The 118565-nt window shown below is 43.7% G+C and overlaps 2 protein-coding genes across 5 annotated transcripts; one reads left to right on the forward strand and one right to left on the reverse strand.

The window, feature by feature from the left end:
• The first annotated feature begins 20065 nt into the window (after window positions 1–20065).
• On the forward strand, window positions 20066–65450 carry LOC132831315 (CD276 antigen-like). Of its 3 annotated transcripts, XM_060849383.1 has the most exons (8): window positions 20066–20850; window positions 22451–22628; window positions 50360–50418; window positions 51568–51909; window positions 54137–54430; window positions 56056–56202; window positions 59427–59489; window positions 63115–65450. In XM_060849383.1, exons 2-8 carry the CDS (start codon window positions 22621–22623, stop codon window positions 63207–63209), a joined length of 1008 nt encoding a protein of 335 aa, XP_060705366.1. In that variant the 5' UTR covers window positions 20066–20850; window positions 22451–22620; the 3' UTR covers window positions 63210–65450. The 3 variants fall into 3 exon arrangements, with proteins under 3 accessions (XP_060705366.1, XP_060705365.1, XP_060705367.1); XM_060849382.1 differs by lacking the exon at window positions 22451–22628; XM_060849384.1 differs by lacking the exons at window positions 22451–22628; window positions 59427–59489.
• Window positions 65451–78144: 12694 nt separating this feature from the next.
• Window positions 78145–91431, reverse strand: LOC132831287 (large proline-rich protein BAG6-like). 2 transcript variants are annotated; one of them, XM_060849331.1, is made up of 5 exons: window positions 91020–91431; window positions 87905–88133; window positions 86896–87803; window positions 80074–80135; window positions 78145–78232 (listed from the first exon to the last, which is right to left on the reverse strand). In XM_060849331.1, exons 1-4 carry the CDS (start codon window positions 91257–91259, stop codon window positions 80118–80120), a joined length of 1395 nt encoding a protein of 464 aa, XP_060705314.1. In that variant the 5' UTR covers window positions 91260–91431; the 3' UTR covers window positions 78145–78232; window positions 80074–80117. The 2 variants fall into 2 exon arrangements, with proteins under 2 accessions (XP_060705314.1, XP_060705315.1); XM_060849332.1 differs by having other exon boundaries at window positions 87905–88167; window positions 91020–91074.
• Window positions 91432–118565: the final 27134 nt, after the last annotated feature.

Genomic DNA, 118565 nt, shown 5'->3' on the forward strand with positions numbered 1-118565 from the left:
CGCACCTATTAAAAGTTGGGCAAGGATATTCGCCATCATGCCAAATTTCCTCAGCTGCCTGAGGAAGAAAAGATCATTTTGGGCCTTTGTAACCAGCGCATCCACATGAAGAGTCTGAGAAAGCTTGTTGTGGATGAGCGCTCTCAGGAGCTTGACATTCTCCATTCGTTCCACCTCTGTGCTGTTAATGTGTAAGGGGGCATGAGTAACATTCCACCAAAAGTCAATAATAAGTTCCTTGGTTTTGCCGGCATTGAGAGCTAGGTTGTTCTCAGTGCACCATTTTTCCAGGTCGTGCACCTCCCATTTGTAAACTGTTTCGTTGCCATCTGGGATTTGACCAACTATGGTGGTGTCATCAGCTAACTTGTAAGTGGCATTAGTCTGGTATTTGGTGATGCAGTCATGAGTTTACAGTGAGTAAAGTAGGGGGCTGAGTTTGCACTCCTGGGGGTTGGGGCGTCCACTGTTGAGTGTTAGTGAGGATAAAGTATTGTCCTCAATCTTCACTGATCTGTGGTCTGTGGGTCAGGAAACTGAGAATCCAGTTGCAGAGAGTGGGGCTTAGTTTGATCACCCTACTCCATCTCCTGCTCCCTGTTTCCAGACTGCTGTATTCAAGTCACTCGTTGCCACATCCTTCCATTCTGTCTTCACCACTGGCCTCAGAACCAAGCTCACGGCCTACATGGTGCAATGTTACCTGCCCTTCTGTACGTGTTGGAGTTGTGGACAAGCAGACACCTCAAGTCACTAGAAAAATATCACCAGTGTCTGGCTGATTCCTAAAACTCCACTGGCAGGATCAGCACTCCTGTTTCAGTGTACTCTCTCAGACTAACATCCCCAGTATTAAGGCACTGGTTACTGTCAATCAGCCGCATGGAGTAGGTCAAATCATCAACAAGGACTTCAGTGAGTCCCTCTCTCATTTCCCCTCCCCCCACCTTGTCTCAGTCGAATCCCTCGAACTCAGCACCGCCTTCCTAACCTGCAATCTTCTTCCTGACCTCTCCACCCCCACCCCACTCCGGCCTATCACCCTCACCTTGACATCCTTCCACCTATCACATCTCTATCGCCCCCTCCCCCAAGTCCCTCCTCCCTATCTTTTATCTTAGCCTGCTGGACACACTTTCCTCATTCCTGATGAAGGGCTTGTGCCTGAAACGTCGAATTTCCTGTTCCTTGGATGCTGCCTGACCTGCTGCGCTTTTCCAGCAACACATTTTCAGCTCATATCGTCAACATGTCTGACACAAAGCTTCTAAAACAAGCTCCCCATTGCAAGCTTTATCACAACATGGTGGTACCAGAAGGACAGAGAAAATGTTTCAAGGAAGTTCTCAAAGCCTCTCTGAAAAACTCACTGACTCACTGTGATCTCTTGTCCAAGACTGCCCTAACTGGAGAAGTGTCCATGAAGGTGCAAACCAACTTATGCATCTGCAACAGGCCCAGATGAAGATCAACTACAACCAGAGAAAGCCACTTGTAAAAACACAAGCATCCCTTTCATCTTCCTAATGAAACAACATCAGCCCTTTATCTGGTAGGGTCTGCGGGTCCAGCATCAAACTATTGAGTCATATCAGATCCCACAGTACTGGGAGTGGGGGGGAAGACATCCTTGGTCCCCAAGGAAGTGTCTAAAAGAAAGGACCTTCCTGAATCTATTTCCTCTCTTCCTCCATAGCAGGTGATCATAGAAGGATGTGGTAATGTACTGTTAATGTCACTGGATTGGTAATCCAGAATCCCAGGCTAATGTTCTGCAGGCAAGAGTTCAAATAAAATAATTCCAGATGGTGAAATTTAAATTCAATAAATCTGGAATTAAAAGTTAGACTAATGGAGGCATAGTTTAATAGTGATCATCGTGAAAACCCAACTTGTTCACTAAAGTCATTTAGGGAAGGAAATTTACCGTCTTTACCTGGTTTAGCTACAGCAACGTGACTCTGAAGGACGCTCTGAGATGCTTTGACAGCAGATCCGATTAAGGGCAACTAGCACTGGGACAATAAATGTCACCCTTCCTAATAACTCCCATGCAAAAACAAACACCAGTTCAGTATCTTTCTGATTACTTTTTTCCAATGCTCCAATCATCTTGGCACAACAATAGTGGATTGTGAAAGATGAGGGAGGGGTGGTGGTTGGAGTAATGTAGAAACAGTATGTTTGATTTATAGAAACAGAGGGTCATACAGTATCGTGGTTGACTATTAACTGTCTTCTGAAATGGTCTAACAAGTCACAGTTTAAAGCCAATAGGACTGGGCAACAAATTATGGCCTTGTCATCAATGTCCATATTCCATGAAAGTGTCTTGATTTTAAAAAATCACCTACAATTTCCCCTCCAGATCTGGCTTGGAATTATAATTGCTGCTGGTTCACTACTGCAGGGTCAAATTCCTGGAACTCCCTCTCCATCAGGATTACTTATGCAACTCATCGTATCTTTTCGAGGGCATTTAGGAATGGGCAACAAATATACCAACTCCAATGAAAGAATTTTTAAAAAAATTCTACACAAGAATAAGCCCTCATGGTGTTGGGGATAATATGGCCACATGGACTGATGATTAACTAACTAACAGAATGCAGGCATTTGAGAAGAATGGGGAATTTGGAAAACTGTAACTTGTGGAGTGTTACAGAGATCAGTGCTGGAGCCTTAACTATTTACAATCTATATAAATGAATTGGATGAAGGGACCAGGTATTCTGTAGTCCAATTTGGGGATGAGGCAAAGATAGATTGTGAACACATTGACGATCTCACTGAATGGTAGGACAGGCTTGAGGATTTGAATGGCCTCCTAGCTTCCTAGGACACAAAGCATCTGCAAAGGGATATAGATAGTTTTAGTGAGAGATTATTACACAGGAAAATGTGATGGTTTCGTATTGGTGGGAAGAGTAAAATAAAGGAGAAAGAATGCAAAATGCTGTGAAATAAAGGAACAGCAGTTTCCTTGTACATGAATCACAATAAGTAAGCCAACAGGTACAACAAGTGATTAGCAAGGCAAATGGAATGTTGGCATTTATTGCAATCGGGTGAAGTATAGTAGTAGGAATGTCTTGCCAGAATTGTACATCGTATTGGTGAGACCAAGTCTGAAATAAAGCTTATAGTTTTAGTCTTCATACTTGACGAGTGATGTACTTACCTAGAACATCCAAGGTCGTTTGTCGGTTGAAGGGATTGTCTTCTGAGGAAAGTTTGGGCCTATGTGATTAGAATTTTGAAATTGAGCTGAGATGCCCTTGAAACATGTAAGAATCTGGATGCATCTTGTACGTGTAGATGCTGAGAGAATATTTCCCCACATAGAATGATATAGAGCTGTGGGGCACAGTTTAAAAATAAGATGGAGATGAGGAGGAATTTCTCTCAGAGTTGTTAATTTTTTCATGTCACTACTCTGTGTACACTGAGTCATTTTACAGAAAAGAGGAGTTGAAACCACAAATAGAATAGAATCCCTACAGTATGAAAGCAGGCCAATCAGCCCATTGAGTCCTCACCAACTCTCTGCAAGTCATCTCACCCCGAACCACCCCATCCCTGTAACCCTGCATTTCCCACGGCTAACTCACATAGCCTATACATCCCTGGACACTATGGGCAATTTAGCATGGCCAATCCACACACCTTTGGACTGTGGGAGGAAACCGGAGAACCCAGAGGAAACCTGAGGGGAGAATGTACAAACTCTACACAATCACCCAAGGAAGGAAGCAAATCTAGGTCCCCGGTGCTGTGAGGCAGCAGTGCTAACCACTGAGCCACCGTGCCGCCCATTAGCTCCTAACTCAAATGCTTTTAATGTCCTCCAGATGAGCATTAAATGTGGGCAGAAAAAGATCCCATGGAAATGTTTTGGAAAAAAACATGGAAGTTTACTCAATGTCATAGCCAATACTTACCAGTCAACCAACAACATTGTGACTTGTCATGAATATGCTGCTGTTTGTGGGAATTTGCTGTGTGGAAACTGTCAACTGGGTCTTCCCACAACAGTAACTAACTATAATTTTTAAAATAAAGGACTGCTAGAGATCTGAAACAAACAAAAAAAAATCAAAAGTAGAAATTGCTGAAGGAACTCAGCAGATCTGGCAGCATCTGTGGAGAGACAAAAGTTAATATTTTGAGTCCATTCTACAGAACTATGACTTCAGACTAGAACTAGATGTTAGAATAATACCCAACTAACCCCTTGAAAGTCCTTCACAAGCTGTGTGGGGTTTGCGAAATCATGAGGTTGTGAAAGATGCTGTACAAATGGACAATATGCTCAGATCATGGGCAGGAGGGAGTTTAAGATTGAGGTTAATGCATAAAAGGAATCAATTTACATTCTGTTTTTCATTTCTCATACACATTATATTGCCTCACTGTTTGTGAACAAAATCTCCAGATTTAAAAAACAATTTTGAAATTGTGGCATAAAAACAGAAAGTGCTGGAAATACCCATTACGCTCAGTGGAAAGCTAATTGGCTTAGTCAAACTATAAATCAGACTGGTATGATTAAGAGGAGAGTGTTTTTATAAGGCTCAGTAAGACTTTCATAAGACTAGCATCGGTAAGAACATGGACATAACAATCTCTCATCCTGTCCTTCACCTAAGAGCAGTAAATAGATTCAGTATTGCATAATACGATTTTAAATGGACAGAAAAATTTGCAAGGTGACTTGCATTATATGAATGTTCTCCTTGTTATTATTTCAGTTCAGTGTGAGTCAGTTATGACTCAAAGATGTGAGGAAATGTCTTGAAGGGACGAAATAGGAAAGAAGATGAAGTCTTTGGTTACGTATGTCAGTATTCTGACCAGAAGCCTAAAGAGCATTTAGGAGGAAATTAAGATGCCATTTCTATTGACAGCATTAACTCTAAAAGAAGTAGTGTATATGCTTCTGAACGGAAAGCTGGGAGTGAGAGTGGCGGTGGTTATCAGAGTTAAGTTCGCAAAGTGTCCCAGTGTCATTATCAGCAGATTGGAGAAAGTCAGTTCACAACTGGAGTCATATTGGACTGGATACTTTAACTCAGTTACTCTCTCTCTCTCTCTCTCCCACAGATGATCCCAGATCTGCTAAATTTCTCCAGCATTTTTGTTTTTGCTTTTACTGTGGAGGAAGTTAGAATCACCATTTGGGAAGAAAGAACATTTGGACTGAAGACGGCTAAGTGGAAACAAACAAGTGAACAAATGATGCAAGAGATAATGCCCAAGGAAGAGGAAAAACGGTGATGAAAGAGTGAACATGTCTGCACAGCAATCACTGGGGAACAAAAACCGTACTTAGTGACGAGAGAGGAAGAAGATTACTTGGTGAGGCCACACCTAGAAATATCATGTGAAGTTTTATCTAGGGAAAGATATACTTGCCTTGAGATGAATGCAATGTAGGTTTATTGGACTAATTCCTGGGATGATTAGATTAGATTACTTACAGTGTGGAAACAGGCCCTTCGGCCCAACAAGTCCACACACCACCCAGACCCATACTCCTAATTTACCCCTTCACCTAACACTACGGGCAACTTAGCATGGCCAATTCACCTAACCCACACATTTTTGGACTGTGGGAGGAAACCGGAGTACCCGGAGGAAACCCACACAGACACAGGGAGAAACTCCACACGGAGAGTCACCTGAGGCGGGAATTGAACCCGCGTCTCTAGCGCTGTGAGGCAGCAGTGCTAACCACTGTGCCACCATGCCAGGATTATCAAAAAGGGGAAAGCAGGAACTATTTGTCATTGGAAATTAATAGATTCCATTATAATTAAAGGCCTTATTACTGAATACTTAGAAAATCATAGTGGGATTAGACAGAGTCCACACAGTTTTCGAAAGCGAAATCATGCACAACTATTCTATTAGAGTTTTTGATTAAGTAATGAGGGGTGACATGGTAGCTCAGTGGTTAGCACTGCTGTCTCACAGCACTAGAGGGGTCCCAGGTTCAATTCCAGCCTCAGGCAACTGTCTGCGTGGAGCTTGTTCATTCTCCCCCTGTCTGCACGGGTTTGCTCCGGTTTCCTCCCACAGTCACATAGATGTCAATCGCACATAGATGCGTAGGTCAGGTGAATTGGCTGTGCTACAGTGCCCATTGAACATAGTCAGAGGGAAATGGGTCTAGGTGGGTTACTCTGTGGAGGGTCGCTGTGGATTGGTTGGGCGGAAGGGCCTGTTTCCACACTGTAGGGAATCTTTTTCCTGACTCAGGCGACTGTCTGTGTGGAGTTTGCACGTTCTCCCCGTGTCTGCGTGGGTTTCCTCCGGCTGCTCCGGTTTCCTCCCACAATCCAAAGATGTGCGGGTCAGGTGAATTGGCCATGCTAAATTGCCCATAGTGTTAGGTTGGGGTAAATGCAGGGGTATGGGTGGGTCGCGCTTCGGCGGGTCGGTGTGGACTTGTTGGGCCGAAGGGCCTGTTTCCACACTGTAAGTAATCTAATCTAATCTAATCTAATCTAATCTAATAGGTTAAGTGGAAAAAAGGGACAGAGCGTCCTTGGATTTCCACAAAACATTGATAAGGTGCTACATCAAATGTTACTGTACAAGGTGAAAATGCATGAAGGTAACAGGGTCAAGGATTGATGAGTGAATAGGAAGCAGAGAATAGGGATAAATTAGTCTTTTTCAGCTTAGCAAACTGTAACCTGTGGAAGAAGGCGTTTGGTATGCTTTCCTTTATTGGTCAGAGTATTGAGTACAGGGTTGGGAGGTCATGTTGCAGCTATACAGGACATTGGTTGGGCCACTTCTGGAATATTGCATGCAAGTTGTTGTGAAACTTGAAAGGGTTCAGAAACAATTTACAAGGTTGGAGGTTTTGAGCTATAGGGAGAGGCTGGACAGGCTGGAGCTGTTTTCCCTGGAGTTTTGGAGACTGAGGGGTAACCTTACAGAGGTTTATAAAATCATGAGGAGCATGTAAAGGATATGTAGACAATGTATTTTCCCTGGAGTGGGGGAGTCCAGAACTATAGGGCATAGGTTTTGGGTGAGAGGGGAAAGATATAAGAGAGACCTAAGGGGCAACTGTTTCACGCAGGGGGTGGTACATGTATGGAATGAGCTGCCAGAGGAATTGGTGGAGGTTAGTACACTGCAACATTTAAAAGGCATCTAGGTGGGTATATGAATCGGAAGGATATGGGCCAGGTGCTGCAAGTGGGACTAGATTGGGTTGGGATATCTGGTCAGCATGGACGGGTTGGACTGAAGGGTCTGTTTCCATGCTGGACATCTCTATGACTCTATGACTCTGTGAATGCCACAGGACTCAGTGCTGGGCCCTCAACTATTTACAATCTGTATCAGTGATATTGATGCAGGGACTGAATGTAAATATTTTAAATCAACCTGTTATGGCACATCTCTGGAGCAGATAGGACTTTAACCAGATCCCCTGGCTCAAAGGTAGGGACATTATCACTGTACCATAAAAGCCATCAGAGACTACGGTAGTTAAATTTGATAATGGTATCAAGATAGATATTGTGGAATGAACTTCCAGAGGAAGTGGAGGATGTGGGTACAGATACGATTAAAAAACATTGAGATAAATCAATAAATAAGAAATGTTTGGAGGGATAAGGGCAGAGTGGGTTTGGGATTATGTTTGGCATGGACTGGTTGGACTGAAGGGTCTGTATCCTTGCTGTACAACTCTATGACTATGACTCTGTAGGTAGGAAAATAAAACTGAGATTTTGCAAAGGGATATAAACAATGGTTAGCACTGCTGCCTCACAGTGCCAGAGATCCGGGTTCAATTCCTGCCTCAGGCGACTGTGTGGAGTTTGCACATTCTCCCCATGTCTGCGTGGGTTTCCTCCGGGTGCTCCGGTTTCCTCCCACAGTCCAAAGATGTGCGGGTCAGGATGAATTGGCCATGCTAAATTGCCCGTAGTGTTAGGTGAAGGGGTAAGTGTAGGGGTATGGGTGGGTTGCGCTTCGGCAGGTCAGTGTGGACTTGTTGGGCCGAAGGGCCTGTTTCCACACTGTAAGTAATCTAATCTAATAAATAAGTGGTTGGGTAGAAATTTGGAGTACAATGTGGGAAGATATGAACATGTCCAATTTGGCAGTAAGAACAGAAAAGCAATATGCTACTTACATTGAGAGAGATCACAGAACTCGGTGATACTGAGGGATCTGGGTGACCCAGTATGGGGATTACTAAAGTAAATCTGCAACTGCAGAAAGTGATTAGGAAGGTGAATGGAATATTGGTGCTTATAGGAAGAGGAGTAGAATACAAAGTAGCAATGTCTTATTGCGGCTACACATGGCCATGGTGAGACCATGCCTGGAATCTTTGTACAGTTTTTGTCTCCTTATGAGAAAGGATGTTATTGCCATAGAAGTAATGCAAAGAATGTTCACTCAAAAAAGAAAACTCAATCCTAGGAATGAAGAGTTCACCTTATGAAGAAAGGCTGAACAGGCTGGGCTAATACCTATTGGTGTTTGGAAGAATGAGAACTTTGCTGTTGAAACATGGAAGATCCTGAGGGGACATTATAGCTTCGGTGGTTGATTATCCACCCGATCAACAGCACAAGTACAGTACTGAGAAACAGCTTGCAGTCAGAGAAACATGAGAGAGACATGAAATTCTCTGACTGGGGGAGTAGCTGATTATGGATTCTGTTCCTCTCATGTAAAGAGATGACCTTACTCTGATTAGTCCATTATCATTTCTTGGGCATTTTGGGGGATTTTTGGAGAGGGGGGGGGATTTTGCCTGCCACCACACCCCTCACATATTTTCAGCTTTGTGAGGCACTCACTTGCTACTTTTGATGCACTTGAGAAAGGATCAGTGCTGTCCAAGTTTCTCCGAACGCACCAGCCCTGACAAATAGGATTATCTGCCCAACCCTCTGCCAGACTCTGAGGAAGTGTCAGGACGTCATTGCAACTTCACATATTCCTGGCTCACAAGAGGAGCTGTTACTTTCAAAGCCAATAATTCCCACACAACATTCTGGAACAAAAAACAGGAATTGCAAGAAATACCCAGCAGGTCTGGCAGCATGTGTAAAGCAAGAGATAGCGTTAAAGTTTGATGTTGATGTCCTCTCATCAGATCAAAAAAACAGTATTTACAGCTTTCCTTCTTTCTGCTCTCATCGCCATGTAGCTGTTGTGTTTCTCAATCTCTGGAAACACTCATCAGCAGAATAGGAAGGATTTGAAGGGATACAGGCACTTGCTGGCAGGTGGGATTAGATTGGGTTGGGATATCTGGTCGGCATGGATGAGTTGGACCAAAGGGTCTGTTTCCATGCTGTACATCTCTATGGACTCTATGAGCAGGCATTCAATTTCAGTCTGGCTTCTTGGAAGCCTGAATTACATCTTCCAGGGATGTTTCCAATCATCATGCTCTTCACCACCCTCAAAATGGCAGCACACAATTGGGGATGGATAACCAAATGTTGGTGTTGCCAGCAATGTCCACACCCTGTGATTGAACACACACACACACACACACACACATACATACATACACACAGACACACACACACACACACATACACACACACACACACACACATACACACACACACACACACACACACACACACAGACACACACACACACACACACACACACACACACACTTCAGAATCACATTTCTTGATTTTTAATTTTAGCCACTTCCTCCGCACTCTCTTACCCATTTGGGGGCTAAATAGCCATTTCAACACCTCAGTGAGAACATCACCTCCCTCCAAAATGTCTATCCAGATGATATGCACAAGTCTTGGAGTGGGGCTCGAACCTTTCTGATGTAGATTGGGGTACCACTATTTTGCAAATCTAGACATAACCTCAATATGAGAATAAATTTAAGGGCGGCACGGTGGCACAGTGGTTAGCACTGCTGCCTCACAGTGCCAGCCCCTGGGTTCAATTCCCGCCTCAGGCGACTGACTGTGTGGAGTTTGCACGTTCTCCCCGTGTCTGCGTGGGTTTCCTCCGGGTGCTCTGGTTTCCTCCCACAGTCACAAAGATGTGCGGGTCAGGTGAATTGGCCATGCTAAATTGCCCGTAGTGTTAGGTAAGGGGTATATGTATGGGTGGGTTGCGGGTCGGTGTGGACTTGTTGGGCCGAAGGGCCTGTTTCCACACTGTAAGTAATCTAATCTAAATCAGAACTCTGCTGCTCACTTTCCCTCTCTCAGCAACAATATTATTTTCTCCAAAGACAAAATGGGAAATTCCCATTGAGTTCAAAAACAATGCATCATGCTGACCAGCCAAGATTCAGGTTCAGTCCTGAGTATATTGCTAAGCTTGCTAAACTAGTGGGGGCCTTCTCTGTCAAAGAGATAGAACCACCCCTTTCCTCCACCTCTTGTGACAAAAATCACAAAAATCTTCTATATCAAAGGGAGCAGTGCTTCCGTAGCCATTCCGGAATGAAATCAGGACTATTTCTTCACAGGGTGTAGTCAGAACCTGGAACTCAAAACAGCTGGATTTTGAGGTGGAGAGGGACACTGAGAAGTGGATTGATTTGATAATTCCAAAGTGTGGGGGCCAGTTAGGATCAGGGGAGTGGAGATATACAACTATACAAATTCGGCCCCTTGAGCCCTTTCTGCCATTTGATAAGATCATGGCTGACCTGATTGTGGCCTCAACACTACTTTCCTGACTACCTCCAATAACCCGTGACTCCCTTGCTAATCAAGAATCGATTTGCCACTGCTTTCAATATATTCAATGTCTCCTCCTCTCCTGCTCTCTGGGGCAGGACATTCCACAGACTCATGACCACTGAGAGATAAATTCGCTTCTCAATTTTAAATAGGAGGCCCTTTATTTTTGAACTGTGACCCCTAGCTCTAGTCTCTTCCACCAGCCCTCTTCTGTCTCTCAAATTAAAGGTTGGGGTGTAGGTGGGCGCTGTTTGTGGACTGTAGGAATTTAAACAGATAGTGAGGTTCAAGGCCATTAAGGTATTTGAATGCAAGAGTGCTCCTGTATTAAATGTCTGACTTTAGGCCTCTGGGGACCAATATAGAGGACAGGATGTTTATTGATGAATCTCAGGAATGGGTTACGGGCATCAGAGGTTTGGATAGGATAAAATGTTGCTGCCAGGGAGCCTAGGTTCCTTGAGAAGGTGAGTTATTAAAGACCTCCCCCACTCTGCAAACAATTGGAAATTATTGAATACAGTGAGAATTTCTTCCATTGGTTTTGGATGAGATGTTAAGCCAAGGCTCTGTTTTTCCAGTTGGGACATATAAAAGAACTCATGGAATGATTTTGAAGAAAAAGAAGTTAATTTTGATTTGAGTTGATTTATTGTAGTCACATGTACCTAAGTACAGTGAAAAACTTTGTTTTGCGAGCAGTACAGGCAGATCGTGGCAAACAAGAACGTACAGATCATAGGGTGCTTAGACATAGTGAGGTAGATAAGGTTACACTGCACAGGAGGTACACAAAGCAAGATCAATATTAGCAAGATCACAGGTAAGCTTTCCTCGGTGCCTCAGCCAATATTGATCCTTCACAAAAACAGATCACCTGGTCATGATCACTCTGCAGTTTGTGGGAGCTTTGCTGTGCATAGATTGGCGCTGAGTTTTTGAGGAATAGTCACTACGCTTCATTGGCTACAAAGCACTTTCAGACACCCAGTAGTCATGGGAGGTGCATCTAAATGCAAATTAGTCTTTTCTCATATGCTCTTAGTTTGTGAAAAGTCTTAAGAAAGTTACATATTATCAAATGAACCATAACAGTTTTTTAAATAACATTTAAATTCATAATTACTGCTAAACATCCTCATTGATGCTGGAAAGTTGTTAAATGACAAATTTCTCATTTTGATAAAATTTTACCTTCAATTTTTTAAGTTTTAACATGATACTTGGCTTATATTATAATGCAAATGATCATTTATTTCATGAGCTGAAATGTTTAAATTAAAAAGGGAAAGGATTCAATGCTTTTAGTGTCCTGCTCTGTGTACTGTAAGAATACTTTAACATGATTGGCTACTTACCTTGTATGATGACGTCATTGTTGTTGACATCTTGGAGATCCTCTCTGCTGCAGATAGGGGGAGATGGTGGTGTAATGTTAATGTCAATGGGCTATTCATACTGAATCCTAAAGGTAATGTTCTAGATACATGGGTTCAAATTGACAGATGGTGGAATTTAAAAATTCAATTGTAAAGGTTAATCTCAGTAATGATGACCAAAAAACTATCAATGATAGTAGCAAAAAAACCCATCTGGCCCACTGAAGTCTTTTCGGGAGGAAAATCCACTGTCCTTAGCTAGTCTGACTTACAACATGTGACTCCAGGGTTACAGTCACAGCAATGGTCAGCTCGGAAACAGACCCTTTGGTCCAACTCATCCATGCTAACTAAATATCCTAAATTAATTTGGTCCCATTCGCCAGCATTTGACCCACATCCCTCAAAACCATTCCCTACTCATATACTTATCCAGATGCTTTGTAAATGCTGTAATTGTACCAACCTCCACCACTTCCTCTGGCAGCTCATTCCATACATGCACCACCTTCAGCGTGAAAAAATTGCCCCTTAGGTCTCTTTTAAATCTTTCCTCTCTCACCTTAAACCTATGCTCATTAGTTTTGGATTCCCCTATCCTGGGGAAAAGACCTTCACTATTCGCCCTATCCACGCCCCGTCATGATTTTATAAACCTCGATGAGGTCACTCCTCAGTCTCTGACACTCCAGGAAGAATAACCCCAGCCCATTCAGCCTCTCCCTTTGGCTCAAGCCCTCCAACCCAGGCAAGTATTTTCTGAACCCTTTCAAGTTTAACAACAACATCTTTCCTATAGCAGGGAGACCAGAACTGAGCTGACAATAACGTGGTTGCCTCTTCATTGCCCTCACGTCAGGAGTATTCAGGAAAAGGCAACAAAAGCTGCCTTGCCTCTGATGTCCACATCCTCTGAAATAAAGGGACAAACATTAATCTGCTGTTGGAGGAAGGAAAAACCATAGCATAGTGCTCATTGGATCTCTGCAGACAATAGTAGCGTATGCCATAGCTTCACTACTGATCACAAGACCCAAACTGATATTTTTTTTGGAAGTTTTGTGCTTAATTCCTTCTGATATTAAATCCCGCCTTTGCCTCTGTCCTGACTCCCGGCTAACTAAAGAAATCAAGGATGGTATCTAATTGAAAGAAAAGGCATACATTGTTGCAGAGGTCAACAGACTGAGAACTTTTTATAACCTGCAAAGGAGAAAAACTTATATGGGAGACATTATAATACAAAAGTAAACGAACAAAAAGTATAATACCAGGCAGTAAGAGCTTCTATGAATATACAAAAAAGGACAGAGGGTAGCAAAAGAAAATGTTGGCCCTATAGAAGATGAGATTAAAAATAGTAGTAAATGAGGAAATAGCAGGGAATTCAATCAGCTATTTACTATCTGTCTTTGCATTAACGTAGACAAAAAAATAAACTAAAAGTGATAGAAAATCAAAGGACAGAAAGTGAATAAATAAAGGAATTATTATCACTGGTGAAAACATACCAGGAAAATTGTTGGACTAAAGGCTATTGGGTTCCTTGTACCTGATGGCCTATATCCCAGGATGTTAAGGAAAGTACCTGAAGAGATATTGAATACATTGGTTGTAATCCTTCAAAATTTCCTATGTTCAGGGAAGGTCCCGGTGAATTGGAAAGTTACAAGTACAACACCTCTATTCAAGAAAGGAGGGAGACATAAAACGACAGGCCTGATAGCCTAACAGAATTACATAAATACTGGAATCTACATATTGAGGAAATTGTGGCAGTGTATTTAGAAAATCATTATATAATACAGCAGAGTCAACAGGGCAAGTGCAAAGCAGGACGGTAAATTTGATGTCTGAGTTTTAATATCTGCTGGGCAAATGGATCTTCCTGAATTATACAAAACGTATGTTTGCAGGATTCTGTGCTGAGTGATACTATAAGCCTACGTTCAACGGGGAAAGATTACAGTCTTAAGGCCTTTATACAGCAGTAGATTGATATAAATATAGCTGTAAATTGCATTTGGAGTGAGACTTCTTGCCACTTATTTGGCCAATTTGATCAACAACGCATGTATCCAAATTGTGATGTATAGAATGGCAGATGGAGGCCATTCTGCCCATTGAGTCTGCACCAGCACTCTGAAGGGCATCCCACCTTGAACCAGGCCAAAGCCTGTCCCTGTAACTCTGCATTTACTACAGTTAACTCACCTAGCCTGCACATCCCTGGATACAGTGGGGCAATTTAGCATGGCCAATCCATCTAACCTGCCTATCTTTGGACTGTGGGAGGAAATCAAGACACTCAGAGAAAACCCACATAGACATGAGGAGAATGTGCAAACTCCACACAGGGAGTCGCCCGGGGTTGGGTTCAAACCTGAGTCTCTGGTACTGTGAGGTAACATGCCTTGCCTTTAAATCAGAAGGTTGTAGCTTCAACTCCTGCTCAACCTGGGCCCCAAAATCAAGTCTGATCCTGCTGCACTATTGATGGTGCTGTTTTCAGATGAGATGCTAAACTGAGGGCCCACTTGCCCTCAGCTAAGATCTCAGTGTTTCAGAGAAGAGCAGGGGAATTCTCCTGTGTTGTCCTGATCAACATTTATCCCTCAATCAAGAACAACCAAAATAAAACCAGACAATCTGACCATTGTCCCATTTAACAAAGTTAAAAATCACACAACAGGAGGTTATAGTCCAACAGGTTTAACTGGAAGCACACTAGCTTTCGGAGCAACGCTCCTTCATCAGGTGATAATGGAGGGTTCAATCCTAACACACAGAATTTCTAGCAAAAATTTACAGTGTGATGTAACTGAAATTATACATTGAAAAAGTGATTGTCTGCTAAGCCTTTCATCTGTTAGAATACAGTGATAGTTTCACTTCTTTAATGTGTAAATCACAAAACCTTTTTTTTAAAAAAAAAGTTGCATTCTCGGGTTAGCTGTTAACAATGGTGATAGCTAGACAATATGTTGAAGGTGTTAGCCCCCTGTGTGCTCTGTCTATGCCATGATGTTTAGATTGATTCTGATCTAAAAAGCGAGATAATGGAGTTTTACACAAATTCATGCAGTTTTTGAGCAAAGTACAATGTAACTCTGCAAATACAAATTCACCCCACAAAATATATGTGTGCATGTGGGTCTTTGTCTGTCTGTGTCTGTCTGTCTGTCTGTCTGGGGTGGGGGTTGTGAGTGTGAGAAAGTGCATGTGTGTGTGTAGTGAGTGCAGAGTGTGTTAAGTCTGTGAGGGGGTGCATGTGTGAGTGTGGGAGTGTGTGTGGATGTCTGTGTGAGCGTCTGTGTGTATGTGTGTCCATGTGTATGTGTGTATAGGAGTGTGTGTGTGTGTGTGTGTGTGTGTGTGTGTGTGTAGGAGTATCTGTGTGTGTATAGTGCAATGGTGGTCACCTGTAATGTAACATGAACCCAAGGTCCTGGTTGAGGCCCTCCCTATGGGTATCAAACGTAGCTATCAGCCTCTGCTTGGCCACTACATGCATTCTTGTAGAACTCTGAGTTCAAAAACTGCATGAATTTATGTAAAACTCTGTTTCTCACTTTTTAGATTAGAATCAATCTAAACATCATGGCATAGACAGAGAACACAGGGGACCAACACCTTCAACATATTGTCTCGCTATCACCATTGTTAACAGCTAACCTGAGAATGCAACTTTTTTAAAAAAAGGTTTTGTGATTTACACATTAAAGAAATGAAACTATCACTGTATTCTAACAGATGAAAGGCTTAACAAACAATCAATTTTTCAATGTATAATTTCAGTTACATCACACTGTAAATGTTTGCTATAAATTCTGTGTGTTAGGATTGAGCCCTCCACAATCACCTGATGAAGGAGCGACGCTTCCAATTAGTGTGCTTCCAATTAAACCTGTTGGATTATAACCTGGTGTTGTGTGATTTTTAACTTTGTACACCCCAATCCAACACCAGCATCTCCAAATCATGCCCATTCAACATGGCTTTGTGCATGGGAAATCATGTCTCATAAATTTGATTGAGTTTTTGAAGAAGTAACAAAGAGGATTGATCAAGTCCATATGACGTGATCTGTATGGACTTCAGTAAGGCATTTGGCAAGGTCCCCTATGGGAGACTGGTTAGCAAGGTTAGATCTCATGGAATACAGGGAGAACTAGCCATTTGGATACAGAACTGGCTCAAAGGTAGAAGACAGAGAGTGGTGGTGGATGGTTGTTTTTCAGACTGGAGGCCTGTGACCAGTGGTGTACCGCAAGGATCGGTGTTGGGTCCACTACTTTTCATCATTTATATAAATTCTTTGGATGTAAGCATAAGAAGTATAGTTAGTAAGTTTGCAAATGACACCAAAATTGGCAGTGCAGTGGACAGCGAAGAAAATTAACTCAGATTACGACGGGATCTTGATCAGATGGGCCAATGGGCTGAGAAGTGGCAGATGGAGTTTAATTTGGATAAATGAGAAGTGCTGCATTTTGGGAAAGCAAATCTTAGCAGGACTTAAACACTTAATGGTAAGGTCCTAGGGAGTGTTTCTGAACAAAGAGACTTTGGAGTGCAGGTTCATAGTTCTTTGAAAGTGGAGTTGCAGGTAGATAGGATAGTGAAGGCGGAGTTTGATATGCTTTCCTTTATTGGTCAGAGTATTGAGTACAGGAGTTGGGAGTCATGTTGCAGCTGTACAGGACATTGGCGAGGCCACTTTGGAATATTGTGAACAATTCTGGTCTCCTTCCTATCGGAAGGATGTTGTGAAACTTGAAAGGGTTCAGAAAAAATTTACAAGGATGTTGCCAGGGTTGGAGGGTTTGAGCTTCAGGGAGAGGCTGAACAGACTGGAGCTGTTTTCCCTGGAGCGTCCGAGGATGAATGATGACCTTATAGAGGTTTATAAAATCATGAGGGGCATGGATAGGATAAATAGACAAAGTCTCTTCCCTGGGGTGGGATAGTCCAGAACTAGAGGCCACAGGTTTAAGGTGAGAGGGGAAAGATATAAAAGGGACCTAAGGGGCAACCTTTTCACACAGAGGGTGGTACGTGTATGGAATGAGCTGCCAGAGGAAGTGGTGGAGGCTGGTACAATTGTAACATTTAAAAGGCATCTGGACGGGTATATGAATAGGAAGGGTTTGGAGGGATATGGGCCGGGTGCTGGCAGGTGGGACTAGATTGGGATACCTGGTCAGCATGGACAAATTAGCCTGAAGGGTCTGTTTCCCATGCTGTACATTGCTATGACTCTATGCTGTTTAGTGGCAGCTTGCTGTACATAAATTGGCTGCCCTGATTCCAATCTTATGACGTCAATCAGGTGTAAAGTGACCTGAGGGAGCGTCCTCCAGTCATAGAGACAACACGGAAACGACCCTTTGGTCCAACTCCTCCATGCCGACCAGATATCCTAAACCAATCTGCTCCCATTTGCCAACATATGGCCCAAATTTCCCTAAACCCTTCTTGTCCAGATTTCTTGTAAATGTTATAATTGTACCAGCCTCAGGAAACAAAAAGCTAACTCTGCTTTCTCTCTGCACTTTGGAAACAGGCCCTTAACAGGTCCAACAAGTCCACACCGACCCTCCGGCGAACAACCCACCCAGACCCACTCCCTTACATTTACCCCTGACTAATGCACCTAACACTCCAGGCAATTCCCCATGGCCAATCCACCCTGACCTGCACATCTCTGTTACTGTGGGAGGAAACCCACACAGACAGGGGGAGAATGTGCAAACTCCACACAGACAGTCACCCGAGGCTGGAATCGACCCTGGCGCTGTGAGGTAGCCATGCTAACCACCCTGCCACATCGCCGCGACATTAACCGACTCAACCTGTCCACCCCTCCCACCCACTCCAACCTCTCACCCTCAGAACGTGCAGCCCTCCACTCCCTCCGCTCCAATCCCAACCTCACCATCAAACCGGCAGACAAGGGAGGCGCGGTAGTAGTTTAGCGCACCGACCTTTGTACCGCTGAGGCCAAATGCCAGCTCGCGGACACCTCCTCTTATCGCCCCCTTGACCATGACCCCACCTCCCACCACCAAACCATCATCTCCCAGACCATCCATAACCTCATCACCTCAGGGGATCTCCCACCCACTGCCTCCAACCTCATAGTCCCACAACCCCGCACCGCCCGTTTCTACCTCCTGCCCAAAATCCACAAACCTGCCTGCCCCGGCCGACCCATTGTCTCAGCCTGCTCCTGCCCCACCGAACTCATCTCCCAATACCTCGACACGGTCCTGTCCCCTTTAGTCCAAGAACTCCCCACCTACGTTCGGGACACCACCCACGCCTCCACCTCCTCCAGGATTTTCGCTTCCCCGGTCCCCAACGCCTTATTTTCACGATGGACATCCAGTCCCTGTACACCTCCATCCCCCATCACGAAGGACTCAAAGCCCTCCGCTTCTTCCTTTCCCGCCGCACCAACCAGTACCCTTCCACTGACACCCTCCTTCGACTGACTGAACTGGTCCTCACCCTGAATAACTTCTCTTTTCAATCCTCCCACTTCCTCCAAACTAAAGGAGTTGCCATGGGCACCCGCATGGGCCCCAGCTATGCCTGTCTCTTCGTAGGATATGTGGAACAGTCCATCTTCCGCAGCTACACTGGCACCACCCCCCACCTTTTCCTCCGCTACATCGATGACTGTATCGGCGCTGCCTCGTGCTCCCACGAGGAGGTTGAACAGTTCATCAACTTTACTAACACCTTCCATCCCGACCTCAAATTCACCTGGACTGTCTCAGACTCCTCCCTCCCCTTCCTAGACCTTTCCATTTCTATCTCAGGCGACCGACTCAACACAGACATCTACTATAAACCGACTGACTCCCACAGCTACCTGGACTACACCTCCTCCCACCCTGCCCCCTGTAAAAACGCCATTCCATATTCCCAATTCCTTCGTCTCCGCCGCATCTGCTCCCAGGAGGACCAGTTCCAACACCGCACAGCCCAGATGGCCTCCTTCTTCAAGGACAGCAAGACTCCCCCCAAACGTGATCGACGATGCCCTCCACCGCATCTCCTCCACTTCCCGCTCCTCCGCCCTTGAGCCCCGCCCCTCCAACCGCCACCAAGACAGAACCCCACTGGTTCTCACCTACCACCCCACCAACCTCCGTATACAACGTATCATCCGCCGTCATTTCCGCCACCTCCAAACGGACCCCACCACCAAGGATATATTTCCCTCCCCTCCCCTATCAGCGTTCCACAAAGACCACTCCCTTCGTGACTCCCTCGTCAGGTCCACACCCCCCACCAACCCAACCTCCACTCCCGGCACCTTCCCCTGCAACCGCAGGAAATGTAAAACTTGCACCCACACCTCCTCCCTCACTTCCCTCCAAGGCCCCAAGGGATCCTTCCATATCCGCCACAAGTTCACCTGTACCTCCACACACATCATCTATTGCATCCACTGCACCCGATGTGGCCTCCTCTACATTGGGGAGACGGGTCGCTTACTTGCGGAACGCTTCAGAGAACACCTCAGGGACGCCCGGACCAACCAACCCAACCACCCCGTGGCTCAACACTTTAACTTTCCCTCCCACTCCACCGAGGACATGCAGGTCCTTGGACTCCTCCACCGGCAGAACATAACAACACGACAGCTGGAGGAGGAGCGCCTCATCTTCCGCCTGGGAACCCTCCAACCACAAGGGATGAACTCAGATTTCTCCAGTTTCCTCATTCCCCCTCCCCCCACCTTGTCTCAGTCGGTTCCCTCAACTCAGCACCGCCCTCCCAACCTGCAATCCTCTTCCTGACCTCTCCACCCCCACCCCACTCCGGCCTATCACCCTCACCTTGACCTCCTTCCACCTATCACATCTCCATCGCCCCTCCCCCAAGTCCCTCCTCCCTACCTTTTATCTTAGCCTGCCTGGCACACTCTCCTCATTCCTGATGAAGGGCTTATGCCCGAAACGTCGAATTTCCTATTCCTTGGATGCTGCCTAACCTGCTGTGCTTTAACCAGCAACACATTTTCAACCCTGCCACATCTGCTGAGTTTCTCCAGCAATTTCTGCTTTTATTTCTGATTTTCAGCATCCACGGTGCTGTCGGATTTTTGTTTTGTCAGGTGTGAAGTGTGTTGGGTTTGTCCTGCAGCAGCGAAAGGTGCCAAGAGAAATGTACTTCCCTGTATAAATTATAATCCTCTGTGACTTGTAGAACTTCCTCAACCCCAGTTATTTGAAAGGGAAAGACTGAACAAGGCGCGCATTTATTTCTGACAGGTGTGGCCGACAGAGGAGGAAGGTGATATTTTGGATTGGGAGATTGTGAAGAAACATTTGGGATTTCCCTCCCCTCCCCCGGCCGCATGAATCATGAAAGAAATGAAAAGTTATAAATTGCAACTTCGCGTTGGAAAATCTGCGGGCGGTTGCATGGGGGCGCTCGAAGAAAAAGAAAAGAAAGTTTCGAAAAAGTCCTCACAACTTTCGATTGCCAGGTTTCAGTGTCTAACTTCCCTCCCTGCGATAGAACTGGTTTCGGTGCTGACTCCAGCCTTCCTGGGGAGTCAGACTTGGTGACAGTGAGTGTCCCAGGCACAAGGACATCAGGAGTTAGAATAGAGGGGGACGTCTAACATTTGGAGTCTCTGCTGTCTGGTGCCTCTCAATACCTTTCGCCACAGAAGGCATGGTGGACTTTATCCCACCTCAGATGGACCCAGGACACAGGCCAACTTTCAGGTACGATAATCAGTTATGAGAGTAAACCTATGCAAAATTCCTGTGTTCACTTTTTTCCCCCCAACTTTGTGTCTCCCTCGCTCGAAACCGTTTCAGGAGCACCGCTTCCCTCCCAAAAGCTGCATCTCAATGTCTGATCTGCATTTTTGATGGATCAAGACGTGATTGCTAGGCGGCACTTCGACTGCAGGGGCCATCACACTCTGAATTCTCCCCGCCTCCTGGTCGATCAGGAGTTTTGTTTTTTCAATTAAAAAAAATAGGAGAGAGAATGTGGTCTTTGAAAAAGGCGTTGTAAACCGCCAACAGTGACTTTCATTAGGGGATTGGATTAACATTTGGAAGGGAGCTTTCAAAAAAGCCAGATCAACACTTTCTGCTGTTCAGAAGTGATCTGCCTGCAAAGTGAGTCAGAATGATTTGAAGGAACCAGTGTAGGACTGGGGTGGACAAAGTTTACAAAGAAAACAAATCACACAACACCAGGATGATGAAGGGTTTTGGGTGGGGAAGTCGTGGGATCGTGGTCAAAGCCTCAAATGTGTGGTAGAGAACAGGTGAATAGTGCTGGGGACTTCACAGAGAGTCAGCCACAGGATTACTTTGACATTTGTGGAAGAGAGCGGCAATGATTAACTGGGAATAGGTCTTGGTGACTGACACAACAAACAAACGACAAAGTCAGGACCAAACTTTATCAAGGAGCCCCTTTGTTACTGTACATATGCTTCTTTCTTTATGTTGTGCCACCCATCAGTGGTAGACCTGTGAATAAGTGAAATACTACGTGTTTAGGGAGTTCTTCCTATCTGCTCTCCCTGCTATAGGAAAGATGTTGTGGAACTTGAAAGGGTTCAGAAAAGAATTACAAGGATGTTGCCAGGGTTGGGGGATTTGAGCTATAGGGAGAGACTGAACAGACTGGGGCTGTTTTCCCTGGAGCGTCAGAGGCTGTGAGGTGACCTTATAGAGGTTTACAAAATTATGAGGGGCAGAGATAGCATAAATAGACAAAGTCTTTCCCCTGGGGTGGGGGGAGTCCAGAACTAGAAGGCATAGGTTTAGGGTGAGAGGGGAAAGGTATAAAAGAGACCTAAGGGGCAACTTTTTCACTCAGAGGGTGGTATGTGTACGGAAGGAGCTGCCAGAAGAAGTGGTGGAGGCTGGTACAATTGCAACATTTGGATGTGTATACGAATAGGAAGGGTTTGGAGGGATATGGGCCGGGTGCTGGCAGGTGGGACCAGATTGGGTTGGGATATCTGGTCAGCATGGACGGGTTGGATCTAAGACTGTACATCTCTAAGACTCTATAATCAGTGATGCTGTGGTAATGTCATCGGCCTATTAATTGATAAACCTAAACTAAAACGCTGAGAATATGGGTCAAATCCCACCATGGCAGATAGTGATTTTGTTTTTAAAATCTTGAATTAAAAAGATAGATCTTAAATGGTGTAAAAATCAATGTGTTTCACTAATTCAGAAGTCACATGACACCAGGTTATAGTTCAAAAGCAGCTCTGAAAGTTTGTGATTTTAAATAAATTTGTTGGACTATAACCTGGTGTCATGTGACTTCTGATCTTGTCCACCGCAGTCCAACATGGGCATCTCCATTATGGTTCACTAATGACCTGGAGGGAAGGAAATCTGCCGTCGCTACTTGACCTGACCAATCCGTGACTCCAGATCCACAACGATGTGGTTGACTTCTGGGTCATAAGGAGTGGGCATAAATGCTGGTCCTGCCAGTGACACCCATATCCCATGAACAGGTAATAAACAAAATTGTACTTTTCACACCCGCTGGTTGTCTTAAAGTGCTTTACAGCCAATGAAACACCTTCTGAAACATAGTCACTGCTATATTGTGAGAATCACAGTGGCTAAGTTGTGTTTGGCAAAGTCCCCCAAACAGCAACGTGGTAATCTGTTTATTAAAGGTTGAATTTTATCAGGGCACTGGGGAGAAACCATCTCTTCAAAATAGCACCTGAGAGGGCAGATCGGGCCTCTGCTAAACATTGCATTCAAATGCCAGTACCTCCAACAGTGCGGCACTCCTTATGAACTGCACTCAGTTATCAGCTGTGTTCCTTTGAACAGGGATACGAATCCAAAACCATGTGATTCACGGGCAAACATGCAACCAATGATCCCTAGCTGACATGAAGTGAGATAGATGTGTTCTTAACATAGCTGACAACATGGACTTGACGGGGTAAAGGGCTATGCTGTAGACCTCTATGACTCAGCTGTGAACCTGTATCATGGGTGAGGTAAAAACAATGACTGCAGATGCTGGAAACCAGATTCTGGATCAGTGGTGCTGGGAGAGCACAGCAGTTCCGGCAGCATCCATGTATCATGGGTGGTGTTCCCTTTCTAAGCAAAGGAACCAGAGTTGGAAATTAAAAATGAAAAGAACTGCAGATGTTATAAAGCAGAAACAAAAACAGAAATTGCTGGAAAAGCTCAGCAGGTCTGGCAGCCTCTACTGGAGAGAAGTCATTGTTAACATTTGGGTCAAGTGACCCTTCTTCAAAACTTAGTCTGTTCTGAGGAAGGGTCACTCCATCCGAAATGTTAACTCTGATTTCTCTCCACAGATGCTGCCAGACCTGATGAGCTCTTCCAGCAATTTCTGTTTTTGTTGCATACCTAGGCATTCCTCACTTACTTTAAGATCCCAACAGTTGATGTTTCCTCACTGTCTGGTTTCCTCTCACAGTCCAAAGGTGTGCAGTTTAGGTGGATTGGCCATGCAAAATTTCCCATAGTGTCCAGAGAAGAGCAGGCTAAGATTAGCCCTGGGAAAATGCAGGGTTACAGGGTGGGAAGATCTTTGGAAGGCCGGTGTGGACTCGATGGTTCGAATGGCCTACAACACATTGTGGTGTTGATCTGCTGCCAAAGACTTCAAACAAAAACGCTTATTTAATCATTTGGGGAACAATATTAAAAACAACACCGCTCAGCCTGTTTCAAGTGAAAATTACGACCATAGACCTAAGAGTTATTAATAAATCCAAAAGGGAATTCCAAGTGAAACATTTTTTTACGAAGGGGTTGGTTAGCACAATGGTTTACTTCATTTAGTGAACCCCATAATTTATTGTGAAATTCTGTGAAGCCCCAACAGGCACTCCCTGCTACCTCCCAATGTCTATATTTTACAAAACAAAAATGAAAATGAAGTAGAGAGCCATCGAACAAATGATTATCTTTTATTACCAACATGAGTTAGGAGTAGGAGTAGGCAACATGGTCTCTGGAGCCTCCTCTGCCATTCTGTATAATTTTAGCTGATCTGATAGACCTAGCTTCCCACCTACACTTGATGGCCTTTTCCTCCCTTGTTTGTCAGGAATCTATCCACTTCTGCCTTAAAGGTTTAGATTACTTACAGTGTGGAAACAGGCCCTTCGGCCCAACAAGTCCACACCGACCCGTCGAAGCACAACCCACCCATACCCCTACATTTACCCCTTACCTAAACACTATGGGCAATTTAGCATGGCCAGTTCACCTGACCCGCACATCTTTGGACTGTGGGAGGAAACTGGAGCACCCGGAGGAAACCCGCGCAAACACGGGGAGAACGTGCAAACTCCACACAGTCTGTCGCCTGAGTCGGAAATTGAACCCGGGTCTCAGGCGCTGTGAGGCAGCAGTGCTAACCACTGTGCCACCGTGCTGCCCACTAAGGTATACTTGCTCCACTTGCACTGCCTTTCAAGGAAGAGTGCTCCAAAAAATTGGTGAGAAAAAGATTGCACCCTATCTCTGTTTTAAATAGGAAACCCTCACATTTAAAAACAGCGTCCTAGTTCTAGGTTCCCCACAGCAATATGTCAAGGATCCCCAGATAGCGCCTTTCAAACACATGACCACTGCAATCTGGGAATTTGAGGGCAGCCATTGCTTGGGAACACCAAATCTAAGATGGTGGCAGTGTAGGATGCTTCAGTCAGAGCTCATCCACTCTCTCCATTTCTTTCTCCTTTCTATGTCTTTCCTTCTGTCTCTTTTTGTTCCTATCTGGGTGTTTCTTTTGTTCGTTCCTTCACTCATGGCTTCAGCATTGGAGAGGCGTTGTCTTGGCCCAATCCCTTGGTTCTGTCTCTTGGTGGCCTGTCGCGATCTCTTGGTGGCACAAGGTGGTCTTTTGGCCCAGCTTGGCGGTGTCTCGACCCGGTGTCTGGGCAGTCCGTGACGGTGTCTTGCCCTAGTCCCTCAGCCCCGGTGTGGCGGTTTCTCGGTGTGCAAGTGGGTCCTGCCTGGGCAGCAGGAGGAGATCAGGGAGGCAGCAGCTGTAGCAACAGCGATGGCATTATAGCCCAGTGTGAGAAGGGCTCGAGGTGAGGGCCGTTCCTGGTATCTGAGGTGACAGCATTGAGAACAGATAGCTGAGCTAAGTGGAGGGCTATCAAAGACTGTTGAACTTTTAACTTTATTCCTTGATTTTTCTAATTTATATTAAGAAGAGCTTTAATGTTAACTATTAATTTTTAAAAAATGTTTCTACTTATTTTATGAATGTAATGCTTGTCTTTTTAATTTTGTTTATTTTGCTACTTTGACCCCAAGATAGCATCATGTGTGGCGGCATTATACACTTTTCACTGTACTCCTGTACATGAGTACACATGACAATAAGATCTAAATCTAAGTCTACAAGGGTTCCTCCAGGCCATTTACCATTCTGACTTGGAAATATCTCACCGTTCCTCTGTGTTGTTGGTTCAAAACCGCGGAACTCCCTCCCTAACAGCATTGTGGGGCCACCTATTAAGAATGAACTGCAGCAGTTCACGAAGGTTCAAAATACTTCATGACCATCTTCTTAAGGGCAATATGGAGTAGGCAAAAATATGCTGGCCAGACAGTGATGCTCACACCTACTGAAGAAATGTTATAAAGGAAAAGGAAACACCTTTTTCACGTCCACCCAACCAAGATGCCTCAGGATTTGTCTTAATCACTGTCCATGTTAGCCATACCTCAATATGCAAAGCCAATCTTTGGTGGCTATTGATATGTTGCCAGGTTTGGAGGGTATGAGCAGTAGGGAGAGGCTGAATAGGCTGGGTCTATTTTCCTGGATGGTCAGTGGCTAACAAAATCATGAGGGCCATTGATAGGGTAAACGGTCAAGGTCTTTTTCCCAGGATAGGTGAGTCCAAAACTAGATGGAACAGGTTTAAGTTGAGGGGGAAAGGATATTAAAGGAACCTAAGGAGCAACGTTTTCATGCAGAGGATGGTGCGTGTATCAAATGAGCTGCCGGAGGAAATGGTGGAACTGGTACAATTACAACATTCAAAAGGCAGCTGGATGGGTATATGGATAGGTAGGGTTTGGAGGGATATAGGTTAAATGCTGGCAAATGGGATTAGATTAGATTAGGATGTCTGGTCGGCATAGACAAATAGGACCAAATGGTCTATTTCCATGCTGTACAGCTCTATGGCTCTATGACTTTATGTTGCAATTAAATTGCCTCTTCCTCTTCTGAACTCAAAATGTACGAATAATGAAAAGTATTTCAAGATACAAATGACCTGAAAATTTGTACGTAATACTTTCATTATGCTGGGGGATCCCTTAGGCTTCTGGGGACTCTGGCTGGAAAACAGACTAGGCTAGATTATGAAACTGAATACTGCAGCGAGCTGTTGAATAATGCCAAATGAATGCAAAAGAGGAAATTGAAACACAGGGGGGCATGGCTGGTCTAGATCTGTCTGCGGAGAGTGAATTCTATGCCTGACAACTGGCATGTGAAGAGAATCCGTAACTCTGCATTTCAAAATTGACATGTTGACGTTGCTCTGCTCCCTTTTCTCTTTAAGAGCTCCAACTGTTGTAGAAACCTCTCTGCGCTGCTGTAATTGCAAGTGCACTTTAGGAAGGTGGGGGACTTCTGAAGTGATGTGGGAAGAGAGACAAGGAACCCCGGGACAAGGAACTCCTTTTTCTTTTTATTCCTGGTGACTATTTGGAAAACCCCTACAATTAATGACTGTTTCTGTTCCCACTGAGGAACTATCTTTAAGTGGGGAATTCCCATGGTCCGTAGAATGAAAAGAAATATCCTTTTTTTTTGGCGGACGAGTGACAAGAGTTTCATTATTAAAGGTGCTGATATTATTTTTCACGGATTAGTTCAACACATGACAAGGCCATTGAGTAATCTGGTCTGCACTGGCTCTTTCCAGCTGTCTTTAATTCCACTCCAGTTTTCGGTCCACATATCCCTGTGATTTTCTTTCTTTCAAAATTTATTTGGGGCAAAGCAATTGAAGGTGCCTCCACCACATTCCTGGGCAGTGCATTTCAAATCCTGAACATTTTACTCCTGCCACTCTTGGTTCTTTTGCCCTTTGCACAATATCCACACCCCTCTGCTTTTCCTGAAGCTCTAAACATTGATATCTGTTTCTCTTTGTGTACTCATGCAGAACCTCTCCTGATTTTAAACAAATAGTCAGTCATAGAGCAATACAGCACAGAGGCAGACCATTCAGTCCAATAGTCCAGACCAGCCATATTCTCAAACCAAGCTACTCCCACTTGCCTGTATTTGGCCCATATCTCTCCAAACATTTCTTATTCATGTATTTATCTAAGTCTCTTTTAAAAGTTGTAACTGTACCCACATTCACCACTTTCTCTGGAAGTTCATTCCTCACACATTTCACTCTCTGTGTAAACTAATCGCCCCTGAAGTGTTTTTAGGGTGCGAGGCCAAGAACAGGGAGGAATGTGAGTCATAAGTAAAGGGGCCCGCATACCCTAGATAGGAACTACCCAAGTCCAGGGTATGCCTTATGGTCACAAATGAAATAGGTACCATTATAAGTTCTCAAGTAATTGGTCTGAGTTCCAGTCCAAAGAGTTGTGAACTTGGCACTAGTAGTAGTCTTGTTGGGAACTTCAAGGGTCAGGATACTCCCAGTAGAAATGGATCAGCACACGGACGGGGTAAGAAGCAGAGAATGGGTACGTTTACTGGTCCCAGCATTCCACCCTGACGTGTGGCTGCTTTTCAAGCAGATGGTTCCAGTTGGGGTACCCTTTCCTGTGGTGTTAGTGAGGACCAGAGCTGGGGGGGTGTATGTCAGGGGTTGTGGTGAAGCCGGAACCAACCCTTACACTTTTCCATATCATAACCTGCGGACCCCCAAGGGAACCTGTTATTGGCGGCAGAATTGGCCCTGCCAGGGTCTCGCATAAAAGAGTTGTGAGATTCCCAGGCAAGGATCAGCAGGTCAGGCAGCATCTGAGGAGCAGGAGAGTTGACGTTTCGGGCATAAAATTCCTGAAGAAGGGCTCATGCCCGAAACGTCGACTCTCCTGCTCCTCGGATGCTGCCTGACCTGCTGCGCTTTTCCAGCAACACATTTTCAGCTCTGATCTCCAACATCTGCAGTCCTCACTTTCTCCTAGACTCCCAGGCAAACCTACTTCCCCCGCAGGTAGACATATCGGAGGACCTGTTTTGTTCCAACCACGTTCAGCTATTTTAGATTCATTAAATGGGATGGGTCTCAGGGGTTTCCTCTCTTAGAGTGTATGGGGATAGGGCGCATACCCAGCAGCTAGACTGGTTAACCTTCTGTGTGTAAGTGTAAATCATGTGAAGAAAAGTGTTGACATGAACTCCATTGTGATAGAGTCCATCATTCCATCTTCCCTGTACCCCTCATGCACAGTCAGTATGAACAAGGCAATGTCAAGATTAGAGTGGTGCTGGAAAAGCACAGCAGGTCAGGCAACATCCGAGGAGCAGGAAAATCGATGTCCTGATGAAGGGCTTTTTCCTGTTCCTCGGATGCTACCTGACCTGCTGTGCTTTTCCAGCACCACTCTAATCTTGACTCTGATCTCCAGCATCTGCAGCCCCCACTTTCGCCTTTGAACAAGGCAATGAGGAGCACAGAGACTGAAATGGCGATTGGTCTCTACATATAGGGCGGCATGGTGGCACAGTGGTTAGCACTGCTGCCTCACAGCACCAGGGACCTGGTTTCAATTCCCGCCTCAGGCGACTGTCTATGTGGAGTTTGCACGTTCTCCCCATGTCTGCGTGGGTTTCCTCCGGGTGCTCCGGTTTCCTCCCACAGTCCAAAGATGTGCGGGTCAGGTGAATTGGCCATACTAAATTGTTCGTAGTGTTAGGTGTAGGGGAATGGGTTTGTGGTGGTTGCGCTTCGACGGGTCGGTGTGGACTTGTTGGGCCGAAGGGCCTGTTTCCACACTGTAAGTAATCTAATATTGTGGATGGGGGGTGAGCTGATGCCTCTGGCGCTTTCTGCTTGTGTCCCCCTGGGGATGGCGCTCTCTTGCAGCAGGTTCCATGCGTCCACTCAGGTCTTTCCTTGACCTTGACAGCCATCCGGCTTACCAGGAGGACGAGGTACGGGCCTTTCCACCTGAGAGAAAGGAAGTTCTTTTCCAATGATTTTATCATGACATAGTCCCCAGGTTGGAAGGGATGCATTGGGTCTTCACTAGGTGCAGGAATGGCCTCCATTACCCGATCATAGGTATGGGTAATCGTCTTACAGATGATTATGCTTTGACATAATCCAGAACAGCTTCCTGTGTCAAGATTAATGCTGTATCCACTGGAAATTTTGGAGCTCATTCTTCACCCCCCCCACCCCACCCCTCAGGACCTCAAATGAGGTAAGTCCTGTGGTTCTGTTGACCTAGTTTCTTATGGTATGCAGGGCAAAGAGTAGAGCTTCTGGCTAAGGTAGACCCGTGTACTGGAAGATCTTTGTCAGAGTGGCTTTAAGGGTACCATTCATCCATTCCACCATGCCTGAGCACTGGGGCTGATAGGGAATATGACATTTCTCCACGATGCCTAGTGCTTTAGTAAAACTGTCTGTGACTGCCACAGGAAAGTGAGTACCTCTGTCACTGTTAATGCTCCCTGGAATTCTAAACTTAGGGATCACATCCTTCATGAGGCATTTGACCACTGTTCTAGCATCATCTTTCCTTGTGGGGAAGGCCTTTACTCATTTAGAAAACATGTCAGCAACAACCAACATGTACTTTAAACACTGTATAGCTGGCACGTGAATGAAATCATTCTGTAAATGATTAAAGGGTCGGTCTGGGACTGGCAGATGATCATACCTGGCTAAAGGTTGAGCATTACTGTTCTGTAGACATATTAAATATTTTGATACTTGTGCTGCTGCTGCAAAGCCTGGTTCATACTAAGTTTGTAGTACTGCATGGATCATCCCCCCTTCTCCTGCATGACCGACCCCATGAGCGGCTTGTGCAAGAACATGCAAGTAGGCTTTAGGACAAATGAACCTTCCATCAGGATGCACCATTAGCCCTAAAGGGGATTCCTTCGTTCCTATGCACATCCAACTGTTGTTCTGAGCTTGTGGAGTGTGTTGCTGTGCAGTCTGCCTCCCCTCTATTAGATCTAAAACCTTTGTTGCTTTCCCTGTCTTTGGAGCTTGTAAAACCCATACAGTGGGAGGTAATGCTGCTCACCTAGCAGCTTGGTCAGCGCGAGCATTCCCTCAGGCGATTGGGTCATCAGTGGCGGTAAGGGAGGTGCACTTTATCTCCACTACAGTGGAGGGGAGCATAATGGCCTGTAAAAGATTGTTGATGAGCAGGGCATGCTGCAAGGGCCTTTCAGAAGAGGTAATAAATCCTCTGTTTCCCAGGGTTCCAAAATCATGTACCACTCCAAAGGCAGGTCTGGAGTTGGTGCAAATGGTAACAGAACCCTTGCCAGCAAGGACACAGGCTCTGGTAAGGGCAACCAGTTTGGCTGCTTGCGCAGAAGTTCCTTTGGTGATCGGAGGGTCAAAAAGAGGAGCCGTCTGTGAAAAGGATCATGTCTGGGTTGTCTAATGGAGTTCCAGAGAGGTTGGGATGCAGGGTGACAACTACTAGGATGACATGCAGACAATCACGATCCTCTGCCGGGGAATGCTGTATAACAGGGAGAAAGGTGGCAGGGTTTAAAGTGGGGGCATGGCGAAGCTTAAGATTAGTGAGAGAAAACAGGACGACCTCATAGCCAGTTATCCTTGATGCCGTAAAATGCTGAGTCACTGCTGAATTGAGCAGCAGGGAAACCGAATGAGGAACAAAAACCGAGCTAGGATAATCCGGCACAATAAGGGTGGACGTTTTTACCATTACAGCAGCAGCCACCACAGCCCAGATACAGGCCGGCATTCCCCTCACAACAGGTGGTATCTATACAGGTTAATAGGCAACAGGACGTCGGAGATCCCCACGCAGTTGTATTAGAAAGCTGGACGCATATCCCTCCTTTTCGTTAACATACAGCTGAAAAGGCAGCGTGTAAGCGGGGAAGACCAGAGCAGGTGCTGAGGTTAAGCGCTGTTTAAGTTCCTTAAAAGCTTGGGCCATTTCAGGCGTTCGGTTCAGTGAGGTTTGGCGAGGATGTCCGACGGAGAGGCGCATCACTAACTCAATCGTCCGGTATCCAGTGTCTGCAGTAATTCACCATGCCCAAAAAAGGACAACAGCTCAGTTTGTGTAAGGGGAGGAGAAGGGTTCATGATGGCTGCAGTGCTCTGAGACCGTGCACACGTTTGTAGCCCAAATATTGTGCTGTGTTTTGGCAGAGTTGCATTTTTTCAACAGGGACCTTATATCCGTCCTGAGCCAGATGGTGTTGCAATGCAACAGTATCACACACGAAGGCATCAAGAGGCCACTAATAAATCATTGGCGTACTGAACCAAGGTGTTTTTACATGGCACGTGGAGGTCCTTCAGGGTCCGGTGTACCGCAGACGCATATTCGGTGGGGCTCTCCGTGTATGCTTGGGGAAGCTGTGTCCATGTATACTGGCAGCTGCCCTAAGTAAAGGCAAAAAGGTACTGGCTTTCCAGTTTAAGGGAGAGAAAGGCCGAACCGAGGCCAATGGCAGAAAAACTATTGGTAGCAGCAGGGAGGCTAGCAAGGATGGCATTGGTGTCTGGGGAGCATGGTGGCACTGCTGCCTCACAGCGCCAGAGACCCTGGTTCAATTCCCGCCTCAGCGTGTGGAGTTTGCACATTCTCCCTGTGTCTGCGTGGGTTTCCTCCGGGTGCTCCAAAAATGTGCAGGTTAGATGAATTGGCCGTGCTAAATTGCCCACAGTAACAGGTGAAGGGGTAAATGGGGTGGGTTGCTCTTTGGAGGGTCAGTGTGGACTTGTTGGGCCTGTTTTCCACACTGAGAGTAATCTAAATCTAAACAATGGCATTGACTGCCCTCAACTCCTGCACAAATCTCCACCATCCCGGTTTTCCTGTATTAGGAACAGGGAGGATAGGAGTGTTGCAGGGGCTAATGGTAGGCACCAGGAGGGAATCAATAACTGGTTTTATACCTTCGTTGGCAGCTGGTGACAAATTGTAGTGTCTGATAGATGGTCTGATGCCCTGATGTTTCACAGTGACTGTATGAGGCGGAGTCATTGGAGTGCCGTGCCCATAATGATGGTGGCTCATTATTGAGCACTAAGGGGCTGCCATAGGAGGGGCAGAGTTGCGGGGTCTGCAAGGTAAATGTCATATCTTTAGATGAGGGAAACTCCTCCTCTCCAAAACAGGAAATCCGCATGTGGTCGGGATCCGCAGGGTCCAGGGGTTTCAATTCCTTCAGCAGACTGCGGAGTCCGTGCACCATGGGCCCCAAATCCTTTGGGTACCACATGGCTTTAACAATGATTGAAACCATGAGGAAATGGGGGGGGGGATTTATTTCGGAAAAGCGGTCTTTGTTCGGCATTGAGCTGAATGTCAGCGGTCATGGCGGCCTATAAAAGTGGGTAATTAGAATCAGGGAGTTCTAAGGTGATGCCCTGTGGAGAGCAATGAATGGAGGCATTCAGTTTGCAGACAGTCTAGGGGCCGAGAAGGGCCACCGGGCCGGAAAGGGAGACTATAAGAGTGTTGGGGGACCGTCGATGGACCAATGACAATAGGAACTTGGGGGAGGGGCGGGGCTAGAAAGACAAGGCAGTCCAGAGACACCCACAGTGGAAACTGTGTCAGAGCTGAGAGGAAGGGCCGCTGAAGGAGGCGCTAGGTAGCTCCAGAGCCCACCAAAACCGAGACAATATGTCCCCTCATCTCAACGTCCATCATGGGGTTTTCTGACAGGTAATGGGAGCATTGTATTGAGATGGCCTGCAAAATCCTCCTTATGCAGCAGCTCGAGACATTAGGGGCGTGGGGAAAAGGGTCGTGAAGAGTACACATGGCCTGTGGAGGCTGTTGTTGCAGGGGAAGTTAGTGGTGCTGCTGTTGAGGGGTGGCTCACACCCAGTGGCCTATTTTCCCACATGCTCTGCATCTGACTCTGCTTTTATCCCTATGTTGCTGTCCCTTTCCCTGGCTTTGTCCCTGATTCCATGTTTGTGTGAATCGGGGAGGTAAGCCTCTTTTTCCTCTTTGTAATCGAAAAGACCCTGTCGATCCATACTGGTAAGGGCAGTGAGGAGGGGATCCCAGTTCGTCTCCTGCCAGTTGAGGTTATGGGATTTGAAGGTCTAGACGCGATGGGGCTCCGTGCAATTGGCAGAGGTCTGGACCACTGAACAATCCTTGTCTGAGAGAGGTATGCCTGCAGATGATTCCCTAAACTTCCTTAAAGTGAGCAAGGAAATCAAGTATAGGCTCATTCACTAATTGCAGACAGGGCATGACTACTCCAAAGTCTGCCTGTTGACATGCTGCTGTCATAATGGCAGGCTTAACGGTGTCCACAAGCCAATTTGCTTGTAAATCTGCATTAGTCTATGGCGCCTGGGGGAATTCAAGGGAGCTTTTTATGACTTCCCAATGGGTCCCATACACCAGATGTTTTAAAGTCTGGAAGTCCTGTGGCAGGCAATTATAAATACTGCAGATTTGGACTAGCCAATTATAAAATGGCATTGGGCATTTGAGTGGATCAGAGGTGTCTTGGAGCATGCCGTGGACCTCAGTAAGGGTTCAAGGCTTCTCGGGCGTGTTGCCGATCATGACCCGCGGTAACTGAATGGGGGGCTTCGTCGTCGAGCATTTGGCATGTCTTTTGGTGCTTGTGGAGAACATGGTGGAGTCGGATTCTTCCTGACCGTGTCCCCCCAGCGGCACCCACTTCGGCCCCTTGTTGTTGTTGAAGGAAAGAATTCTGAACGAGATCCTCTCAGCCTTGGAGGTGGGCCGGAGGATGAGTAGCAACAAAAGCAACAATTTAAGACCATAAGACCATAAGACATAGGAGTGGAAGTAAGGCCATTCGGCCCATCGAGTGCACTCCACCATTCAATCATGGCTGATGGGCATTTCAACTCCACTTACCCGCATTCTCCCCGTAGCCCTTAATTCCTCGAGACAACAAGAATCTATCAATCTCTGCCTTGAAGACATTTAGTGTCCCGGCCTCCACTGCACTCTGCGGCAATGAATTCCACAGGCCCACCACTCTCTGGCTGAAGAAATGTCTCCGCATTTCTGTTCTGAATTGACCCCCTCTAATTTTAAGGCTGTGTCCACGGGTCCTAGTCTCCTCGCCTAATGGAAACAATTTCCTAGCGTCCACCCTTTCCAAACCATGTATTATCTTGTACGTCTCTATTAAGTCTCCCCTTAATCTTCTAAACTCCAATGAATACAATACAATTTCGTCCATGAGAGGGTCTGGGTCTAGGGTGCAGATGGGAACTTTAGGATACTGAGAGGTATAAGATGTTGGGGACCCAGAATACGAAATGTCGCCGAGCAGCTGACAGGGGTCTTTATTTTTAGGGGGCTGATGGCTTTTTGCAACTTCTTTAAATTTATTTAAACGTCGGAGCATGTAATCAGTATTCCAGGAGGGATCGCCGTACCCACCCTTAATGTTTGTCCTCTAATAATCAATGTTTCCAATTTAAAGCAACCTCCATAAGGCCAGTTCCAGTGGGACCACCCACATAAGTCGGAATTGAAAGCAATAACATATCTACTGTCCCCGTCTCCTTCCAACCAATATCGGCTGGTGACCCTGGTGGCACCAGGGGGACTCCTACCTTATTTTTGCATCGAACATATTTGCTGTGGCACTGCTGCATCTTTACTGAGGGGACGAATAGACGTGGGCCGTCCTTCTCAGCAAGCCATGGTTTAACTTGTCCCCGAGGCCGGCCCACCATGTAGAAGTTGTTGACCCCATTGTTGCTTCCTCAGTTCCGAAGCACGGATCTAGGGTCTGTGGAGAAATGAACAACAAACCTACAAAGACTGACAAACCAGCACTGGCGCCATTTTCAATCCCTCAAGGTCACCTTTAAAATGATTTCTGTCCCACAACACCGATCTTTCCAGTCACGCCTTGTCACAGCATCTCTCCCTAATTTGGGATATGCCTGTCGACTCAGGTTTGGATTACAGAGGCAGCCTTGTTCTAAAAACTACTGCAGGTTCGCTCAGAATTACATAATTAAAGGATCCCGTCGACTACGCCAGATTGTTGAAGAAAGTCCCTATACTCAAACCTTGATTATGACAAACTTTGTTGCATGATATCATGGGGAGCACACCTTTCCTAAGCATGGTCCAGTGCTACTCCAAAGCACTCCAGATCACTCTGGATTTATATAGGTACAACAGATGCTGAGTTGAACCGCAAGCTAGTTACTAGAGGGCCTACGTGGCTATACACCAGTCCAAGGTCTTGCCTTGCATAGAACTGTACATTAACGAGCTGTTGTTCTCAGACCTTGAGTCAATGCACACCACGTTCACACACTGACAATGTTTGCCTGAGTTGTGCTTTTGCTTAGCAGGTGTCTACAGAGAAACAGTTCATGAGTTATGTGGGAAAAGCAGAAGTTACGTGGCTGTTACAGAATGTCCTAACCTGTCAAGGGCCACCGAGGGCAAGGGGCCAAGCCAAGTGAGAACAACACCATGACTCACTAAAAATGGCTGCAAACAGGCAGTCCAGCAAAAACAGCTTCCACAAACATTTATGTAACTGACAAACAAAAGTGGACCCCAGCACCAAAACTTTCATTTAAATTATGAATGTAGATTGTAAATACAATAGTTTAAATCCCGGCACTAATCCATGAGCCAATCCATTACTTAAAATTTGCCAACCTGAAAATGGTCTAGTTATCTCGACTACAAGTAACATGTAAATCAAATCTCTTTGAATACAGAAGACTTTCTTACTTTCTCCTGTCTATCCACATAACTGTAAACTTTCATCTCCGGGTAAATTTCCTGTATACATTTCAAAGCTTTCAGATCCTTCTTCACTGTATTCCCTCAAATTTGATTTAGCACGCAAGCAGAACAAGTGGTTTCTAACTTCGTCCCATTTGTAATCACTGCCTCTATTCATAAAGCTCCTAATCTCACGTGCCTCATGAATTACTATGTAAACCTATCCTGCCTTCCTGCCATGACATGTGCACAGATATCCAATTGTCACCCTGTTTTGAGACTGTACCTATCAGCTTCAATCATCTTCCTGTATTCTTCTCATAAAATGAAACGCCTTCTGTCTTGAATTTCATTGGCAGTGTTATTTCACCCATTCCATCAGCTTCCCTGTGTCTTCTTAAAGCCCATTTTTGGGTTCCAAACAGTTTCTGAACCTTTCGAATTTTGTGTCATCTGCAAACTGCAGAACTGCACTTTGTATCTCCAACTTGGTGGGCGGCATGGTGGCACAGTGGTTAGCACTGCTGCCTCACAGCGCCAGAGACCCCGGTTCAATTCCTGACGCAGGCGACTGACTGTGTGGAGTCTGCACATTCTCCCTGTGTCTGCGTGGGTTTCCTCCGGGTGCTCCGGTTTCCTCCCACAGTCACAAAGATGTGCAGGGCAGGTGAATTGACCATGCTAAATTGCCCATGGTGTTAGGTAAAGGGGTAAATGTAGGGGAATGGGTGGGTTGCGCTTCGGCGGGTCAGTGTGGACTTGTTGGGCCGAAGGGCCTGTTTCCACACTGTAAGTAATCTAAACTTCTTCACACAGAGGAATGAGGTGGTAGAGGCTGGTACAGTTACAGCATTTAAGAGTCATCTGGATGGGTATGTGAATAGAAATGTTTAGAGGGATTTGGGCCAAGTGCTGGCAAATGGGACTAGATTAATTTAGGATATCAGGTTGGCATGGACGAGTTGGACTGAAGAGTCTGTTTCTGTGCTGTACATCTCTGTGACTCTATGACTAAGTCATTAATGTGTATCAAAAACAAAAGTGGTCTTAGGACTATGTACTGGGGAGGAACACTATAAAAGAGCACAAGAAATAGAAGCAAGTTGAGATCATTCAGCCCATTGAGCCTGCTACGTTCTGGCCGATTGAGACTGACCTTGGGCTACAACTCAACTTTCCTGCCCGCTCTCCATATTTTTTGATGGCCTGGGAAAGTCTGTCTATCCCAGCCTTAAACATGTTCAGCGCCAAAGCATCCACCACCCTTTGGGTAACAAATCAAAATGATGTTTATTCAGCTTTTAAATTTACAATGCTCACTGAACTGCTGCGCACTACTGCAAACTATTTTTTCTCACTGTTGAAGATTTCTGTCTATGACATATCAATTCTGCCACACGGATGTTACATCCCGGGGTATAACGCCTTGCAAATATCAGGCTGTTTCTTGGCCTTATTGTTGGCACAGACTACAAGTGTAGGATAAAAGGATTAAGATTGCCGCCAATGACAACAGGCACAGGCCTGCTTGATGTGCTGCCTGCAGTCACAAGCCAGCTGTTCCTTGGGAACATTACAGCTATTAGCCGAGTAGGCCATTCGGTTCTTCAAAACTTGCTGACCCCATACCCTTAACTCCCTTGCCTATCAAAAGTTGAATTGATTCAGAGTTGAATAAGTTCAGTGTTCCAACCTCCATTGCTTTCTGAGGGAATGAGTTCTATACAGTAACCATCCTCTGAGAGAAATACAATGCAGGAGCCATCGTAGGCAGGAGATTTTTTTTTTGCAATGGTGTTCTCTAGCTCTCATGTCCCTCACAAGAGGAGACACCCGTCCTGTCAAATCCCCTCAGGATTCTGTCTGTTTCAATTAGATTACCTCCCTTCCTTCTAAAGAAAGACCAAGATGTCCAACACTATAAAATACATCCTGCTGTGCCTGGATGAGTTGAGCAAACCTTTGGTGAACTGCTTTATATTGTGTCCTTGCTTAAATAATGAGTTCAAAGCTGCACACAGTGCTGTTTGCATGTGGTCTCACTAAGGCCTTGTACAGATGTAGTAAAGTGTCCCTAACCAGTATATTCCAATCCCCTTGCAAGAAACATCAGCAAGCTATATTTTCGTAATCCTTTGCTGTACCTAAACTCTAACATTTAGTGGTTCATATATCAGGGCACTCAGATCCCTCAGTTCTACCAAGTTCTGCAATCTCTCTCCATTAAATATTATTGCTGCGTTTCTATTCTTACTGCCAAAGTGGAAAAATTCACATACTCTCACATGATTTGAATTAGAATTAGATTTAGGTTTATTGTCATTCAAGTACAGGAATACAGGAGTACAGTGAAAAGTTTACAATATCACCCTTAATGGTGCCATTTTAGGTACGCAGTACCTCGGTACAAATTAGATTACTTACAGTGTGGAAACAGGCCCTTCGGCCCAACAAGTCCACACCGACCCACCAAAGCGCAACCCACCCCTACCCCTACATTTACCCCTTACCTAACACTACAAGCAGTTTAGCATGGCCAATTCACCTGAGCCGCACATCTTTGGACTGTGGGAGGAAACCCACGCAGACACGGGGAGAACGTGCAAACTCCACACAGTCAGTCGCCTGAGTCGGGAATTGAACCTGGGTCTCAGGCGCTGTGAGACAGCAGTGCTAACCACTGTGCCACCGTGCCGCCCACAAATCTTAGACACAAAATAGAGAAATTTTTAAAAAGTTACATTACCTTACAGTGATTCTTAGTATAAGTTGAAAAATAAGAGATACTCCATCTGACAAATTTTTGCTGAGTCATTTAATTTATATTCCTTTGTAGCTTATTTACATGTTTTTGACACCACAGTAACCCACCAATCTTGATGGATTGGCAAGTTTAATGACCGTACATTCAGTCCCTTTGTCATCAATAGAAATTTTAAATTGCTGAAGCTCCTAGCATTGATTTCTTTTTTATTTCAAAAATATACTTTATTCGTAAAATAATCATAAAATAATTTGGTCTGTACATTTGGTCATGCCGTACATATGTCAACATTTACATACACAGATCAGAAATTATCATTGTTATATACAGGTCTGTGCATTTCTCGCTCATACGCCCATATATTGAGCTGAGGCGTCAGCAGAGCCCAAACGACTCCATGGGCCCCCTGTTCTTCTTTAGACAGGCAGATGTTACACGGTGGTCTTTCCCCACCGCGCCTTGGCGGCAGCTGCCCCAAGCTTCAGCGCGTCCCTCAACACGTAGTCCTGGACCTTGGAATGTGCCAGTCTGCAACACTCAGTCGGGGTCAACTCCTTCAGCTGGAAGATCAACAGGTTTCAGACCGCCCAGAGAGCGTCCTTCACCGAGTTGATGATCCTCCAGGCGCAGTTGATGTTCGTCTCAGTGTGCGTCCCGGGGAACAGGCCGTAGAGCACGGAGTCCCGCGTCACGGCGCTGCTCGGGACGAACCTCGACAAATACCACTGCATTCCTCTCCAGACTTCCTCTGCATAGGCACATTCCAGAAGGAGGTGTGTGACAGTCTCTTCCCCCCCGCAGCCGCTTCGAGGGCAGTGTGCAGTGCGGCTGAGAGTCCGGGCGTGCATAAAGGATCTCACAGGCAGAGCCCTTCTCACCACCAGCCAAGCCATGTCTTGGTGCTAGTTGGACAGTTCTGGCGATGAGGCATTCTGCCAAATGGCTTTGACAGTCTGCTCAGGGAACCGCTCGATAGGATCCATCCTCTCCTTTTCCCGAAGGGTCTCGAGGACACTACATGCTGACCACTTCCTGATGGATTTGTGGTCAAAGGTGTTTTCCTTCATAAATTTCTCCACGAAGGACAGGTGATACGGAACGGTCCAACTACTCAGAGCATTCTGCGGCAGCGAGGCCAGGCCCATCCTTCGCAACACCGGGGACAGGTAGAACCTCAGTACGTAGTGACACTTGGTGTTTGCGTACCGGGGATCCACGCACAGCTTGATGCAGCCACACACAAAGGTGGCCATCAGGGTGAGGGTGACATTGGGTGTATTTTTTCCCCGAAGCTCCTAGCATTGATCACTTCACTCCCACGGCCTCCAGCTATTACATTGTGTAATATTCTTTGACGTAACTCCTTAACAAATGCCTTTTAGTTCAGCTAAGTATTTCCTGCTATGATTTCTGCAAAGCACTCTAGTAAATTAGTTAAACTTGATTTCCCATTTACAAAACCATTTGACTCTGCCTGATCCCATTATCATTTTCTAAACATTGTGTTCTCTCAGCATTTCTTTAGATGAAGATTTTAAGAAGGTTGCATTTATCGGTTCCAGGCTTGCTGGCTGGCTAGTCAGCAGAGTGCTTAGATTCTTCCACAGTGGGTCATGTGAAGGTGATTGGATCTGCCCTTCTCCACCCTTCCTCCTTCGTGCTATATGCTCGCTCAGTCTCAGAGGAGACTGAAGCACTCCTGATTTGTGCACTCCCATTATAATGATGCCATTATTAAACTGGAGACGGCTTAGCAAAGACTGTTGCCAGGAATGGAGGGTTTGATATATAACAATAAATTGGAAAGGCTGGGACTTTTTTGATAGGAGCATAAGAGATTGAAGGGGTGACCTTATTGAAGTTTATAAAATCATGAGGGATGTAGATAATGGCAGTTACCTTTCCTCTAGGGTAGGAGATTTCAAGACTGGGGGCATATCTTTAAGACGAGAGGAGAAAGATGTTATAAAGACATGAGGGACAACTTTTTTTACACAGAGAGTCAGCCACGCATGAAAAGCTCTGCCAGAGGATGTGGTAGATGCAGGGACAGTTACAATGTTTAAAAGACAGTTGGATAAGTCCATGAATGGGAACGTTTTGGTGGGTTGTGGACCAAACACAGACAGGTGGGACCAGCTCAGTTGGGAACATGATGGGCGTGGACTGATTGGACTGAAGGGTCTGTTTCCATGCTGTATGACTCTATGACTCTATCTCCAGGTATCTGAATCCAGGGCCTATGCTTCCCATTGGCAATGGTGAATGTTCCATGCAGAAAGGGACTTCGTCAGGGAATACTTAAAAGGTCTGTGTGGGCCCCCTCTGTTAGATTAACCAATGGTCTGTACACTATGATCTTGGACAGGCAGCTATCATCCGTCCAGGCAACATAATCTGCCCATCACAAGTTGGCTGGTATGTCCTTGATGATGCTGGCTATTTCCACGACTCAAATATTTGTGATTAGACCTTGCCAGGTGATCTTGAGGATGCGGCAGAGTTAATTCTGGAGGATGGACTCTAGAAAGCGAACATATCACCGGTATCACCATAGGACCCATGGCTCAGGCCCGTGCTGAAGGGTGATGTGGACTGTGGCTCGGTACACTTTGAGTTTGACCTGTGCCCATCTCCATACTTGTTTGTAATGCCCGCTGTTTGCTTTTGAAAGTCGATTCGCTACTTGGCATCATACAGCATGAAAACAGACCCTTGGGCCCAATTCATTCATGCCAGCCAGATTTCCTAAACAGAACGAGGTCCATTTCCCTGCTTTTGGCCCACATCCCTCTAAACCTTTCCTATCCATGTATCTGTCCAAATGTCTTTTAAATGCTGTAATTGTACTTGCCGCTACCACTTCCGTATTTACACCAGTTCCTTGCCTCTGGTGGTATCGAGCTGAAAATGTGTCGCTGGAAAAGCGCAGCAGGTCAGGCATAAGCCTGAAGAAGGGCTTATGCCTGAAACGTCGAATCTCCTGTTCCTCGGATGCTGCCTGATCTGCTGCGCTTTTCCAGCAATACATTTTCAGCTCTGATCTCCCGCATCGGCAGACCTCACTTTCTCCTCGAGGTCAATGAATGTGTCTGACAGTCCATTGATTTGCTATTAATGCTTCTCTTATATTTGTCTCAGTGCAGTGCAGCGTGCCCTGCTGAGTATTTCCTGAGCTTTTCTGTACAATTTCCATTAGATACCCTATAGTTTTGTCAAGGGAGACCTCATGTGTGAGTTAACTCCTTGATTTTTTTGGCTTCGGAAAACCTTGTTTTACATCGATCTTACGTTAAAAAATGCACCAGGGATCAAATATCGACAAGTTCAGGGCTGCAAAACGCTGGTGCGGCCACACTTGGAATATTGAGTACAGTTCTGGTCCCCATATTTCGGGAAGGATGTGGAAGCATTGGAACAGGTGCAGAGGAGATTGACCAGGATGTTGCCTGGTCTGGAGGGAAGGTCTTAGGAGGCAAGGCTGAGAGACTTGGGTCTGTTCTCATTGGAAAGAAGAAGACTAAGAGGGGATTTGATAGAGACATACAAGATGATCAGAGGATTAGATTGGGTAGACAGTGAAAGTCTTTTTCCTAGATTGATGACAGCTTGTACGAGAGGGCACAACTACAAATTGTGGGGGTGTTAGATTTAAGACAGCTGTCAGAGGCAGGTTCTTTACGCAGAGAGTGGTAAGGGCGTGGAATGCCCTACTTGCTGATGTAGTCAACTCAGCCGCATTAGGGAGATTTAAACAAGCCTTAGATAAGCACATGGATGATTTTGGGATAGTGTAGGGGGACGAGCTGAGAATAGTTCACAGGTCGGCACAACATCGAGGGCCGAAGGGCCTGTACTGTGCTGTATTGTTCTATGTTCTAAAGCATAATTTACACTTATTAATGATTCAATTTCATTGTAAGTATATACACAAGAATAAAGTGAGCACTGGTAGATAAATACTGAAAATGTAAGAAATAAAAGTGGGCCATTCAGTCCATCAAGCCAGCTCTGTCAATAAACAGATTCTGGCTGATAACCTACCTCTATGCCATTTTCCACTTTCTATTGATCTCTGGCTTGGACCTGCTCAGTGCCTGAGCTTCCACAGTCCTATGGCATATGAATTCTAAATATTTACAATCAGCTGAGAGAAGAAATCTCTACTCATTCTAGTCTTAAATGGGACACTCCTGGTTTATTTCGCATCAGCCAGGAGAAGCATCCTATTCACATCTACCCTGTCATACCCTGTCATTATTAAACTTTCTCAGTGACACATCTGCTCCACTTTAGATAAACTGTACACAGTGCTGTAGGTGCAGCCTCATCATGACTCAATACAATTGTCGCAAGATAATCCTTGTTCCTTTTACATCCTTGTTCCTGTACCTCCTTCCCATTTTGTTGAAGCCAACATTCAATTTACTTATTAACTTTCTTGCTTTATCTGTCTGCAATCTTTTTGTGGCTCATTATGAAAAGTGCCCAGGTTCATTTGATCAGGAATAATTCCCAACGTCTCATCATTTAAGAGAGAGATTCTGCGTTTCTGTTTATATTTCTATCAAAGTGGATAATTTCACAATTATTCACTTTATATTCCACCCTGGCATGATCTTGCCCATTCACTCAGCCTGTCTAAATCCCTTGATGCGTCCTTTTTCTCTCCTCACAGCCCACACTTCCACCCGAGTATTTCTAGAGCTTTTCTGCACCATATCTTTTGGATAACCTATACTTTTGTCAAGGAAGACTTCACGTACAAGTCAACCATGATGTTCTTGGCTTAAGAAAACCATGCTGGTTTCGTGTTTGCGGCAAATTTGGAAATATGCCAGTTGATTCCGATATGCAAATCATTGATTGGAATTGTGAGCAGATGTGTTCAAAGCACTGATTCTTTTGGTACCCCACTGGTAACAACCGACCATCTTGAGAATAGCCTGTTTATTCCTTTCCTGTCTATTAACAATTCTCAATCCAGAGTAGTATACTACTCCCAATCCCATGTAGTTCGATTTTGCTTACTAACTTCCTGTTTGGCACTGAGGCAGATATTCCATTGTCAAATCACCCTTTATTTACATGTGTACAATACACTAGCTGTAGCCAGCTAGCTCAGAGTCAGTCCCTGAATTGAGGAGATTCTGAATCCCCTGTTTATGTGTTTTGCAACCTATTTTCCTAATTTTCAGAGATTTTATTACACAGCTTTGGAGCAGGTGGGACTTGAACCTGGGTCTCTTGGTTAAGAGGGTAAGGTCACTACCTCTGAATCACAAGAGGGCCCTTAATCGCCTGTTTATGTTGGTCAGCCAGGGCTACCCAGTTGGCCCAGGTTAACAAACCCAGTCAAGGAGGTCATGGTAAATAAGGCCCCATGTGGTTCAAATCACTACAGGGACATATCAAGAGCCTTCTGAAAATCCAAACATACCACGTCCACTGTTTCTCCCTTAATTATGCTACAAGTAACATCCTCAAACAACTCTAGCAAGTTTGTCAAATTCATTCATAAATCCATCCTTACTCCCCAATCACATTATTTTCTAACTAGTCAGTTATCACATACTTTATAATAGATTTACTAACAGATTCTAACATTTCCCTACGACAGATGTTAAATAATAAGTCTGTAATTTTCCACTTATCTGTTCTTCTCTTCTTAAATAATGGGGTTAAAGTTGCTCCTTTCCAGTCTTTTTGCAGAGTCAAGAGAATTCTGAAAGATTGTCACCAATGCATCCATTATCTCTGTAGCTAGATCTTCCAATATGCAGGGATGTGGTTTGTACAGTCCAGGTATTTACCAACCTTTAACCCAATTAATCTTTTGATTACTACCTCATTATTAATACTAATTTCTTTCAGTTCCTCTTTTTCACAAGGCCTTAGTTTCCTTGTATAATGGGAAATTTTCTATATCTTCCTCTAGGAAAGTAGATGCAAAGTAATTGTTTAGTATTTCAGAAAAAAGTCCCATTTTGTTGAGTCTTTTCATCTTGCATTCATCAGGACATTTTGCAAGAATACAAATCCAAGAGGTAAGCCAGTATTTTCAGTGAATGAGAGGAGGATGCTGATTGACAGGCAAATTGACTGTGATTGATAGAGCTGTGCCATGGAGAATGCACTCAATAATGCTGCTGAATGGTTAACAGCTAGGCTTTGTTTAAATTTTAAACTAAGCAAGGACGGCATGGTGGCTCAGTGGTTAGCATAGCACAAGGGACCTGTGTTCAATTCCTGCCTCGGGTGACTGTCTGTGTGGGTTTCCTCCCACAATCGGAAGATGTGCACGACAGGTGAATTGGTCATGCTAAATTGCCCATAGTGTTAGGTGCATTAGACAGGGGTAAACATAGGGGAATAGGGCTGGGTGGGTTACTCTTGGAGGGTCGGTGTGGACTTGTTGGGCCAAATGGCCTGTTTCCTTACTGTAGGGGATCTAATGTTGGCTCTGGTAGGTCAGGGCATCCTGAGAAATGAACCAGTGAATGGTTGCCACCTATTTTGTTGAGTTGTAACAGGTGTGGTAAGCATATATGTTTCAACTGTCCATGAAGAACAGGTCCCTGTTTTTTAATATGTTGCTCCCAGGACATGCAAGTGTGCCACACTGTGAGTCAGACTGACAATCCCAAGTTGGTTGTCAATGTAATTCTTTGCAATTAATTTTTCTGCCATTTCCCTATTTTCCATCATAAATTCGCCTGCCTCTTCTGATAATGTCTTTGTCTTTGTTAATTTTTTTCATTTCCACTTACCTTTAGAATATATTACAGTCTGGCTTTATGTTACTCGCTAGCTTATAATTATATTGTCTTTCTCCTTCCTTTATCCGTCTCTTGAACATCCTTTGTTGGATTTTAAATTCCTCCCCATGCTCAGGATAGCATGGTGGCTCAGTGGTGAGCACTGCTGCCTCACAATGCCAGGGATCTGGATTTGATTCCAGATTCAGTGGCTCTCTGTGTGGAGTTTGCATGTTCTCCCCATTTCTGTCGGGTGCTCTGGTCTCCTCCACAGTCCAAAGATGTGTAGGTTAGGTGGACTGACTGTGCTAAATTACCCAGAATGCACAGGCTGGGTGGATCAGCCATGGGAAATGGAGGGCTGGGTATGGCTGGAATGTTCTTCAGAGGGACGGTATGGGCTGAATGGTCTGCTTCCACACTGTAGGGATTCTAAGAATCTTATAAGCCATCTCCTTTGATCTAACACAGGCAATTAACTCCTTTATTAGTCATGATTAATTCAACAAGGAGCCTTGAAGGCATATATATTTATTATGAACCATGTCTCTTTTTATTTTGTTATGATTTATTCAAATTATCTGATTCAGTATGTGAATGTACCTACTAAAGAAGTTGCGAAACCTGACCTACTCTTGGGAAATAAGGCAGGGCAAGTGACTGAGATATCAGTGCAGGAACACTTTCGATCCAGTGAGTGTAATTCTATTAGTTTTAAAATAGTGATGGAAAAAGTTAGACCAGATCTAAAAGTTGAAGTTCTAAATTGGAGAAAGGCCAATTTTGACGGTATTAGGCAAGAACTTTCAAAAGTTGACTGGGAGCAGATGTTCGCAGGTAAAAGGATGGCTGGAAAATGGGAAGCCTTCAGAAATGAGATAACGAGAGTCCAGAGACAATATATTCCTGTCAGGGTGAAAGGAAAGGCTGGTAGGCGCAGAGAATGCTGGATGATGAGAGAAGTTGAGGTCTTGGTTAAGAAAAAGAAGGAAGCATATGTCAGGTATAGACAAGATAGATCGAGTGAATCCTTAGAACAGTATAAAGGCAATAGGAGTTCCCTGAAGAAGGAAATCCTGAGGGCAAAAAGGAGACATGAGATAGCTTTGGCAAATAGGGTTACGGAGAATCCAAAGGGTTTTTATTAATACAATAAGGACAAAAGGGTAACTAGGGAGAGAATAGGCTCCTCAAAGATCAGCAAGACAGCCTATGTGTAGAGCCGCAGGAGATGGGAAGATACAAAACAAGGACTTTGCATCAGTGTTTACTGTGGATAAGGACATGGAAGATAGAGAATGTAGGGAAATAGATGGTGACATCTTAAAAAAATGTACATATTACAGAGGAGGAAATGCTGGATGTCTTGAAATGCATAAAAATGGATAAATCCCCAGGACCTAATCAGATATACCCTAGAACTCCATGGGAAGCTAGGGCAGTGATTGCTGGGCCTCTTACTGAGATATTTGTATCATCGATAGTCACAGGTGAGGTGCTAGAAGACTGGAGGTTGGCAAAGGTGGTGCCACTGTTTAAGAAAGGAGGCAAGGAAAAGCCAGGGAACTATAGACCAGTGAGCCTGACCTCGGTGGTGGGCAAGTTGTTGGAGGGAATCCCGAGGGATAGGACTTACATGTATTTGGAAAGACAAGGACTGATTAGGGATAGTCAGCATGACCTTGTGCGTGGGAAATCATTTCTCCCAAATTTGATTGAATTTTATGAAGAAATAATGAAGAGGAATGATGAGGGCAGAATGGTAGACGTAATCTGTATGGATTTCAGTAAGGCGTTTGACAAGGTTCCCCAGGGGAGACTGGTTAGCAAGGTTAAATCTCATGGAATACAGGGAGACCTAGCCATTTGGATACAGAACTCGCTCAAAGGGAGAAGACAGAGGGTGGTGGTGGAGGGTTGTTTTTCAGACTGGAGACCTGTGACCAGTGGAGTACCACAAGGATCGGTGCTTTTTGTGATTCATATAAATGATTTGGATGTGAGCATAGGAGGTGTAGTTAGTAAGTTGACACCAAAATTGGAGGTATAGTGGACAGTGAGGAAGGTTACCTGAGAAAGTACAACGGGATCTTGATCAGACGGGCCAATGGGCCGAAGAGTGACAGATGGAGTTTAATTTAGATAAATGAGAGGTGCTGCATTTTGGAAAGGCAAATCAGGGCAGGACTTATACACTTAATGATAATAGCCTGGGGAGTATGGCTGAACAAAGAGACCTTGGAGTGCAGGTTCATAGTTCCTTGAAAGTAGAGTTGTAGGTAGATAGGATAGTGAAGTAGGCAATTGGTATGCTTTGCTTTATTGGTCAGAGTATTGAGTATAGAAATTGGAAGGTTCATGTTTCGGCTGTACAGGACATTAGTTAGGCCTCTTTTGCAATATTGCATGCATCTTCTTCCTAGCAGAAGGATGTTGTGAAACATGAAAGGATTCAGAAAAGATTTACAAGATGATGTCCGGGTTGGAGGATTTGAGCTATAGGGAGAGGCTGAACAGGCTGGGGATGTTTTCCCTGGAGCGTCGGAAGCTCAGGATTGTCCTTTTGGAGGTTTATAAAATCGTGAAGGGCATGGATAGGGTAAATAGACAAAGTCTCTTCCCTGGGGTGGGGGAGTCCAGAACCAGAGGACATAGGTTTAGGGTGAGAGGGGAAAGATTTAAAAGGAACCCAAGGGGCAATTTTCTTCACGCAGAAGGTGGTACGTGTATGGAATGTGCTGCCAGAGGAAGTGTTGGAGGCTGGTACAATTACAGCATTTAAAAGGCATCTGGATGGGTATATGAATAGGAAGGGTTTAGAGGGATAAATTGGACTAGATTAGATTGAGATATCTGGGTGAGATGGATGAATTGGACCGAAGGGTCTGTTTTCATGCTGTGCATCTCTATGACTCTATGATTCTAAGTGATAAGGTTACGATGACAAATCATGCTGTGAGTATAAAATTACTTACTGATAATTATTTGAGATCATCTTTTCCACTGTTCATTACAGTTTCTTTTGGATTTCCCTTGTGGCTTAAATCAAACATCACATGGAACTATAGGACTTAAGGGAGGAGTAGGCCATTCAGCCCTTTGAGTCTGCTTTACCATTCAATCACCTGATGGCTAATTTGGCTTTAATCTCAATTTCGCCATGTATCTGTCTAAAAATCAATCTCAAGACTGTTGAACTAAAAATATCGACTTCACACAAGTCTATATGGTCTGTGGTAATTGTCAAACTTTGCTGTACCCCTAATGTTCAAAATACATTTTTGACTTCTGCATTGAATTGTGTTATGAGTAAAATTCCAAAGTGTAGTGATTATAACAAGGTCAGCCAGGTGGACCTCCTGGGAAATGAGTTCCCTGCTTGGGACTGTTCAACTAGTCCAATCAGGGAGTCCTGGCTGACAGATATAAACAGGAGTGTCAGAGGTTCTGTTCACTGTCGGAGCTGGCTCTGAGGAAGCCTGATCAGTGTAAATAAAGGGGGACTTGGTGATGGGATACCAGTCTCTGTGGGGTTATTTTGCAAAGCAATAGTTACTTTCCTTTTCTCACCACCTATTAAAGCTGTCTGGTCAATGCCTCTCATAATAAAAGACCGCAAAGAAACAACTGATAAAGACAATTCATGAGTAAGGCAAAAGAAATGACTAGGACTGGACTGCAAATCAAGAATGCGTTTGAACATATCCTAAAAGATATTTGTCAGGAATTTTGTGTTTGGCTGCAACTCAAAACAAACCAGCTAATTGTTGCAGTCACAAATCGAGTTAAGCTGAGCTGTGACTTTTGTTCCTTGTTAATCTTTAAACAAAATACTTGAATTTCTTTGAGCTTTCTCCTGCTATGTCTCCTGCAACTTACTTCGTTGATGCAAATCCTGGTTGATCTGTGTAAATGGAGTTAAGGAGTTATAAAGTCATAGAGTCATAATAAAAACAGACGTTTCAGTCCAACTCGTCTGTGCAAACCAGACATCCCAATCAGACCTAGCCCCATTTGCCAGCAAAAGACCCATATCCCTCTAAACCCTTCCTATTCATATACCCATCCAGATGCCTTTTAAATGTAATCACATCGCCTCCACTTGAATCCATTTTCTTCTCATCAGAGGCAAATGTGCTACTAACTGAGCCATCGCCAACACCTATGCCCTTCTCAGTTGCAATTGTGCCACGTAGCATCACTTCCCGCCTCAGGCGACTGACTGTGTGGAGTTTGCACATTCTCTTCGTGTCTGCGTGGGTTTGCTCCGGTTTCCTCCCACAGTCCAAAGATGTGCAGGTTAGGTGAATTGGCCATGCTAAATTGCCCGTAGTGTTAGGTGCAGGGGTAAATGTAGGGGAATGGGTCTGGGTGGGTTGCGCTTGGGCGGGTCGGTGTGGACTTGTTGGGACGAAGGGCCTGTTTCCACACTGTAAGTAATCTAATCTAATTATGAGGGCTTTGCACTTAATAATATTTGTGCAGTTCGGGTTGTGGATACCAGTTTCTTTTTAAAGACATCAATGAAAGGATTTCGGAGCATTTTTTAAACAAGGCATTTCTTGGCTATGTTACATATTAGCATTCATTGCAAGAGAATTCGTGTTCAGTTGATGTTGCATTTGCAGTGAAGTTACAACAGCAAACTGCAAAATAAGGGTGACAAAACCAGTACATCAAATTGTCAAGAAAACTGATTCATTTTTGACACAAATCCATTGTCATTAATATTTCAAAATCTTTTGAAATAACAATTCTTTTTACTTTGTCTTAGGGGAGCCAGACTGGTGCCTGGGTTGTTTGAGTGTGGATTGCTTTTGTGTTGGGGAGCAGGTAAATTTAAATCTTCATTTCTTAGCAACAACTCACATATCCTTCCATGTTGCCTCCATATCACTGATGTTCTACGGGCGTGATTCACTTTCATCTTTATCGATCTTCCGAAATGTGCACTATCCTTGTACAAGCTGCAGTAAACAATCTCTCCAAAGTCCGCATCGATTAATAGATGGTAGGAAGTGTGCCTGGGTGCGGTTTTAATCTGAACCCATTTCTTTTCTCAGGGCTAAAGGGATCAAAGGGTGTGGGCAGGAACAAGGTACTGAGTTGGATGATCAGCTGTGATGGTATTGAATGACAGAGCAGGCTTCAAGGGTTTGCTTCTGCTTCTAACTCCGAAGAAGTTAAACTTTTTTTTTTGATCGCTTACAATTCTTCAGCATCACCACAGGATCATCGAATCCCTACAGTGCGGAACGAGGCCATTTGATCTATCAAGTTTACATCAACCCTTCTAAGGGCTTTCCCCCCCAAACCCCTACTTTCTAACCCTGCATTCACCGTGGTTAATCTACCTAGCCTACCCATCCCTGGACACTATAGAAAATTTAGCATGGCCAATCCACCCTAACCTGCTTATCTTTGGAGGAAACCCATGCAGACACAGGAGGAATGTGCAAACGCCACACAGACGTTTGTCACCCAAGAGTGGAACCGAACCCAGGTCTCTGGCAATGTGAGGCTGTAGTGCTAACCACTGCGCTCCCATGCCCACCTACAGATGCAGCTGAAAATGTGTTGCTGGAAAAGCGCAGCAGGTCAGGCAGCATCCAAGGAACAGGAAATTCGACGTTTTGGGCATAAGCCCTTCATCAGAAAGCCCTTCCTGTTCCTTGGATGCTGCCCGACCTGCTGCGCTTTAACCAGCAACACGTTTTCAGCTCTGATCTCCAGCATCTGCAGACCTCATTTTTTACACCTACAGATGCAGCCATATTAAAGAAGGATTGGAAGATTATAAACAGTGCTCTTCATTTCTCCTTTGTTCCCTAAGGATCCTCTTCGTTCTATCTGGTCTTGGTCACTTTTCATTTAAATCGCTTCTAATGCCTCCTGCTTATCAGCCTGTAATGTTCTCCTCATTATTTATTACTATCATCGGGACAACAGCATTTTCATGTGTTCCTTATTTTTATTCCCCAGTTTCCTTGTCAACTCTCACAGTCTCAGGAATTGTTGGGGAAAGTGCTCTGCTGCCCTGTGTGGATAGCACTATAAAAAACCATGCTCTTGATGAGATACGCGTGTACTGGCAGATGGCTGACCAGTTAGTCCATGCCTTTCACTCGGGGAAGGAACATGTTTCCCAGGACTACAGCAATAGAGCCAGACTTTTTACAAAGGAATTCAAGCAAGGCAACTTCTCCCTTCTCCTGTCTGACCTCCGAGTGAGTGACGAAGCTGAATACATCTGCGTAATTCAGATGAAACAGAAGACGGGGTACGATGTGGTTCTATCTGTTTCAGTCAGTTTGCAAATAGCAGGTAAAATTTTTCTTTTTTGTTGAGCTGTGTTTTAAAAAGAGGAATGGATAAATGGCTCTTGAGATTTTCTTTGTTTTACATAAGAGTGAACTTCCTTAATAAGTGTGCTTAATGTGCTGTATATTCTATTTAATAGTTGCATCAATCTTTTTCCCTTAATAGCTCAGCTGTCTTTTGCACAAGGGTAGATCGTGCAGCACAGAACATCCGGTTGGATTTCTGGCCGTGATGTGCTAAGTTAGAATGAAAATCTGTAATACTCAGCAATTGTTTCCTTTAATTTTCATTCTGGAAAAGTACATTTCCTGTGTACTGCGCTGCAGTTTTGTGCTCAAGATGTTATAGTGGAACTTATGACTCAGTACCACAATAACCATACCACAGATGACATTAAAGAGGCATATGACTGAATTTACAATTTATCCAGTGTTAAACTGTCATATTGTGAATAGCAGTATAGTGGATTCATGATCTGAATTCTTACTTTCAAATGTCATCACATTTAACTGAATTTGAATTTGCTTGACCAAACTAGTCTGGAATTAAGTTAAATAGCTAGACTCATTAATGATGACCATGAAACTGCTGGATTCTTGTTAAAACCCCATTTGGTTCACAAATACATTTTTAGGGAAGGACTTTTCCATTCTTACCTAGTCTGAGCTACATATGACTCCTGACCCACATCAATGTGGTTAATATGGAGTCCTAATCTATTGCACGGAAACAGATGCTTCGGTCCAACCAGTCCATGACGAACATAATCCCACACTAAACTAGTCCCACCTGCCTGCTCCTGGCCCCTATCCCTCCAAACTTTACCTAGTCATGTGCTTACCCAAATGTCCTTTAAATGTTGTAACTGTACCCACATCCACCACTTCCTCAGGAAGTTCATTCCACATGTGAACCCTCCACTGTGCAAAACATTTGACCTTCATGTCTTTTTAAAATCTCTCTCCTCTCACCTTAAAGTCTTGAAATCCCCACATCCTAGGGGAAATAAAACTACCATTAATCCTATCTATACCCCTCATTATCTTATCAACTTTTATAACATCTTGATTGATCTTTGTAGTGATCAAGCAGGCCACTGTTTTCTGGAAGGGGACTGACCAGCTTCTTCTCTAGGGCGATAGGAATGGACAATAGATCTTGCCAGTGATGCCCACCTCCCCTGAATGATTTTTATTCAGAGAAACAAACTTGTGCCAGCCACTGTTGATGATTGCACTCTCCCCTTGATCTCGATTACGTCCATTCTCCTTTGTTGCCTGTTTTACACCAGCTACAGTTGAGACTGACTGGTTTCAGCAGATTACGTTTCTCTCACTTCTAACAGTTAGGCCTCTCCTATCAAGTACAAGGCAATGAGGTGGGCCAGACCACTACAACAGGGGTCACTTTGCTCTCAAATATCCCTTCATTTGGGCTCCGCTTGGTTCAAGTGCTAAACTCCGCTCAGTCCTGAATTAATAAACGAATCAATCAGAAAACTTAGAGCTAATTCTGGTTAACACTTGTCACTTGGATTTGGAACTCTAGGATGGAGTCATGGTGCTCTACAGCACAAACAAAAAAGGCCCTTTGGCCCATCAAGTCTGTGCTTGTCAAAAACAAGTACCTAACTATTCTAAGCTGAAAATGTGTTGCTGGAAAAGCACAGCAGGTCAGGCAGCATCCAAGAAACAGGAAATTCGACGTTTCGGGCATGAGCCCTTCTTCAGGAAAGAAGGGCTTATGCCCGAAACATCGAATCTCCTGTTCCTTGGATGCTGCCTGACCTGCTGCGCTTTTCCAGCAACACATTTTCAGCTCTGATCTCCAGCATCTGCAGACCTCACTTTCTCACCTAACTGTTCTAATACCATTTTCCAGCACTTGGCTCATAGCCTGGTACGTCTTGACATTGCAGCTGCACATTGAAATACTGTTTTAAGTGTTATGAGGATTTCTGCCTCTACCACTCTTACAGTGGTAAGATTCCAGATTCCCACCACACGGTGGGTGAAACCCCATCTAAACCTCCTGCCCCTTCCCTATAATCTGTGCTCCCTGATGTCCCCCCAGTACTCCCTGATGAAGGTACAAAGCACAGATGTTCATTCCAGATTTGCTGATAAGGATGCGCATTGTGTTCATCTCAGCTATGAGAGTGGATTCTATGACTCTTGAATTCTGTAACTAACCTCTGTGCATTACTATCCTTTTTGGTTGGTGATTGTAGCTCACTATATGGAGCCGGTGTTGAGTGCACAATGTGAGCCGGGTCATGAAGCTCTTGTGAAGCTACATTGTTCCTCATGGGGTGGCTATCCAGAACCACTTGTATACTGGACTGACGACATCACGAACACCCTTCCTGAAAACAGTACAGTCAAGAATGACATTATTTTTTCTCATGGAGGACTGTACAACGTTACCTCCGTCCTCTGGATCCAAGCTACATCATACTCGACATATACCTGCTCTATATACAATCCCAAACTCCAGAAGAACAAAACTGCAACCTTGCATTGGAGTAAGTAAAATTAAACATTACATTCTTCTGCTTGGAAGGGAAAGAATTGAAAGATAACTTTTTGTGTGCTGAGTCCCTGAAACATTCAGATTCTGTTGCCTACCCAATGACAACTCAGCTGTCCTGAACTGTGAGGTTTGCAGCAACTTTCAAAGCTATTCAACTCATCAAGAAGTATTACCTAGTCCTGCACCCTCCCAATACACACTGGAAGCTAAATTAATGGTCAGGGGCTCAAACCCTGTTGGATTTTTATCCCTCCCACCATCATAAATATTGACGTCAATTGTAACTTCATCAACTACTTTCTGGCTGAGATCGGTTAATGTAGAACTAAATTGGAAGGTCCCAGATGAGATCCTAGTCAATATAAACCAACACTCCAGTGGGACTTTCCTGGCTTGTATAAGGTCATTGTAGCACTATGTTGTAACCAGTCTAAACTGCTTTCTATTGTCCATGGCATTTGTAGATATTTTGACAACATAATTATAAGTGAAGGTATTATTGGTTTAGTTAATTGCACTCCAGTAGCCTAACTTTAGAGCCAGATTTAAGGAAAGGTATAATTTCATTGGAGACAGTTCACTTCAGGATGATCCCTGGAATGGAGGGATTGCTTTCTGAGCAAAGGCTAAACGTATTGAGACTGTACTCACTGAAGTCTAGAAGAATGAGAGGTGATCTCATTGAAATATACACGAGTCTTCAGAGGCTTGACAGCACAAAATGTTAAGATGATTTTTCTCTCATGGCAGAGCCTATGACTAGAGGGCATAGTCTCAGAGTAAAAAGGCCATCACTTTAAGAATGAGATGAGGAAGAATTTCTTCTCTCAGAGAGATGTGAGTCTTCAAGAGAGCTGTGGGGGCAAAGTCCTTGTATATAGACAAGGCTGAGATGGATTCTTTATCAGCATGGGAATCAAGGATTATGGGAAAAGACAGGAAAGTGGATATGAGTAATGTTGGATCAGCTATGGTCCTATTGAATGGTAGCGAAGGCTTGAGAGTCTGAACATTCTAATCCTGTTCCTAGTTAGTCTGCTCCTGTTCCCAGATCTTAAGATCTAATTCACTGTGCAAAGATATAGGAATGGGCCATTTAGCACTTGAACCTGTTCCACTGCTACTTAGCGAGAACGTGACTGTTCAGATAGATGGCGAATGGTTTTTGCCATGGTCCATTTAACTCTCAGTGGCCTTGGCACGACAAGTTGCTGGGAGTGGGTGGTGGAGACAGTGCTCCCGAGAGGGCACGTGGGATGTTTGAACAGATGAGGCAATTGTGTATCGCCTTAACCAGATGGTCTGAAATATTATCAACTGAACAATACAACAAAAATGTGTCCTTCACCCAAGTTGCTTGAAATAATAGTGTAATAAATAATGGTGAGCGCTCTTAGCCTCCCTGTTGTTTCGATGATAAATTATGGCCTATTGTTTATGAGTTGGGGATACCGTGTAATTGCAAAGAAATTTTGAACTGTAGGTGTAAACCTTCCTTTGCTACTCGTTGCATGACTCATATCTCCAAACATTGCGCAGAAAAAATTGATAAGAAAGTGAATTGCCTCACGTTGTTTTACTTCAATGTCTCAGCAATTTTTTTTTGTATTTGGGCAGATATTTCTGAAGGAGACCGTGAAGAGATCAGTATCAGTGACACGCACCACGGATGGATTACACCAGTGGTTTTAGTTACACTCATCCTTGTGGTTTCACTGGCATGTTACATTTTGCTGAAACATTTTCCCAGGTCGTCACTGATGAGTAAGTGACTTATTTCCTCCAGTTGACTGAACTGGCACTTAGGTGCGTCCTACCTGCCAATCTTCCTTCCCACCTATCTGTTTCACCCTCCTCTTTGACCTATCACCTTTACCCACCCCCACCTCCATCCACCTATTGTACTCTTAGCTACCTTTTCCCCAGCCCGACCCCCTCCCATTTATCTCTCCACCCCAGAGGCTCCCTGCCTCATTCCTGCTGAAGGGCTTTTGCCCGAAATGTCGATTTTCCTGTTCCTCGGAGGCTGCCTGACCTGCTGTGCTTTTCCAGCACCACTCTAATCTTGACTTTCACCTGGCACTTAGGTGGGCCAAGTGGAGTTCAATTCTGCATTGACTCTAATGAACGGAGTTTAGACCAAACTGATTGGGACTGAATGGTTTCCAACCTGCACGTTATAAATACCTTTGACAAACTGTGTCAAATTGGATGTGCCCAGCAGTTGTGTACCTGTTAGAAGCACAAATATTTTTAAATTCTGAGAGATTACCGGAGGCAGGTATGAGAATTGTATAGTGGAGGTTGCTTTCTGGGATTGGTTTATGGTACATTTGTGGCCAGAGAAAAAGTTGAATTATGGTACACCTATCCGCAGTCAGTGAAAGTTTGGATGATAATATTGAGGACAAAATGTAGAGCTATGTCCCATCTCTCTTAACTTTGCTAACATCATTGTATGCTGAAAATGTGTTGCTGGAACAGCGCAGCAGGTCAGGCAGCAGCCAAGGAGCAGGAGAATTGACGTTTTGGGCATGAGCCCTTCTTCAGGAATGAGGGGAGAGTGTGCCAAGCGGGCTAAGATAAAAGGTAGGGAGGAGAGACTTGGGGGAGGGGCGTTGGAAATGCGATAGGTGGAAGGAGGTTAAGGTGAGGGTGATAGGCCAGAGTGGGGGTGGGGGCGGAGAGGTCAGGAAGAAGATTGCAGGTTAGGAAGTTGGTGCTGAGTTTGAGGGATTAGAATGAGACAAGGTGGGGGGAGGGGAAATGAGGAAACTGTTTCATTGCATCCCTTTTTACTTCCTTAAAGAATATTAGTAACTTAGATAAATATCATTTCCCTTGCATGAAGCCATCTTGACTCAGCCTGACTGCCTTAAGATAAAGTGGCTTCCGATAGCATTCTTAATGATGGATTCTTGCATTTCTAGCATCTCTGGGTAAGCCCTGTCCCATCAGGAGGGCAAATCCCCCAAAGGTGGTTGTCCAGTGGTGTACAGTTGGGAAGGAAGAGCTCTGGGAGTCCCCATCATTGACTCAGGTCCAGATGAAATCTTATGGCATTGGGTCAAACATGAGCATGGAAACCTCCTGCTGATGACCACCTACTCCTGTCATCATACCCTTGTAATAACCTTTATATAAGTTCAGTCGTAGAGTTTCAGACCAACAGTTCTCAACCTTGAATGAAATGTGAAATTCTATTATGTTACTATCACTCTTACCAAAAGGATCTTTTATTATGAAAACATTGAATAACTCTGCCTCATTAGGTTAAAAGTAGCCCTTTCATTGGTTGCTTACTCAACTATTATTTTAAGAAATGGTCTGGAATACATTATGAACCAGCGAGTTTTGAGAAGAATTGCAGCTCAGGTTGAGGTTCTGGATGTAAGTTAGCTCGCTGAGCTGGAAGATTTGTTTTCAGACATTTTGTCACTATACCTAGTATGGTGACGAAATTTCTGAAAATGAATCTTCCAGCTCAGTGAGCAAACCTACGTCCAGACACTATGAACTCTTATCCCATATGATCTTTGCCAATTTGATTCATTCAATCTGTATTAAGTTTAAAATTATTGTCGATAATTGAAATTCCTTTCTTAGAAGTTTCCTTTATTTCTTAATTCATACTCTGTTCAAGAGTATATCTGCTGTCAGAGATTAAATTAAATTTTGTCCATTTGTCTGCCCATTTCACCAGTCTGTCCATATCCTTTTGAAGTCCTCCACATTTCTCCTCATGTGTGAAAATACTTTCAAGTTTTGTTTTGCTCGTCACAAAAAAACAACTTTACACCAAAGGTCTGGGTCATTAACATATGTCAGAAAGGCACCAATCTCTGGGCCACTCCATTACCTGCAAAATAACAGTTTACCACTACTCTTTGTTTCTTGGCATTCAACCAATTTCAAAGCCAAGTTTCAACTGTATCTTTCATTCCATGAGCCCCAGCTTTGCTGACAAGTCTGTTGTGTGGTACTGCATCAAGTATTTCATCCACTTCAGATGATATGAAACTTGGTTCTGTATGTCCGAGATCGTTAATGTATATCAAAAAGTGTAGCACTAACCCCTACAGAACACTATTGTACACATGGAAAGTTAACATAGACTCAGCCTTTTGTCCTATATCCTATTTTGTATTCACGTCTTCACTGTCTGTTTTAATTCCATGGGTTTAAGGAGAAGGAAATTAATTCCAGTGACTGAAGAGTTGGTAGTGTGTGCACACAGATTTAAAACAATTAACAAAACAACTACAGGTAACATGAAGATTTCTTTTACACACAGTAAGCTTCCTGGGACCTGGTTCTGTCTCAAAGAATGTTGGAAGCAGATTCATAGTAACTTTCACAAGCAAATTTGATAAATACTTGACAAGAATAACTTTGCAGGGCCACAGGGAAATAGCAGGTGATTGGATAACTCTGCCAAACGGCCAGCCCAAGACTCAATAAACTGAATGTCCTCCTCCATTGATGCTATGGTATCATAAGCACTGATGTGGACTGTTTTGGGCTGTACATTCTGTGGTAGTTTATGTGGGTGATAATATCCTTTCCATTTCAACGGGCCTCCAAACTGTCAAGATTGAGGGCTAAGACCTGCTTCTGGAGAAGATTGATCCAACAGCCCAAGTATTGTCTTGGTGGGATTAAGTCAAATGCATTCATTACCTTTGAGGCTTCAGTTTTCTTCTGGCTGGTGGAGGGGGGGGGGGGGTTGGAAACCAGGCTTTTGCCCCAGATTTTCACAGGAACTCATTGATCATCCAGAAAGGAGACATATTGAAAAGGAATAGAAAGACTTTAAAGCCATCTGTTCTGCCTTCTAAAAACCATAGCCTTGGGTATTTGCATGATCCAGTGATGCTGCTAGTAAATCCAGCTTAATGGGACCGGGCAATGGGAGGTATTGCTTTTCCTATAATTGAAATCTCCTTCAAATGTCATCTGCGGGATAAAATAAATTGTCCTTTTTTCAGGAGTTCGTGTGGCTGCAGGACAATGTGAGTTAGCTTCCCTAAGTATCGTCAATCCTACATTAGGTGAGTGATCCCATTTTTGAGTGATTCTGATATTGACAATCTTCCTTCTTAAATAGAAATATTGGTTTATAAACACTCTGGAACACTGCGCTGGGACATGAACTCAGTATCTCCCTGAAAAAGTCATTTGAAAGGAATGGTGCCATGTGTAAATACACAGAATGGATGATGCTGAGTCATTGTGAACAATGAGGTCCCTGAGTTATTTTAATTTCTGCCTGGGCGATAATAGTTGTCGACAATTAATCTCAGTGTCTCTGATTCCATGTGAACTTTGCCCAAACCTCTGGCTCGTTATTGGCTTGCACTTCAACCTGAGCTGGTTACCTTGGCAGCTTTTGTCTGTCATTACTTGCCATTGCCTTCCACTCTCAGGGTCAGGCTGAGGAGGCAGGACCCAAGCTCACTGTTTTAGTCAACTCGGACAAATGCAACTGGTCCCTGCAGCTTGGATTAAAGAATACAGTAATATTCTCACCCTGCTTATTGTCAACTCAGTTTAACCATATCGATAAATATTAATAATTTGGAGATGCCGGTGTTGGACTGGGGTGTACAAAGTTAAAAATCACACAACACCAGGTTTAATTGGAAGCACAAGCTTTCGGAGCGCCGTTCCTTCACCAGGTTCAAAATATTAATGATCCATCATGAATATTATGAACCCGTACAAACTGGACTATGTCCTTTCCATGTCAACCTCACACCGCCAATCTCCCAAATTCTGTGTGTACTGTCTGGGAGGAGTTAATACTATTTTTGTAACTTCATAATCTGTCCTTTTAGAGAACAATGTGAGTGGTGGAAGGATTTGTAGTCTGCCAGTCTATGACACAAGTACTCCTTTGATAAGGTAGTTAATGAAAACAATTTAAGGCTTGTAATATGGCCCGATTGCTTGTACTGAATGCCACAGTTATAATCACACAGAGCACTGTGTTTGCAGGTAGAAAGCACATACAGTCATAGAGTCACGCCAGTCCATGCTGAACATAATCCCAAACTAAACTAGTCCCACCTGCCTGCTCCTGGTCCATATTTCACCAAACCTTTCCTCAACATGTACTTATCCAAATATCTTTTAAATGTTGTAGTTGGGTCCACATCCACCACAGTCTTCAGGAGATTCATCCCACATGCAAACCATCTTCTGGGTAAACAATTTGCCTCTCACGTCTTTTTCAAATCTTTTTCCTCTCACCTTAAAAATGTGCATCTTAGTCTTAAAATCCCCATGCTAGGGAAAAGACAACTACCATTAACCCTCATGATTTTATAAACTTCTATAAGATCACATTGTGCCTGGTTCAGTTCGACAAAATGAGAGACAGCCCTTCTCTTCTTCATTTCCCTGGACAGTGTATTGACAATCAGAGTCAACCTACTTGGTTTAAAATTGGAAACAAAAATGGAAGTTGCTGGAAAAGCTCAGCAGGTCTGGCAGCACCTGTGAACAGAAATCAGAGTGAACATTTGAGTCCGATGACCCTTCCTCAGTTCAGTTTAGGGGAACTTCGGGGGTGATTTCCAGTCTGTGAAACTTCAAAACCAGACAATTTGAGTTAGAAATCTTCAAGTTGTTTGCATCGAGACAGTTTAGGTCATCGGAATTGTGAAAGGTACATGCCCTCAGATTCTGAAAGAAATCTGAAAGTTCAAGAAAAAGTAACAGGAAAACTTCAGTAAAGATTAAAGAAACTGAGCTGGGGTGATATTTCTCTTGGATTGAGTCTCTAATGAATGGTGTAGGGAGGAAGGTTGAATGCTTTGTGTTGATATTTATGTTAAGATCTTTCTCAGTCTTTTATATATTGGTTTGTTTGTTCACTTTACTTTGTGTAATAAACATATGTTCAGTTGTCAAAGAACATCATATGAATATATTTCAATGACTAAAATTTCTAACAACTTTCAAAAAGTTAAATATATAATCTATTGAGCTACTTTTCATTCTGAAATTGGGTTAGAATCATGCCAGATCCACCTGATTCAAATATGTGCAAGATGTTGACCCATACATTTGAACCAGGAGTGCCTGGCTAGTGGTTTGAATACTGTGGAATTTATTGGGCAAGTTACGACAAAGCTGGAAGCTCACCCTGATGCAGTTCCAGGTTGGATTTATGGATGGTTTCTCTTTGCAGTGTGAGATCATGTTTCTTTAAGAACTTTAGAAAAAAAAAGTTTTATTTTCTCTTACCTGAATCATTAAGTCACCTCAGCAATAGTTTGTTTTTCCAAAGTAGTTTTTAATAAACAGAAAAACACCTCCACATTGACGTAGAAGAGTTAAAGGAAGACCAGCAGAAACTGAGTTTCCAAACAAATGGGTTTTGATAAGATCTTTAAAAACAGGGAGAGGAGTAACATGACGCAGAAGTTTAAGGATGAGTCAAATAAAGGATGCTGGTAGTTCTACTGTCGATGATGGAACATTTAGAGAATGATATAGAGGAAGCAGATGACATGTCTGGAAGGTATGGCTGGAGAAGGCTGTAAAGTAGGGGTGACCATGGGAGGCATTTGTGGGCAGGGTATTTAACGGTCAGTGAATTCAGAGCAGGGCAGTTATTGAAGATCAGTGAGGACAAGGGTTATGGGCAGAGGCGGCAAGACTATGGGCAGCAGAAGCTGGGGAATAGAGATACTGAGGGAGAAAGCCTGGGAGATTTGGATGAATTCAGTGCCAAAAGAGAAGCCATCATGCATGTTTAAGCAACCATGAAAATTCTTCTGGCCTTCTCTTATTATTGATATGACCCCAGTTGATGTAATATTGGAAAACACAGATCCCAGAATGCAACGTGGCTTGATAGATAAATTTACTGTTTGCAGTTGGTTATTGACTACAGGTACTCAGTTCCTCAGAAGTATGTCTGCTGTCTCAACTCTTTCATTTCTTATTTAGCTGACTCTTTTTTCCATCCTGGACTGTTGAAATTATTTTAAGACCAATTTCTAGCTCTTATAGCTCAGAACCCCTTTCAGTGTCTGCACAAACTCTCAAAGCTTGGAGACTTCACAAACCAAAGCCCTTGTGCTAAGGGGAAAACTGCTTGGTTGAACTGAAAGATGTGATATACTTGTGTCAGCGTGAAACTGTAACCTGATTTTTCTGAATTCGATTCAGATTAAACCATCAGTCGCTTCTGAGTTTGTTCGCTGACTCTCATAAACTCAGTTGTATAAACATTTCATCAATTAAGAACACAGATATCAGATCACTAAGTGATTTGCATTCTTGGAAAACATGCATTGAAGTCACTTTTCTGAATAACTTTTTAAAAAAAAATGGTTACTTTTTGCAGAGCTGGAGCCAAAGCCGAGATCTGTTTTGAAAAGTAAGACCATAAATAATGGAGTAGATATAGGTCGTTCAGCCCATTAAGTCTGCTGTGCCATTCAGTGAGGTTGTGACTGGTCTGATCATCCTCAACTCAACTTTCTTGCCTTGGAGTCATGAACACAGCCCAGCACACAAACCAGCCTTCCATTCATTGACTCCATCTATACTTCTCGCTACCTCAGGAAAACAACCAAAATAATCAAAGACCCCTCCCACCATGGTTATAGTCTCTTCCCGCTAGGTGTGCTTCTGTTGATTTTCTATGTTTGCTTTCTTTAGGCAGAAGAAGCCATATTCAGGATGACCAAGATGGTACCGAAACTGAACCATTTACCAAAGACTTAGAAGACCATAAAGGAGAGACTGAAACGTGAATTACTCTGTTGGCACTGAATGTAACTGTTGTAATATGTTCTTTATACGTCTTTGGATTATTTGTATATGTCTCATTTGGTTGCTTACGGTGATCACATTGTCAATAGTGACTCGAAAATGGTGAAATATGCTCTGAAGTCCACGCCTGTAAATGATACTTTGCTATCAATTGCGCAACACTTTCTTTTCCTTTTTCTCCTCTTCGAAGCTGAAATGTTGGACAGGTTACTCAGGTATTATATTGAAGTATTTACAATCAGTGGAACGACAGAGGAGCAGAAAGATGCAGAAGGGGCATGTACAGAAATTGCTAAAAGTGGGCTGACACTTATGATCATGAATTAAAAAGCTGCTGGGACAAGCCTTTAGCTGAAGAGGGCTGAAATACAGATAATTGATGTTATGTTGCTGACATAGTTAGACACAATTCTTTTCCTTAATACTTTGTTAAGATATGGGCATCGCTGACAAAGCCAGCATTTGCTGCCGTTTCCAGGTACATTGGAACTGAATGGTTTGCTGGCCGATTTGGAGGGAAATAGAGTCAACCACATTATGGTGGATCTGGAGTCACATATAGGTCAGACCAGCTAAGAGTGGCAAATTCCCTTCTCCGAAGGTGAACTAATGGGTTTCTAAAACAATGGATGATGGCATGATTGGTGCACTATTACAGCCTCAGTAATGGGACACATTAAACGTGTTCAACTTTGGGAATGTGCCTCAGGAAACCGATATTACCTTTGGAGGGCTGCAGTGAGTATTTACCAGGATGACATGAGGAGGGGAGAAGGGTTAAGCATTGAAATCAGAAGGCACAGATTAAGCTTGTAGCTCTTTGATCAAAATGTGATGTTCAGAAGAGGAATAAAATTAGTAGGACAGAAAGAAAGGTAATTTCCTCTGAGGGAGGGTTGGGGGTTGGAGGGAGTGGAGTCCGGGACGAAGGGGCTTACTCTTAAAAAGTAGATTCAGACTATTCAAACTAATCTGGAGAAATACTTTGATATACAAAAACACGCTGGAAATCTAGAACATCTAATGATGCTGGAGAACAAATTGAAAAATTACGTTTTGAGATGTATTGTCTGAAATATTAATTGAGAATATTATTGACTGAACATATTTCGGATTTATTTTGTAAAGAACCCTTTGCAGGGCAAAGGAGGTAAGCTACAGCAGGGAGAAGTGTTGCCTTTAGAAAGGACACTACTTCTCAATTGGAATGTTTGAGTCTAATAATTTCAGAGAAAGTTCACACGATTGAGTTGATGGATGAAATAAATGGATATGAACACAGACAATCAGAGGGCTGTCTTCTCTGGAGCAACAGCCTTTGCTGTCTCTGTCTTCTTTGCAATTTCGGAAACCTCTCATTATGAAGGTTGTGAGCTGAAAAACTGACTGGAAGGCCTCGCCGCTACATGTAGGGAGTTCCTTCACAGAAAGATCTTCATTGCCATAACACAAGTGTTCATAAAGGAGAATCTGGTGTGGGGCAGAAAGACTAAATGAATTACCGACACGCAGGTGCACTTCCAGCATCAAAAAGGTTATTGTTTTAAACTTAGCCAACAAAAACCTATCAACCATAATTTTCAAACTGCTACACACAAGATAGGATGGATGAATGATCCCTACCCCTAACTCATACCTGTGCTGGTTGCAACAGGGTTTGAACTTTACTGGACTGGAGAGACCCTCTGGCAGCCCAGGATCTTCTCCACTGAACATAGAGAAAGTTACCAGTATTTATAGTTTTTACTTTTAGCCTGCCTTTAGCTGGTAAAAACCAATCACACTATTAATTGATTAAATACACATTAATCATGTGACTGCATGATTAATCCACGACAGCTTTGGGTCATCTCATGACATTCACCAGACCCTCTTATCATTTATCCTTGGGCCTTCACAATACATCTTACTCAACCACATTCCAGGCGTTAGCTCCCATGGCAGTGACTCAATACTCCCCTGCTAATTGCAAGCGTGTCTCCAGTCTGCCTTAGATTGAATGTCTACGGGCATGCAGTTAAATTCCTTAATGCCATGTTTTATATATAACTTGTAGCTACGATTACTTGGGGGTCAGACCCTACCCTTCTATCCAATAATCAGTACCATACTTTTGTCCAGCCTGGTTTGGAGACGCCTCAGTATTTCTCAAGGATGTTCATTTCAAACTGTCTGTATACATGCAGCAATTGTATTTTCACTTCTTATTCAACAGGACTCTTCTGTATCGCATTTCACAAGACCCTTTGTGTACAATTAAACTGTTACATTGGACGTGCTTCTTCTATGAAGTCTACAATTGCTCTCGCTTATAGTTTAACTTCAAACATCTGACTATGGAAGCTCCTGTTTCAGCTAAAAATCTTCATCAGCCTATTTATGTCACTCAAGACCACTTTCAGCTATTTTATGCTGAGTCAGCCAAAGGCAGCCCTAACTCTAGAATCGACCAGTGCTGTCTCCAGATAATAAAATCCAGCCATCCCCAATCCAGGAAGAAATCTCATTGCCGCAGGTTATGAGCAAAATGACTTCAACGACAGCCCAACAATTGGACAATGTCTTTTTGTGAACGCTGCTGGATTTGACCAAAGAAATTTTAAGATAATGCACTGCAGAGTTTTTTTTTATTACTCCCAGGCTTGGAGGTTGTGCGTTAGATTTCATGGATATTTGTATATATTTTTGCAGATGGAGTCTTCTTATCTTTCCTTGATTAGGTTTTGATTTCAAAAACCCAGTTCTGTATTTGTTTCTGAACTTGGCTGACTTGTTTCCGACATGGAAATATTTGCAGACTGTTTATATATAATTGAAATATTACCTGTCTTTTTAAGTCCCCTCTCAGTCTTCTAAACTCAAGGGTATACAAGCTCAGTCGCTCCAGTCTTTCAGTGTAAGGTAGTCCCTCCATTCTAGGAATTGACCTCATGAACCTACGCTGCACTCCCTCAATAGCCAGAATGTCTTTCCTCAAATTTGGAGACCAGAACTACACACAGTACTCCAGGTGTGGTCTCACCAGGGCCCTGTACAGCTGCAGAAGAACCTCTTTGCTTCTATACTCAATCCCTCTTGTTATGAAGGCCAGCATGCTATTAGCCTTCTTTACTACCTGCTGTACCTGCATGCTTATCTTCATTGACTGGTGTACAAGAACAGAGCTGAAAATGTGTTGCTGGAAAAGTGCAGCAGGTCAGGCAGGATCCAAGGAACAGGAAATTCGACGTTTCGGGCATAAGCCCTTCATCAGGAAACATCGAATTTCCTGTTCCTTGGATGCTGCCTGACCTGCTGTGCTTTTCCAGCAACACATTTTCAGCTCTGATCTCCAGCATCTGCAGACCTCACTTTCTCCCTGGTGTACAAGAACGCCCAGATCTCTCTGTACTGCCCCTTTACCTAAATTGATTCCATTTAGGTAGTAATCTGCCTTCCTGTTCTTGCCACCAAAGTGGATAACAATACATTTATCCACATTAAACTGCATCTGCCATGCATCTGACCACTCATCTAACTTGCCCAGGTCACCCTGTAATCTCCTAACATCCTCATCACATTTCACCCAGCTTAGTATCATCAGCAAATTTGCTAATGTTATTGCTAATACCATCTTCTATATCATTAACATATATTGTAAAAAGCTGCGGTCCCAGTACTGATCCCTGCGGTACCCCACTGGTCACTGCCTGCCATTCCGAAATGGAGCCGTTTGTCACTTACTCTCATTTGTTCACTCTCATGGAATAGGACAGGTCAACAAATATGAAAATGTTCAATGTTATTGAATTTAGTCGGGTAGAAATGTGCCATTGTGGACCAGTGAAGGATGCTGTGTCAGATCACTGAAGATTGGCTTCAACACGGCACTGTGCAATGATCAGATATTGCTGGGTTGTAAGCTTCACCTTCCATCCTGTTGGACCACTTGTCTATTTCGTGGCTTGATGAGGCTACTAGGAAACTGAGTATAATTAATGAACAGTGATGCACTTTTACCTGAGACAGAGTCCTATCAGTAATAATTACCTGCCTATCAGTGCTGTGACATTTTGGCAGATGGAGAGGCAATTGGTGAGCAATTCTATTTGAGAGGGTAAGATTTGTCAGTGGGAGTATGGCTGTGTGTGAACTTCAGGAAGTGGAAGCAGAATAATAGGTCACATTTAGACTCAGTCGCAGTATTCAAAGGACGGAATTGGCAATTCTGAGGAGGTGAACGGGCAAATGCTTGCAATTGTTCCATTGTCAGCCTCAGACGAATCCACCAGATAATGATGAATGTTCAGAATTGGCTGCCAGATCCATCAGTTGTTAAATGGGACAGGTGTGTGTGTGTGCGCGTGTGTGGGGGCAGGGGCCAGTTTTTCTCATAACCTTGAGAGGAGCAAACGTTTAGTGACACCCCAACTTTGAAAGTGGCAGTGGGTAATGAGCAGATCTTGACAGAACAATAGCTTGGGAGGAAGGGGGAATGGTAAAATGAACTAAAATGTAACCTTGCTGAGTCACAATGTTGTCATTTCTTGCCAGGTGACCAATTTGCCCTCAGTTCTGCTCAAATCACTCAACCTCAATCTAGACTTCATGGTCAAAATTGGTCAGGCTAGGTCCCAGAGTTTCAATGAGTGTGATGTTGTGATTGGGCACACATGGCACTCCCAATGGGTTGAGATGGTGCCCTCTGGCTCTTCTGTGCCCTCAGGGTCCTTGCTGCTCCAATTAGATATCACTTCCAGAGGCAGCTTCTTAACTGGTCTCTTTTGGGAAGCTTTCCTGCCTGCCCATGCCTGAGTTCATAACCAGGAAATCAGCCCAATGTTAATTGTGGCTCAAATAGGAAAATTCAGCCCCTAGAGTCAAATCCGGTCTGAGTCTGTGAAGAAAACTGGGAAAATTCATTCACTTAAGTTTATAAATTATTTGAATGTTGCAGTACAATACTGAGGCATTAATTATTGATGCAATGTTTGGGAAGTTGCTAGCAAGTGTAAGTGATACAGATTTACTTTGTCCTCGTGTGAGGAATCATCTCTCACTGGGTTGATGGGTGGGGGAAAAGGTCCGCTGTACCAAATTTCCACACTTGTTACACTGGCCTAGATTTCCTCGAGATTCCAAGTTAGTAAGACTCAGTCTGTGTATATAGGCCTAGGCCTGCATCATGGAAACCTATAGTGCAGAACAAGGCCTTTCTGTCCATTAGGTCTGCACTGTCCCATCCTCTCCCTGTAACCCCACATTTACTCTGGCTAATCCTAACCTACATATCCCTGGCAATTTAGCATAGCTAAGCCACCTATCCTGCATATATTTGGCAGGAAACAAGAGCACCTACGCAGGCAAAGGGAGAATGTGGAAACTCCACATAGTCATTAGAAGATGGAATCAAACTTGGGTCTCTGGCACTGTGAAGTAGCAGTGCTAACCATAGAGCCACCATGAATTAGGCAATGGCGCAGTGTAGGAGTGAAGCAGTTAGTGACACTGTTAGTGCCCAGCCTCCTCTTTTTCGGGATATGTTTACCATCAGTGTGACTCCATTAAAAAGAATCTGGTAACTGCAAAATAACTGAGGGTGGGGCCGGGGGTGGGGGTGGGGAGGGGGGAGGGGGAAGATGGGGAGAAGCAGCATACCAATTTATACACCACTAGTGTCCAAAGAAACTGACAGGAGCATAGTCAAACAAAGTCTGACACCAAGTCACACAAGGAGCTTTTGAGACAGATGACCAGAGATAGGTTTTAAGGAACATTTTAAAGGAGGGGGAGATCCTGTGAGGTGGAGTTCGAGAGTTTAGGGTCCTAGCAAGTGAAAACTCAGCCAAGAATGGTCAAACACTGGAAATCAGGGATGTGCAAGAGGCCAGAGTTGTAGGACTCCCAATTTTTCAGAGGTTTGATGGGCTGATTCCAGGGATAGGGAGGGACAAGACCTGGAGGGGATCTAAAAATGATAATGAGAGTTTTAAGATTGAGCCATCGCCAGACCAGGAACTAGTGTCTGTCAAAAACATGAGGTAAGCTTGCATGTTTAATTTTGAGACTCATTCACTGGGTATTCAGATTGCTGATCTCTGTCAGCTTGTAGATACCCATGGCTTCAGGAATCAGCAGATATTTTGACAGTGTAACATTCAAAGAGGTGGTTCTGTACTTGTCATTTCCATAATCCGATGCAAATAACTCATTGGGAGGTGAAATTTCAGTTGCTATTCCTTTTTGGTTGCACAGTCTCAAATTCAAATCTTTCCTCTTGATGAATGTGAAATTTCAGAGCTGTTGTCACTTTCAAGGATTGAAAAAAAAATTAAATGCAAAATAAGAGTCTATTTCCGTACTGTATGACTATAAGTGCAATCAGTGTCATGGACTATTTCTGATTGGGACCCAGTGCCATCTACAGGTGATATTCGATTTCACATCCTGTAATCTGTACTGATTGACATTGCTCATGTCATGAACATGGTTCGCTCTGACTTAAAGATGACTAACTTGCTGGATAAATGGAAATCCGGGATGTGCAAGAGGCCGGAGTTGTAGGACTCCAATGTTTCAGAGGTTTGAAGGAAAAAAAACTCTCATTACAGGTTATACAGCAACATATTTACTGTTAAACTTTAAATGTCTGTATAACATTTCTAATAACTACATGAGGTATTTTGCAATTTTTGTCATTTCATAGCTGGACATCACAACTAGTTATTTAATCATTATTCCCTCAGCTACTTTCTTGCCATGTAATTCCCCTCAGCTAAAAAGATCATATGTCTTAAACTGATCTGGAGGATGATAGTAGCAAAGTGGTCTAGAGGTATGGGTTCAAATTCAAATAATTAATAAACCTAGAACTGATAACTAATCTCTCTAATGCTGACCAGAGAACGGTCATTTATTACTGTTAGAAACCCACCTGATCCCGTTCAGGGAAAGGAAATTTGCTTACTTGGCTGCATGTTAACTATCCTCTGAAATGGCTTGGTAAGCCACTCAATTCAGGCCTAATAAGGGGGGGGGGGGGGGGCAATTAGAATTAGGTTTATTGTCACATGTACAAAAATGAGTGCAGAGAAAAGTTCACAAGTCATCACTTATGGTGCCATCAAAGGTACAACGACACCTAGGTACAGATTCTTAAAATAACGGTAGGACCCTGGGAGTGCTGTTGAACAGAACAGCCTAGGGGTGCAGGTACAAAGTTTCTTGAAATTGACATCACAGATAGACAGGGTGGTAAAGAAGGCATATGGCATGCTTACCTTCATTGGTCAGAGCACTGAGTATAGGAGTTGGAACATAATGTTACAGAGATATTGGTAAGGCTACTTTTGGAGTACTGCATATAAATCTAGTCACCCTAGTGTAAGGAAGGATGCTGTTAAACTGGAAAGGGTGCAAAAAAGATCTGAGGAGAAAGTGAGGTCTGCAGATGCTGGAGATCAGAGCTGAAAATGTGTTGCTGGAAAAACGCAGCAGGTCAGGCAGCATCCAAAGAGCAGGAGAATCGACGTTTCGGGCATGAGCCCTTCTGCGCTTTCCCAGCAACACATTTTCAGCTGCAAAAAAGATTTACAAGTATGTTACCTGAACTGGCAGGTTTGAGTTGTAAGGAGAGGCTGAATAGGCTGGGCCTTTTTTTTCCATTTGAGTGTAGGAGGCTGAAAGGTGTCCTCAGAGTTTTGAGGGGCATAGATAGGGTGAAAAACCTTATTAATGCTGGCCATGCCAGTAACACCCACATCCCATGAAATAAATAAAAGCTATTTGGTTTATTGTTCGTGCGTCATATTTCCTATGTCATTTCCACTGCTCTTTGTTTGTGTTCAGGTACAGTCGTGGTGACTGGTTATTGTGGGCAGTGGAGCTGATTGCAACAGGCCTCAGCACTATTCAGCTTAATGAAGGAAATGTTGGTTAGTTCATGTTTTCTCTTCAGCAAAACTATTAAGAAGTGCACAGCTGGGACATTAACAACAGCACATGGTTCTAAACTGTAAAGGAAATGTAACTAACAATCTCCACTATCAAAGGTCACAAGATGCTATGGTAGACTGAATGCTTATAAAAATGTTTCTTTTCAGAATCAGGGGTTACAGTTTAAAGATAAAAGTGCCTTAATCATATGGGAACCGTGGAGCCGCTCTTTCATTAATGAGTCAGGACTGGTCACCTTGCCTCAGGTAAGGTTAAGCAGGAGAGTTCTTCATGGTAACCTTAGCCAATACAAGAATTGAACTCATGCTGTTGGCACTACTTGGCTTTGCAGCGAAGCCTTTGAGACAACTGAGCTAACTGACCCCTAGGTTAAAGGTTACATTTGGTCTGAAATGAAGAGAAATTCCTTCAGCCAAAAAGTGATGAGCCTATGAGAAAGCAGTTGAGGCCAAAACATTGAATGCTTTTGAGGAGACAGATATAGTTTTTCAGGCTAAAGACATCAAAGGGTCTAGGGATAAAGTAGCAAAAAGACAATAGACAATAGGTGCAGGAGTAGGCCATTCAGCCCTTCGAGCCTGCACCAAACAATTCCACATCGACCCTCCAAAGAGTAACCCACCCAGACCCATTCCCCTACCTAATATTTACTCCTAACTAATAACCTACACTATAGGCAACTTAGCATGGCCAACTCACCTGACCAGCACATCTTTGGACTGTGGGAGGAAACCTGCACTGACACAGGGAAAATGTGCAAACTCCACACAGTCACCTGAGAAGTCACCTGAAAAGCTATCAAGTTGGATGATCAACCATGAACATATTAATGGTGGAGCAGGTCCAAACAGCCTACTTCTACTCCTATTTTCTGTTTCTATGAAACTGTCAGCCTTCAAAGGAATTTGACGGATAAAACAGTATGTTTTTTACACAATAACAACAATTTTGCTCGGCAGCTCTTTGATGGAAGGCACTGTTTCAAGTTGGCTAGCTGAAGGCCTAAGTTGACTGACCACAGCAAACCAAGGAAGAGAATTTCCACTATGGGTGCAATCAGCAAATTGCACCCAATGTTGTCTTAAGAGTTGATCCCAACGTTGTCTTAGAGTTGATAAACCTTTTACTTTGAGTTCTCACTTAAATTCAATTCCAGGATTATGTTCCTTCAGTGTCATTGGATCAAAGTCCCTGAATTCCCTCTTTAACAGGAGTGTGGATCAGCATACAGTACACGGTCTGCAGCGATGCACATGGACTGCAGCAATGCACGTGGTCTGCAGCTATGCACGTGGACTGCAGCGATGCACGTGGCATGCAGTGATGCACATGATCTGCAGCGATGCACGTGGCATGCAGCGATGCACATGATCTGCAGTGATGCACGTGGACTGCAGCGATGCACGTAGTCTGCAGCGATGCACGTGGACTGCAGCGATGCACGTGGACTGCAGCGAAGCACGTGGTCTGTAGCGATGCACGTGGTCTGTAGCGATGCACATGGTCTGTAGCGATGCACGTGGACTGCAGCGATGCACATGGTCTGCAGCGATTCAAGAAGGCAGCTCACCACTACCTTCTCCAGGGATACTAGGGACGGGCAAAAAATACTGGTCCAACCAGCAACACCCATCTTTATCTTTACTCAGCGGGTTGTGAGTTCATGGAATGCCCTGCCAGTAGCAGTGGTGGACTCTCCCTCTTTATGGTCATTTAAGTGGGCATTGGATAAGCATATGGAGGTTATTGGGCTAGTGTAGGTTAGGTAGGCTTTGGTCGGCGCAACATCGAGGGCCGAAGGGCCTGTACTGCGCTGTATTTTTCTATGTTCTATGCCCCACAAGTGAAATTTTTAAAAAGACAAACACAAATCTATCCCAAACCATCACAATCTGGTGTTTCAATCATAACCCTTCAAAAAAACCTGTGTTTTAAAAAATATTCTTTGATATATTGAAGAATGGTAAATTGCAGTTTAGTACAACTGAACTGAGGTTTCTACTAAAAGTAAACATTCCTAAGCACATTGTAAATCGATGACTGAAAATGACTTTAAAAATATACAGATCCATTTGCAAATTTCATTTGGATAGTTCCCTAGTAAATTTTAAAATATTATACTGAAAAGTTTTAACATGTGTCTTGAGTGTCCTCACACCCCAAAAGCATACTAAATTTCAGAGTTTCTTTAAAAGCCTATAACCAAATACAATAAGCGGGATCTCTCATTGGTGTATGAATTGTCCTGCAGATATAGCTGGTTTTATGGGCGGTCGTCATTCCAAGCAAGATGCTGACAAGCAGTGACATGAGATTTCAGAAACTTGCATGAAATATAACAAAATGCTTGAAAATCTACGATATTTCATGCTCATTTGATCAATTTCAGTCTAATTGTGCCAAAACTGTCAGCACAGCTGTGGAAAACCTCAGATCTGATGCATATTAAATTGGTCAGTAGAAGGTACTTAGTCACTGCTGACTTTTTACCTGTGTTGGCCTAATAGCTGAAGGCATAAATTTTCAGTGCCCACCTTGATTCAGTCAGATGTGAGAGAGGCTGGAAGTAAATTACTCCCTCAGAAATTGAGCATTTTGTGGAGGGGTAACTCCCCTCCTCATTCCACAAAGCCTGCCCACCACCTACAAGACCAGTCTGCCTCTCTCACTTCATACGATAGTCCCACCATCCTGGGAACAAGTCTGGCCTATGGCAATAATATGTTTCCTGAGGCAAGAACACAACTGCACACAGTACTCTTGGTGTGGTCTAACAATACTATAAAACGGAAGCAAAATTTCACTACTCCTGTCCTCAAATCCTCTTGCAATAATAGATAACATTTCCAATAGTTTGTTCCAGCTCAATGCCCAATTGACAAGGACATACGGGTCCCTTGTACATTGACACTTCCCAGCATCTTCTCTTCTTTGCACATCTGCATATTTGGAAATATTGCATTTGAGCCCAAGTACTGACCCTTCTAGTATTTCACAAGTTACAAGCTGCCAATGTGAAAACTATCCATTCATTCCTACGCTGTTTTCTGTCATTGAATCGCATCAAATGTTTTGAAGAGGTGACTAAGATAGTGGACAGGGCAACATCTTTGAATGCTGTTTACACAGACTTCCAGAAGACAGTCCCACATGAGATATTGTTTAACAAGATAAAAGCCCACAGAATTGAGGGTAAATTACTGACATGGCTTTGAAGTTGGTTGAGTGGCAGAAAATAGAGATAATGGGTAGAATGTGAACAGTGGTGTTCTACAAGGGTCTGTGTTAGGGCCTCAAATATTCACTTATTTAATAACGGCTTGGATAATGTCATAAAAATTCAAATTTGTTAGGCAAAGTGAGGCAGCATTGTAGACAGTGTAGATGACAGCATAAAATTACAAAGAGACATTGATAGAATAGTTCACAGGTCAGTGCAACATTGAGGGCCGAAAGGCCTGTTCTGCACTGTACTGTTCTATGTTTTATCAAAGGCTGGGAGATGTTTGGAACTATCTTCCGCAAATAGCAGTGGATGTTGGATCAGTTGTTAATTTTAAATCTGAGACAGATAAACTTTTGTTAATCAAAGTTATTAAGGGATATGGGCTAAAGACAAGTATGTGAAGTTAGGCCACAGATCAGCCATGATCTCACTGAATGGAGCACAGCCTGTTACTACGTAAGTTTGCCAATCATTAGTCTGTGCTAGTATATTACCTCCCATTCCATGTGCCTTAATATTTTTAAATCAGCTTCCTGTGAGGGACTTTACCAAAAGATTTCTGATAATCTGCACATACTATGCCAATTGGCTCTCTTTAATCAATTTTGTAACATCTTCAAAAAGCTCCCAATGACTTTGTCTAACCCTAAGTGATATTCAAGTATTTATCATATCCTTTGTTCATTTCTTTTATAGTTTCATGGATTGTGGGCATTGCTAGTCAGGCTATTAAAAAGTCAATCACATTGGAACAGATTCTGGCATTTTTCCTGTCATTGTAATTCTCCATTTTCCTTCTTGATCCCTTAAATAGTGGGGTAAAAAATGAGGTCTGCAGATGCTGGAGATCACAGCTGCAAATGTGTTGCTGGTCAAAGCACAGCAGGTTAGGCAGCATCTCAGGAATAGAGAATTCGACGTTTCGAGCATAAGCCCTTCATCAGGAATAAGAGAGAGAGAGCCAAGCCGGCTGAGATAAAAGGTAGGGAGGAGGGACTAGGGGGAGGGGCGATGGAGGTGGGATAGGTGGAAGGAGGTCAAGGTGAGGGTGATAGGCCGGAGTGGGGTGGGGGCGGAGAGGTCAGGAAGAGGATTGCAGGTTAGGAGGGCGGTGCTGAGTTGAGGGAACCGACTGAGACAAGGTGGGGGGAGGGGAAATGAGGAAGCTGGAGAAATCTGAATTCATACCTTGTGGTTGGAGGGTTCCCAGGCGGAAGATGAGGCGCTCCTCCTCCAGCCGTCGTGTAGTTGTGTTCTGCCGGTGGAGGAGTCCAAGGACCTGCATGTCCTCGGTGGAGTGGGAGGGGGAGTTAAAGTGTTGAGCCACGGGGTGATTGGGTTGGTTGGTTCGGGCGGCCCAGAGGTGTTCTCTGAAGCGTTCCGCAAGTAAGCGGCCTGTCTCACCAATATAGAGGAGGCCACATCGGGTGCAGCGGATGCAATAGATGATGTGTGTGGAGGTACAGGTGAACTTGTGGCGGATATGGAAGGATCCCTTGGGGCCTTGGAGGGAAGTGAGTGTGGAGGTGTGGGCGCAAGTTTTACATTTCCTGCGGTTGCAGGGGAAGGTGCCGGGGGTGGAGGTTGGGTTGGTGGGGGGTGTGGATCTGACAAGGGAGTCACGAAGGGAGTGGTCCTTGCGGAACGCTGATAGGGGAGGGGAGGGAAATATATCCTTGGTGGTGGGGTCCGTTTGGAGGTGGCGGAAATGGCGGCGGATAATACGTTGTATGCGCAGGTTGGTGGGGTGGTAGGTGAGAACCAGTGGGGTTCTGTCTTGGTGGCGGTTGGAGGAGCGGGGCTCAAGGGCGGAGGAGCGGGAAGTGGAGGAGATGCGGTGGAGGGCATCGTCGATCACGTCTGGGGGGAATCTGCGGTCCTTGAAGAAGGAGGCCATCTGGGTTGTGCGGTGTTGGAATTGGTCCTCCTGGGAGCAGATGCGGCGGAGACGAAGGAATTGGGAATATGGGATGGCGTTTTTACAGGGGGCAGGGTGGGAGGAGGTGTAGTCCAGGTAGCTGTGGGAGTCAGTCGGTTTATAATAGATGTCTGTGTTGAGTCGGTCGCCCGAGATAGAAATGGAAAGGTCTAGGAAGGGGAGGGAGGAGTCTGAGACAGTCCAGGTGAATTTCAGGTCGGGATGGAAGGTGTTAGTAAAGTTGATGAACTGTTCAACCTCCTCGTGGGAGCACGAGGCAGCGCCGATACAGTCATCGATGTAGCGGAGGAAAAGGTGGGGGGTGGTGCCAGTGTAGTTGCGGAAGATGGACTGTTCCACATATCCTACGAAGAGGCAGGCATAGTTGGGGCCCATGCGGGTGCCCATGGCAACTCCTTTAGTTTGGAGGAAGTGGGAGGATTGAAAAGAGAAGTTATTCAGGGTGAGGACCAGTTCAGTCAGTCGAAGGAGGGTGTCAGTGGAAGGGTTCAGGGTGAGGACCAGTTCAGTCAGTCGAAGGAGGGTGTCAGTGGAAGGGTTTCAGGGTGAGGACCAGTTCAGTCAGTCGAAGGAGGGTGTCAGTGGAAGGGTTTCAGGGTGAGGACCAGTTCAGTCAGTCGAAGGAGGGTGTCAGTGGAAGGGTTTTTCAGGGTGAGGACCAGTGAGTGATATCAAGGGAAAAGGGGATGATTCAGGAAAACGGTGTCAAGCAGATCAGCCATGATCTCACTGAATGACAGGGTGAACTCGAGGAGCTGAATGGGCAATATTGCTTGTGTTCTTAGGCATCAAAGTGTGGCCCAGCCATTGACACTCACATCCCACGACAGAATTAAACTGACCATTGATTTCGATCTCCATAAAGGAGAACAGATACTTAAGTATCAATGTGATTCTCTTTATTTCACAATAAGAACACAGTCTATTCTACAGTTCTAATGACATTTCATGGCTTTACCTCCTTTAATATTAACCTAACCAGTATGTAACCAAAATATGTTTCTGAACATCTTTTAAAAAAAGATATAGATTAAAAATTCCTGGTTTAAGTGCTGTTAACTTTACAAACTTCCTCAGATGACCCCCTTGTAAATGATATTGAAACAGCATGTTCACTGTTCCCATATGCTCACATTTCTTTATTTTCAGACCAATTGTTTGTTTTTCTGCATTCTTTCATTTTCTCCACAACTGAAGGTGTTGATCATTCCTTGCGTAGAGTGATTGCACTAGATTTCCAGTTTACTGCTCCCAAAATTGTGGGTGACATTGCAGATGAGCCACCTGCCAAGGAAGGCACCCAAAATGGCAAGTAAAACATCTAACCCACCCACCTCCACCAGATAATGGGCACCAGATGATGCTAGGATGGGCCTCAGCCAAACAGCTGTGTTGTGGCACGCAGCAGATCCTCAAAAATTAATCTAATCCAAGGTTGGAGTCAAGTTTTGTTCTGACTGATACTGGTAATGTTGGAGTGACAATTAGCCGATTTCTTTCTCCCTCCCAAGTCCAGGAATACTGGGACCAGCCCTAATGTTTGTCCAAGCCTCACAAAGCACAGGCCAATGTCTGAAACACAAAGCTTTCCTTGACCTGAATGAGCATTGCACCACCAACATCAACACTTCCTCAACAAAAATCTGCTCAGCGTCATTCTAACCTCTTGCCAAGATAATGTTAAAACCTTTGAACAAAAAAAATGCAGTAAAACTGGTGAAATGCTTGCACTGCGTTCTGTTTTCAGTCACTTTGATGAACAGCTGGTTGGCAATGAGTTTTTTTTTAAACAGGGCTTCCTGCCGGACCTCTGCATACACCATCTGACATGCTGCACTACGCGTTCGATTTGTTGGAGATAGGTTCAGTGTAGTATAATGGATCTCTTCCTCCTCCAGATGATTCTGTAGAAAAATAAAATCTTATCATTCATCTTAACAGAGAAGGAAGAGGGAGCTGGGGCAAGTGGACACTGGCAGGAAGTTCCCCTTCTTTCCTTGCTGGTTTCTGACTTTCCGCTCACCCCACCACTTAAGAAGAAAGGCTCAGGCCTTTGAGGTGATTCCGCAGGGCACCAATGATTTCCCAAAATAAAGCATGTAAGTCCTGCCACTCTCCCTTCCTGGAACTATCAGGGTTGATATTCCTATTTATAATCAAATTTTTATGGTTATAGGTTAGGAGCATATTTATAAAAAAACTGAAATAGTTTTATTATTCTAAAGTCAAAGTACAAAAGCTAGACAATTCAACAATTCACTTCCTTCAAGCAAGTTGTCTATCTAGATATTTATTAATGACTTGGATGAGGAGGTTGAAGGATGGGTTAGCAAGTTTGCAGACGACACAAAAGTTGGAGGTGTCATTGACAGTATAGAGGGCTGTTGTAGGCTGCAGCGGGACATTGACAGGATGCAGAGATGGGCTGAGAGGTGGCAGATGGAGTTCAACCTGGATAAATGCGAGGTGATGCATTTTGGAAGGTCGAATTTGAAAGCTGAGTACAGGATTAAGGATAGGATTCTTGGCAGTGTGGAGGAACAGAGGGATCTTGGTGTGTAGGTACATAGATCTCTTAAAATGGCCACCCAAGTGGACAGGGTTGTTAAGAAAGCAAATGGTGTTTTGGCTTTCATTAACAGGGGGATTGAGTTTAAGAGTCGTGAGATCTTGTTGCAGCTCTATAAAAAAAACTTTGGTTAGACTGCACTTGGAATACTGATTCCAGTTCTGGTCGCCCTATTATAGGAAAGATGTGGATGCTGTTGGAGAGGGTTCAGAGGAGGTAATGAATCTGTGGAATTGACTGCCACAGAGGCCTAAGGAGGACAAGTCAATGATTGTCTTTAAGACAGGGATAGACAGATTCTTGCTTAGTAAGGAGTTCAAGGGTTATGCTGAGAAGGCAGGAGATTTGGGTTGAGAAACATATCATGATCAATGGCAGAGCAGATTTGATGGGCCAAATAGCCTAATTCTGCTCTTATATCTTATGGTCTTGTGGATTTACCAGGAATGTTAATCTCCATTCAGATAACTTTTCCTGTCATCTCTGTCAAGAAATTTTGATAAAATTCTGCCTGCAGAACTCATTTCAATAAAGCTAACCATGGCTTTAATTTAGTTTCTTGCCTGAGCTGGCTGTTTGACATGTCAATTTTATTGATGACAGAAGACACTAAACATTTATAATGATAAATTGCTAACTAGCTGTTGTTCCAAGAGGAATGTAAAAAACATAATTATTAAGGCAGATATTATTGACTAATTTGTTTCCATGAACTTGTCATGTACATATTAGAGGCTACATTGTTGTTAGATAGGCCAATGGACTAGATGTAAAGTGTAATCCATTAGGTATAAAGCAAGGTCATGTGGTGTGGTGTTCCCGTCTCTTAACCAGAATATCTGGGTTTGAGTCCCACTCCAAGATCTGAGGCCAAGTAACATTAGTTCATAATATGGCCAAAATGTTTGTCTATCATGCTGCCAATCCTTCCAACACACACCAATGGCAGGCAGAGTGGGAGAGATTCCTGGTCAGTTAAGAAATAAGAACATTATTGGAGTTTCTACCCACACTAACCATAGCTCCAAGCTATAAGATGTGTGTAAAAGTGTGCGTTACTGCATTATGGATGGACAATAACACACCACCTCCCAACATGAAAGTACCTTGCGACCCCCTGAGGATGTGGCAAGTGCTTTATAAACAGACTGATGCTGCAAGTCATCACTTCCTTACCTCACTAGTAACTGCACTCCTATATGATGTCACCTGGTTCCTGGTCAATGCGAGAGCCCAACCTGATAGATTAAAATAAGAAGAATTTGAGAGAGAGAGAGAAAGGGGATTTTGTTTAAAAAAAAAGCAATTTTCATGTGCCTTAGGACAAGGTCAAAGTACTGCTGATTCAGGAAATTTGAAATACGAACAGGAAATACCTGAAACACTCAGGTCAAATGGCATTCTGCAGAGAGAGGAACAGAGTTAACAATTCAGATAGGCTTTTCCTTGAAACGTCGATTCTTCTGCTCCTCGGATACTGCCTGACTTGCTGTGCTTTTCCAGCACCACACTTGATTCTAATCTCCAGCATCTGCAGTCCTCACTTTCGGCTAATTCAGATTGATAAGCTATGTCCGGAACTAGAAGATGTTTGAGATAAAACAAGAAAAGCACCAGGTACAAATATGCAGGTGTTGCACAGAGAGAAACAACAAGGTCTAGAATAGGGTAGAGCAAGCAGGATCAATGTTAAGATGATGTGAGACATAAGCAAGTGATAAGGTAGGGCTAAAATAAAAAAATATTCTGGAAGTGGTAACAAATGGTTTGAATGAAATTGCAGCAATATTTCACCTCTTGTTCTGAAAGACTTATGACTCATTGGGGACTTTTGACCAAAAAAAAAGTTGGTTTAAGTCTTAAAACGCAAACCCTTGACCTCCCACATGGCCACTACTGGCTTAAACTTCGAATAGATGGTGGGCAGCCTACCACATTCAAGGAGGAGAGCTGGCACTTAAAATACAATAATTAAGTGGGAGGCTGCATGGTCACTTACCTTTTAACTTCAATTCTGATCCCAACTGAGCACAACTAAATTCCAAGTGAGGACTCAGTGGACCAGGAGCTGAGTGTTTTTACACCGAACTTCTGAAGTCATTTACGGTCATTTAAAATTGGGTTAACCACACGTTGTGGTTGACAGTAATTTACAAATACAATTCTTCTGTGATAAACCCATCTTCAGTTGTATTAGTCAGAGAAGGTGGCACTCTTAAATTGGAATATTTCTGAAACACATTTTGTCAAAGCTTTTCATCTTGCATTCGTCAAGATATTCACAAGAAATATCAAAACAAATTTTCCAAGAAGACAATGCTGAACGATTGGCCAGTGGACACTGACTGGTAGAGGCATTTCCATAGAGAATATATCAGTTAATGGTAACTCACAGTTAACTACTAAGCTTTGTTTAAATTTAAACCAAGCAAGTTGACTATGACTGGTCAGAACATTGTCATAGGAATGAACCAGTGAATGGCTGTTGCCTATTGTGTTTAAGTCAAAGAGACACAGTCTCTGTACATATTCAAGAATTGGCACCTTGCTATAAATCACTCATAGTACATGCACGTGCACCTCATTGTGAATCTGACTGGCAATCTCAAAGTAGTGTCAGCATACATTGTGGCACACTCATGATTATTTGGTGAATGATAACCAATTGCAGAATTGCATTTAATAATTTGTGGATCAGTTCACTGAACTTATAAACTCAACAATTTAAGCAGTTGTGCTCAGTTTTAAAGACTCCCATCCATGTCCAAATAGAGGGTGTTGCAATGGGATGCCCACGAGACCCTGTACACAGAAACATCTTTGTTTGATTCCATGAGAAAAATGTGTTGGATGGATAGACACTAAACTCATATCCCTTGCATATTTCTGATATGTACATGACACATTTGCTATATTGGAATAGCTGCAAGAATCTCTTTGCATGTCTCAATGGTCTCCTTTCTGCATTCAAATTGCTTTGCAGCGGTCAAATGAGCTGCCTTTCTATTACGTGCAAATTGAGAAATCTGGTGTTTCTTTACTACTGGGTAACAGGTCTATCTTCATGGGCCAGCACATGTTAAAATTCCTACAGTTCCACATGATATAAAATTGGCCTTGTCAGTAATCTTGGAAATAGAAAATGAGTCATTTGTTCACCATGTAAGCTTAATGCTGAAAAAGGCACATGTTCTGGGATAGAATCTACCCTGATCTGATCAATTTTCTCTATATATCATAAAAAACATTTGAATCAGCTTAAGGCTGCAACTTTCAGTTCTGAAAGGACCCGAGGTAACCTTGGAAAGGTAGGATATCTCAAATCGTTGACCAACAGGTGAAACTAGCTGTTTCATGCTGCTAACTACATTCCTGCTAACTTCTCCAGCTGCTGTGCAGACCTCCAAAGTCTCTGCATGGCAGTGGGTGGAAATACCGTAATATGCTGGCATGCCATTTGGCAAATGTGGACTATTGGGAGCACCTGCTTGTGTGCGCACCTTTAAGAAGGATTGTTTGTTGCCACTATGCAGTAGCAGCGAAAGTAGTGTTTGGCATTAACAAGAGGCTGCAATCAAGCAAACAAAACCATTCTGCCTACCACATAAACGAGTTACATGATGTAAGATTCAGTGCCTATGTGATACTAGGAATACAGTCTATAAATCACAAAGATATTGGATTATATCAAACATCCAGTCCCTTCTATTGTTTGCAAGAGATAAGTTACTGATCACACCCAACTAGCCTTTGTTTACAAAACTCAAAAAACAGAAAGTTCAACATTAACAAGGTTCAGTGATTTGACAATATTTGCTAAGTAATTCTAAGTGTGCTACGAATGACACTGGCAACCAAGTTAAGCTTGCCAGTCAGCTCACAGTGTGACGCACATGTACATATTAGACGCCTATATACACTCATACATATATTCATACACGCGGCCCTGTTCTTTGCAAACAGGAAGAACACAATCACACATTGCACCTGTTTCAATGATCAAAATATCATTTCCTGGCCCATTATGTCTTGACCAAAGTGCCTGGTTGAAATTTAATCAAAACTTGGCAGCTAATTGTCAATTAATACCAGTTGATGCATTCTCCATGGCAAAGCCTTCACCAATTAGAGCCCACTCGCCCACCAATCAGCTCTTCTCATTCAGGACAAAATGTTGTTCCCCTTTGCGTTGGTATTTTTTTGTAACTATCCTGATTCGTGTCGGATGAAACTTGGACAAAATGTGTTTTTTTTCAAGCAATAACCAAGTTTGGTTCCACCTGACACATATCAGGGAACATTTTCAAAAGCAAAGTGTCTTGAAAAACATTACTTTTTGAATTGCTGTGCAATTTCAGCTGGTTCTTGTCAGGTTTTATATCAACTGACTTGTGAATGTGCTGAACATAACCTCGAAGGAAAATAAATCTCTTTTTAAAGCCAATTCAACTGTGGTTTGAAAATAGCACCCAGCCTATTCCCAAACTGAAAACTCTACATCCAACGACGTACAAGTCATTCCTTTCTCTGCTTCCCAAAATGATGAAGCACATGGGGTAGGTCACTGTCCAGGAGTCTTGAGATTCTTAAAGATTTTGTCCTATGCTAACCAGAGTTCAGAATAGTCTTAACCATGAAACCCAGAGCATACCTTAAGTCAATTTGAAAAACATTCTGGTATCATCAAGGTACTGACTATACAAAGCCAGTTTACACTTGCAATAATCAAAAACAGAGTCCAACATTAAATAAGAGTTGGTGATTGGACAGTATTTGTTAACTAATTCTAAGTGTGCTATGAATTATGCTGACAACCAATTTAAGAAGCGCAATTAATACTAAATGTTTGGAAAATAGATCTAAACAGAATGAGAAAATGGCAGAAACTTGAGTCAACAGAGAAAGATGAGGCTCCAATGGCATAGTGCAAAGACTTCAGTGTGTAAATGCTCTCATGCACTCAGTCGTGTTCTACCAAGGATTCTGCATAGACACAGTGGGGCAGACTGCCTCCTTCCAGAAAGATCTGATGGGATTTAACAGAAACCAGTTGCCAGGGTTTGTTGCGATCTGCAAGTGGTTACTGTAATGGGTTTGAAAATCTATTGTGTTCTCCTTGCAGATCTCTGAATCCCATTGACAATGCTTCATATTATAAAATCAGTACATGTGGTGCATTTTCAAAAGGCTTTTGTTGAAGTCCCACATAAGGGGTTAGTATGCAAGGATGTGGCATGTGGAATTGGGAATAATATACTAGCATGGACTGAGAGCTGGTCAGCAAACAGGAAACAAGGAGCCAAATAAATAACTCATTTTCAAAGTGAAACGCGAGTTCCGCAGGGATCAGTATTTGAGCCCAGGTATTCACAAAATATATCAACAATTTGAATGAGGGAATTCTATGCAACATTTCCAAGTTTGCAGACAACGCAAAATTGGGTGGAGTTGTCAGCGGTGAGAAAGGAATAAAGTGGTTTCAAGGCAATTAAGATACATTCAGTAAGTCGGCAAATGTGTGCAGATGCAGTGTAACATGGATATTGTCCACTTTGGAAGGAAAAATAGAATGGTAGAATATTATTTAAATGGAGATAGATTGGGAAATAATGATGTATAAACAGATCAGGCTACCCAGTCACTGAAAGCAAGCCGCAACAAAGGCAACTGGTATGTTGGCCCTCATTGCAAGAAATTCAGTACAGAAGCAGCAATGTCTTGCTGCAGCTGTTCAGGGCCATGATGAGACCAGACGAGGAGTATCATGGGCTCTTTTAGTCTCCATCTAAAAAAAACTATACTTGGGAGTATACCAAAGATTCACTTGACTGATACCTGGGATGGCAGGATTGTCACATGAGGAGAGATTGGTTTGACCAAGCCTATATTCACTAGAGTTTAAAAAAAAATAATGGATCTCATTGAAACATATAAAATTCCAACAGGTCTGGATAGATTGGAATTGGCTAGAAGCCTAAAATAAGGGATCATGGTTTCAGGGTACAGAATAGATTATTTTCTCATTAAGACAGTGGTGGATCTGTTGAATTCACAGCTTCCTTAGGTGTAAAGGTACTGGGCATATTTAAGAAATGGATAGATTAAAGACGTCAAAGGGAAGATGTGAGAATGTTTGTGATAGTGGATAGGGATATATCATGAAAATACCGAATGAAGGAACAGGTTCATGGGACTACATGGTTTCTACTTACTATGTTTCTAAACCTTACTCTGTTGAACCTCTCGTGCAATTCTAGCAATCTCAATCTATTTAAAATGTTACAACAGTTGTTCCCATTGTCTCAGCCCTCTGCATAATGTCGAAGCTGACGTCCTCAACTTTGAAGTAGGAATAATGGGTTCCCCCTGACATGGAGAACATTCCGACAGCACCCGGAATGTCGTACAAGCTTGCATGCTGTTACACAAAGTGGAAGCAGCAGAGATTTAGAGAGGCATTTATAAGTCCATCTCAAGTCGCCCTGGCGAGTTGGGACAGCAGCCCTGCTGGTTACATTTGAGTCTGGGTGGGGGCAAGCTTTAATTAAGCAAATTGCTGGAAAAGCTCAGCAGGTGGCTCAGTGGTTAGTACTGCTGCCTCACAGCTCCAGGGACCTGGGTTCAATTCCAGCCACGGGCGCCATCTGTGTGAAGTTTGCACATTCTTCCTGTGTCTGTGTAGGTTTCCTCTGAATGCTCCGTTTCCTCCCAAAGATATGCAGGTTAGGTGAATTAGCCATGCTAAGTTTCCCAAAGTGTTAGATGCATTAGTCAGGGGTACATATGATGAATGGGTCTGGGTGGGTTACTCTTCGGAGGGTCAGTATGGACTTGTTGGGCCAAACAGCCTGTTTCCATACTGTAGATAATCTAATCAATTAAGGTCTGCTGTGGCATCCTTGGTGAGAAATCAGAGTTAAAGGTTTTGGGTCCAGTGACCCTTCCTCAGAACTGGAAGACCCGAAAGTTAACTCTGATTTCTCTCCACAGGTGCTGTTGCAGACCTGCTGAGCTTTTCCAGCAGCTTGCTTCATTAAAACTGGCCCTAACCCGGATTCAGTTGTAACCAGCTGGGCTCTAATTTCTGATTTGTTTTTAATTAAAAATCACACAACACCAGGTTGTAGTCCAGCAGGTTTATTTGGAAGCACTAGCTTTCGGAGCTAGTGAAAGCACTAGCACTCCGAAAGCTAGTGTGCTTCCAATTAAACCTGTTGGACTATAACCTGGTGTTGTGTGATTTTTAACATTGTACACCCCAGTCCAACACCGGCATCTCCAAATCCCGATTTGGTTTTGTTCTGGATGTAGGTTGCCCGCTGAGCTGAAAGGTTCACTTTCAGACGTTTCGTCACCCTCTTCGGTGAGCCTCCGGACGAAGCCCTTCAGCCCACTAAAGGACGGTGACGAAACATCTGAAAATGAGCCCTCCAGCTCAGCGAGCAAACTTACATCCAGAACCTCAACCCAAGCGACAAATCTTCTCAAAACTCGCTCTGATTTCTTTTTTGTTTCTGAATCCGCAGTTCTTTGGGTTTGATGAAGCAAGGCTGGAGGCTGGGAAGTAGAGTTTGTAAGGGGCAAGGGCCAGTTCTCAGCTGCTTCCAGAAAGCACTGCACTTTATGGGTTAGCACTGCTGCCTCACAGCGCCTGAGACCCGGGTTCAATTCCCGCCTCAGGCGACTGACTGTGTGGAGTTTGCACGTTCTCCCCGTGTCAGCGTGGGTTTCCTCCCACAGTCCAAAGATGTGCGGGTCAGGTGAATTGGCCATGCTAAACTGCCTGTAGTGTTAGGGGCAGGTGTAAATGTAGGGGAATAGGTCTGGGTGGGTTACGCTTCGGCGGGTCAGTGTGCACTTGTTGGGCCGAAGGGCCTGTTTCCACACTGTAAGTAATCTAATCTAAAATTATAATGAATGGAATAGTCACAAACCCTGGCGCCAATGGACGGGTTGGGCCCGTTTCCATGCTTCCCTAAAACGGCAAGGCTTACTCACTTTGCCACTCCGACGAGACGTTCCTGCGGTGAGGCAGGAAAGAGCAGGCGGCTCCTGCGACGGTTGCGACCGTTGGCTCCTGGGGGCGCGCGCTCGCGGGGCCGGGCCCTGGGGCGGGAGCGCCGCGGGGCCGGCCGCTAGCGCCCCCTGGCTCAGCTGACCGTTCGGCGGCGGCGTCGTCGTCGGCTCAGCAGCGCGAGGCGGAGGGCTTGGCGGGAAAGGAGGGCAGGCGCCGCGGGTGAGGGCGAAGCTCGCCTGCCCGCTCGCGGCGCCGCCCTCCGCCTCCTCGCTCCCGCCCGCCCGCGGCAAGGCGCACCGCAGGAGGTGGGAGACCGTCTCGAAGCCCCGGTCGACGCGCTCCGCCAGGGTGTCCAGCCGACCCGTCAGCCTCTCCAGGGCCGAGCAAACGTCGGCGCCCAGCGCCCGGACGGCGGCCGTTTGAGCTTCGATCAGAGCCTCGAGGGTGGGCGCCGGGCTCTCCGGCTGAGGGGGCTCTGCCACCGCACTCTCCCGGGGGGTGCTGGCGCTTTCCAGGGTGGCCTGCAGAGTGGAAACCACGTGCGACACCACCCCGCACATGGCGGAGGTGGACTCCTCCATGCTCTCGGACATGGCGCTCAGTGTCTTCGGCAGGCCCTCCAACACCTGGTACAGCCGCTGGTGAGCTTCCAGCATCTTCCGTTTGACGGCCGGGTCCCGCGGGTCGTCCCACTCGGCGGCACCGGGGAAAGGTAAGGCCCGCCGGCGCGACGCCTCCGAACCCGGGGCCTCCGGTTTCCGCTCCGACCCGCCGAGCGGAGAGGGGCCCTGGGCCTCACCCAGGCCCGACCCGGGCTGGGCCAGCTGCGCGGGGGAGGCCGCGGGTTTGTCTTCCGCCGAAGGCTCCTCTTGGAAAACCTCCCGAGGACCTGCGGGGGGAGAGAGAGAAAGAAGAGAAACGGGGCAAGAGTCAGGGTTGGGAAGGAACTCTGGGCGGTTAAAAGGCTAGCGCTTGCAGATTGAGCCGTACTGGGCGGGGTCTTGATGCTGACTGGGATTGCCTGGGCCGTGTGAAGAGGCACGATGCTGAGGCAGTCGCCGTGCTCGGAGAAACCGCCCGCCTCGCCGTCTCCGATGCTGATCTCCCTCGGTGTCCCGCTGATGTCCATCGCCGATTGCTCCGCAGGGGTGAGAGCTACAGCATCAGTTGTGCCCCCACCCAGCCTGCTCCTCTCCCTCGTGTTGTGCGCTGCCTTTTCCTGCAGATCAGAAGGAGTGAGGTAGACGCATTACCTGAAAGATCATCACGAGACAAGTAGAACAAGTAATTATTGTTAACAGACATGAAGACCCAGGTAATACCATTATGAAGGTTTAAGTGAAACAATACAAGCCTTCTACATTTATAGAATTTAAAAATTCAATGGACCTGGATCTGCACCTTAAGTGCTGTGAGCTGCAGGACCATGTGCAGGAAAGTGAGATTAGGAAAAAAAAACACCTGAGTGTCTCTGGGTCGAGATGTGGAGGTAAAAGTGAGGTCTGCAGATGCTGGAGATCAGAGCTGAAAATGTGTTGCTAGAAAAGCGCAGCAGGTCAGGCAGTGTCCAAGGAGCAGGAAATTCGACGTTTCGGGCATGCCTGACAAGATGTGGAGGTGCCTGTGTTGGACTGGGGTGGACAAGGTCTGAAGATATACAACACCAGGCAGCCTGAAAGTTTGGTGATTTTAAATAAACCTGTTGGACTATTTATCTCTCCACCCCAGAGACTCCCAGCCTCATTCCTGATGAAGGGCTTTTGCCCGAAACGTCTATTTTCCTGCTCCTCGGATGCTGCCTGACCTGCTGTGCTTTTCCAGCACCACTCTCATCTTGACTATAACCTGATGTGTGTGACTTCTGACACTATACCTGGTGCTCCAAAAGCTTGTGATTTCAAATAAACCACTTAGACTATAACATGGTGTGTATGACGTTGGACACGACACCAGACGCTCTGAAAGCTTGTGATTTCAAATAAAACCTGTTGGACTGTAACCTGGTGTGTGTGACTTATGACCTTGTCTCTGGGTCAGCATGGACAAGGTGGACCAAATAGTCCCCTTCTGTGTTGTATCATTTCTATGGTTCTATGCATCTTCTGTTAAGTTTGATGCATCATATGTTGTCAGGTTAAGTTCATTAAATTTGTAGTCGATTGTGTGGTACTGGAAAAGCACAGCAGGTCAGACAGCATCTAAGGAGCAGGAAAATCACTGAGAATTCCTGATGAAGGGCTTTTGCTCAAAGCATTCACACTCTTGACTCTAATCTCCAGCATCTGCAGTCCTCACTTGCGCCCACTTCATTACATTTGCAGCCATTTTAACACTATATATGATTTATATAAAGAAGGGGACTGATCTGTCACATTGTGTATTAGTCCTTGATCCTGTTTGCAGAATGCTGGGGGGATGAAAGCTGGGATTCAATAATTTTCATGCAAAGTCCCAGACCGCCTCCTGCCTTTTGATGAGGAAGATATATAGTTTGAGATATTTATCAGTTAAAGGTCTTAAATGAACTGGGGTCATTGCAATTGTCAGCTGAGGAAGAGTCATGAGGAGAGGTGCAGGAACAGATTTGTCTGTAGTTTTATTTCATGACTTTGAAAGGAAATAATAGAGTGGGTGGAGAAGAACATGTCCCATTGGTCAAAGGGCAAGTTTGGGATGAAAAACACAGCCTTAGGGCCAAACTTTACAGGAGAGAAATTAGGAAACACTTCTGCATGCAGTAGTAGAAGTTTGAAGATCAAGTAAAAAAACACTAGAGTCACTGATGAAATGTAATGTAAGTGGACTTGTAATAAGAGACATAGATTAAAATCCCACCACAGCCACTGGTGGAATTTAAATTCAATAAATGTGGAATCAAGAACTATTAATTGATAGTTGTGAAAGAAACACGTCTGGTTCACTAATGTCCTGTAGAGAAGGAAATCTACTGTCGTTACTCTGTCTGGCCTCCATGCGATTCTAGACCCACAGTAATGTGGTTAGACCTTAACTGCCCTCAAATGGCCAGGCCCTCAGTTCAAGACCAATTAGAGATGGGCAAAATATGTTGGCCTCGTCAGTGATGCCAACATTCCAGGAATGAGTTCAACACACGGTCACTGAGTTAAGATCAGGGCAGTAATGACCTCACTGAATGGCAGAACAGGCGTGTGGGGCTGAATGGCCTGCACGTGTTCCTAGATGTGAAACATATGTCTGGTAATAGTTTGCATGTGTACTCAGTGAGTGGGAAAGGTTTTGCTTTAATTCATTCAAGGACATGGGTGTTGTAGGTTCGGCCAGAATTTATTTCTTGTCTCTAATTATCAGTTTGGGAGTGGGGGGAAGGAGGATATAGAGGGGAGTGCTGCAGGGCAGTTACTTGTCCACAAGCTGCCACATGAAGGTCTGGGTCCTGGGTGTTTGACTTGTTACATCATAACAGGACATGGAAATTGCAGTCATCAGGTATGATTGTTTCCTTCGAACAGAGAGGCGTGACTTAACGATATTGATGGATTTGAGAGACTGAACAGAAAAGTCCTGTTACCCCTTGCAGAGAGGTCAATTATCAGAGGGTCCAGATTTAAGACGATTGGAGAAAGGGTCATCAGCAATTCTTCGCGAGTGACTATGTTTGTCCACCAAGGTCATCCTGTGTTACTGGTCAGGGATTCTGTGGTTCCTTGTGTGGTGAATGAACCTAATCCTAGAGCCACATCTCTAAACACCCATTTGGCAGGTACATCTGTCAAGCAGAAGGAGTAAAGGGGATGAGGAATAACTTTTCCACCTGGAGTGGGGATCTCGAATTTGTTCCCAAGTTGACATGGAAGCCCTCAGCCACTTCACAAGGCACCTGGATCTGCACCTACAAAACTCCAGGTGATGGAAAGTGAGAATAAAAATGGGTGGCTACACTGCAGAGAAGATGGGCAGAATGGCATCTTCCTGTACTGTAACTTTCTGTGGACGAACGTATGGGAGAGTTTGAAGGGTTCTGAACTGAACTTCAAACGTGTTTTCTGCATCTACATGTGCTGCCTGACTTGCTGAGTTTCTCCAACACACATACACACACACACACATTTGAACTTTGACTTACCCTGGCTGAACGAGTGAGATCATTGAATCTCTTCCTGCACTGGATCCAGCTCCTCGGGGTGATGCTCAGTCTGCTGACCTCCTCGGCCACTTCCAGCCACGCTTTCTTGGAGAGGCTGCTGTGAAGCTTCTTCCCGGAGCGAGGGAAAAGCACCTTGGCCCTGGCTCTGACCGCCGCCACCAGCACCTCCAGGGAGGTGTCTGAAAACCGGCGGGCCACCTTACCCCTCCTCGCAGCCATGGGCGGAGGCAGGGGGAAGCCACGGTGGATGGCTTTTGGGTATTATCTGGGTTGGAGAAGGACGGAGCCGCTGCCGGAAATTGCGCTGAAACAGAGGGAAGGGCAGGAAAGTGGGCGGTCGGCTGGACGGGCGTAATGTCGCGTTGAGAGTGAAATAAGTGCAGGTTTCTGCCGTTAAAATCCGCCTCGGTCGGCGGCGGCGAGTTCCCCGCTGTCTGGTTAAAATCGCGTCTGCAGCCGCTTGCCTCCCCCTCTCCTGGAGGGAAAGGGCCGAGTGCTGGAATTTAAAGCTGACAGACAGCCCCCCCCCCCCTCCCTGTTCAGAAATTAAAATGCAACAAATTAACAGCCATCCTGACTTCTGAAGGTATCCCCATTTTGGGGGGCGCCTTGTGGTGCTTTGGCAGTGTCTCTATCATGGACCCGAGACACCAGGTGAAAGTCCCATCTGCTTACCTTAAACGTCCTGAACATAACCATTACTTAGAGGAGAAAGTGAGGGCTGCAGATGCTGGAGATCAGAGCTGAAAATGTGTTGCTGGAAAAGCGCAGCAGGTCAGGCAGCATCCTAGAAGCAGGAGAGTCGACGTTTCGGGCAGAAAATTCCTGAAGAAGAGCTTATGCCCGAAACGTCAATTCTCCTGTTCCTTGGATGCTGCCTGACCTGCTGCGCTTTTCCAGCAACACATTTTCAGCCATAACCATTACTTACTCTAACCTCACATTATGTTTAACATAAGCTTACCGTGCACTTTAATCTTAGATTTACTATAACCATATACTTCCTATAACATTAACTATGCACTTATTTTAAACTTATCGTAAATTTACTGTCACCTTATCATCCACTTGTTAAACCTTATATTTGCTACTATCCTGCCTTGCACTTAACAATAACCTTATGTTATCTGCTTTGGAGGTGTGCAATAACATCTTCTGCACAGATAAATTCGGGGGGAAAATGGGTTAAAAATTATCATTGGCAACAACCCCAGTATCTCCCACGACAGAGTCCACATGTTACATGTTGCAAATTTTAGTTTTTTTAAAAAATGCACCTTTCTTGAGCTGCAAGATGTACAGCACGGCCGCCAGTAGAAATAGGATGGAAATGACAGCCAACGCCAGGAAATAAACAGACCGAGGACCGAGGGATCCGCAGCTCTCGCACCTAAAGCCCTCAGTTGGAGGTGGGGAATTGCTGGCATCGTCCGGCCCTGAAATTCAAACATAGTCATCAGAGATAGCCAAGGAGAGAACAATAGATCCGCTTCAGGATCCCCCTTCCCCCCCCCCCCCTCGCCCCCTTCGTCCCCCCCTCCCCCTTCGTCCCCCCTTCACCCCCCCCCTTCCCCCCGCCACCCCCTTTCGCAAAACTAAAACTAACAAATTTTCGCATCTGTTTATCTCTACCTTTTATGGACACGGAACAAATGTTTTAAAATGCATTCAAACGGATTACATTTAGGGAAACGTGTTCCCGCCTGTCCTTCTGTCATTCTTCCTTTTGCACAAAGTTAAAAATCACACAACACCAGGTTATAGTCCAACAGGTTTAATTGGAAGCACACTAGCTTTCGGAGCGACGCTCCTTCCAAAAGCTTGTGCTTCCAATTAAACCTGTTGGACTATAACCTGGTGTTGTGTGATTTTTAACTTTGTCCACCCCAGCCCAACATCGGCATCTCCAAATCATTCTTTTGCACGAGGTAACTTAAATGAAACAAAGTCATAGAGACATACAGAATGGAAACAGACCCTTGATTCAACTTGTCCATGCCCACCAGATATCCTAAACAATCCTATTTGGTCCATGTCCCTCCAAGCCCTTCCTGTTCATATATCAATCCAGATGCCTTTTACGTGTTACAATTTTACCAGCCTCCATCACTTCCTCTGGTAGCTAATTCCATACATGCACCAAACTCTGCATGAAAATATTGCCCTTCTTGTCTTGGCTATTTACCCTATCTACACCCTTATGATTTTATAAACCTCTGTAAGGTCCCTCCTCAACTTTCAACATTCTGGGGAAAACAGCGTATTCAACCTCTTCCTATAGCTCAAACCCTCCAATTCTGGCAACATTCTTGTAAATCTTTTCTGAACCCTTTCAAGTTTCACAATATCCTTCCTATAGCAGAGAGACCAGAATAGAACGCAGTATTCCAAAAGTGACCAAACCAATGTACAGCCAAAACATGACCTCCCAATGCCTATACTTGATGCACTGATCTATAAAGGTAAGCATACCAAATGACTTCTTCACCATCCTATTTACCTGTGACTCCACTTTCAAGGAGTTATGGACATTCATTCCAAGGTCTGTTTGTTCAGCAACACTCCCCAGTACCTTACCATTCAGTGTATAAGTCCTGCCCTGATATGCCTTTCCAAAATGCAGCATCTCACATTTATCTAAATTAAACTCCATCTGCCATTCCTTGGCCCATCTGATCAAGGTCCTGTTGTACTCTGAGGTAACCTCAGATGATGGTAAATATATAGTGAATCCAGTACATGAACAGTGAGAATACATGTGATAACTTCTGTTAGAAAGTCCACAGAGCCTAACCCTAAAACTGAAGGGACTACCTAAGATTGTTAGCCTCTTTCTGCTACACTTGGCTCAGGTCCTGCTTTTGACATCTGCACAGCAGTCTGGACAATGTGAGATTGTGGAAATAATTCACACTTAAGGCAACAAGAAGCGTTTGTGTTGATGACATTCACAAACTTACCTTAAACGTCCTTAACATGACCATAACCATTACTTACTCTAACCTCATGTTATGTTTAACATAAGCTTACCGTGCACTTTAACCTTAGATTTACTATAACCATATACTCCCTATAACCTTAACTATGCACTTATTTTAAACTTATCTTAAATTTACTGTAACCTTATCTTGAACTTGTTAAACCTTATATTTACTACTATCCTGCCTTGCATTTAACAATAACTTTATCTTACATTTACTATAACCTTACACTTACTATAAGTTCACACCGTTCTTAAATAAATAACTTGTAGTTATTTTGCTCCTTTCCCACCATGAGTATATCAGAAGTCTTCACAGCACTTTGAATATGTTTTGGACTGTAGTCACTGTGGTACTGCAGGGAAAGAGATTGCTAAATTCTGAATGAAGACTGACAAATAGAAATTGGCTAAGAGATTGCATTGTGTGTTTTGGGTCATTTGGTTGGCGTAATACTGCCCAGAGGGGACTTTGCAAAGTTATTTCAGTTTCCGATTTCCAGCAGGAAATTGCAAGTCTAGAATTACAAAACTAGAATTACAAAGGTTGATTTGTTCTATATTCTCAGCTTTTGACTGATATGATCTCCACATTGGAAAAAAGTTAGTTTCTTTCTGCTGGTACATGTACAGGTTGTCCGTCTGATCTTGTAATCTGCTGGTGCGGTTTGAGGTATAGTATGTATGGGGAAAACAGACATATGAACAAAAGAGATAGCAACAAAAGGTCATTCAGCCCTTAAAGTTGCTGAGCTGTTCTCTTCCACTCTCTTCTATCAGACAGAAGATACAAAAGTTTAAAATTAAAAACAACAAATTTAAGAACAGCTTCTTCCCCACTGTTATCAGACTCATATATTAGAGTTGCTCTTTCTCTGCACCTTCTCTGTGACACTATTCTGCATTCTGTTCTGTTAGCCTGATGTACTTATGCAACGATGATTTGTCTGGTTAGCATGCAAAATAATACTTTTCATACATGTGGCAATAATGAATTAGATCAAATCAAAGGTCATGGCTGAGCATCTATCTCAATTCTATACTCCTACACTATTGCTATACTCCCTTAGTACATAAAACAAGTACCTCAATAACTGAGCATCTTAACCCTCTGTGGTAGAGAATGCCTTCAGGTGAAGAAATTTCTCCTTATTTCACATATTCACATATTCGTAGCTCTATACTTGCTAGGCAATGGAGGCATTCTCCCAGTAGCTACGCTCAAGCCCCTTAAAAATTTTGTTTCAATTAGAACACCTCTCATTGTTTGAAAGACGAGGGAATATCAGCTTAGTATTTTTGATCTTTCTTCCCAAAAATCAGAACAAGGAACATACATTGTGTTCCCTCAGAGACAAATTCTTAATTAAGGAGACCAAACTGTACATAGCATTCCAGATACAATAATACTAATATGTCATTATTCTCATGCTCCCATTTCAATGCAATAAATGCTAATACATCTAATTGTTCCAGCAAGTTAACTTTACAGGTCCTTTTGAATACCTGTATTTCCTAGTCTACTAACATTTGAGAAATATTATGCATCTCTAACCTTTCTACCAAAATAGATAACATCACATTAAACATTATATTCCACATAGTTGCTCATCCATTTAACCTGTCTCAACATTTTGCTTTTTTTTTGCAGTTCCTCGTGGTTTACATTTCCACCTAACTCTTTATTATTGATAGGCTTGAATGCATTATACTCGGTCCCCTCATATTATTCATTGACTTTGATTATCAATGGCTGAGACCCAGGTGCTGATCTTTGTCATTTTGTGCTACCCCGAAAATATCTTGTTTATTCCTACTGTCTGTTTTCTGACCATTAAAGCAATATTTAATCCATGCCTATATACAACTGCTAATCCCGTGAGCCCAACGTTTATGAAGTAATTGTGTTTGTACATTTTTTGAATCTCCAAATATATTACACCCACTGTTTTCCTCTGATCTACTCTTACAACCTGAAAAAGTGCTAACAGATGAATCAAACATGATTTGATCCCTATTATCATTTTTTCCTGTATCTCTCATGCTTACTGCTACTCTTTGTTTTTACTCAGCAATAGACCTTTACAAATCTGCTTTATGTTTCTTGATAGTTTCCTCCCAGATTCTCTCATCTCATAGAGTCCCTTCAGTGTGAAAGCAGACCATTCACTCCTTCAAGTCTACACTGACCCCGCTGGAGAGCATCCTTTCTAGCCTCCATGTCCCAACCTTATCCCTATAACTCTGTATTTCTTTTGGCTAGTCCATCTAACTGACACATCCCCGGACACTATGGGCAATTTAGCATGGCCAATCCATCTAACCTGCGCATCTTTGGACTATGGAAGGAAACTGGAATACCTGGAGGAAACCCAAGCAGATATGGGGAGAATGTACAAGTTCCACACAGGCAGTCGCCCGAGGGTGGAATTGAACCCGAGTCTCTGATGCTGTGAGGTATCATGCTGATTACTGAGCCAATTGCTACCCAGTTGAACTCAGTCATTTGTTGCTCACCTTTTACTGAATTCCAAAATTCTCCAAGTGCTCAGGTTTGCTTCTCTTTTCTTTTTCCACATCACAATAAGCTCCATTTTTTAATGTAATGCTACCGTAAAATTGCTTTGTTAACCATAGCTGGGTGACCATGTCTGTTGGGGTGTTTAATCCTTGAGAGTATACTTGTTGAAATTTATAAAATTATTTTGCCAACATCCACTGCATATTTACACTTAGTATCACATTAATTTATTTAATTCAGATTTCCAATGAACTTAGCCAACTTTTCCCTTATAGTGGCATAGTTTGCTTGGTTCAGATTTTAATATCAGTTGGAATGAAACCATTCTCAAAATATATATTCTTAAGCTATGTATTCTTAAACTATGAGGAGCGTGTGGTATAGTGATAATGTCACTGGGCCACTAATGTAGAAATCCCGCTGTTCGAATGCTGCCTGACCTGCTGTGCTTTTCCAGCAACACACTTTTGACTCTGATCTGCAGCGTCTGCAGACCTGACTTTATCTTAATGTTTAGGGGAATTGAGTTTGAATTCTGCCATGGTAGATGGTTAAAATTTGACTCCATTGAAAAAGCTGGTTTAATGCCAACTGTGTAACCACTGTCAGTTGTCGTAAGAACCCATTCAGTTCACTAATGCCCTTTAGGAAGGAAACTTTCCATCCTAATCTGGTTTGGCCTTCATGTGCCTCCAGACCCACAGCACTGGAGATGATTTTTAATTGCCTTCTAGGCAATTACATTAGATTAGATTAGATTCCCTATGGGCAGTAAATGCTAACTTAGCCAACAATGTCCATGTCCCGTGAACAAATAATATTTGGGGGAGCATGGTGGTAGTGGGCGGTGTGGTGGCACAGTGGTTAGCACTGCTGCCTCACAGCGCCAGAGACCCAGGTTCAATTCCCGCCTCAGGTGACTCTCTGTGTGGAGTTTGCACATTCTCGCCGTGTCTGCGTGGGTTTCCGCTGGGTGCTCCGGTTCCTCCCACAATCCAAACATGTGAATTGGCCATGCTAAATTGCCCGTAGTGTTTGGTGAAGAGGTAAATGTAGGAGTATGGGTCTGGGTGGTATACGCTTCGGCGGGTCGGTGTGGACTTGTTGAGCCGAAGGGCCTGTTTCCACACTGTAAGTAATCTAATCTAAAAATTATCATTTTATTATCATTCTTCCACAAACGTTATTCATATTAATTCAGTTTTTAAATTGTATATAAAATAAAAAAAAACCTGTTCCCAAGGTGATTCCTCAATATCTAGAAGATTTAGATAATTTAGAAAACTGCAAAAATGAATCACCTTTACAATATTACTGCAATTTGGTTTGCACAGCTAAATGAAGATTTAAATCCCCAATAACTACCATATTGAACTTGTTACATAGTTTCCTGATTTATAGTCTGCCTAACACGACTGCAAATCTTAGTGCTTTTTTAAGATGCACTAAGCAACAAGCTGAAATAAAATATGTATTGAGAAAAAACAACATTGTGAACCTGCAGCAACTTACGCTATTCATGGGCAAAATGATAGAGCGCAGAGGTATTTGCGCCCTACCTAGTACAAAGAATATTTACAGCAAATATTTATGAAGTCTATATTCCTCTACTATCAATGTTTTCTGTACATTTTTGTAGCTCCATCCAAATTAATTAATAAAGTTTTTCAATTTTAAGAGCTAATGTTCTTTCTCTCTATGGTTTTTATCCCATTCCTTTATTATCATGGTTACACTTCTCCTTTTTGCTTTACCAATCTCTTCTAGAAGTCAAGTGTTTTTATCCCATCCCTTTATAATCAAGATTTCTCTTTCCTTTTTGGTTAACTAATCTCTTCTCGAAGTCAAGAGTATTGTAACATTTATTTCCCAACATTGGTCACTGTGCGACTCCCATCTTTTATTAAATCAAGCTCATTAAATTCTAGCTGTGCTGCTCATGTTATCTGTTTCACCATGAATATGTTGTGCCTTCAGATATAGAGCTGCTTGCTTTAACCTTTTTTGGGTTTTTTTTCTGATTTCACATTCATCAGTAAAATCTTATACTCTTTAATTGGTTTGGCAAAAGCAACAGATGAATGAATGGATCAACGCAAGCGTTCATCTAACAGGACATTAAAAAAGATCACTAAGTTCATCAGATATTGTCCTGGTAGTCTCATAGTACACTGATACAGAATGTTGAATTGCCATCTTTCAACCAAATCTCAGTCATATATATATAGTATGCCTAAATGCCAATCTGTATTCAGCTTGTTTATCTTATTCCTCGTGCTCCTTATATTAAAATATATTCCATTCAGAGTCATAAACTCTCTACAGTGAAGAAAGAGGCCATTCGGCGCATTGAGTCTATACCAACCCTTCAAAGAGTATCCCACACAGACCCAACCCTGCACTACCATGGTTAATCCACCTAAACCTGCACAACTTTGGACTGTGGCAGAAAATTGGAGCACCCAGAGGAAACCCACGCAGAGATAGCGAGAATGTGAAAACTCCACGCAAGCAGTCAGCCAAGGCTGCAATCACACCTGGTCCCCGTACCACCAAATCTATGATTTGGAGATGCCAGTTTATAGTCCAACAGGTTTAATTGGAAGCACTAGCTTTCGGAGCGCTGCTCCTTTATCAGGTCATTGTGAAGTACACAATTGTAAGACACAATTTATAGCAAACGTTTACAGTGTGATGTAACTGAAATTATACATTGAAAATTACCTTGATGGTTTGGTAAGTTTCTCATCTGTTAGAATTATCATGTTAGTTTTACTTCTTTCATATGTAAAGCACAAAACATTTTTAAAAAGTTACATTCTCAGGTTAACTTTAACAATTGGTATCAGCCCAGATAATCTGTTGAAGGTGTTAGCCCCCGGTGTGCTGTTGTCTGTGCCATAATGTTTAGACTGATTCTAATCTAAAAAATGAGCTCACACACACACATACACAGACACACACTCCCACACTCATACATGCACCCTCTCACAGACTTAGACCACTTTACACTCACACATACACTTATACACTCTCTCTCACAGAAACTCACACACACACTCCGACAGACGCACACACTCCGACACTCACACAAGCACCCTCTCACAGACTTAGACCCCTTTACACTCACACACGCGCGCACACACACACGTATACACGCTCTTCTCACAGACACACACAATCCCCCCCACCACCACCACAGACAGACACACGTACACATATACGTTTGTGGGGTGGCTTTGTACTTGCGGAGTTACATTGTACTTTGTTCAAAAACTGTATGAATCCATGTAAGACTCTGTTAACTCATTTTTTAGATTAGAATCAGTCTAAACATTATGGCACAGACAACAGCATACCGGGAGCTAACATCTTCAACAGATTATCTGGGCTGATACCAGTTGTTGAAAGTTAACTTGAAAATTTTAATTTTACAAAAAGGTTTTGTGATTTACATATAAAAGAAGAGAAACTAACATGGTCATTCTAACAGATGAGGGACTTACCAAACAATCAAGGTATTTTTCAATGTATAATTTCAGTTACATCACACTGTAAACTTCTGCTATAAATTGTGTACTCCACCACCACCTGATGAAGGAGCAGCGCTCCGAAAGCTAGTGCTTCCAATTAAACCTGTTGGACTATAACCTGGTGTTGTATGATTTTTAACTTTGTCCCCCAAATCTAGCCTTGGTAAACTCACTTCTTTCTTACCAAGCCTGTGTTTTCTTTGTCTTCCAGACTCACTCACTTGCATTTTAACTTCTAATTCCATCTCAGCTGCTCTCCCCTCTGAAATACTTGCCAAGATTCCATCAGCCTGTCAATCCAGTTCAAATTCATCCAACAGCATTTGTAAACCTCCCCATGAGATGATTACTCCTGTTCCTGGTCAGCTGTAACCTGTCCAGTTCAAACTGGACCCCCAACCCCTAGAAATAGTCCCAATATTTTTTTAATTTCAAAAATAAACTTTATTAATTAAAAAAATCTTTATATCCATACATAGTCACTAGACCAGTTTGGTTTTGTACAGTCTTTGCATATGGAGAGCAAGCAAACATTGGAGTTTGACATTCCCGACAGTTTCAACAAACCTAAGGCATTTCTTACTTAGGAGAAAGTGAGGACTGCAGATGCTGGAGATCAGAGCTGAAAATGTGTTGCTGGAAAAGCGCAGCAGGTCAGGCAGCATCCAAGGAACAGGAGATTCGACGTTTCGGGCATAAGCCCTTCTTCAGGAAGAAGAAGGGCTTATGCCCGAAACGTTGAATCTTCTGTTCCTTGGATGCTGCCTGACCTGCTGCGCTTTTCCAGCAACACATTTTCAGCATTTCTTACTTATGCAAGATTCTTTTTGCATATATTTCAGGGTCCAATAACTGAACGGACCCCTATTGTACTTTGGCTGAAAGAGCTTAGATGGTGGTCTTTCCATACCTAAGGCCCCCTGTCACCCACTCCTTTCAATGATGCTGACTGCCTGTCACGGAGTCTTCACCTTCCCTGGTCCTCTCAATTGTTGACTAATCGTGACACAATGGCTCAGTGGTTAGCACTGCTGCCTCACAGCGCCAGGGACCCAGGTTCGATTCCAGCCTCGGGTGACTGTCGATGTGGAGTTTGCACATTCTCCCTGTGTCTGTGTGGGTTTCCTCTTGGTGCTCCAGTTTCCTACCACAGTCCAAAGATGTGCAAGTTCGGTGGATTGGATATGCAAAATTGCGCATAGTTTCCAAGGATGTGCAGTCTAGATGGACTAGCCATGGGAAGTATAGGGCGGTGGGTCTGAGTGGGCTGGTTTTTGGAGGGTCAGTGTGGACGTAATAGGCAAAATGGCCTGCTTCTCTACTGTAGAGATTCTATGCAAGGTAAATATGTGTGGTCGAGAGATTTGGGAAAGTTAAACGCTTTTCTTTCTCCTCTCATTGTCATGTTCCAATTTACTTGGTTCCTAAAATGCTATTTTCTGAAAGACGGCTGTGACATTCCTATTGAAGTGAATCAATACAAACTCTCAATTATTTCCTAAGGGAATCAGTTCCTTGGATTGGCCACTGAAAGAGTAATGGTCCTGATATTTATGGGTAGTTCTCAAGAGATGCTGGAAATAGTCAAGGAATATAGTCATTGACCCACAGACTTTGCCTAATTTAACAGCAGGAGCTCATTCTAATTTCTTTTTCCTGTTTGCCACTTGGCAGCGGGCAAATGATCTGGCCGCCAGGCAGGAGGTTGTGATCCTTGACTATTTTAATGAGGGGGTTTAGTGGCTTTAAGCTTGAGGCTTAAAGAACAAGGAGAGAGAAAATTGTGAGAGAGCAAGAGGAGAGAAGATCAGTGCTTGAGATGGAGGGCGGTTGGGGGGGGGGGGGGGGGGAGGCGGTGGTGAGTGGGTGCACAGAGAGACAAATACAAATGTGGGAAAGGAGGAAAAGGCCAGCGATCGGTGTTTGGGTGAGGCAAGGTTGGTTTTGCCTGTGATATGGAAAAAACGTTGACATTTGTTGAGTTGGGGGTGATTCTACATTGTAAGAGAAGCTACGAATGGCTACTGGAGGAGGAACGAAGGAGTCAGTAGAATCACTTGTATTTCTCCATCAGAAAAGGAGCTCTGAAAAAAATATCACATTGCTCCTTGAGTCGACAACTGCTCATTACCTTTTGCTGCCAGCTTTCTCAAGATCTGAGGAGACTATACAGGGTTGAATTTAAACTTGGTTTCTAATTGAATAATGAGAACCCATGTTAATGAAATATTTTATCTATCCATGTTGGAACACTTTTGGGAGATAGAATCTATTACCATGAAAATAGTGGCAGTGCACATGTGGTGGTTGTGATCATATTCCCAATTTTGTTATTTCCTTAATGCCTTAATCTTTTCTTCCCCACTGTGAGAAGGCAGCAGACGGATTAATATCGAGGTCAATATTGATTAATTTCAAATTAATCTCCCTTCCTGTCCTCTCCCTCTCCCAGTCCTCCTTCCTTTTCATTCCTGATAAAAGGTTTCTGCCTGAAACATCGATTCTCCTGCTCTTCTGGTGCTGCCTGACCTGCTGTGCTTTTCCAGTGCCACAATTTTCGACTGTGATCTCCAGCATCTGCAGTCCTCAGTTTCTCATTAATCCAGAGACCCAGGTAATGTTCTGGTGTTCCGAGTTCAAATCCTACCAGGCAGATGGTGGAATTAAGAGTCTAATGATGTCGATTGCCAGGGAAAACCCCATCTGGTTCACTAATGAGCTTTAGGGAAGAAAACTTGTCTGGTCTGGGCCTACATGAGACTCCAGATCCACGTGGTTGACTGTTAACAGCCCTCTGGGATGAGCTGTAAATACTAACCTAGCTCGTGATATCCTCACCCTGTGAATGAATGAAAAAAAACCCTGTCTTTCTTAAATGGCAGTGACACCAGAGCAATAGAGTCAAAACGTGTGGTGCTAGAAAAGCACAGAAAGCATAAGCTCTTCAACGTCGACTTTCCTACTCCTCAGATGCTGCCTGACCTGCTGTGATTTTCCTGCACCACACCATTTGACCCTGACTCTCCAACGTCTGTAGTCCTGACTTTCTCATACAGGTTGTGATTAGCCAAAGGTACGTACAAGTGGGTAAAAACAGATACATGGAATTATGTCGCAGACCAAACATGCATCAGTTAAATGGTGGGGCAATCTCAAAGGGTTTTTTGTTTTTAGATTACTTACAGTGTGGAAACAGGCCCTTCGGCCCAACAAGTCCACACCGACCCGTCGAAGCACAACCCACCCATACCCCTACATTTACCCCTTACCTAACACTACGGGCAATTTAGCATGGCCAATTCACCTGACCTGCACATCTTTGGACTGTGGGAGGAAACCGGAGCACCCGGAGGAAACCCGCGCAAACACGGGCAGAAGGTACAAACTCCACACAGTCTGTCGCCTGAGTCGGGAATTGAACCCGGGTCTCAGGTGCTGTGAGACAGCAGTGCTAACCACTGTGCCACCGTGCCGCCCACAATTTGATTGCCAAGTTAAATAGTGAATTCCTGCTGGTGTATTATTAATAGCTTAATCTACTTAGAGTCATACAGCACAGAAACAGACCATTCGGTCCAACTCATCTAGATATTCTAAATTAACAGACCCTTCGGTCCAACTCATCTAGATATTCTAAATTAATCAGACCAGATATTCTAAATTAATCTAGTCCCATTTGCCAGCCCTTGGCCCATACCCTTCTAAACCCTTCCTATTCAGATACCCATCCAGATGCCTTTTAAATGTTGTAATTGTACCAGCCTCCACTATCACCTTTGATAAGTCATTCCATACATGCACCACCCTTTGCATAAAAAAGTCACCCCTTAGGTCCCTTGTAAATCTTTCCCCTCTCACCCTAAACTCCAGTTCTGGACTCTCCCACCCCAGGGAGAAGACCTTGTTTACTTAACCTATCCATGCTCCACATGATTTGAAGGGTACATTTATGGAATTTTGTACCTGTCTACTCAAGACAAGTTTGCTTTTCTGCTTCTTGTAAAATTGCCTCCTTTTTTTCCATTTTTTCTGATTCCTATTATCCTTTCCCATAAAGACAAGCATTATTAATCAAAATTAAATTAGTGGAGGGGCTGTTCGATGAACAAAGAATCAAACTTGAATTAGAAGTAAAAAAAATGTGGAACTTTCTCAAATTATTTCGTCGTTAGCCAAGTCAAACTTGCCCTCCAGTCTGATGGTTGTGGAAAGTTTAAAGTTTGCCAACGGACATCACGTTCTCCTTCTCTAGGGACGCCAGAGTTAGATATAGCTGCTAAGGAATGGAGGGTAGTTGGAACTGTTAGTCCTTTTGATTGTATGCTGCCTGGACCAAGCTATCAAGCTGAGGTGTAGACCCTTGTGGAAGTCCTCTGACTTAGCCTCTCTCTTCCTCTGTACCAGATGCAGAAACTAGGAGCATGGGGCTGTAACCCAGCTAGTAAAGCAGTGAAAAACCCTTCTTATTCTGATTGTTGAAACGCATTACTACACAGACGTTTGTATCAAACAGTATTTTCCACCAATCTGCCAGCTACAGTTCTGCATTTTCACAATCTTCTTCATAGCATATATTAATTCTAAATTGATATCGGCAGCAAATTCAGATAATATCCATTCAACTTGCAAGTCTAGATGTATGAAATAAGAGCACCAGGGAATTGGGAGCATCATGTATCTTTAACAGTCTTAAACATTTCTGTTTATCCTTGTCTTTGTTTTTTGCTCTCCAACCACTTCTCTATTTATGTCGGCCCTAGTTTCTATGTGTTGCTGGAAAAGCTCAGCAGGTCAGGCAGCTTCCAAGGAGCAGGAGAGTCAACGTTTGGGGCATGAGCCCTTCTTCAGGAATCCCTTTCTGAAGAAGGGCTCATGCCCGAAACGTCGACGCTCCTGCTCCTTGGATGCTGCCTGACCTGCTGCGTTTTTCTAGCGACACATTTTCGGCTCTGATCTCCAGCATCTGCAGTCCTCACTTTCTCCCAGTTTCTATGTGCCGTTATCTTGTCCCTGAGTGACCTGTCCAGTATCCTATGAAATATTGCATTTTCACATTTGGAATGCCCGTATTTATTTTATCATGGTTTTGCTTTCCTTGAAATAAATTACTTACCCGTCAGGATCAACTTGGTCCCGTTTCTTAAGGCTAAGACCCCAAATTGCCAGTCCATGCAGAAATAAAGGCCGGCATCAGATGCATTGACACTTTCTATTGTTAAGTTGAAGAATCCAGAGAGACACGAATGGATGCTGTGGTCGGCAAATATTTGGGACGGAAGACATGCTTTGAGTTGAAAAAGGAATAGACCAGAATCACTGGAGTTTGTCCTTCCTGCTGCTTCAGCCAGTATGAGTAGGTTTGGTCAATGAAGGACTGGGTCTTTATGAAACACATGAGGGTCACATTATCTCCCAGCCTAACAGAGCGGGATTCAGCTGTCTGCAAGACCAGGTGACGACCTTGAACATCTGGAGGGAATGAAAGCAGAAACATGACAGTAACAGGGGGTAACGTAAAATTTCCTCCATTTGCAACAGCACGTTTAGACCTTAAAGAGCAGAAGTATGCCCTTCAGCCCATTGAATCTGATTCAATGAGAACATGGTTGATCTGATAAACCTCAACTTCATTTTCCTGTCTTCATCCTTACTCCCTTACTGATTAAACATCTAGCTCAGCCTTGAATAGACTAAACAACGCAGGGTCAACAGCCCTCTGTGGCAAAGAATTCTATAGATTCAATACCTTCAGACCAGAAACTCTAAACATCTGTCTCTTAAATGTGTGACTCCTTATTTTGAGAGGTTTTTAATAAATTTCCTTGATTCTGAAACACTGTGGAATGTCCTAAAGTCCTGAAAAGGGCATATATTATCCAATTTCCTTCCCAAGAATTTGACCACGATTATAGAACTCATAATCCTAATTAGGATTAAAAGCAAATGCTGGAGATCCTAGTTGTGAAAAAAAGGTTGAGACTGTTCTGAACAAGAGTCATTACTGGACTCAAAATTATAACTCTTGTTTTTCTCTCTCCACAGATGTTGCCAGATTTGCTGAATTTCTCCAGTACTGACTGTCTTTATATAAGTTACAATTACTTTTGTTCAACAATTGGAAAGGATTACACATACTTAAACCCATTTGGAAACATTATCATCACAGCTTCTGTTGATGTACACTCGCAGCTTGAGACCTGGTGATGCAGTGGCAGTATCCCTACTCTGGTCTAGGAGATCTGGGTTCAAGACCCACCTGCTTTAGAGATAGAATCATAAAGTTGTACAGCACAGAAACAGAAGCTTCAGTCCAAGTCATCCTTACTGATCAGATATCCTGAATTGATCTAGTCAAATTTGCTAATATTTAGTCCATATCCCTCTATTCATGTACCCATCCAAATGCTTTTAAAGTTGTACTTTTACCAGCCTCCACTACTTCTTCTGGCAGCTCATTCCACACACACACCACCCTCTGTGTGAAAAAACTGCCCCTTTTAAATCTTTTCCCTTTCACCGTAAATCTCTAGTTTTGGACTTCCCTACCCTGGGGAAAAGATCCTTGCTATTCACCCTATCTATGCCCCTCATGACATTATGAGCCCCATTAGGGTCCCCTCTGTCAGCGTCTGAAAGCTCCAGGGGAAATAGTATCAGCCTATTCAGCTTCTCCCTGTAGCTCAAACTGTTCAAATCCAGACATCGCTGAACACATTGATTAGAAAATACCTGAATGCAGGAACCAAATGTAATGGCAATCATAATCAGATCTCCACTCCTACATTTAGAAGGGCGCATGTGGCACTGTGGTAGTGTCTGTGCCTTTGAGCCAGGAGACGCAGCATTAAAGTCCCACCTGTCCCAGTGATGTGTCATAAAGAACCTGAAGAAAGTTGATTAAAAAATATCTAAAAACTTACAGCTGTGTAGGAGAATAGGGATTAGCAAACGCCACATGTTTGGCAGAGAATAACTCCTCCCCAGGAGCAAGTGCCTGAGTAGTTGTGCAGACTGTCGCACCCCAGACTGGGGTGGTAGCCAGGAAAATAGGTCACTCAGAGATTCCCCTCCCTTCCACCCACCCCCACCCCTTTCCTGTTGACACCACAGTTTCGAAACTTGCAACCTTGATGTGTTGAGACCAAACGGTTGATTAATCTTGCTCGAGATATGAGTACCCTTTACATTTTATTCAAGGCAGCACCAATGATGTTAGAAGCAAGAACGGAATGTGTTCAGAAAAGAAGATTTGAAACGAATGTTCAAAATGGTACACCTTCATCTGAGGAGATACCTCAGGGTTTATGAGAGTCAGGTTAACAGTGCGAGCTGAGAATCTATCTCACCCCTGTCCAAAAGTAGATGGTGGTGATGGAACCGAGAGGATCTAATCGGTTTGGCAGCTGGGAGTCTGACAGAAGGCTGATGGGTGACTTCACAGTTTAGAAATTAAGAAGAGATTCCATATTGTCAGAAGCTGTTTCCACTCATGGGGGAAGGCAAACACTGGGCGCTATAAAGATGTAATGATGTGTAACCAACTTAATAGGGAATTTGGAAAAAATGCATTTTAACTTGTGCATAACCTTGGTTTTTCTGGAGGTGGATGTTAGAGATAAATTACCTGTAACACTACAGAGGAATGAAATATTGGAGGGGAGTCGGATGAAAATGAGTGGGCGGAGCTTGGTCTGGAGAAGAGACACCCAAACTTTCATTGGTCAGAGGATTGAGTACAGGAGTTGGGATGTCTTATTGCAGCTGTACAAGATGTCAATAAAGCCACATTTGCAGTACTGCGAGCAGTTCTGGTCGCTGTGAGATAGAAAGACTATTAACTAGAAAGAGTGAAGGAAAGATTTACTGGGATGCTGCCTGGACTGGAAAGTTTGAGTTATAAGAAGAGGCTGGGGCGTTTTTTTCTGGAGGTTAGGAAACCGATAGGTGACCTTACAGAGGTTTACAAAATCCTGAGTGGCATAGATAAATAAGATAGCATCAGCTTTTCCCCATGGTAGTGATATCTAAAACTGGGGGTCATAGGTTTAAGGTGAGAGGGGAGAGATATGAAAGCGTCTAGAGGGGCAATGTTTTCACACAAGGTGATGAGTATCTGGAATGGGATGTCAGAGGTAGTTGTGGAGGCAAATGCAATTTTGTCATTTTAGAAACATTTAAAACTGGTACATGGATGGGATAAGTATGGAGAGATATGGATCAAATGCAGGCAAACAGGACCAGCTTAAGTTGTGAAAACTGGGCATTCTGGACAAGTTGAGCTAAGGGCTTGTTGCCATGCTGTAGACCTCCATGACTCAAAATGGTTGAATCCATGTTCCGTGCTGTAAATTACAACATGATAGCCTCAGACTATGTGCTGAGAAATACACTAACACCAGAGGCAGCTGCCTCTCAAGCACAGCAGAGCAAGGTCACTGTCTAATGCCCTTCAGTATAGCAAAGTGAGAAGCTGGGAACTGTGTAGAACTATTCAGAGAGTAAAGCTAACAAAGAATAGACACTGTGATCATCGAGATTATCAGTTGTAATGAGGCAGAGAGGGATATGGTATAATGGGATTGGTTCAATTTGATTGCAGTTTCTGTAATTTTCAATATATAATGCTTAGTTATGTACTTTTATAAACCTTTAATCAGGCTTAGGAAATTTGAAAATAGGAAATAGGAAAAATGTCCATAAGGTCTCTCACCAACGTTTACAGATGCACCACAGAAGGTATTCTATCCAAATGCATGATGGCTTGGTATGGTAACTGCTCTGCCCAGAACTGTAAAATATTGTGAACATCACGCAAACCAACCTTCCATTCATTGACTCCATCTATCCTTCTCATTGCCTCAGAAACACAGCCAACATCATCAAAGACCCCTCGCATTCCAATTATAATCTCTTCCACTCTCTTCCATCAGGCAGAAAATACAAAAGCCTGAACATATGTACCAACAGGTTGAAAAACAGTTTCTTACCCCTGCTGGTATTAGACTTCTGAATGGATCTCTCAAACTTCAAATCTAATGTTGATCTCGCTCTTTGTTTACCTTTTTGCAGCAGTAACATTGTATTCCTTGCCCTGTTCTATCCCCTTGTGAGCTTTGTATGGTGTGATCTGTCTGTACTGCATGGAAAACAAAACTTTTCACTGTACCTAGGTTTTTGTGACAATAAATCAAATCAAATCAAAATATTAGCAATTGAAATGAACATTGAATCCCCAGACCTGAGCTGGGGAAGGTTTCTTAGATTGTTAACTAGAATGAGCCAGTTGTCTCATGAGGAATACTTGGACAGACTGTGCTTGTTTGCACTAGTGTTTAAAAGAGTGAGGGATGATTAGATTGCTGGAAAAGCGCAGCAGGTCAGGCAGCATCCAAGGAGTAGGAGAATCGCCATTTCGGGCATGAGCCCTTCTTTGGGAATCTTTCAAGAAGGTTTCAGGGCTCATGCCCGTAACGTCGATCCTCCTGCTCCTTGGATGCTGCCTGACCTGCTGCACTTTTCCAGCAACACATTTTCAGCTCTGATCTCCAGCACCTGCAGTCCTCACTTTCTCCTAGATGATTAGATTGCACTGTATACAATCTTGAGAATGGTCTTGTCAAGATAGATGTGGAAAAGATGTTTTCTTTTGTCGGTCAACCGAGAACAAGGAGGGTGGGGCCACTGTTTTATTAATTGGGGGAGGTAAATATCGATTGAAAGGATATAGATATTGATTGGGAGGAGGTGGATATTGAACGGGAGAGGGTGGATATGGACTGGGAAGTGGTAAGTATTAATTGAAAGGGGAATTCCAGTGGCGCAGTGGTAGTGTCCCTATCTCTGCACAAAATTGGACTGATGGCAATGGTGTCTGTTTAGTTCCTTTAACCCTAACAATCTCTGAGACAGACCTGACCACAGAATAAATTTTACACACACACAATGAATTTTCATATTCTTCTCAAAAAGAAAACCCAAATACTGAGGAAGCTGGGAATCTGAAATTAAAAAAAAGGAAATACTGGAGAAACTCAGCAGGTCTGGCAGTACCTGTGGAGGGAGAAACAGGGTTAGAGTTTTGAGTCCATTCTGAAGAAACCATTATGGACTCAAAATGTTAACTCCATCACTCTATTTCACAGACACTGCTGAGTTTTTCCAGCTCTTTCTCTTGTTATTCCAGCATTTTCTGTTATTACAGGTCCTTCGGGCCTTGACCTGTGAAACCAATCTGAAGCCCATCTAACCTACACTATTCCATTATCATCCATATATTTATCCAATGACCATTTAAATAGCCTTAAAGTTGCGGAGCCTACTACTGTTGCAGGCAGGACATTCCACACCCTTACTACTCTCTGAGTAAAGAAACTACTTCTAGCATCTGCCCTATATCTATCACCCCTCAATTTAAAGCTATGGCCCTTGTGCTAGCCATCACCATCCAAGGAGAAAGGCTCTCACTGTCCACCCTATCTAATCCTCTGATAATTTGTATGTCTCTATTAAGTCACCTCGTAACCTTCTCTCGAATGAAAACAGCCTCAAGTCCCTCAGCCTTTCCTCTTAAGACCTTCCCTCCATACCAGGCAACTTTCTAGTCAATCTCCTCTGCACCCTTTCCAATGCTTCCACATCCTTCCTATGATGCAGTGACCAGAACAGTACAGAATACTTCAAATGCAGCTGCACCAGAGTTTTGTACAGCTGCAGCATAACCTCATGGTTTCAAAACTCAATCCCTCTACCAATATCTTTTGCCTTCTTAACAACCCTATCAAACCTGGTGGCAACTTTCAGGGATCTAAGCAAGAGGTCTCCAAGATCGCTCTGCTCATCCATATGACCAAGAATCTTACCATTAGCCCAGTACTCTGTATTCCTGTTCCTCCTTCAAAACTGAATCACTTCACGCTTTTTTTGCATTTAATTCCATTTGTCAGCTTTCAGCCCAGCTCTGCGGCTTATGTATGTCCCTCTGTAACCTGCAACATCCTTCTGGACTGTCCATAACTCCACTGACTCTAGAGTCATCCGCATATTTACTAACCCATCCTTCTAACCCCTCATTTATAAAAATGACAAACAGCAATGGCCCCAAAACAGATCCTTGCAGTACACCACTGGTAACTGTGCTCCAGATGAACATTTCCCATCAACCACCACTCTCTGTCATCTTTCAGTTAGCCAATTTCTGATCCAAACTATAAAATCCCCCTCAATCCCATGCTTCCCCATTTTCGACAATAACCTACTGTGGAGAACCCTATCAAATACCTTACTGAAATCCATCTACACCACATCAACCACTTTACTCCTCATCCACCTATTTGGTCACCTTCTCCCTACCTTTTATCTTAGCTTGCTGGACACACTTTCCTTATTCCTGAAGAAGGGCTTATGCCCAAAACGTCGAATCTCCTGTTCCTTGGATGCTGCCTGACCTGCTGCGCTTTTCCAGCAACACATTTTCAGCTCTGATCTCCAGCATCTGCAGACCTCACTTTCTCCACCTTCTCAAAGAACTCAGTAAAGTTTGTGAGGCATGACCTACCCTTCAAAAAATCATGTTGACTATCCCTAATCAAATTATTCCTTTCTAGATGATTATAAATCCTATCTCTTACGATCCTTTCCAACACATTACCCACAACCGAAGTAAGGCTTACTGGTCTATAATTACCAGGGTTGTCTCTACTCCCCTTCTTAAACGAGGGTGCAACATTTGCTATCCTCCAGTCTTCTGGCATTATTCCTGTAGACAATGATGACGTAAAGATAAAAGCCAAAAGCTCTGCAATCTCCTCCCTGGCTTCCCAGAGAATCCTAGGATAAGTCCCATCTGGCTCAGGGGATTTATCTATTATCCCACTTTGCAGAATTACTAACACTTCCTTATGAACCTCAATCCCATCTAGTCTAATAGACTTTATTTCAGTATTCTCCGCGGCAACATTTAATTGACATATTTTTGACAATTCTAGGATTCGATTTAAGGTTAGTATTAGACACTGGGAAAGAGTATTAAAGGTTTAAGATCAGTTTTTTTTATTTCAGAGGCACACTATATTCATAAGACTATCTTGATATACATACATAGTCATTAAAGCAGTTCGGTTCTGTACAGTAGCAAATGAAGAAACAAACACTGGAGTTTAACACTATTCAACAAACAAACCCAAGGCATTTGTCACTTGTACAACACTAACATTTATGTATACTTGAGGCACTGGGAGGATCCGATAACTGAACAGACGCCCCCCCCCCCAATTTAACTTCGTCAGAAAGACCTCAGATGGTGGTCTTACCCATTGCGCTTTGGCAGCTGCTGCCCTCAGCATGTTGTCCTGGATCTTTGAATGTGCCAGTCCACAGCAATTGATCTGGAAGACCCAGATCAAAGAGCATCTTTCACTGGATTAAATTTAAGATTAGTGTTGCACATTGGGAAATAGTGTTTGGGTTGAGGTGAGTCAAGGGGAAACAACTGTCTGAAATTCTTTTATGGTAACTTATTAATTCTGAAACTAATTAGTAATTAATTAATACTTTGAAAACAAACTTAAGAGGTTAAAAATATCCTCCTTGTTAGAAAAGGTACTAGCTCCTGTTAACATATGTAGATCAACAAATGTAGGAATTGCCAATTCAAATCTCGTTGATTGGTGGCATAGAATCAACAAATTATTTTCATTTGCTCTCATCTCTGAGGCAATGTTATAAATCTTGAAGTTTGGTGGCATTTAGTACACTTACCTTTATTTGTCAGTGCATTGAGTATAGGAGTTGGAAAGTCATGTTGCACCTGAACAGAACATTGGTTAGGCCACTCTGGGAATACTGCATTCAGTTGTAGTCTCTCTCCTATAGGAAAGATGTTGCTAAACTTGAAAAGGTTCAGAAAATAATTACAAGGATATTGCCGGGGTTGGATGGCTTGTAGGGAGAGGCTGAACAGGCTGGGCCTATTTTCCCTGGAGCGTCAGAGGCTGAGGGGTAACCTTAATGAAGTTTATGAAATAATGAAGGGCATGGATAAGGTGAATAGCCAAGCCTTTTCCCCAGGGTAGGTGGGTCCAAACCCAGAGGGCATTGGTTTAAGGTGAGAGGGGAGAGATTTAAAATGGACCTAAAGGGCAACTTTTTCAGATAGAGGGTGATGCCTGTATGGAATAAGTCAGAGGATGTGGTGGAGGCTGATACAATTACAACATTTACAAGGCATCTGGATGGGTATATGAATAGGAAGGGTTTAGAGGGATATGGGCCAAATGCTGGCAAAATGGGACTAGATCAATTTAGGATATGTGGTTGGCATGGATGAGTTGGACCGAAGGGCCTGTTTCCTTGCTGTACACCTCTATGACTACAAATAAATGGGCTAAACATCTGGGCAGAACCTGCTGGAATCAAAAGAAAAAGTTTTCATCATCCTCGATCAGCCACACGGTAAATATTCAGACGGCACAAACCAATTTCAACCAACAGCATCAACTCTGGGCAGTAACAATGAATAGAAAACTGAATCTTTAGAAGTGGCTAAAACTAATCAACAATTTTAAAAAATGCAGGAAACAACAAAAAGAAAGTTCAGTTTGTGCATACATTATTGCAAAATAGGTTTTATTTCTTAAGTTATTTTGTTCAAACCTTAAGTCTGGACATTCTAAAATTCAGTTAGAGACAAATAAACACAGTAAGAAAAATTCTTAAGTATTTTTGTAGAGTTGAAGGAGAAAAGGCTGCCATCTTGTGACAATGATCTGTAATTACATAGGTGCAACATTGGATTTTCATAGAATTCGTATATTGTGGAAGCAGGCCGTTCAGCCCATTGAGTCCACATGGACCCTCTGAAGAACATCCCACCCAGACCCAACCCCTTGCCCTATCCCTGTAACCCTGCATTTTCCATGGCTAAACCACCTCTCCTGCATATCCCTAGACACTACGGGCAATTTAGCATGGCCAATCCACCTAAGCTGCAGATCTTTGGACTGTGGGAGGAATCCGGAGCACCCAGAGGAAACCCTCGCAGACACAGGGAGAGTGTGCAAGCTCCACACAGACAGTCACCCGAAGGTGGAATCAAATCCGGGTTGCTGGTACTGTGAAGCAGTGGTGTTAATCACTGAGCCACCGTGCCATTTTCCATTATAACATTGAACCCAGGGAATTTGATTAAGCTATTTTCAAACTTACATCAAACTATCTTCATTTGCTCTCATCTCTTAAACGATGTTATAAATCTCGAAGTTTAGTGGTGAAGAAGGCATTTGGTATGCTTGTCTTTATTGGTCAGTGCATTTAATATAAGAATTGGGATGTCATGTTGCAGCTGAACAGGACATTGGTTAGGCCACTTTTGGAATATTGTGGTCTCCTTGCTATAGGAAAGATGTTGTTAAATTTGAAAGGGTTCAGCAAAGATTTACAAGGATATTGCCAGGGTTAGAGAATTTGAGCTATTGGGAGAGATGGAATAGTCTGGGGCTATTTTCCCTTGAGCGTCAGAGGCTGAGGGGTGACCTTATAGAAATTTATAAAATCATGAAGGGCATAGATAAATATTAATAAATGTAAATGTAAAAATGGGTATCATATACTGTAAGAATATGCCATCATGAACATTCCAATCGGGAGTATTTTGGTTCATTGATATGGATGAGGTGCTTATTTTATGGAAACATTGGGAAAAATGCTCATCACTGAGGAGAGCTCTAAATCACTCCAGCTAAGGTAGGCCCCTCCCACCTGGGCACACTAAAATTAGATTATTTATGATATCTACAACACATGCTCCACTGAGGTAATATATACTTCTTTATTAACGTGTTTCAATGGATTTCAAGTCACAGTGAGGAGGAAAGAGTTAAGTTCTAAGAGGATATAAAAGGATTGCTCAGATGGGCAGATCAGTTGCAGACGGAATTTATCTGTGATAAATGTGAGGTGATGCACCTCGGAAGAAAAACTATACAAGAGAGTACTCAACGAATGGCAGGTCACTGGGAAGCTCAGAGAAGCAGAGGGATCTTGGGACGTTTGTCCAGTTTCATATGCAAGTTATCACAAGCCACTTTTAATTCGGCTACTTATTCAGAAATCTCACAGACAATCAAGTGCTGAAACTAATATTTAAACTTTATTCGATGAGACCTCTCAAGCAAGCAAGGTCAGCCTCACAACCCAACTTTGCTATTACCCAATTAATGGTGGAACTCAGCTACAATTTAAACAAGCAGTGTCTGTGTCTGGATGTGTCCAGGTTTCGATTCTCATTGAGCATTGTTCTCCTGAGTTCTGCTCCAGGAATTCTGGAGTTGAATTCTAATCTGATATTCCATCCTTCAAGTTTGTGATATGATGGTATTAATAATTTTTTAGATTCTTTCATCCACAATATTGATTACTCCTCTGTCACCATCAAGTCTGCAGCTTGCTTTCTTATCAGAAGCAGCTTCTCTGTTCCTTGTTATATTGTCTGTTGAAGACACAGCTTTCCTGGTGATTAATTCTTTCAATTCTTCTATAGAACAATCTGTTGTTCTTGCAGCATAAAACAGCCAGTTATAGAGTCATAGAGATGTACTGCACAGAAACAGATCCTTCGGTCCAACTCGTCCATGCTGACCAGATATCTCAACCCAATCTAGTCTTACCTGCCAGCACCTAGCCCATATCCCTCCAAACCCTTCCTAATCATATACCCATCTAAATGCCTCTTAAATGTTGCAACTGTAGCAGCCTCCACCACTTCCTCTGGCAGCTCATTCCATACATGTACCACCCTCTGTGTGAAAAGGTTCCCCCTTAGGTTTCTTTTATATCTTTCCCTTCTCACCCTAAACCTATGCCCTCAAGTTCTGGACTCCCCGACCCCAGGGAATAGACTTTGTCTATTTATCTTATCCATGCCTCTCATGATTTTATAAACCTCTATAAGAACATCCCTCAGCCTCCGACGCTCCAGGGAAAACAGCCCCAGCATGTTCAACCTCTCTCTATAGCTCAAATCCTTCAACCCTGGCAACATCCTTGTAAATCTTTTCTGAACCCTTTCAAGTTTCGCAACATCTTTCCGATAGGAAGGAGACCAGAATTGCACACAATATTCCAACAATGGCCTAACCAATGTCCTGTACAGCCGCAACATGACCTCCCAACTCCTGTACTCAATACTCTGACCAATAAAGGAAAGCATACTAAACACCTTCTTCACTATCCTATCTACCTGCGACTCCACTTTCAAGGAACTATGAACCTGCACTCCAAGGTCTCTGTTCAGCAACACTCCTAGGACCTTTACCATTAAGTGTTTAAGTCCTGCTAAGATTTGCTTTCCCAAAATGCAGCACCTCGCATTTATTTAAATTAAACTCCATCTGTCACTCCTCAGCTCATTGGCCCATCTGATCAAGGTCCCGTTGTAATCTGAGGTAACCTCCTTCGCTCTCCACTACACCTGCAATTTTGGTGTCATCTGCAAACTTACTAACTCTACCTCTTATGCTCACATCAAAATCATTAATATAAATGATGAAAAGTAGTGGACCCAGCACTGATCCCTGTGGCACTCCACTGGTCACAGGCCTCCAATCTGAAAAACAACCCTCCACCACCACCTTCTGTCTTCTACCTTTGAGCCAGTTCTGTATCCAAATGGTGAGTCCTCCCTGTGTTGCATGAGATCTAACCTTACTTACCAGTCTCCCATGGGGAACCTTGTCGAACGCCTTACTGAAGTCCATATAGATCACGTCTACCGCTCTGCCCTCATCAATCCTCTTTGTTACTTCAAAAAATTCAATCAAGTTTGTGAGACATGGCTTCCCACGCACAAAGCCACGTTGACTATCCCTAATCAGTCCTTAACAATCCACATGTAAATCCAATCCCTCAGGATTCCCTCCAACAACTTGTCCACCACCCACGTCAGGCTCACTGGTCTATAGTTCCCTGGCTTGTCCTTACCACCTTTCTTTAATAGTGGCATCACGTTAGCCGACCTGTAGTCTTCCGGCACCTCACCTGTGACTATCGATGATACAACTATCTCGCAAGGGGCCCAGCAATCACATCCTTAGCTTCCCACAGAGTTCTAGGGTACACCTGGTCGGGTCCTGGGGATTTATCCATTTCTATACATTTCAAAGTTAAAAATCACACAACACCAGGTTATAGTCCAACAGGTTTAATTGGAAGCACACTAGCTTTCAGAGCACCGCTTCTTCATCAGGTGGTAGTGGAGGGCTCAATCCTAACACAGAATTTATAGCAAAAATTTACAGTGTGATGTAACTGAAATTATATATTGAAAAATTGATTGTCTGTTAAGTCTTTCATGCTTGAATACCATGACAGTTTCACTTCTTTTGTGTGTAAATCACAAAACCTTTTTTTAAAAAAAGTTGCATTCTCGGGTTAGCTGTTAACAATGGTGGTAGCTAGACAATATGTTGAAGGTGTTGGCCCCCTGTGTTCTCTGTCTATGCCATGATGTTTAGATTGATTCTAATCTAAAATGTGAGATAACAGAGTTTTACATAAATTCATGAAGTTTTTGAGCAAAGTACAATGTAACCCTGCAAGTACAAATTCACCCCACAAAATATATGTGCATGTGGGTCTTTGTCTGTGTGTGTGTGTCTGTCTGTCTGTCTGTCTGGGTTGGGGGTTGTGAGTGTGAGAAAGTGTATGTGTGTGTGTGTAGTGAGTGCAGAGTGTCTTAAGTCTGTGAGGGGGTGCATGTGTGAGTGTGGGAGTGTGTGCGTCTGTAAGGGTGTGTGTGGGTGTCTGTATGCATGTCTGTGTGTATGTGTGTATAGGAGTGCCTGTGTGTGTGAGAGTGTGTGTGTGTGTATAATGCAATGGTGGTTACCTGTAATATGACATGAACCCAAGGTCCTGGTTGAGGCCCTCCCAATGGGTACCAAACTTAGCTATCAGCCTCTGCTTGGCCACTTTTAACCATAGGGAGGGCCTCAACCGGAACCTTGCGTTCACGACTCATTACAGGTAACCACCATTGCATTATGCACACACACACTCTCACACACACACAGGCACTCCTATACATACATACACACGGACACACATACACACAGACACGCGCACAGACACCCACACACACCCTTACAGACACACACACTCCCAGCCTCACAAATGCACCCCCTCACAGACTTAAGACACTCTGCACTCACTACACACACACATACATTTTCTCACACCCACAAACCCCACCCCAGACAGACACACACACACAGACGGACAAAGACCCACATGCACACATATATTTTGTGGGGTGAATTTGTACTTGCAGGGTTACATTGTACTTTGCTCAAAAACTGCATGCATTCATGTAGAACCCTGAGCTCAAAAAATTAATGAATTCATGTAAAACTCCGTTATCTTACTTTTTAGATCAGAATCAATCTAAACATCATGGCATAGACAGAGAACACAGGGGGCTAACACTTTCAACATATTGT

The sequence above is a fragment of the Hemiscyllium ocellatum genome, chromosome 33 (assembly GCF_020745735.1).
Source record: "Hemiscyllium ocellatum isolate sHemOce1 chromosome 33, sHemOce1.pat.X.cur, whole genome shotgun sequence".
Taxonomy (NCBI): Eukaryota; Metazoa; Chordata; class Chondrichthyes; order Orectolobiformes; family Hemiscylliidae; genus Hemiscyllium; species Hemiscyllium ocellatum.

Bases quoted from the DNA above. Each gene is read 5' to 3' on its own strand.
- LOC132831315 (XM_060849382.1), top strand. From the start codon at position 20,798: ATGGTGGACTTTATCCCACCTCAGATGGACCCAGGACACAGGCCAACT. The intron at 50,419-51,567 runs GTAAATTTAAAT...TTTATTCCCCAG, and splicing joins GCTTTTGTGTTGGGGAGCAG to TTTCCTTGTCAACTCTCACA. The intron at 59,490-63,114 runs GTGAGTGATCCC...TGCTTTCTTTAG, and splicing joins TATCGTCAATCCTACATTAG to GCAGAAGAAGCCATATTCAG.
- LOC132831287 (XM_060849331.1), bottom strand. From the start codon at position 91,259: ATGGCTGCGAGGAGGGGTAAGGTGGCCCGCCGGTTTTCAGACACCTCC. The intron at 88,134-91,019 runs GTAAGTCAAAGT...TCTGATCTGCAG, and splicing joins ATCTCACTCGTTCAGCCAGG to GAAAAGGCAGCGCACAACAC. The intron at 87,804-87,904 runs GTACGGCTCAAT...CTCCCCCCGCAG, and splicing joins CAGCATCAAGACCCCGCCCA to GTCCTCGGGAGGTTTTCCAA.